Below are 144,179 nucleotides of genomic sequence, written 5' to 3'. Positions count from 1 at the left end.
CGAGCAGGCCCTACGCCTCGAGTTCCCAGCCTCAAACAACGAGGCAGAGTACGAGGCACTCATTGCCGGGCTTAAGTTGGCAAAGGAGCTGAAGACAGAAAACCTAAAGGCCTTCAGCGACTCCCAACTAGTAGTGAGCCAGGTCCATGGAGATTTCGAAGCAAAGGAGCCATCAATGCAGAAATATCTCCAAAAGGTGCGGGAACTTACATCCGCCCTGGGCTCCTTCAGCATCCAGCATATCCCCAGAATGGAGAACCTCAGAGCTGACCAACTGTCAAAGCTGGCGACCTCCCGCATGAGTGAGCTCTCCAAGGCAACGGTGCTCGAATACCTCCGAACACCCAGCACAGAGGAACCTGAACCAACCATGTGCATCGACATCGAGCCGAGCTGGATCGACGAGTTCATCAACTATCTGCAGGATGGGACCCTCCCTCACGACGAGCTGGAGGCTCACCGGATCAGGCGTCAAGCTCCCCGGTACGTACTATATAAAGACAAGCTCTATCGTCGGTCATTTACTTCTCCTCTCCTTAAATGTCTCCGCCTCTTGGATGCAGACTATGCTCTGCGAGAGGTCCATGAAGGGATTTGTGGGAACCACCTGGGAGCCCGAGCACTAGCGCATAAGATCCTGCGCCAAGGTTACTTTTGGCCCACACTTCAGAAAGATGCAACGGATTTCGTCCGGAGGTGTGATCGGTGTCAGCGGAATGCCAATATCCGGCGTCGACCTTCGGCCCCGCTGACCTCGATTATCGCCCCCTGGCCGTTCGCCCAATGGGGGATTGATATCCTGGGACCTTTTCCCCTAGCCACCGGGCAAAGAAAATTTCTGGTCGTCTCCATCGACTACTTTACCAAATGGGTCGAAGCCGAACCTGTGGCCCGGATCACCGAGCAAAAAATACGGAATTTTGTTTGGAAGTCCATAATCTGCAGATTCGGACTCCCCCGTATCCTTATATCTGACAACGGTCGTCAGTTCGACAACATCCATTTTAGAGAATTCTGCTCCGAGCTCGGCATTGACCACCGCTTCACCTCGGTCGCCCATCCCCAAACAAACGGAGAAACTGAGGTAACAAATCGTACCATTTTGCAGGAGCTCAAGGCCAGGCTTGATCGGTCCAAGGGACAGTGGGTCGAGAACCTGTACAACGTCCTCTAGGCTTATCGGACTACGTTCCGATTACCCACTGGCGAGACCCCCTTCAACCTGGCATACAGGACGGAGGCTGTTATCCCGCTGAAAATCGGCCTCCCATCCTCGAGAGTGGAGCACTACGACGCCGACTCCAACCCTTCTTGGCTCAGGAATAACTTAGACCTCGTCGAAGAAATATGAGAGGTCGCCCGAGTCCGCATGGCAAGGTACCAGCAGAAGGCGGCCCGGTACTACAACTCCAGAGTCAAGCCCAAGCTCTTCAAGATGGGGGACCTCGTCCCCAGGAGAGCCGAAGCTTCTCAGCCCACCAAGCAAGGAAAGCTCACCCCTAACTGGGAAGGACCGTACTAAATCGCCCGAGTACAACGACCCGGAGCGTACAAGCTGGAGTCTCTCGGAGGAACCCCTATTCCACGGAGCTGGAATTCTGAGAACCTACGGATGTATCATCAGTAAAACCCTGAGGGGTCCCTGGTGATCAGGAGCATGAATCCCATCTCCTCCTTACAATAATTTACCTCCTCGCAATGATTGTCTTATGCCTCTCCTAATATTGGGACATTTGTGATCCCCAGATTCCTCGACTGAGCTCGGGATGTCCCGTGCGTCGACCGTAGAGTCCCAAACTCCCTCGACTTCGGAAAGCGTCACCAGGTCGCCAGCGAGCCCAAGCTCCCTCGACCTCGTGCTCGATACCCCGACTGAGCTCGGGATGCCCCGTGTGTCGACCGTAGAGTCCCAAACTCCCACAACCTCGGAAAGCATCACCAGGTCGACAGCGAGCCCAAGCTCCCTCGACCTCGTGCTCGATACCCCGACTGAGCTCGGGATGCCCCGTGTGTCGACCGTAGAGTCCCAAACTCCCTCGACCTCGGAAAGCGTCACCAGATCGACAGCAAGCCCAAGCTCCCTCGACCTCATGCTCGATACCCCGACTGAGCTCGGGATGCCCCGTGTGTCGACCGTAGAGTCCCAAACTCCCTCGACCTCGGAAAGCGTTACCAGATCGACAACAAGCCCAAGCTCCCTCGACCTCGTACTCGATACCCTGACTGAGCTCGGATGCCCCGTGCGTCGACCGTAGAGTCTCAAACTCCCTCGACTTCGGGAAGCATCACCAGGTCGACAGCGAGCCCAAGCTCCCTCGACCTCGTGCTCGATACCCCGACTGAGCTTGGGATGCCCCGTGTGTCGACCGTAGAGTCTCAAACTCCCTCGACTTCGGGAAGCATCACCAAGTCGACAGCAAGCTCAAATTCCCTTCACCTAATGAAATCGGGGGCAGTGCCTTGGAGAACATTTGACAGCAACAACGGAACAACGTTCGTGAAAACCCTTGACAACGGCAATACCTCCTGGTTCGATCGGTATTTCCAAAACAGATCCCGAGCTTAAGGGCGACTCCGAAGGCCGGCCAAGAAACAAAACGACCTACTCCAACATGAAGCGCTCAATCTCGGAGGTGCAAGAGGTACATCCCACTTGACACCCGCTTTGTTATGTTCATCTGCCTATGTACTGCCAGCGAAATCCCGATCAAAATCGGGACCTTATCCCGGCCAAGGCCGGGATGCCTTTCTAGGTCGCTCCAAGACTAAGGTCTTACCGACCTCATGCGCGCTTCCTCTACTGACAAGCCCCATGTTAATTCATACAACTCTTTCTGCATAAGGGCTCGACTCAACCCCCGTGCACCGGGACATTGATGTTAAACTGTGGAAACGACCTCGACCATAGGCGGCGCTGATCGGGCTCAAGAGTGCCAAGGCACTCTCTATAAGTTCCGACTCCACTCGCCAGAACCTCGGCTGAGTCCGAGGCCAACGACCGTGAAAGCCCCGACAACAGTTCGATTGTTGGCTCACGATCTCCTTTTAGGGACCAACCCTAACATTTTTATGGACCTATGCTTGAAAAAGCCGAGCTCAAAAGCTTGGCCAAATACCCTTGTAGTAGCCCGTGCAGGTCTTACACTACCCCTGTTGGGGGTCCGAGGCCCGAGCCTGGTGCCTTAGGAATCCGTAAGCCAAGCCCGGCGGCCTCTGCGAGCGTCAAATCCGAGCTCCAAAACTTGTGAATCTTCCTATTGTCTGAGCTCGGAGTCTCCCTAATCAGCGTAACCGAAACTCGAATACTTGAACAAGTCGGAAGAAAGAAAAGCAAAACACATAGCCAAAAATATGTTTTCATTGATAAAAAGCCCAAAGGCTAGGATACAAAATTGAGGGTCGGTAGAACAATAAGTTGAAGTACCGACCTCGCTTACAACTAAAGAAAACGGATGGAAAAAACGAAAAAGAATCTAAGTCCTAAGGGGTGGCAGTCGCACCGGCATCACTCTCGGGGTCATCTATGGTGATGACCTGGGAGCCTTCAACGGATGCAGGCTCGGGGTCTGCTGTAGGAACCTCGGTGAGCGCCTCGGCCTCGGCGGGCGCCTCGTCTTCAGCAATTTCGCTAGAGGGAGCCTCCATCGCCGCCTGCTCGGCCGCGTCCGCCTCGGCCTCGGCCTCGACAAACTCCTCCTCGGACGCGAGGGCCGCAGGAACGTCGTCGTCGGATCCAGCGCCCAACCTCATCCTCGGACGGATCGTTGAGAGATCGAGCTGGGGGCAGAACCGAGTCATCTGCCTCCGAAAGTTATCAAAACCGCGGAGAAACCCATCCATGGTCTCCTCCTCCAGCATGTCGCGGAATTCTTCCGAATCTTTGAAGAAGTCCACGGTATGCTCGGCTCGCTCGAGTGCCCTCCTCTCCCAGGCCTCAAGCTGCTTGATCTTCAAGCGCAAGACCCCGCCTTCATATTTCTGGCCCGCGACTTCAAATCGGGCCTCCATCAGACGCGCCTCCGAAGCGCGCAGGGCCGACTTGGCCAGGGAGTGGGCAGCCCTCTCCTCCTCGAGTTCCTCGACAATGGCCAGTCGTCCGGCCTCTGTTGCCTCCCTCCGCGCCTCGGCCTCTGCTAGCGCGGCCTCCAACTCGGCAACCCTTTTCTTAGCCGGCTCCAACTGCTGGCTGATTCGCCGAGTCTCTTCCTGACACCCCTGGGCGATGAATATCAGGGTGTCGACCTCGTGAATATGCTGCAAGAAAAAAGAGAGAGCAATCATAAGTAAAAAAAATAAAGAAAATAATATATATGTGCATTAGCAACCGAAGGAAAATTAAGAGTGGCTTACCCAAACAGTGTTGCAGTAAGTGCTGTCGACAATTTCTTCCAGCGACGAGTTCTGAAACTCGGCCCGGTCCACTGGAAGCATAGCGCGCTGAAACACTGCACGCGCGACGTCGGCATCGTGAAAGGCCGAGCTCCCCTCGAGGAGTGGGGACCCTGGCTCGGCCGACTCTCCCCTTGGGCCCCTCGAAGAGCTCGGCCTGCCCGAACCTGAAGCCTCGGGGCCTCGGCTCGGCTCGGGCCCCAAGCGCTGCGGCTCGATGGTCGTCCGCCCCTCCCGCTGGGAGACAGGGGCAGGGCAGGGTGGGGCCGCCGAGCCGGATGCCCTCGAGAAGCTCGAGCCCGCGCCCCCGGCAGCCGACGCTCGCCCTCGAACGGCCGCCGAGGTTCCCGCCTCCGTGCCTCTCCTCCCGGTTGGGGTAGAAGTGGCGGCCAATTTGGACCTCTTTCGGGGCTGAGGAATAGCCCGCCGGCCTCGGCTTCTCGCCTCTTCAACCGAGAAAAGAGGGATGTGTTGCTGGTCGACATGTGAGGAATGTCTGAAACAAAGAAATCCTTCTAAGTGTTACATCAACATCAAAAGAACGAGAGAAAGAAACGAATAAGGCAAAGACAAAACAATGAGACTGCTCTTACCCTCGGGACACGCCGAACTCAGGCCAACGCTCGCCAAGGCATCCTCTTAGGAGGTCGGTCAGGTTGAAACCCTTCCCGAGGCCCCGCAGAGCATCAAGGACCCTCTGATCGCTCGCCGAGGGCTCGGAGAGCCTGTTAAGGGCCTTCAGCCGGGGGTGCCCCCACCTCGGGTCGAATCCCCACGGCACCTCGGACGCAAGAAAGAAAAATTTCTCCTTCCACTCATGGATAGAGGAAGGGGCACCTTGGAAAAGTGACATACCACCCCGAAAGGCGAAGTATAGCCACTCTCCATCCGCCGGGTTCGTCTTTAATAAGAAACACCGGCGGAAAACGCTCACCGAAGTCGGAATCCCGTGCGCAAGGCAAAGGGACAAAAATCTGACTATGGTCCTCCATGAATTCGGAGCGAGCTGTGCTGGCACAAGTTGGTACTCCACCAGCAAGCTGTTCACGAATTCATGAAGGGAGAACCGCAAGCCGGCCCAGAGCATCTCGAGATGAATCCCAATCCGACCTGGGGGCGGCCACGTCACCCTGTCCTCCTGCCCCGCAGTTTCAAGATGAAACCCGGGCCGGAAAAAGAACCGGGTACGAATCGACTCCAGCTCCTCCGCCGACAAATTAGACCCAACCTCATCCGGACCAAGACCCATTTTAGAGGAAAGAAAAATGGCCAAAAGACGAAGGAGACGAGAAAAGGGAAGAAAAAGAGGAACCCTACAAGGGGGAAACCTACGGAGGAGTCGCCGGAAATCGCTCCGAGCACCGCCGGAGAGGTTCTGTTGCGACTGAAAAGGAGGACGAAGATAGAAACGGCAAAAAAGAGAAGTCAACTAAGCAAGACTTCTCCTAGGGCCAGACTGAGGGGTTTATATAGACCTTCCTAACGGCCCAGATCGGCAGGGCTAATTTCCACCCCCCGCCCGGATCACACCACGTGTCGGCCTCGGAAGCCAAAGCATCGCATTCATTCTGGGATGGTGTCTTGAGTACAGAACCGAGGCACCGTCCCATCGGATCTCGCGGCCTCATCATGGACCTGCTACACCGGATCGCCTCGAGAGGCGAGCAGGTGCCGCCCCCGCTTCCCTCGTTAAAGGAGCCCCGGGACGCGCGGAGCGCCAACATAATTGCAGCCTCCCAAGTCCCCATTCGGCCGATGTGAGACTAAGTGTGTCCGACTTCAAGCAACTGGCCTAATTCTCAGCCCCGGACGACCGACTTGGCTGTAGGCTCCGAACGGCTAATCTAACATCCGACCTCAAGGCGTTTGGTTCAATAAATATCCTACGCTCAGATCACACCACATGTCTGCCTCGAAGATCGAGACAGCATGTTTATTCAGGAAGGACGCCTCGAATACGGAATCAAGGCGCCACCCCACCAAGTCCTAGGACCCCCCATCATGAGCTCACCATACGAGACGACAACGAAGGGTCAAGAGGCGCAACCCTCCGCCTCCCTTCCGTTATAAACGCTTCGGGACGCGTGAGGGCGCCAGCATAGCCCAACTCTCCTCGATCCCTGCCACCATAATAAAGACTACTACTTCCCACGTCCGAGCTCGCGAACAACTCGAACTCGGAAGTCGGGGCGTAGTGTTGAGGGAATGCAAGTCCCCCCCGAGTACATGAGAACCTTGCCGGTACGGAACCGGACGACGGCCGACCTCGGGCAGCCGAACTTGATGCCCGACCTCGGAAGCCCGACCTCGGAAGTCCGACCTCGAAAGTCCGACCTCGCCGCCCACCTACCGTGGTTGCACCTTCCTGAAGTCCGGTCAGGGGCCATACCCTGCTACCACCTCCGGCATTTAATGGGCACGATCTCTGCAAAACCCCCTACCCACTCAACAATTAATGCATATTTCCAGCTCACTCAACAATCAGTGCGCGTGGCTCCAGTTATCTACGGATCGTTAGCCCTCCACGGCAAATCAGCTCGGCAGCGTTCAGTCAGTCATGACAACTCTCTGATCCTGCCCTCACCGCCGACATCAAGGCATTAATTCACCTGGTCGCGCACCAACTCAAACAACGTGCTGAGTCGTACGATCACCTCGCCCCATCACATCACAGGTAATCCGCCCCCACTATAAAAAGGGACCCCTCCTTCTCAGGAGGAGGTTGGACTCAGAAAATGCCAGCAGAATAGATCTTCCTCCTCTCTCCTTCTCCAAAATTAAGCCCCCCTCTGACTTAAGCATCGGAGGGCCGGCGCCGGAAACCCCGGCCACCGGTTTTCTTTTGCAGGCCCCCCACGCGGAGGACGCCGCTCGCCGACAGATCGCCACCCGCTAGTGTTCGTCGGAGCTCCTCCTCCTCAGTCGACGGCCGCCCGCGGGTCCAATTTCCAGCAACACTTTTTTTGTGGGAAACTCTACTACCATATGTTTTCCATTCAATTCTTACCATGATTGCATTTTCTATATTAATGCATGGCATCAAAAGAAAATTTCAGTATCATATCTTTTCCATTCAATTCTTACCGTAGTCATCATTTCAATGGAAAAAATGCAGAACATATCTTTCCAATTCAATTCCTAGCAATTGGTATAATCCCCCTACCATTTGCCGTAATCACTGTTTCTTTGGGAAAATCTAGTTTATATCTTTCTAATTTATTTCTTATCATAATCACTTTTCTAAATTGTCAAACTTTAGATGACCATATTTTTCCAGTTAAATTTCCAGCATAACCACCTTTCCTATTCGGTTCTTACTATAATCGCCGGTTCTATGGGAAAATCTAATCATATCTTTCTAATACAAGGCATATGAATGTAGAAATTTAGAGCTACATCTTTCCCATCCAGTTCTTATTATATCTTTCTCATTCTTTTCTGAGAGAATATCAGGGGGTTTCTCACCCCAGTAATTTTTTGAGATCATAGATTTTAAGATGATAGATCCGGAACTCAAATGAAAACGACTTCGATCATCTTTACTAATTGAATCAGACATCTTTGCTTATTAAACCAGTTCACATCCACATATCTTTCTCATTCAAATCTTAACATAATTGCATTTTCTAAATCAATGGATGACATTTATGATGGAAAAAATCAGATAATTCAATATTTATACAAAATTAAATCTAACATAAATTACGGGGTCATTGATAAGGATATATATGTAAGGATTTTTAATTTTAAAAACCGTTTCAGTTATAGCTAGATCTGATTACCCAATCGTCTCAGGTTTTGGAAAATGAGGGTCCAAAACAAATTATTGTATACCAAGTTCGGAATCTAAATTTAACAATCAGGTTTAGTTTAGTTCTCATATCCACCCAAAATTCTATTCAACCCAATCAGGTGAACTCCAAGACCAATTTCTGCGGTGCAACCAGCCGCCTTTTGGGTGCTGCACATATTTTATCAGATTGTTTTTTCGGATTCAGCGTCTCCGAGTGCAGATTCCCATCTTTTATTACAGGACTGCAACCTTCCTCTGTTTTACCATAAAAAAAAAAAAAAAGAAATGCCGCCCAAGGATTCTGGACGCACAAAAATATCAGGCGTTTGGCGGGTGCTGGCGATAAAATCCTTGAAGATAAACTGGATTCATCCGCACTGCACCATCTAACAGTGAATCCGCATGAAGAAAGGTGAATCCTCCGAGGCAACCCCCATCCTTCTCAAACATAGCCTCCTAGAGAGCCTCGAAGGGTCGCCATATTTTCGGTATGACGGCTATAAATATTGAGCTCCGGGCAGCCTGGAAGGATATCTTCTATGCGAGGAGAGCTCTTGGAGCTAATCGGGTATACCTCGAGGAGGACTTCTCTACAGTGATTGACTGGATATGGGGAGTGGATCGTTATGGGGATAGATGCCCATTGATTGGCGGGATGCACAGATTGGTTAGGGAGAGTCATTCTAGGCGGTATACGTATATCGGGAGGCAAACAGAGCTGCAGACTGGGTTGCCTTCTTTATTGTTCGGCACTCCGGAGAGTTTATCTGGACTAGAGATGCTGATGTACCTTCTTTCTTGTACTATTTTCTTTTTTTTGACATGGCCGGCTGTATCCATTTGAGAGTTGTATGAAATGCCGATTTTACTATAAAAAAAAGGAGAAAAAAAAAAAAAAGGAAGGGGGGAGGGCTTCACACTGCTAAACAAATCAACCCTTCTTTCTGTGCATCTTGGTGAAAGTTGAGAGGGTGAAATTGTAATTTTCAATATTTTTAACAAGGTCGAGACTTGGACTTCACCCGATACTAGGCCTAGGATGCATTTGGATCTTACTAAAATCTAGACCTGACCTGTAACTGATGGCACTCCATCTAACTTCGGGGAAAGCTTTTCCTAAACTTTGGGGACCTCACCTCCTTGATAGGTTAAAACTAAGTAGCCAACCTTCTAGAAAATCCTGTCACACTGTTTCTAAGAGTGATAGGCTGACTTTAGTTTCCTTGATGGCATAATCGGCCAAGTTCACCATAGTATACATCACAATGCACCAGGGCTGGCAACAACCCTGATTTTTTCATAATAGAATCAAGTTTCTTAGCTTGTTCTATCACAAACTCCAGCATTGCCCTGTTTCGCTCCGTCTTTTGGACGTTAGCCACTTGGCAGGAAAGCATCTCCAATAGGCTACATCGACTCCCTTCTAGATAGGACTCAAGCTGCACGTCCATCTTTCGTAGAAGATCAATAGATAGATTGGTCGCCTTCATCGAGCAAGTGTTCATTTACTTTCTCGGCCATATCACCGTAGCTATGAAATGATGTACCATCGGACGTGCCAAAGAACTTGACTGCAAGCGGTCTGAAAACGGGTGTGCAAGGAAGCTTGTCGTAGTTAGAGTTGTCAAGGCCCTTGTCGTAGGGCTCCAACATGATGGCAGCATCGCCGTTTATGTCAAATTGCTTGAAGATCCATCGGAAGCTTCTCAATTTCTTTCTATGACTTTCGCTCCGAACAATTGATGTTAAAGGTATTTTAGTTCCAAAGAGTTAAGCAATCATTTGATGGGGCACACGACACTACTCTATTAATGAAGATAAGAGGCAAGATCACATTGGATCAGCATTTTAACTTAAGGATTCAATTAAAAAAAAAATTAATTTGGAGGAAGTGGCAATGCATCTTGGTTAAAGTTGAGAGGGTGAAATTGTAATTTTAAATATTTTTAATAAGGTCGAGACTTGGACTTCACCTGATACTGGGCCAAGTATGCATTTGGATCTTACTAAAATCCGGACCTGATCTGTGACTGATGGCACTCAGTCTAACTTCGGGGACAGCTTTCCCTGCCCAGTCGACATCCAAACATTCATCCCGCGCGCTGGGCGCTTGCTATCCAAGCCTATCATCTCTGTTCCTCTCCGACCGTCTCAGCGGCTCCCTCCTTCCACTATTCTCCCCTCCCTCTAACCCTCCTAAAAAGGAAAGAAATAAAAAACAGGAAGCATAACGGCCCTAACCCTATGGAGTCCACCAAAACCCCTTTCCTCTCCCCCTTCTCCCCTCCCCCCCCAAATCCCTTCCTCCCTCCGTCCAAAACCCCACATCGCCCCCCCAAAACCCTCCAAACCGCACGCCGCCCCGCCTCCCTCCGCGCATGCTACGTCGCTGACCCCTGGACCCTCAGCGACGGCAACGGCAGGCCCGTGACGAAGCCCTACCGACGCCACCCCCGGAAGCCCCTCTCCGACGACGACGCCCGCCGCATCATCAACGCTAAGGCCCAGTACCTCAGCCTTCTCCGCCGCAACCAAGGGAGCGGCGTCCAGACCCCGCGCTGGATCCGCCGGACGCCGGAGCAGATGGTGCGGTACATCGAGGACGACAGGGACGGGCATTTGTACGGGAAGCACGTGGTGGCGGCAATCAAAGCCGTGCGGAGCCTTTCTGGGCGACCGGAGGGGTCCTACAATATGAGGGAGGTGATGGCGTCGTTCGTCGTGAAGCTGAGCTTCCGGGAGATGTGCATCGTGCTCAAGGAGCAGCGGGGGTGGCGCCAGGCCAGGGATTTCTTTGCCTGGATGAAGCTTCAGGTCAGCAAAAATCTCTCCTTTTTCATGTTTTATACCCGTTTTTCCACATTTAGGTTGCTGTTTGTTTTGTTGAAGCGCTAGATTTCTTGCTTTTTTACAGTTACCCGTGTTGTTTTCATTAATTATGAACTGGGTTCTGCTTGTGAATCCTCAATTCTATATTGATGTTGATAGAAACATGTTTGATTATTGTTATCTAGGTTTTGAATGTTTGGTTTGAGGAACACTTAGTTGAAATATTATGTTGTTAGGTTGGTTTGATTATATTCCTCTCTTCTATTAGAATCCCCATTTTGATAAACACTATGTTGCTTAGCTGGTAAGCACATGTGCCCACAGATGTGTACATTATAGAAAGTTCGGGTATTGCACCAATTATACAAAAGTCATGGAGAAAAAAAATTAGTGGTAGAAAAACTATAGAAGCAAAGTGGATGGCTAGGTTTTAGTTACTCTAGTAGCGTAATACCAATTTTTTTGACTGAAGGATGATTTTAAGAAAAAAAGGGAAAAATAAGATAAATGGGGTTGCGGCCTGTCCAAAGCATTGACTTCAGAGTAGAAATTGCTCCTTATGGTGTGCATGCATCCAGGATTTACTTCCTAGTTACAATGAATCCCCTTTTCTCTTTCAGTGTGCATGAGTCGGGTCGGGTTGATTTAGATGTATATTAAAACCAAACCAATTTAAATCAGGTTGCTAAAATCGAAACTGAAATTGCTCCGACCATCAACAAAAATCACTCGAAACCAACCCGAGAAGTTTGGTTTGGTTTACCAGGATGATATTCATTATGCTGGGCTAAACGGGCTTCTGTCAAATGGGTTGGGCTAAATGGAATCACCTCGCTCTCACATACAAACATGTAATGTAAGGTAAGTATGCAAGCTTTTGGTAAGTATAATGGATCCTATAAGGTAAGTTGTAGGCTGCACATTTTAAACTAGGTCGATATTATATTACCTATATCTAAAAAAAATTGAAGGGTCTATATGACATCTCATTTCATAAAATCTTGAAAACTCCATCTTTGAATTTCTAGATTACCACAAAGATCATTAGATATCAAGCAGGGGCACTAGTTGATACAGACCTCTAATTGAGTGCCCCATTAGTACAGAAACAGCTCCCAAAATCCTTACAATGTTTAAGGAACATAACACACAAGAGAATCCAAAAACAACGAGCAACAAGCCAACAACAGTAATTATCAGTGGATGAAGCATGCAGTGATAGATGTCACTTATCCAAAGTTATACATATCAAGCTTTCCTTGTTAGTATCAAACAGGCCAAAAAGATGACTGAACTCCAAATCCTAAATCTGATAACACTGAAATCTCACTTCAGGTGGCCAGATTAAGACAGTTTAATATCTCCGCCTAGATGGGCTCCTTGAATGGTGAACACGTGGTGACCTGCAGAGGATTGAAAAGATAATGTCACACTACACAACGGTACTGTATTTTAACAACAAAAATTTGGAATATGTTACCATTCAGCGAGAAAAACAAATAAATAACTAGTATTGATAAAATATTGAAAGAACATGACATGTCATAACCTTTAGTTGATCTGATTGAGTATTTTGTACTTCATATGCTTGTGTTGTTTCATGTTCTGTTTATCCTTTAGTTTATCATGTTAGCTATGAAATATCATAACCTCTTTCATGCCTTTTGAAGGAATACACTTATCTCATACCAACTATGATGACCCTAGCACCAATGATGCCATGATCCGATGACAAGGTAAGATTGCCCAACTTACTGATCCAAGAATTAGGTTTTCATTCCAAATCCCTAAGCATACTTCTGGAAAGAACCAATTTCTTAAAACCAAGTCTGTAGGTTACAAAATCTGGGGGCCCAAATGGATCAATCAACTTAAGTCTGTTTCTTTCCTTTTTTATTTCAACAAAAGTCCGGTCAGTAGACCTGAAAATAGTGGGCTTTTTGCTACTTTGAATCTCCTAGTGGAAGCAAAGAGGGAAATAGAATCTTTAAAATTTTATTGTTAGTAGTATGAAATCATTTGCTGTAATATACTCTTCTTAAAACTTAAATGATTCTGTTCGTTACTTTGTTCAGATTTACAGTGTTTCATTCAAATTGGGACCTTTGAATTCTGGGAAGCCCGATTAGATTCTTAAAGTATCCTGAATTTTAATAATAAACACTTTTCATACTTTTCATGGATGTTAATAAGGCTCACCTGGGCATCTAGAGTGAGCGACCTGTCTAGGCTGAAGCTTTCTACATATTTTGATTCCCCATATGGTTGTTTGAGAATCAAGCGTCACTCAATCGGGTTAACTATATAAGCATATGTAGCGCAAAACAATTTCATTACACCGACGTAGAAATGAAATTAAGAGTCAAATAACCAAGAAATGAAACTTACTGTAATAAACAATATATCATTTATCTCCTAAAAGCATGGATTCTATCATCAAAATTGAAAATTCTGAAATAAACAATAAGTTAAGTTATATTTTCATGAATTGAATAAAAAACAAACTAAGCTACTAGCAAATAAAACTATAACTTAATAAATTCATTAGTATTACCCGATTCAAGTTGTTCAAACTCATTCGTGCTTTTTTCAACATGAATTGGAAGTGATGAACCTTGTAGCCAATCTTGTGTACATAAAAGAGCCTCCACTAATTTAGGAGTCAAACTCTGAAATGAGTCAAGTACATGACCGCTAATACTAAATGCAGACTCCGATGCAACGATAGAATAATAAGAATGACTAACACATCTTTTGCTACTTGAGAGAGAATTGAATACTTAGAGCAATTCACCTTCCACCAATCCAAAACTTCAAACTTTGCATCATCTTTTTTACAACCAAGATACGCCATACTGTACCGAATCTGACGGTATGGGGCGTACCACATCGTACTGGTATCAAACTGGTACATGGTATGGAGGACATATTGATACTTGATATGCCGAACCGGCTTTTGTACTGGATGTACCAACATAGTAATAGGGTGGCACCGGTACAGGGCTTGGTACATAGATGGCATACCTTGTTCACAACCATCCTCTAAATACTGGCCCACCTTGGATTTGTTGTCCTCATCTTCTCCATTTTTTTTTTCAATCGAAACTTCATCAACAAATGAAGAGCTTGCTCTTGTTGACCAATATCCATCTCACTTTAACTTTGAGCTTTATTAGTGAATTGTACACTTGAAGCCGCATGAAGGATACTATAATTCTCATACCAACAAAGCAAAATTTTCTTCACTTTTCTAGTCATTGCAAAAGCCACATCCGATTCATAAACTTGGCTAAAAAAACTCACATATTTCAATCTGTATCAAGGATCAAGCACTGGTACAACAAATAACAACACATTCATTTTCTCAACATCTCCTTAATACTTATCAAATTTGGCTTTCATTCTCAAAGACATAATTTTCATTCTCAAAGGCATAAAGCCTAAGTATGGATTATCACTTTTTGCCCACTCTAACAAGAGGCATTGAATTCCAGCAATTTCAAGAAAAAAGGTGCTAGAAGTGACATAGAGAAGTGTAGAATAGCATCATAAAATGTTTGTGAACATTTCATCAATACACGAGCATTTTCCCAATCCTATTGGTAGGTGTCCCATTTTTCGCATCAAGTTCATTCACATATCCTGAATCTTGATCTTTTAACCTTTCAAAAGCTTTTTGTAATTTCACCAGCCGCCTCCAACATCATGTAAGTTGAATTCTACCTTGTCACAACATCTAAGCATAACATGCTTTTACCTATGATTTTCTTTTGCTCCACACATATTTTGAATTTAGTTAATAACCTTGCAGGAGAAACCTTCGTATATTTCACGGCATAACGAATTCCAATAATTGAATCATTCGAATCCTTCAAAACATCATGACGGGGGACCATCTAATAAGAAATCTAGGCTTACTTCTGTTAAGCCCAAATATAAAAATTAGATTTTTTTATTTATTTAGGAATTAGGGAATTAAATTTTTTTATGTGAACTCTATGACTAGAGTTTCTAGGACTAGAGATTTGTGGACTTTAGAATTATAATTTTATGAAGACTCCAGTATTTTTATATGTGGACTTTTATTAGGATTTTGGGTTGTCTATATAAATCCATTGTTATGTTAATTGAGAACACATTCTGCATATTGAGATTTGAGAATGAAGAATATTGAGTTGTCCTTGCCCTCTGCTTTCTCCTCCTCCTTCTTTTCCTTCCTCATCTTTTTCTCTCTCCTTTTGTCTTGTGTCGGTATTAGAGCCTTTGTCCTACATCAATTTGGTATCAGAGGCTTTGTCTTGTGTCACATCACTAGCAATAACATCGAGAATATGTGCACATCTCATATGAAGAAAATCATCATTTAACACACTTCCTTTCAAATTGTTGATTTTTTTCTTTAAGTAGCCAGTTGCAATATTATTAGAACTTGCATTGTCAACTGTAATAATGAAAATCGTCTCCACTTTCTACTCAAGCAAGCAATTCTCAACTACCTTACCAATGGTCTCACCTTTATGACTAGAAATTGGACAAAAGTTTAAAACTCTGTCGTGCAATTTCGAAACATTGTCTATGACATGTGCAGTAAGACATAAATAATTAAGTTTTTGCAAAGAAATCCATGTATCTGTAGTAAGACATTCTTTAAGATGTCTTATGCAAGAGAGTATTCATTTTCTCCTCAGCAATATAAACTTCAACACAATCTCTTGCTACAGTCATACATGAAGCTTTGGTTGTGAAAGAGTAATGAATTCACAAAAACCTTCATGTTCAGCAAATTTAAAGGGTAACCCATCAACGATTAACATCCTAGCAAGCCCGTTTCTGCAATCCTCTTGATCTAATTTCACTGCCAAAGACCACTAGCACTATCTCCCTCTTGTCCTACTGGTTTTAAAAGCTGAGGTCTTTTGTTTCTTATCTACATTGTTATATGGGTACTTCTTGCATCTTCTTAAATGAGCCCTTAAGGTACTAGTATCATAAGCACTAGGACAAGCATAATCTGCACCTCAATAATTACATGTAGCTCTAACTGTATCACATTCTTCACTTTCAACTTTAGTAAAATGAACCAAACATCTGATTTGTTTTTAGGATCTCTCTGTCTCACCACATGCCTTTGCTTTCCCTTTTGAAGTAGCACTAATGGGAGGTTTGCTACCGTCCACACCCGTGGCTATGGTTTGATTTGTGGAACTTGGTGTTTCAATTGTATGAATGTTTGTATCTTCCATTGTTAACATCTAAAGAGAAAAAAAGAGGTTAAATATCCATCTTTATTAATTAATATATATTACTAATTTACTATTCACTGTACATATTTACTAATAAAACCAAGCTCGAAGAAACAGATGTTACTTCCTCCGTGATGCAATTGGTGCTTAGAAGAGAAATAAGAATAACCCTAACAAAATGAAAAGAAAAAAAGGTAATATACAAATACAATAGAATAAAAATAACAGACAATAAAAGCTTATCCACGATACCACACTGGGAAGGGCTTGGTGGAACAAGCTGAAGTTGGGCATCTTTTGTGGAATGGATAACATAAGGATCCCTCAAGTTCTTAAGTTGCATTGTGTCCATTAGGGTCTTATATTCATGGTACCTCTAACTTGTGCTAGTGAAAAGGCAATTGGGTGAATTTTTTAGCCAATTATCCTCCACATACTATTAGTATGTGATAATTACTTAGAGTAATGTTGGATTTTCTTCACTGACAATAAGATCAAAATGGCACTTTCATAGTTTCATAAACTGAATCTGATTTACTCACTTATCTAACATACATACACATTCATACATACTTGCATTTGTGTAAAAAATTCATACATACATCCATACACATTCATAAATACTTGCATTTGTGTAAAAAAATTCATACATAAGGAAAATTGGGCAAAACTTATTATTTAGGGACTAAAATATATAATCTTTTATTGATTTATGAGAGGAAGGAGTCCTAGGTAAATGAATCCAGGGTTGATTAGGTGACGAGAAGGTAGATGGTCAATTGTTGAGAAACATAAGATCTATGGGAAGAATCCATCAGGAGTATCCAACTCCACTTTGGATAATCACCCATGGAAAATCCTAATCAGTCTTTAAAGTACTACAGGAATAGACATGCTGGGAGAAGTAGCAGATCTTTCTGGCAGCATGTGTCACCTATTTGAAGAGGCATCCGTTGCTCTGAAAATATTTTTTTGCAACAGAGTCTGCAAGGAGGTAGGCAATGGCAAAAGCACTCTGTTTTGGAGAGACATCTATATTGGTTTTCACCCACCTTTCAAATTGTTGAAGATGAGGACACCAAAGTAAGCGACTATATTATAGTTAAGAATAGTTCACCGAGTTGGAGTATAACCTTCAAGTACTGGAATATTCAAAAATCTCTTATCTGCTGAATGATTTTTGTGTCAACTCTCTTTCTAATGACATGATCAGATGAAGATGGAGCAAACAACCCATCTTTTCTTCCAAGTCCACCTATAACCTCCTTCATCAGAGAGGGATTTTGATCCACTGGATGCTTCACTTTGGAAATCAAATATGCTAGAGAAGATAAAAAATTTTCTTTTGGATCCTAATGAAGAGTAAGCCTTTAACTATGGATAATCTTAGGAAAAGAAGATGGAACATTCTATCAGTCATCCTCTTTGGGGTAGATTGTAGGTATTAGCCACTCAAAATTTCCTTTTTTGTGGATTTTTTTCTTAAGATCAGCAGTTAGGAATTCCAGAAGCAACTGATTCGTCAGACAAAATTCATGAAGAAAATAAAAATAGTCTAGATTACTAATGCAGAGAGAGAGTGGAGACCTTATTTTGAGGTCGGAAGCTGACCTGCTTGATGCTGCTCATGCTCGCAAGATCGCTGATGACCACCAGATTTGCCAAAGTGAGCCAGCAAATGAGGATGAGAAACGGAGTAATCGAGAGAGAAAGGATCAGACATTGCTGGTGTAGATCAGCCATTCTTCTCCATCTAGTGAAGATTTACAAATATTGAAGGAAAGAGAGAGACAGAGAGAGAGGGACGAACCAACGAGCTCGAGCCTATAAGGTGTGAAGAAGATGATGCTAGTGAGGGGTTGGAGGAGGAGGAAGGCAAGGGAGAGTGGGCAGTTTGAGCCTCTGCTTTGATGAGGGAAGGGGTAGAGGGTGGCTTGGAGCAGCGGAGTGGGAGGAGAACAATGAAAAGAATTTAGGGCTGCTGAACCGCTTTTAAGTGTATGTATATACGGATCGTGTTTGGTTCATATCCGCTTTTAAGTGTATGTATAGACCTCATAGTTGTGTTGCCAATAAAAAACTGAGATCAAAGGATTCAAGAACTTGTAGAAAGAAAGATGATTATAGTTATACTGAATGATAACTCAAAGAAAAGGAATTTCTGAATGATAACTCAAGGAAAAGGAATTTTCTGCTTTCGTAATTTATCCAGTTCCTAGTTAGGAGGCATTCCTAGATAGGAAACCTAGGTGACCACTCATTAATGTGTTTTGAGATTCTCCTAACTTGAGGAAATTGCACCAATGTATAAATTATACTCACTGTACCTTGAGCATTTTTGACAGCCAAGATATTAAAGAAGATAAATATTTACTAAAAGTAATAAAAATGTATAATACAATTTTGAACTATGAAAGTATGCCTGTAACTCAGGAAAATTGACAAAAATCTTAATTGATAGCTCATCACCTTATCCTTTTTAGATTTCTGCACCTATCACCTTTTTCCTTTCTTCATCTAGTTTGTTCTTGTAATCTTATTTATCTTGCTTAACATATCTGTTAGGTTGTTTTGCATTAATTCTTCTTCATCCTGCTCATGTTGAAGAAAAATAGGAGGTTACTTGTAACTTGGAAGTGGAGCACTGAAGGCCACCAAAGAGTCTACAAGTTCTTCTTAAAATCAGTATTTTGTGTGTATCCTAATCCATTTTCATCCTTGAGACAGATTTGATACCATTACAGACACTAGAGAGTCTATTTCTATATGTATATTTTCAACAGAGGAAGGCTAAGAATAAAATTGATGAAATTGTGAAAATGGTTTTGAATGTTGGACAAGATATTTCTATGTAAAATGAGTGTGGGCCATGATACAAGCGAGAAGTTTGCATATGAAGTGAAGTTGAGGAAGCTATGTGACTGGAGATGTTTTTTTGAGTCTGTCCCCACTTTTTTATGTTTTTCTCTTGCCGAGTTTGATTTGTTTAAATTGATGAAGCTTTTCTGTTAATAGAGCAAGTTTGGTTGTCATGTTGTGATTTTGGAGGGGTTATAGTAGCAGAATTGGTAGTTGAAGTTGGTTAGCATCACTGGTTGGTCTATATGTTCTGTTGGAAAAATTGAATGGATCAGTAAATCTTGAAGTTCTTCATAGTGCAGAAATGGGTGAATTTTGAAGAACTAGATTGATTGGTTCTGAGATTGTTGTGTCAATAACTGGGTTTTATATTGTTTAACAAGATGATGGTTCGGGTACAAGAGCCTGATTAGTTGTGATATGAAAGATAGAGCATTGTTATTTTAAGTGAGACAGCATCACTAATAGATTCTTTTGGAAAAAAAATTTATAAGTTGATGCCTGAAATGTCTTGTTATGGTTTGGTAAATGCTGAATATGCTTATCGTATACCAGTTGTATGGCTGCACTACTGTGTCTCTTAATACTTCATTATACATTTATGTATTTGAACTTGACTTACTATTACTGACCATTGTTCTTATTGTTGTTTTGCAGCTATGCTACAGACCTAGCGTAATTGTCTACACTATTGTTCTTAGAATATATGGCCAAGTTGGAAAGATCAAACTTGCTGAACAGATCTTTCTGGAGATGCTTGAAGCAGGCTGTGAACCTGATGAAGTTGCTTGTGGCACTATGCTTTGCACATATGCTAGATGGGGACGACACAAAGATATGCTATTATTTTATTCTGCTGTGCGTAGGCGAGATATCTTACCCTCTGTTGCAGTTTTTAATTTCATGATTTCATGTTTGCAAAAGCAGAAGCTGCATGGAAAGGTAATCCAGTTGTGGAAGCAGATGTTGAATGCCGGAGTAGTGCCCAATCGTTTCACTTATACAGTTGTTATAAATTCATATGCCAAAGAGGACCTTATGGAGGAAGCTTTGGATGCATATCGAAAAATGAAAAAATCTGAACTCATCCCTGAGGAGGCAACATATGGCCTTTTAATCAGCTTAACCGCAAGGCATGGCAAAGGAGATGAGGCCGTAAGACTTTATGAAGAGATGAAGCCTCTGGGTATCATTCCAAGTAACTATACCTGTGCTTCACTTCTGTCTTTGCATTATAAAAATGCTGATTACTCTAAAGCGCTCTCACTCTTTTCAGAGATGGAAAGGAATAAAATTATGCCTGATGAAGTTATCTATGGTATACTTATTAGGATATTTGGGAAACTTGGCCTGTATGAGGATGCACAAAGAACTTTTGAAGACATTGAAAAATTAGGTCTCCTTAGTGATGAGAAAACATATGTAGCAATGGCACAAGTTCATCTAAATGTTGGAAGCCATGAGAAAGCTTTAGCAGTTATTGAGCTTATGAGGTCTAATGATGTGAAGCTGTCAGATTTTGCATATAGTGTTTTACTACGATGTTACATTTCCAAGGAAGATGTGGCTTCTGCAGAATATGTGTTTCAAAATATATCAAGGAATGGATTTCCTGATTCAGTCTGCTGCAATGACTTACTTACACTCTATGTTAAATTAGGTCTTCTGGAGAAGGCTAAAGCATTAATCTCACAGATGAAAAAACATGAAGTCCACTTTAATGAGGATCTTTATAAGACTGTTATGGAAGTATATCGCAGAGAGGGTATGATAGATGAGGCTGAACAATTAATAGAGGAGATGGTAGATGTTGGATCATGCATGGATAAGACCACCAAGACGTCATTGATGGCCATGTATAGGGAAGCTGGAGGGCTTCAGAAAGCAGAAGACTTGTTAAAGACCTTAGAGCAACCGGACACTACAGCACTCAGTGTAATGCTTTGCCTGTACATAGAAAATGGTGATACCTGTAAATCCAAAGAAATTTTGAAGACCATGTTGGAGACTACTGGTGGCTTGTCTGCAGCAAGCCAGCTGATATGCAAATTTGTTAGGGAAGGTAAGCAGCTTATGAAAGCTCATTTCAATAAGTTCTCTACGCCTATTTTTAGTGGATTTTGGACAATATTGTTCATTTCCATCTGTGTTAATCATGAACATCAGATTTGTCTAATTTTGTGGGACTAATATCCATTACCATTTTGCTATAGGAAGTATAACTGAAGCGGAATCCACATATAGACAGTTAATGGAGCTTGGTTTCAGACCTCTGGACTCAGCAGCTGCTTCTATGATTTCTTTATATGGCCAGCGCCAGCAACTAAAACAAGCCCAAGAAATATTTGATTCGATTGTTCAATCTTCAAGCACTGGAGGAGCTATTTATAACTCGATGGTAGATACCTTTTGCAAATGTGGTAAAATCGATGAGGCAAACCAACTCTACAAAAAAATGGTTGATCAAGGCTATACTCCGGATGCTGTCAGCATCAGTATACTCGTAAATGCTTTAACTAAGCATGGTATGAATCAAATTTAAGAACTACACTAGCTGTTTTGTTTTTTTTTTTTTTTTTTTTTTTGCTCTTATTAATTTATCAGAAGAGTTGAAGCCTTTTTAATTCCAATTCCTTAAAAAGAAGGTGAGCAAGATATTGGTCTTAGCTGCCAATTAGTCTGTCAATATTATTTTTCTGCATTGACTTTAGAACCAACTGTAGATCCCATTGAGGGGAAAGGAGGTGGGGTGGTGGCTCTTCAGGTTGGATTACTAAATGGAGTTTGTGTCTACAAGTGCATTAGCATGTCCGGTAGGAACTAATTTTTCAGTTTTCAGTTTTCATTGACTAATTCCATTTTCTAAAGCTTTAGGTCTGTCAGGGATCCTTTCCTTTCCTTTAGGTATGGCAGAACAAGGTGATTAAGGAAATTGAGTAGCTAGGAATGACACCTCTATATTTGTCATATGGTTTGTAGATGATTTATGTTTTCTAATGTGTATGGAGACGATCGGGTTTATTTTTATCAAAGCAATAGTTTTTATTTAGAAAACAAAATTTGTTTGGGCTTTTGATCTTGTGGATTAGCATGGATGGTGGTGACATTAGGAGAATGAAGTGGGTTTGATATTGAGTAATTGGCTAATCTATGTTATTAGTTATTTTATGTATTGGGAGGCCCATGCACCGTGCCTTGCTCTTGTTGTTGAAATGTTTGGAAGAAAGCTTGCTTCGTGGAAGAGAATGGGTCATTATTATGAGTTCAATTGGTATTTATAAAATCTATTTGGGTTTTCAATATACTCATCTCCTTTTTCCAGCGACCAGTTGAGGTAATGAGATTATTAAAATACAAAAGTTTCTTTTATATTCTTGGTGGCATGCTTGCACATCTGATGCATGTTAAATACAAAGGAGATAGAAAAGATAAATTTAATTCTTAATATAGTTTAATATGCAGACACTTTTGGGATGTGCTAGATGCATGGGCCAAGCCCTTGAGTTTGGATGAAAATTTTCTGTGGATAGCATCTCCCAACTTGAAACAACAAATAGGGAGTGGATGTTTATGACGGAATCCAGATAATTTGGAATTGTAGAAAACTAGGATTTTGTGTGATGCTTCTAATAGAGTCCGAAAGAAGTAAAATTGAGGTTTTATGTGATGTTTTTGATCAAGGTCGGCAGAATCGTCCCGAATCGCCTGGTTTCGGCAAAGAAACCGAGACGTACCGGCGGTGGACAAAAACGGTTCCGGCAAAGAAACCGAGACGTCGTCGCCGAAGGAGGAGAAGAAAAAAGAAGAAAAGAGAGAGCTAGCAAGGGAGAGAGGGGGAGGGAGGGAGAGGGAGGGCCAGTGGAGGTCGGCGCTGGTGCAGGTGGTGGAGGCCTCTGCCGGCCTCCCTCCCTCTCCCTCTTCCTCCCTCCTCCGCTCGCTCTCTCTTTTTCTTTGTCCCATGGTCTCCTGCGTCAGTACAGGCCTGGCACGGCACGACGCGGGTTCGTACCGACTTGTGCCGCCGGACAACCAGTATGGTGCTTGGTACTGGCACTATAGATCCTGCTTCTTATAGAGTCCGAAAGAAGTGGGATTATTGTGGATCCCAAGATTGGCATGGGATACCGCGCCGGGGGGGGGGGGGGGGGGTTTGGCAATTTGATAGACTTAAGGATCCCAACTCGCTCTTTTTCATATGTATGGAATCTATAGATGATATAAATGATAGAGGGGAAATTGCTAATTTTGGTAAATAAGAAGGCTTACTTGCCATAAAGAATAGCAGTATAGGCATACGATGTTTACATTTGCTGAAGTGGGCCTTCTTGGTGAGGTTGTGGTTTAGTTTTTTCCTCAAGGTCTTGTCAAAAGTACAAAGTGTGAGGGCTTCATAACAAATGACAATTTATAGTTTTCCTCATCATTCTTTCTAATTCTGCAGAGTTGTCCTGGGGAGTCATGATTTCACTATTTATTGTGTATGCTAAAGCATTATATTTGACCTTCATTTGTTGATTTTGTACTATTTAGGAAAATATCAGCAGGCAGAAAACATTATCAATGGCAGTTTTAATGATGGCGTGGAGCTTGATACTGTTGCATACAATACATATATAAAAGCAATGCTTGATGCAGGTCAAGGCGCTAGCCATCCAAGCTTTTACATTATCTAATAAAGTTTGGACTTTTGATTTTGATGGCTAATATTAAAGCACTAATGAAAATCATGCAGGTAAACTGCACTCTGCTGTTAGCATATATGACCGAATGATTTCATCTGGTGTTCCCCCATCTCTTCAGACATACAACACTATGATCAGGTGGCACATTTATGCCCCTCTGTTTAATACTTCGGAAGAATGCTTTTGGAGCAGAACTGTCTCTTCTCTCAGTTGTATGCATCTGTCTTCTTGGGTAGTAGTTGCTTGCCTCTATTTGATGCCTTTCTTTCAACTCTAAAAAATGCAGTGTATATGGTCAAGGAGGAAAGTTGGAGAAGGCTATTGAGATATTCAACACTGCACAAGACTCGGGTCTCACAATAGATGAGAAAGCATATACCAATATGATTAGCTATTATGGAAAGGCTGGTGGGCTTCCCTTTCCTCCACCCTCCAAACAATAGCAGCTGAATTTATTGTTGGCTAGGCTAACTTTCATTGTTATATGTAATATCAATTTGATTTAACTGCTTTACGTGCTACATATTAACATAGAACTATTTACTCTTGTTAAACCATGATAGTTATATCTTAACGCCATCATCAAATAGTTGGGATAATAAGATATTGTCTATGCTTGTTTATTTTGCTTAAAATTGGCTTGTGGCCATGCAGGTAGGAGTCAAGAAGCTTCTCAACTATTTAGTAAAATGAAGGAGGGTGGAATAAGACCTGGAAAGGTATGCACTTACATTTCAGAAATAAAAAGCATATGAACAAAAGTATCCTCTTCCTTGCTAGGATGCTGCTTCGAATTTGATAGCTTCGCTGGTTATTAACAATGTTGCATGGATATGACAATCGGATTTAGATGCGTATCGAAGTGTCTGACTTGACAAGAGTGAAAAAGGAGATACAGGGATATGTAGGATAAAGTATAATTTTAACTAAATTATATATATATATATATTTATGCCTTTAAATATTGTTTTGTTTAAATAACTAAAAGATATATCTGTAAAGATCTTTAAATATACATGTTTCTCATTCTAACATTCTGATTAACCTAAAAAAAATGAGAAAAAAAGCATTTTGCAAAGTTGTTTCAATACTACATCCTTGACCAATCTCCAAAAGAATAAATATTCACTCTTATTATCCAAGTATTTGATACATATCTGACTCAAATTTGCATCTGATACAGATTATTGGGGTTGGATGCTAGTGTCCAGGTAACACGGATTATCAGAGATTAGATTTCTAAACCACCTATGGATTACATAGTGAGAAATGGGATTGACGAATTTGTTATCCCACGCATATTCACATGTGGAGATAGGTTTTGGATTTAAGGCAAAACTTGGATGCTGTGCAGAATTCTTGATATGATGGACCTACATATTTTTTTTAGTTTACCTTGAAATGCTATTTTTATAAAATGTTAATTATATAAATTTCTTTTCTTGATTGATATTCCTTGCTTCATTCTAGTTAAAACTTTTTTGAGAGCATTGTTGAGGTCATGATCATGACAAATTAGTGGTGTTAATTAAGATCATGAAGAATACTAGTAAGTAACAGAGTTCTCTGTGACTATCCAACATTAGTTATTTTTTTCGTTTTTCCCCTTGATAATGTCCTTCCCTCTCTGTCCTTTTATTGCTCTTAACATGCTGTTCACATTCTTCAGAGATTACCAGGGTACTGTCATATAATTTTGGACTAGTTGGAGAGATGGTTTGAGACACAAGCAATGGGTGTTATGTAGGTTTGTAAGGGAAATTGCTATCTCCAAGGACATTATCCTTATTGGCAGTTTCCATGCTTCTTGATGGTTCCCGTCAAGCCTTTGCAATGAGTTGGCTAGTAATTTGTAGTACACAAACCACTAAGGCACATTGTGCATGATTGTTTGTTCTATTTTGTTGAACACAAGGTTTGAATTGTGGAGGAACAAACTTGTATTCACTAGGGTGGTATGTCAACAAACTTGTATTCACTAGGGCGGTACGTCATGTGCCATAGAGAGGATCATGCTGATAAAAGGCACTGATGTGTACATAGATATGTCCTGAACATCCTTCTACAACATTTTTTTTAACATTCAAAATTTGGTTTTGTTGTCTTAATCATTGCTTTTGCAAGAAATAATGCAGAAATATCAATTTAAGTACCCCAGGCATGTTCTATGTGCGCTAAAGTCGATGATATGTATTTATTGCATAAAATCATATAATTTGTAATTAGAAGTACATAATTAACCTATATGTGATAAAGATTTATAGTGTGCACATTTATAACATATAAGTAAATAGGAATAGTAAAAAAAAATAAAATTATGTAAAATAATAGTAAAAATTTTAGTTTCTCCTTTTCTTAGTGTACAAATAATCAATGAGAATCCTTGAATTAGCATGACCTCTCTATTGTATTGAGCTGGACATCTGTCAGATCATATTTCTACTGACTTTTGAATAAAATTTCTTAAGCTTATTTCCTTAAGTTTATTTTCTTTATAACTTGATATCTTGTTTCTTTACTTTCCTTCAACTAAAAGTTAAACAAAAAATGGTTCTTTTAGCCCTGAGATTCAAAAGTTCAAATTTGAAGCTTATCAAGATTGGCATAGGATGCTCCTAGGATCTCCTTTTGTAGGTGTTCTCGGAGAACCAGCCTCACTAAAAGCCATACTTAAGTAGTATCTAGCGAAACTACTTGATTCAAGCATCCATTCGTTCTTGGTATGGGGTAAGCCGGCTTTGATCTGCCCCGAACCACTTGATTCATATTGGCTTGAGTGACTCAAGTGTGGTTTGGTACTATTTGCTCCATAGTTATTAAACTTGGACTAGAGATTGACCTAGCCAAGGCTCGGGTCATCAATTCATTGTTCCAATTACCAGGTCAATCGTTCAGATTGTGTTTATAGTAAAATATATTAAAAAATTATAGAGAAATAAGATATAAAAAGGATGTTTTAGTGTACGAGGCTTTCGCTATTGTAGGGTCTAGGCAGAGTTAGATGTAGGTAGCCTTAACCCCGTGTGCAGAGTGGCTGTTTTCGTGTTTCGAACATGTGACACATAGGCTACATTAGAGTAACCTTATTATTGTCAACACGTGATAGAAAAATAAGATATAACTAAGAAAAATGTACATAATTATTGATAAATTTTCAACTTTAGATGCTACTATTTAAAACACAATCTACATTCTACACTACTTTGTAATTGCAGAATAAATATAGAATATTCATGAATCATCTATTTTTTCAAAAAAGAATTGCAAGAAAGATTATTTATAATATGGGAAAATATGGAGGATGTATATTTTAAAGGTATTTTATATAGTAAAGTTTTGAAAATATCCAAAAGAATAAAATGAAATATATTTACTTTTTATATACCAGAGGAAAAAATAATTGATAATTTTTTGATGAAAATTATTGAAAATATTATAACTTGCTTGAATTAACGATATTTAGTAGTATATATCATATAAGGACAATGGTTAACTACAACTTGCGTCTAGTGGTTGAGTGGGTGTAGTGGTTCAAATCTTCAATGCAATAGACTTTTGATGTAATATTTTTGAACCAAGAATAGACTTGGTTTTCCACCCACTTGCTTGGTTTTCTACTCACCTACTTCCCTGTTTTTTTTTAAACCTGTCCGATTTAACCATTTTTCACCGGGGTTAAATGCATATCCAGTCCAGTTATAAAACCAACTCAGTAGTTTTCTGGTCGAATTGGCCAGTCCTATCTGGGTTTAATAATTATGATTTGCTTAAACAGAGACCCCTTGTACCATTTTAGGGTTAGAAGAGTACGTATTGAGCAATACATACCGAACTGACTAGGTTTTCAAACATTGGTTCAACAAAAAATCCTTCTAGTTGCTGGAGCTGACATCTCATGAGAAAAGTTTCACTGACACATCTGCATTGTATTTGTAGGGTAAGCAGTATTGTTACATCATCTTTAGAACAAATTTTGACATGGACATGTGTAGTATGCATTATATATACATTACAAAAGATGGCAGTATCCAAAATAAATTTTGTAATGTATGCTAATCATATAGTGGCAACATTAATGCATTTGCATGATCTTGCCGCATTTTGTCAATACTAGTTATCTGTTATCTTGTGTCCATTGCTTTCTAATAAATGGTAGAAACAATCACATCTGTGGTTTAATGTCCTGCTGGAACAAGGTGCTAACATTGATCCCTTACCATTGTGACAAGAAAGCAGGACCAGGGATAGGTATGGGACATGGGTTCTCTCTTGAACCGGGATGCCCTGACCATGTCGATTCCTGAGTGTCAAGACACTCAGGACAATGCAAGACATTTGGATGGACCAAGATAGACCAAGATACACTATTTTTTTCGTTTTTTTCTTATTCTTAGGATTGTTCAGTCCGTCTGGACTGTACCATCCCAAGAGCAAACCAAGATGGGTCTGCTACCAAGATTTAAATCCTTGTTCGCCTCTCTTCCTCTCTTTCATCTCTCTACATGCACACATAATTTACTTAGCTTCTATTATTTTAAAATCAATCACTGCCAAAATCTGTTACTTGCCATTACTTTATTGTGAAAAATTGTCTTACACTGGTGTGATAAATGACCTTGCAGATTAGTTACAATATCATGATCAATGTTTACGCCACTTCTGGACTTCATCATGAAGCAGAAAATATTTTTCAAGACATGCAAAAAGATGGCCATTTCCCTGATTCCTTTACATATCTTGTGCTGATTAGAGCATACACCGAGAACCATAACTATTCCAAAACAGAGAATATTATTCAGAGGATGTTAAAGGAGGGAATTAGTCCTTCATGTGCTCATTTCAACCACCTCATCTTTGCCTTCATAAAAGAAGGAAACATTCCAGAGGCAGAAAGAGTGTATGGCCAATTGAAACAAATGGGCATGAGTCCTGATTTAGCATGCTGTCGAACCATGATGAGAGCATATATGGACCATGGGCTTATTGACAAAGGTATAGCATTCTTTGAAACAGTCAATGAGTTTGTAAAACCTGATGGATTTTTCTTAAGCGCTGCTGTTCATCTTTATGAGTTTGCTGGCAAGGAATCTGAAGCTGGGGATATTATAGATAAAATGAATCTGCGGGGGCTCTTGTTTCTAAGAAACCTGAGAATTGGTTCAAAGTCTGTAACAGCATAATATGATGTTATGGAGTTGGACCAGGCAGTGACTTATAAATTGCATCTAGACATATTCATTGTGCAGTGGCATTCATGAACTGGGGTGATTACCCTGATTATTCATACAGTGTCGATGTGTGTTATTATGTGGTTGCTCACAAATCATAAGGATATTCAAGGTCAACAAGATGATGCCTCGATTGGTAGGCGTTGTAGAGAAGCCATTTCCTTATATATAGGTGGTGGGGACTTTGTGAATTGGGCGACAATCATCTAATGCGAAGGAACTTGAGTTGCCCAATGCACCGGTTGTGATTGGCTGTGATGGGAGAAGATAATGATTACTCCTACCAAATACATTCATATAAGAGGTGATTTGAAGGTCTGCATTTTAGTGCAGTGTATTCTGAATTTTGCTTACAAAATGAGAGGAATGATCTGATAAAGGACAAGTATTAACTTATAAAGGCATCATGCAGAGCAAAATTTTCACCATGTTTACATTGATTAGCCAATAGCCGGACTTGATGTTGAACCGTAAGCTACCACAGGACCTGCTTAGTAGGACCTCTCTGAAGGCTGATGAGAAAAAAACGACATGAAACTTCTACACAAGACTGCTACTGCTTGCTCTTGATTGTCCATGGTTGTTTATGTTCAGCTTTTGGCATCTCGTGTCTTAAATAATCAACATGAATTTAGAATGTCATCCTATGAGAGAGGTCCAGAACCAAGAAGGCTCAATACTTTTTGAGGTCTCGTGTTCGAAAGAGGGGACTCTCCTGAAGTGTAGTGTATTACCGCAGAGCTGCCAAGTAATATGGCATTTTTTGAGCTCGTCCCTGCATAATGTACGGTTCTTATTGTATGGTAACCTTGTAATGCACTTTAGAATTCATTTCTGCAAGAAATTCAATGGAAATAATGTAAAGTTGCAACATGCATTGATGGTTTATCACATAGTTAAACCTAAGGGCAGCAATATTAACTGTTTAACCTATTTAACTTGTTTCAACCCATTGTAGATCAAGCTAGGTTGATACTAGCTTGATTATTTTCGGAGTTATATTTTTACCTATTTAATAAATAAGTTGGATGAGGGTTGATTGATTTTTGATTTATCATGTATTTGACCTGATTCGATTGCTGCCTCTCCAAGTAACAGGTCAAGGACAAGAGAAGAATAGTATTTATCAAAAAAATTAAATAAGGGAGAGAGATGGAACGGTTTTTCTATGTCGTTTGAATGTTCATCTGCAGTTTATTAAGCTTCCTCAGGTGAAGAGTAATGGACCTCTCTCTCTCTCGTTAATGGTGGAAATTTATCTTTCAAGGTTAATTGGTATAAAACTTTTTATGCTACCATAATTCGTCATGTAGTTTGTCTGCTGTGCTTGATTTCCAGGGTTGTTCAAGCAGCAATTCTATTGTTGTGGATGTTTGTCATTTTTAATTTTGTCTAGAAGCTTTCCAACACTTCACTCAAGAAACTTTAATTTGAATGTGGAGTTAAAGGGCAAAAAGGATAAATAATTGCATGTAAACTGACTTGTGTGATTTGTGCATTCTCCAAATCAAAGTATATTACTGGTTGTCAACCATGGCCAAAATTTTAGATGCATGCAAGGTTTGGAATTATGACCAGCATGGATTGCTGCATGGATCTTGGTAAATGCTCATAAACATTTTGGATAATGTATAGAATTCTCGCCTATAACTTGTAAAGATCATTCTTTTTAAGAATTGCTTTATAGGGATCTTGTCAATAGCTATTAGCATAGTTGGTACTGCGCATCCCTCTTTGGAGGTCTTGGATCCATGAAATTTTTTTAATGTTTATTTTTACATTTGATACAATCATGGGGATTTTTGTTCATGGCATTATTGGCCTTTCTTGGGAACTATCATCCTTAGACTATTTCTCCCCTTCATTATTAGTTAACAATAACTTAAGGGAGAAGACCGCTAAGGAAGAGAACATCTTTACGATCTTTTTCTCTCTTGCCATTCATGCTTGTGAACAGCACCAATTCCATGATCATCTCTCACTATCCAATAAAGCTAACAAAGTTTATTACTACCAGTGGCTCCACAGTCTTCTTCCTCTCTTATTGTCGACCACTATAGACAATCTCACTACTATCACGAGCTCCACAATGTTCTTCCCCTTTCATGTTTGCTGCCATCACCCTCTCCATGAACCTTTTACTATTACGTCATTAACCACTATTAATTTATCATCTTCATCACCGTAAATTTAGAAAATAAAGTCTATAAACCTAATTCCATCCACGATGTCAGATGCCATTATTATCATTACCATTGTTCACTTAAGAAAAAAAAGGAAGAAAACCCACAACCCTCTACCCCCCATTTTCTCTTGATTGTCGATATCATTGTTGTCATTGTCTCCACTATTCACTAGAATAGAAAGGGAAAAATATAAGAACTATGATGGTTCCTATTCTCTTTCTTTTTCTTCTCTCCATGATGTATTCATGGTGTTTATGAATGCCTTTTCATCAGCATTAGCCATCACCTATGCTTCATCAATGAAAAGGAAAATAGCAAAGCAAGAATTCCAGTAAGTTTTATGATTGTATCTCTCTTGTCACCATCCACCTTAATTAAAATGAAAGAAATGAAAGAAATTTATGATGATTTTGATGTAGTCATTACTTGCTATATTTCTTATACAAAAATGTAAAAGAAAAGCAAAATTGGGATGTTATGTATTTCTTATTATCGTAAGCCTTTGTTGATATTTCATCATTTAAAAAATAAGATATCATTGAATGTTTCATGTACAAGTTTGTAATGGTCCATGCACATATTGAGATCATTTAATACTCAAGTCTAAGACAAGCAATGTTTAAATCAATACTGTTGGGGGAAAAACCCCAAGTCATACCGCCACGGAGGTACTCGGCCAAAAAGCGCCGACCGGAAAGGCGCTTGGCCGAAGAGTGCCGACCAAAGAGCACCAACCGGAGGGGCGCTCGGCCAAAAAGCGCCGACCGGAAAGGCGCTCGGCCGAAGAGTGCCGACCAAAGAGCACCAACCAGAGGGGTGCTCGGCTAGAGAGCGCCGATCTGAAAAGATGCTCGGTCCAAGAGTGCCGACCGGAGCGCCAAGAGGCGCTCGGACCAACCAACGAAGTAGGGATGTTCGGCTAGAAAGAGCCGACCAGAGGACGCCGACCAGAAAAGCGCTCGATTAGAAGGCGCTGACCAGAGGAAAGCGCGCGAAATAAAGGCGCTCGGCTAGAAAGAGCCGACCAAAGGGCGCCGACCAGGAGTATTAGAAGCGACCCCGCCACAGGGCGCCCCATTGGGCGACCAGCTCGGCTCGGCACCCCTGCCGAGCTGATTGCCTTGACCAGATGTTCAACTCCTACCTAACCCCCTGAGGGACTTGACAACTCCACTACAACCTGCTGCTATCTCCAAGCCGTCAAGGCATAAGATCTCCGCAGGTATTTGGCACGACCTGCCATTAATGCATGAGACCTCCTCAAGTCTCCGATGCGCTCAGTCATTTAATGAACACGGCTCAAGACGATCTCCGGATCACTGAACCATCAAAGCGTATGGCTCTCCCTGACCGCCGGTTCATTCGGTAATAAATGCGCTTACCATCCATGGACCCCGGGCCTACCACGGCCGGCGGTTCAACCACTCCAACAGGTCCGATCGACCGTGACAACTTCCTGGTTCCGGTTTGAGTCGGCCTTATTTTCCACTATGCCATTAATGGGCCAAATCGTGCCCAATTATTACAAAAGAGGACAAACTCCCTGTCACCTCCCGGGCAACATAAAATCCCTCTATAAAAGGGAGCCTGGGAGAAAAGAGAGGGGGAGGGGACCGAAACACAACAGCACAGACAATTAAGCACCAATATCCTCTTATTCTTCTTCACCCTCTGGCTGGCTCTCTCCACATATTTGCCCCCTCTGACTTTAGCATCGGAGGGCCGGCGCCGGGGAGCCCGGCCACCGGCTTCTTTTTTGCAGGACGGGACAGGACAGGACGCACTCTCCTCTCCGCTCTCTCACACACCCCAGGAGGGCACAGGAGGACGCAGCCGGCCGGCGCACCGCCGTCCGCCCTCCCCGCGGCGGAGCTCCTCCTTCCCCAGCTTCGCGGCGGCCCCCGGGTCCAATTTCCAGCAACAGTTGGCGCTAGAGGAAGGGCCCGAGTTCGCTGCCATGAAGCTAAGAAGCAAAGGGGCTTCCAATGCCTCTCGACGTCCTCCACCCAGTCCTGAGCATTCCGTCCGGAACTCACCACCTCCGGCCGAGTCAACCCCTCAAGTTCGGCCGGAGCAGTTTGATGCCCTGGTGCAACAAGTGCAAGCCTTGGCTACCGCTGTCCAAAGCTTGCAACCCAGGGGCATCCCAACGGCACCGCCTCCTCCGGCTCCAGCTCAACCGGAACCTCCTACAAGCGGACTTCCCCTTCGAGGTCAGGACTCCCAAGTCCAGGCCTCCCTCTGGAGAGAGCACCCAACCAGAGGCTACGGAGGCTGGCCACAGCCTTCAGAAGCTGAGTCGGTTCCAGGGCAACCTGCGCTCGAACGAACCGCTGCAGCGATCCTCCAGAATGATGAACTCGACAAGAAGGTCGAGAAGCTGGAGCGCCAAATCCAGGCACTTCACGGGAGAAAATCAGGACGTGATAACGACTTTCAGTTCACTACGAAGTCACCCTTCTCCCCGGAGATTGAAGATGAACCGGTCCCACTACGGTTCAAGATGCCCCAGGTGGAGCCCTACAACGGCAAGGCTGATCCCCTTGACCACCTGGAGAGTTACCAGGTCTTAATGGCCCTACAAGGAGCCTCGGAGGCCATGATGTGCAAAGCCTTTCCGGCGACACTCCGAGGGCCAGCCCGGCTTTGGTTCACCGGGCTGAAGCCGAGTACTGTCTCTTCCTTTGAGCAGCTCGGCAGACAATTTGTTGGCAACTTTGCCGCCAGCCAGCCCCAGCGGCGGACATCCGACTCCCTCCTTGATATCAAACAAAAGGAGGGAGAATCCTTCAAGGAGTACTTGGACCGGTTCACCGCCGCAACGTGGGAGGTCCGGGAGCTTGACCAGTCAATCGCCATGTCGGCGTTGAAGACTGGAGCCCGGTCCTACAGATTCCTCTTCTCGATCGAGAAGAATTTCCCCACGGACCTCACCGAAATGTTCGCTCGGGCGCGGAAGTATGCCAAGGCAGAAGAAGCCGTGGCGGTTAGGCGGGGCGGGACCGAGCAGAACCCCAAGAAGAGACGTCGCGAGGAGCGCGGCCAGCCCAGAAGCCCGTCTCCGCGACGAGCTAAGAATCCGCCCCGCCCGAAGAGTCCACCCCGGTTGAGAGGACCGCCACAGCAGAGGTCACCACTCCGCCCGAGGTTCCCACTGCAGGCCCGTGCACCCGAAGGGAGGTATGAAAAGTATACTCCCCTCAATGCTCCTCGGGCTGAAATCCTCATGGAGATTGAGAGTCGGGATTGCATCCGGCTCCCACCTCCAAAGCCAGACACCAGAATCCGGCGTGATCTCCGGAAGTATTGCCGTTTCCACCGGGATCACGGCCATGATACCGAGGATTGTTATCAGCTCCGAAATGAGATCGAAGCACTCATTCGCCGAGGGGTGCTCGATCGGTTTGTGCAAGGCCGGCGTGAAGGGAAGAAGCCAGCCGAAGGAGCAGCACAGCCTGAAGGGTCAAATGCCAACAGGCCCATCGCCGGCGTCATCAACACTATCCGAGGCGGGACCTCGGCTGGGGAAGCCTCAGGGGAAGAAGCCTCCTCGAAGCGCCCGCGCACCTCTGAAGCCATCTCCTTCTCAGATGATGATCTAGAGGGAGTCGAAACTCCCCATGATGATGCCGTGGTCATCTCCATGATCATAAATAAATTTGATGTAAAACGCATCCTGGTTGATAATGGAAGCTCGGCGAATGTTTTGTATTTTGGTGCTTATTGTAAAATGGGGATGACAAAAGAACAGCTACGGAGGATGAATGCTCCGCTAGTTGGATTCACTGGGGATTCAGTCCCAGTAGAGGGCGAGATCGACCTTCTGGTCACAGCCGGGCTCGCCCCTCGTGAAAGTACCGTGGGTATGAGCTTCCTTGTAATACGCCTGCCCTCGGTTTACAACGCCATACTCAGAAGGCCAGGACTCAACGCCCTCCGAGCAGTGGTCTCAACTCACCACCTGCTGATGCGATTCCCTACCAGCCAGGGAGTCGGTGAAGTTCGAGGGGACCAAATGGTGGCAAGACGATGCTACCTAGCGACCCACGAAGCAAGACAACCAGCCGAGGTGCCTGCCCCAACGACTGACCAGCCCTCAACTGAAGTTATGGAGGCACGGGTCAACCCCCAGAAAGAGCGGGTAGAGCCTGGTGAGTTGTTAATTCAAGTTCCCTTACGAGAGAACTTTTCCGAGCTAACCGTGCAGGTCGGCTCTGGCCTTGGCGAACACGAGAGGAGTCGCCTCGTCAACTTCCTACGGGACAATATGGATGTCTTCGCATGGTCGCCTGCAGACATGCCAGGGATAGATCCGGAGGTCATGGTCCACCGGCTTCAGGTGAAGCCGACCTGCAAGCCCGTGCGACAAAAGAAGCGAGGCGCCGCCCCTGAACGACAACGAGCAGCAGCCGAGGAGGTCGGCAAGCTCCTTGAAGCCGGCTTCATCCGGGAGATATCCTACCCGGAATGGCTCGCTAATGTGGTCCTCGTCAAGAAAGCCAGCGGGAAGTGGCGTATGTGCGTGGACTACACCGACCTGAATAAAGCCTGCCCGAAGGACAGCTTTCCACTTCCCAGCATCGACCAGCTCGTGGACTCCACCTCGGGTCACGAGCTGCTGGCATTCATGGACGCCTTTTCCGGATACAACCAGATCCGCATGGCGCCAGAAGATGAGGAAAAGACAGCCTTCATCACCGACGGGGGAACCTACTGCTACAAAGTGATGCCATTCGGCTTGAAAAATGCCGGGGCAACTTATCAAAAGCTGGTCAGCCGGATCTTCAAAGACCAAATAGGCCGAAACATGGAGGTCTACGTGGATGACATGCTGGTGAAAAGCAAGGTGGCGCAAGACCACATAGCCGACCTCAATGAAGCATTCTCCACACTCCGAAAGTACCAGATGAAGCTCAACCCAGCTAAATGTGCATTCGGGGTCACCTCCGGCAAATTCCTCGGCTTCATCATTACACAACGAGGAATTGAGGCCAATCCAGAGAAGATCCGAGCCCTCCAAGAGATGACGCCTCCCAGGACGGTCAAAGAGGTACAGCGGCTCACGGGCCGAGTGGCAGCCCTCGGGAGATTCATCTTCCGCTCGGCCGAGCGCTGCCTTCCATTCTTTGCAGCCCTCAAGAAGCCGAAAAACTTTTTGTGGTCGGACGAGTGCCAGCAATCTTTTGAAGAGCTCAAGCACCTACTGGCTTCCCCTCCCCTGCTCATGAAGCCTCAACAGGGTGAGCTCCTCTACTTGTATCTAGCTGTCTCCCCTGTAGCAGTAAGCTCGGTCCTGGTCCGAGAGCAGGGCAAACTCCAGAAGCCAGTATATTATACCAGTCGGGTCTTAAAGGACGCCGAGACCCGATACTCTAAGCTTGAGAAGACCGCCTATGCTTTGGTCATCTCGGCTCGGAGGCTCCGACCCTACTTCCAAGCTCATACAGTGGCTGTGCTGACTAACCAGCCGGTCAAGCAGATCCTGCAGAGATCAGATCGTGCGGGTCGGATCACTAAATGGGCCATTGAGCTCGAGAAATTCGACATCGAGTACCGGCCCAGACCGGCGATCAAAGCACAAGCACTCGCAGACTTTATAGTCGAGTGCACCATACCGGATGAGGTCGAGCCTGAACCTGAGCCACCGGTGGAGCAGACCCCGAGTTTGACATGGACTTTGCATGTCGATGGCTCTTCAAACTCGGGGGGTAGCGGAGCAGGACTTATCCTCACCAGCCCGGAGTGGGTGGTTGCCGAGCAAGCCTTGTGCCTCGAATTTCCTGCTTCAAATAACATGGCGGAGTATGAGGCACTTGTCGCCGGGCTTAAGCTAGCCAAAGAGCTAGGAGTGAAGGACTTGAAGGCCTTCAGTGAATCTCAGCTCGTCGTCAACCAACCAGAGACCCGACCATGCAGAAGTATCTTCAGAAGGTACGAGATCTCGTCTCGACCTTGGAATCCTTTCATATTCAACATGTTGCCAGGTCGGAGAATCTCAGGGCCGACCAGCTATCAAAGCTGGCGTCCTCTCGCATGAGCGAGCTTCCCAAAGAGGTAGTACTGGAATATCTCCAAAAGCCCAGCACAGACGAGCCCGAGCAGACCCTCTGCACTGAGTTCGAGCCAAGCTGGATGGATGAGCTCACCAGCTACCTGCAAGACGAAGTCCTCCCCACCGATGAACGAGAGGCTCGCCGAATCAAGCGCTCCGCCACCCGATACATACTATATGAGGGAAGGCTCTATCGGAGATCTTTCATGTCTCCCCTCCTCAGATGCCTCCGCCCAACGGAGGCTGATTACGCCATGCGCGAAGTCCATGAAGGGATTTGTGGAAACCATCTGGGAGGGCGAGCATTGGCCCACAAAATTCTACGCCAAGGATACTATTGGCCGACACTCCAGAAGGATGCTATGGGCTTCGTCCAAAGATGTGACCGGTGCCAAAGGAACGCCAATGTTCAGCGCCGGCCCTCGGCTCCTTTGACTTCTATCAGCTCCCCTTGGCCTTTTGCCCAGTGGGGAATTGACATCCTCGGGCCATTTCCACTGGCCACCGGGCAAAGGAAGTTCCTGGTCGTCTCCATCGACTATTTCACAAAGTGGGTGGAAGCTGAGCCCCTCGCCCGGATCACCGAGCAGAAGATGCGGGATTTCGTCTGGAAGTCCATTATCTGCAGATTCGGGCTTCCCCGCATCCTTATCTCTGACAACGGTCGCCAGTTCGACAACATTCACTTCAGAGAGTTCTGCTCCGAGCTTGGCATTGACCATCGCTTCACCTCGGTCGCGCACCCTCAGACGAACGGAGAAACCGAGGTAACTAACCGTACTATTTTGCAGGGTCTCAAAGCCAGGCTCGACAAATCCAAAGGACAATGGGTCGAAGACCTATACAATGTCCTGTGGGCTTACCGGACCACGTTCCGCGTCCCCACCGGCGAGACTCCCTTCAACCTGACATACGGGACGGAGGCTGTCATCTCACTGGAGATTGGGATTCCTTCTCCAAGAGTCGAGCATCACGACGCCAGCTCCAACTCTTTGCAGCTCAGAAGCAACCTTGACCTAGTCGAGGAAACAAGGGAGGCCGCCCGAGTTCATATGGCGAGGTACCAGCAAAAGACAGCTCAGTACTACAACGCCAGGGTCAAAGTCAAATCTTTCAGACCAGGGGACCTTGTCCTCAGAAGAGCTGAGGCCTCCCGACCAACTGAGCAAGGGAAGCTGGCCCCAAACTGGGAAGGACCATACCGAGTCACGCGCATCCGCCGACCCGGAACTTACAAATTGGAGTCTCTAGATGGGACTCCCATTCCGCGGAGTTGGAGCTCTGAAAATCTCCGCGTGTACCACCAGTAGAACCCTAAGGGGTTCCCCATTATTCAACCATTGAATTTCATTCTACAAATTTCATTTCACAATAAACTGATGGTTTGCGTGCTTATTCCGAGCTCACCAATTCTACTGATTATCTCATGCCATCAGGTTTATTCTTCTTCCCTGACCACGGTTGGGATGCCCCGGTGCCTCGGGATGATGGAGTACCTACGCGGGCTCCCTGAAGATGTTCGTGAGTTCGTGGCACGCTCTCCACCGGCAACGAGCTCGGCTCGTTCTCCTACCCTGACCACGGTCAGGATGCCCCGCCACAACGGAATGCCCCGATTCGTCGGGATGGCCCGAGACATCGGGGTGCGGTCTTAAGTGACCGGACGAGCTCGGCTCGTGCTCCATCGACTATTGAGTAGCGGTCCTCTCTGACCGGACGAGCTCGGCTCGTGCTCCATCGACTATTGAGTAGCGGTCCTCTCTGACCGGACGAGCTCGGCTCGTGCTCCATCGACTATTGAGTAGCGGTCCTCTCTGACCGGACGAGCTCGGCTCGTGCTCCATCGACTAGAGAGTAGCGGTCCTCTCTGACCGGACGAGCTCGGCTCGTGCTCCATCGACTAGAGTAGCGGTCCTCTCTGACCGGACAAGCTCGGTTCGTGCTCCATCGACTATTGAGTAGCGGTCCTCTCTGACCGGACGAGCTCGGCTCGTGCTCCTACCCCGACCTCGGCCGGAATGCCTCGAGACGTCGAGATGCCCCGGTTTATCGGGATGCCCCGATGCGTTGGGATGCGATCTTCATTGACCAAGACGAGCTCGGCTCGCTGTCCGCCGGCTTCAGCCGACGAGCTCGGCTCGTTCTCCATCGCCGGATTTCTCTGCCGACGTCCCCAAAGAACGGAGTCCGAGCAGAGAAGCGTCTTCAGTCGCCTCGGTGCCAGGACGCACACGGTACAAGCTACCCATTTATTTAATAGTTTTACATCTTATCTGCTTTTGGACTTCTCTGCCGACGTCCCCAAAGAATGGAGTCCGAGCAGAGAAGCGTCTCCAGTCGCCTCGGCGCAAGGACGCACACGGTACAAGGTACCCATTTAATTAATGCTTCCACATTAATGTCTCTATATTGTCTATTCTATTCTTGAATTTCTCTGCCAACGTCCTCAAAGAACGGACCCCGAGCAGAGAAGCGTCTCCAGTCGCCTCGGCGCCAGGACGCACACGGTACAAGGTACGCATTTAATTAATGCTTCCACATTAATGTCTCTATATTGTCTATTCTATTCTTGGATTTCTCTGCCAACGTCCTCAAAGAACGGACCCCGAGCAGAGAAGCGTCTCCAGTCGCCTCGGCGCCAGGACGCACACGGTACAAGGTACCCATTTAATTAATGCTTCCACATTAATGTCTCTATATTGTCTATTCTATTCTTGGATTTCTCTGCCGGCGTCCCCAAAGAATGGAGTCCGAGCAGAGAAGCATCTCCAGTCGCCTCGGCGCAAGGACGCACACGGTACAAGGTACCCATTTATTTAATATTTTTACGTTATCTATTCTGCTTTTGGATTTCTCTCTGCCGACGTCCTCAAAGAACGGACACCGAGCAGAGGAGCATTTTCAATCGCCTCGGCGTGAAACACTCACGATACCAACAAACTTGGTATAAACAGTGTTGAATCCCCGTCACGAGCTGACGAGCATTCGACCCATTCGCTGGAAAAGAATCCGACCCGCCCCGGCAATGTGGGGCTCGGACCCAAAGTTTACTAACTTTGCTAAAAAGTTGTCCCAGTGATCGCTTTAGGGCTTGGTCGAAATCTGGGCTAGGCTCGGAAAGACTCTCCGAGCCCAAATTCCTTAAGCACAAGCGTTGCTATACCACTGGTCGAAGGGCCGAGCAATGGAGCTCGGCTAGCCAAACCTAAAACCAAACCCTGTGGCGGGTAAAGCTGAGGCCCTAGGGCCCATGTCCTCGGAACCTAAAATGGATCCGAGCAGAGAAACTTGGACTACAACAGACGAGTTTCCAAAAAAGTATATTCATTTCAAAAAGCCCGTAGGCTGAGTACAAAAATTCGGGTTCGGCCCTTACAAGTATGGGGACCATCCCGACTTTACAAAAATAACAAAATTACACTTTAAGGCTCGAGCTCGACCACTTCGGCTTCGGCAGTGTCGGGGGCGGCGGGCTCAACAGCCGGGACCTCCTCGGCCTCGACAGCGATAGGAATAGCCTCGGAGGCGACCTCGGCAACTTCGGGGACGGCTCCGGCCGCCTCGGCCAGACCTCCCTGGTCGGCCCCCGGAGTTTCTGCCTCTGCCTCCGCCTCCGGCCTTTCGACTCCTGCTCCCGGTCGGAGCAGGTTTACATCAAAATCTGGGAGGAGCCGCCGCAGCTGGTTGCGGAAGTCCCGGAAGCCCTGGATTAGCCCATTCACGCCCTCCTCTGCTAAGAGGTCACGGAACTCCTCCGACTCGCGAAAGAGCGCCACCGCGCTCTGGGCTTGCTCCCGAGCCTCGAGCTCCCGAGCCTCATGATAGGTGGCCTTCCGCTCGAGGTCCCTTAGCTCCCGCTTGAGCTCTAAGTGGCGAACGCGGGCATTCCCCACCTCCTGCTCACGGGAGGCCAGCGCTTCCTCGGCTTTGGCCAACCGAGCCTCTGCGGCGCGCAGCTCGGACCTCGCCAGTGCATGCACGCCCTTCTCCTCATCGAGCTCTGCGGTAAGAGCTCGAACCCCCTCCTCGGATGCTCCAACTTTTTCCTGGAGCACCTGACGTTCGGCCTCGGCGGCTTGGTACTTCGCCTCGGCGGCTAGGTACCTCGCCTGGGCCTCGTCATAACCGTGCTGGCACCTCCGGGCCTTCTCCCGGTATTCTTGGACTAGGTGCATCAGCATCTCCGTCTCGTGCAAATGCTGTAAAAGAGACGAAAAGAAAAACATAAGGCGCCACTAGTAAAAAACCTATACAGATTACACAGGTGGAAAATTTTACTTACCCGGACGGCGTTACAGCGGGTAATGTCCATGAAAGCATTGTAGCTCATGGACTGCATCGCGGCCCGGTCGGCTGGGAGCAGCGCGACCCGGAATATCTCACGCGCTACTCGAGGGTTTTCGAAGGCTGAATCACCCTCGAATACCGACCAGGTGAGTGTGAGGGGCACCCGTTCTTCCAAGCCCGATGGGCCCGGAAGGCCAGCATCGGCTGGCCTAGGCGGAGCCGACCCCAAGGCTCCCTGATTGCTCCCCAGCTCGGAGCTAGGGGGTTGGGGTCGAACGAGCGGCTGATTTGACCGCCGCACAACTATAGTGGGGCGTGCAAGCACGGGACCCGCGGAACTCCTCCCCTGGTCGGCAACTGAAGCGTCCTGCCGACCAGAAATCTGCGCTAAAGGCGCTGGGCATGGGGGCGCCACCGAGGTTTCTCTGGAGCCCGAGCCCCCAGAATCCGCGCCCTCCCTCCGACCAGCTTCGGGGCGCGCGGGCTGAGAAGGGCCCGCCTCGGAGTGAGCGGGGCGAGAAGGACCCGCCTCGGCCACCGCTGCCGCCGGGGGCGCTGGGGTCGCCGAGACCTTCTGTTTCTTCCTCGGCTCGGTGGGCTCGCCCGAGAGCTCGGCTACCCTCTTCTGGAAGCGGGCGTAGAGGACTTCGCTTTTCGTCACCATCTTTGCGATATCTGCAAAGGCAAAAAGGATTAGAACATTAGAACAGTAAGGAAATAAAAAGACATCTTGTAATTACTTACCGTGGGGACGCGCCGAGCTCAAGCCCACGTTCACCAAAGCGTCCTCACATATGAGGCCGTTCAGTAAGATGCCGTCCCCGAGACTGCGGATGGCGTCGAGGATCCCCTGCTCACGCGGAGAAAGTTGGGGGGGCCTGTTGATAGACTTAAGCTGGGCCGGCCCCCACCTGGGGTCAAACCCCCAGGACCGTTCAGAGCCAAGGAAGAAGAATTTCTCCTTCCAGCCATGAATGGACGAGGGGGCACCATGAAAGAGTGGCCGACCCGCCCGAAGGGCGATGTAAAGCCACTCCCCGTCTCCCGGATTCGACTTAAAGATAAAAAGTCGCCGGAAAACGTTGACAGAGGTTGGAATCCCCTGCAGCAAACACAGTGACAGGAAGCCCATCACTGTCCTCCAGGCATTCGGAGTGAGTTGCGCCGGAACCAACTGGCATACCGTCAGCAACTCATTCACGAAGCCGTGAAGAGGAAATCGGAGGCCGACCCAGAGTGATTCCAGGTACACTCCAATCCGGCCTACCGGAGGATCGGTTATCCGATCCCTTCGCCTGGCGGGCTCCAAACGGAACTCCTGAAGAGGGAAAAACCACTCTTCGGTCATTTCGACCTCCAGGACGCTCATGGTAGATGCAACCTCACTGGGAAGAGAACCCATTGAGAAAGAGAGATTAAAAAGAAAAAGGGGGACCTGGGGAAGACGCCGGAGAAAGGAACTTCGGACTGTGAAAAGCTGGGAGAAGAAAAGCTAGAAGCAGAAGGCAATAGGAAGAGGACAGAGGGCCAGGGGGGAGTTTATATAAACCTCCCCAACGGCCCCGATCGGCAAAAGAAAAGCCGCACCCTGTTGAGATGACCACACGTGTCGGTCCAAAGGACAGAACGACGCATTTAATTAGGGCTAACGCTTCGAACGCCGAAGCGCCCCATCGGATCGTGCGGCCCCATCATGAGCCTACGGCGCGAGGACGCCTCGCAAAAGGTGTCCCAATAATGAGGATTTTCGGGAAAGAAGAGACGCCGCCTATTAGAGGCATTTCGAAGCGTCCGATAATTCAAAATGCGCAATAAATTAAAATTTTTGGAATTCGTAACGGCCCAACTAAAGCTACTTCCCGCGCTCCAGCTGGTAGCCAACTGGAACTCGGAAGTCGGGGGTAGTGTTGGGGGAAAAACTCCAAGTCATACCGCCACGGAGGCACTCGGCCAAAAAGCGCCGACCGGAAAGGCGCTCGGCCGAAGAGTGCCGACCAAAGAGCACCAACCGGAGGGGCGCTCGGCCAAAAAGCGCCGACCGGAAAGGCGCTCGGCCGAAGAGTGCCGACCAAAGAGCACCAACCAGAGGGGTGCTCGGCTAGAGAGCGCCGATCTGAAAAGATGCTCGGCCCAAGAGTGCCGACCGGAGCGCCAAGAGGCGCTCGGACCAACCAACGAAGTAGGGATGTTCGGCTAGAAAGAGCCGACCAGAGGACGCCGACCAGAAAAGCGCTCGATTAGAAGGCGCTGACCAGAGGAAAGCGCGCGAAATAAAGGCGCTCGGCTAGAAAGAGCCGACCAAAGGGCGCCGACCAGGAGCATTAGAAGCGACCCCGCCACAGGGCGCCCCATTGGGCGACCAGCTCGGCTCGGCACTCCTGCCGAGCCGATTGCCTTGACCAGATGTTCAACTCCTACCTAACCCCCTGAGGGACTTGACAACTCCACTACAACCTGCCGCTATCTCCAAGCCGTCAAGGCATAAGATCTCCGCAGGTATTTGGCACGACCTGCCATTAATGCATGAGACCTCCTCAAGTCTCCGATGCGCTCAGTCATTTAATGAACACGGCTCAAGACGATCTCCGGATCACTGAACCATCAAAGCGTATGGCTCTCCCTGACCGCCGGTTCATTCGGTAATAAATGCGCTTACCATCCATGGACCCCGGGCCTACCACGGCCGGCGGTTCAACCACTCCAACAGGTCCGATCGACCGTGACAACTCCCTGGTTCCGGTCTGAGTCGGCCTTATTTTCCACTATGCCATTAATGGGCCAAATCGTGCCCAATTATTACAAAAGAGGACAAACTCCCTGTCACCTCCCGGGCAACATAAAATCCCTCTATAAAAGGGAGCCTGGGAGGAAAGAGAGGGGGAGGGGACCGAAACACAATAGCACAGACAATTAAGCACCAATATCCTCTTATTCTTCTTCACCCTCTGGCTGGCTCTCTCCACATATTTGCCCCCTCTGACTTAAGCATCGGAGGGCCGGCGCCGGGGAGCCCGGCCACCGGCTTCTTTTTTGCAGGACGGGACAGGACAGGACGCACTCTCCTCTCCGCTCTCTCACACACCCCAGGAGGGCACAGGAGGACGCAGCCGGCCGGCGCACCGCCGTCCGCCCTCCCCGCGGCGGAGCTCCTCCTTCCCCAGCTTCGCGGCGGCCCCCGGGTCCAATTTTCAGCAACAAATACAATGAGACACACATTGATAATATGTGATGCAGACTTTAAAACGTCGAAGGGTAAGTGGAGATACATATGCACATGTTTGAAGTATAAAATGCATGCATTTAAAATAGTCGATGCACATTTAAAATACACAATGCATTTATCTAACAATGGGCACACACCCACTTTTTGCTAGTTGATTCTTACTCTATGATCTTTAATGCATATATTTAGAACATATAATATACACATAAAATAATTTATGTTAAAACAACTTGATCATACAAATATTTCATCTAGTAAAATAATGTACCAGACTCTCTATTCATTAAAATAGATTCTACGTAATCATATGTATATATGTCATATATACAATTTATATATGATTTTTTTAATATATGCTTTCTTTGTTTTTTATGTGCATCACCAAGTGGATGAAATTTTTGTAGTTAGTGTTAAGTACTTATTTATTAAAGAGAAATGCATACATATCAAGAAGATATCTATAGTAGATTTGAAATTCTAGAAAAATCAATTATGGTATTTAAAAATTGTTTCAAGATTACAAAAGATATGCCTTCCATCTCTCTGTCTCTCTCTTAAAATCTCTCTTAGTAGTGAAAAAGTTGATGATGGGGATTGTGGAACTTTGCATGCTTCTGCTCTTTCCCTCATCCATTTCTATGGAGGAAATAGTAATAATGGTAACAACAATAGTGTTGAATGATAATAAGATGATGAGGATCATTTTGTCCCCTATCAATTTTTGCTGAGAGAGTGGTAACAATGACAACAAGAAAGGGAGTTTGAAACTCATCATAGTTGCCTCCCTCCACTCTCTTTTTTGAAGATAAAGGATGGTGGTGGCGACCATGGTTCTTATCCTTTCCTTCCTCCTGAGTAAATGGCAGCTATGGTAGTGTAGTGGCAACCATACAACCCATTGCAAAAATAAGAAATAGATATGATTTTCAAATGCTTCTTATTTCTGAATGGTGAAGACGACAAAGATGACACTGAAGGCAATATAGGGAGAGAGAGGAAGAGAATGGTGAGCTGGTGATGGTGGTGAAGATAGTTGGTAGCAATGAAGGGAAGAGAAGAAGAGGATTGTGGAGCTGACAATTGTGGTAAAGCTTGTTTGCTATGGTGGATGATGAGAGAGGAAAACGATCATAGAGTCGGAGATGGTAGTGAAAATCATTGGTAGCAATGGTCGAAAGAGAGGAAGAAGATCATGGAACTAATAGTAATGATGATGAAGATCATTGGTGGTAATAAATTGGAAGAGGGTAAGATGATTATGGAGTTGGTGATGGTCATGAAGATCGTTGATCATGGATGGCAAGAGAGAAGAGGGTTGTGAAAACCTTCTCTTCCTCTACTTTCTTCTCTCCATAACTAATGATAGTAGAAAGAAAAATATCCAAGGTGAGGATGATAGTGGTATTTTGATGATTAATACAATGATTAATAATGAGATAAAATTTGCGATAGGAAAGGGATAGTGAATTCTAAATTTCAATTCGGCAAAGTTTCAAGTGAAATGTACTCTTAAGTGGACAATAGTAATTTTCATTATTTAGAGTATGTAGCACCACCATGACATATATCCAAAATTGTTTAAAGTTTATTTCATTGATTATATGGATAAATCTAACCTTAAGTTGCAGCAAAGTATGGATTGAGTCGACCTCAAGCTTGATTGAGTCGACCCCGGCACATCAAGAAAACATCTGGCACACTTCTGCAAAAATGGCACGGATGAACAGTACTTAGGTCGACCCAAGTGAAAGTTGAGTCGACCCCATCTTCAAGCTTCAAGAAAACAAGTCTCTGGAATCCCTGAGAGGGTCGACCTAAATGAAACTTGAGTCGACCCAACCTTGAGTCGACCCCAACAGAACATGAGTCGACCCAAAGGCTAATGTCATTCAAAAATCAGTTCTCTGAAATCTCTGAGAGGGTCGACCCAAGTGAAATTTGAGTCGACCCAACCCAACCTTGAGTCGACCCAAAAAGTGTTGAGTCGACCCAAGTGAAGGAAGGCTGAAACACAAGGTTCTGTGGTTCCTGAGAGGGTCGACCCCAATGTTGCATGAGTCGACCCAAGTGAAAGTTGGGTCGACCCCAGTAAAAGTTGAGTCGACCCAAGTACGGGCAGAAGCATAACGACTAGTTCTGCAGAAGTACTTTTTGACCTCCAAACAGTAAATAACGGCTAGTTTTTGAAATCTGACAAATGAGGGATGTCCAATGGGTGAGGAAAACTATTTAAAGAGACACTATTCATCAGAGAAGAATATCCTTTTGCAAAAAGATCAAAGCTTACACAAGAAAGACAAGTGCCCTAATCTTCTTCATCCAAGTGCTTCATTCAAGAATTGAAAAAAAGTGGTTGAGCAGATTCCAAGAGATATCAAGAGCTCCATCCACCCTTGAAGAGTGAAGCATTCTAGACAAAAAAGAGAGAAGTCTCATCAAGCGATAACTATTATCTAAACTCTTCTTTGTAGCTTATAATTATTATATTTGCTCATTTAGGAGCTTCAACTTTCTTCTTTCTTTTGTTAATCACCTTGTAAAGGTTTGTTGGTGAGCCCGCAAAACCAACGGCATAGGTTTATTGGTGAACCCATAAAACCAATTGTGAAGGTTCGTTGGTGAGCCCGTAAAACCAACAAAGGTTATTGGTGATCCCGGAAAACCAAAGTTTAAAGGTTTTTGGATTGTGAGCCCGGAAAACAATCCAACTGTAATCCGAGGGATTATAGTGAATTTCCAAGGGGTCGCTTGGGGAGTGGACGTAGGTGCTTAGGAGAGCACCGAATCACTATACTTCTTGTGTGTTTGTATTGTGCATTGTTCTAATTTCACTCACTCATCAATTAACTAAAGTAAGATAGCAAAAATTTAGAAAAACCAATTCACCCCCCCTCTTGGCTTGTCACCTTGGGCAACAAGTGGTATCAGAGCGAGGTGCTCATATAGTATTTGTTGATCTCACAATCAAGAGACAAAGATCATGACAACCTAAATGGGATGTTCTATGAGTGAGGGGCAATCCACAAATAGACCTCCTCTGTTTAATGGCACTAATTACACATATTGGAAAGCTAGGATGAGGATATTCATTCAAGCTCTAAACTATGAATTGTGGCATATTATAACTAGAGGACCTCACACACCCACAATTAGTGTAGAGGGCACTATCATACCCAAACCATAAATGGATTGGAATGAAAGTGATAGAAGACTAGCACAACTAAATGCTAAAGCGATTAATGTACTTTACTGTTCACTAGATGTAAGTAAATTCAATAGAATATCTACATGCATCTCCGCAAAAGAAATTTGGGATAAACTTGAGGTCACACATGAAGGAACTAATCAAGTTAAGGAGTCAAAAATAAACATATTAGTACATAAGTATGAGTTGTTTAAAATGGGATCCACTGAGTCCATAACTGAAATGTTTACTCGTTTCACAGAAATCATAAATGGGCTAAAGAGTTTAGAAAAGTCTTATACTAACTCTGAATTGGTGCGAAAAATTCTCAAGTCTCTACCAAGAATTTGGGAGGCCAAGGTAACAGCAATTCAGGAAGCAAAGGACCTCAATACACTGCAATTAGAAGAACTTCTAGGATCACTCATGACCCATGAGTTGACCATGAGGCAAAATTCAGAAGATGAAGTCAAGAAAAGAAAGACCATTGCATTAAAGACTACTACTCCAAAATAGGAAACTGAATCGGAAGAATCTGATGATGATGAGGAATTTGATGAAGAAGGAATGGCTATGCTTGGAAGAAAATTCAGAAAATTTATGAGAGGAAAGAAGAAACTTCATAAAAAGAAGCCCTTCTTCAAAGGTAGTTCAAGCAAAGAAAATGGTAAGGACAAGAAAAAAGAAAAGAAAACGCCAATTTGCTATGAGTGTAACAAGCTCGGGCATTTCAAGATAGATTGTCCGGAATTGAAGTGGATGGCACGAAAACTTACAAAGAAGAACTTCATGGTTGAATGGAGTGAAAGTGAGGTGTCAAGTTCGGAAGAGGAAGATCAACAAGAGACGGCTCAAATCTGCCATATGGCTAATGACGATGAGGTAGATTTTGAACTTGAATGTGATTTTACTGTTGATGAATTACATGATGCATTTTTAGAACTCATGGAAGAACACAAAAAACTAATCAACAAAAATAAAGTTCTAAAAGATGAAAATCAATCTCTTATCAAAGATAAGTTGAAACTATCTAATAACTATGAAACATTAAGTAGGAGATTCTCAAATGAAACCAAGAATCTAATTGCTGAAAATGTCAAGTTAAAAGAAGACGCTGAAAAATACAAATCCTTAGTAGACAAGTTTACACTTAGCTCAACCAAATTAAATATGATTCTTGATAGTCAAAAAGCTGTATATGATAAAGCTGGATTAGGATATAAATAAATAGAAAACAAAAATACTTAAAGAATATATTTGTGAAAGCAAAAACATGAAAATATAACTTGTCATTGCTGCAATAAATTAGGACATAAAGCATATGAATGTAACTATAGAAAGTCCAGCTACAACAAATTGAGTAATAATTATAAGCTTAAATCTAAGAAAGTTTGGGTTCCAAAAGGAACATCAAGTACTAGCCCTAAAGGACCCAACATAGTTTGGGTACCTAAAGTTTATTCTTGATCTTGATTGCAGGGGTGTCTTGCAGCTAATAAGATGGATAAACGATGGTATCTAGATAGCGGCTGTTCAAGACACATGACAGGTGACGTAGAACAATTTGTCACCTTGGAATCTAAAAAGGGTGGAGTAGTAACATATGGAGACAATGGAAAAGAATATATCATTGAAAAGGGTATAATTTTCATTACTCCATCTATCTTTATAGAAAATGTCTTATTAGTTAATGGTTTGAAACATAACTTACTTAGCATAAGTCAATTTTGTGATAAAGGGTTTAAAGTCACATTTGAAGCCTCAGTTTGCATAATCACAAATCCTAAAGATAATAGCATTGTACTTATAGGTCAAAGGCAAAGAAATATTTACTTGGTAGACCTTCATGAATTAGGCAAGAAAAATGGATTATGTTTAATTACTAATGAAGAAAAGAAAAATGAAATAAGTTGGCTTTGGCATCGTAGACTAGGACATGCTAGTATGGACTTAATATCAAAACTAGTCAAGAAGGAATTAATAAAAGATGTGCCAAAATTGATTTTTGAAAAGGACAAAATCTGTGGACCATGTTCATTAGGAAAGCAAATAAAATCATTCTTCAAATCAAAGAATATAGTATCGACCACTAGGCCCTTTGAACTCATACATATGGATCTATTTGGACCTACTGAACCGCGAGTCTAGGAGGAAAGAAGTATGGACTAGTTATAGTAGATGATTTTTCAAGGTATACATGGGTTTCATTTCTTGCACATAAGAATGAAGCATTTTCAGCATTCTTTAAATATTATAAAAATATCATAAATGAAAAGAAGCTCACCTTAATAGCAATTCGAAGTGATCATGGAACTGAATTTGAAAATCAACACTTTGAAGAATTTTGTAATGAAAATGGTATCTCACATCAATTTTCAGCACCTAGAACGCCTCAACAAAATGGGGTTGTTGAAAGAAAAAATAGGACCTTGGCAAAAATGGCACGCACAATGTTGTGCGAGTCAAATCTTCCAAAGTATTTTTGGGCTGAAGCTATAAGTACCGTTTGCCATATTTTAAATCAGGTTTTAATATGACCAATAACCAAGAAAACTTCCTATGATTTTTGGAAGAATAAGAAACCAACTGCTAAGTATCTTAGAGTATTTGGATGTAGATGTTTCATTTTAAACAAAGGCAAGGAGGATCTAAGTAAATTTGATGCCAAGTCAGATGAAGGTATCTTCTTAGGATACTCTACATCTAGCAGGGCATACAGAGTATTCAATAAAAGAACTCTTATAGTTGAAGAGTCAGTTAATATCATTTTTGATGAGTCTGATAGTGAGTCTCCTAAGAGAGAAAGTATTCTTGATGATGATGCAGGAATTATTGACTTTGAAAAATTGAATCTTGATGACATGCCAAATCAAGAGATGGAAAATGATTGCGTGCCACCACAATCTCAAGACTTAGCAAAGGAATGGAGGTATGCATATGGACACCCTAAAGACTTAATCATTGGTGATCCATCTCAAGGGGTAAGAACTCGATCCTCTCTTAGAAATTTAAATGATTATCTTGCTTTTGTTTCACAGTTAGAACCTAAGACTTATGAAGAAGCTGAAAAAGACACCAATTGGATAAATGCTATGCAAGAAGAATTAAATCAATTCAAAAGAAGTAATGTATGGACATTAATTGAGAGACCAAAGCATAACTCTGTAATTGGAACAAAATGGGTCTTTAGAAATAAATTAGATGAAAATGGGGTAGTTATAAGAAATAAAGCTAGACTTGTAGCTAAGGGATACAATCAAGAAGAAGGGATAGATTTTGAGGAAATATTTGTTCCCGTGGCTAGATTAGAGGCTATTAGATTACTTCTAGCTTTTGCATGTTTCATGGATTTCAAATTGTATCAAATGGATGTAAAAATTGCCTTCTTAAACGGTTTTATAGAGGAAGAGGTATATGTAGAGCAACATCCTAGTTTTGAAAATCATGAATTGCCAAATCATGTGTTTAGACTACATAAGGCATTATATGGATTAAAACAAGCACCTAGGGCATGGTATGATCGACTAAGCAAATTTCTACTGAATAATGATTTCAGTAGAGAAATTGTAGATAAAACACTTTTTCTTAAAAGAAAAGACAAAAATCTGCTAGTGGTACAAATATATGTAGATGACATAATTTTTGGTGCCACAGATGATAATCTTTGCAAAGAGTTTGCTAATTTAATGTAAGGAGAATTCGAGATGAGTTTGATGGAAGAACTAAATTTCTTTCTCGGATTACAAATCAAACAAACTAAAGAAGGTATCTTCATTCATCAAACTAAGTATACAAAGAAAATATTAAAGAAGTTTGGGAATGAAAATCACAAGGGAGTAGGCACCCCAATGAATCCCACTAGTAAGCTAGACAAAGATGAGAAAGGAAAAAGTATAGATATGAAGCTTTATAGAGGATTAATTGGATCCTTGCTCTACCTTACTGCTAGTAGATCAGACATAGTGTTCAGTATGGGAATATGTGCTAGATACCAATCAGATCCTAAGGAGTCACATTTAAGTGCTGTTAAAAGAATTCTTAGATATTTGAGAGGAACTACAAATATAGGATTATGGTACTCAAGAGACTCCTGTCTAGATTTGCTTGCCTACTCTGATGCAGATTTTGCTGGATGCAAATTAGATAGGAAGAGCACTAGTGGAACATGTCAATTTTTAGGAAATAATTTAGTATCATGGTTTAGCAAAAAACAGAATTCAGTAGCCCTGTCAACGGCTGAAGCCGAATATATAGCCACCGGCAGTTGCTGTGCTCAAGTATTATGGCTTAAGCAACAACTAGAGGACTATGAAATTAAACTAGATAACATTCCTATAAAGTGTGATAATACTAGTGCCATCAACCTTACTAAAAATTCGGTTCAGCACTCTAAAGCCAAACACATTGAAATAAGATATCATTTTATTAGAGATCATGTGCAAAATGGGAACATATGTATTGAGCATGTATGTACTGACAAACAATTAGCTGACATATTCACAAAACCTTTGAGTGAAGATAGATTTTGCATGCTTAGGAGGGAATTAGGCATATGTGATCCTTTTGATTAAGGAGATATACAAAGGAGCAAGATGTCTTATGATACTCTCCTTCCATTTCTAAAAACCTATGAAACATTAGTCAAACTAGTCGTCTATAGATTCTTTACTAATGTATCATTGTCCCAGTAAGAATTTGTAAGGATTGGAAGAAAGAAAAATTTTTTTTGAAAGGAAAAAGGAAGAGAAGGAAAAATTTCTGAACTTGGGTCAACCCAACCCAGAATGGGGTCGACCCAATGTTGAGTCGACCCAAGAAAAATCTAGGATCGACCCAACGACGAGACCCCACTGTTAAAAGGAGGACCCGTGAGCAATCTAGGGCACTGTTTTCACTTTGTCCTCTTCCAAAAACCCTATTCCCCACTCTCAAATCTCCTCCAATCATCTCCAAACAGTAGAAGGAAGCTTCCCAAAGCCGTTAGATCAAAATCTTGAAGAAATGGGACCCAAGAGAGCCGTAGCCAAGCGATCCGGGAGGGTTTCACGGACCACCCGTGTTGATAAAAATGCTACAGAGTCTTCTACAGTGCCTCCACAAGGTGAGACACGGGTAGAGCCTCCTCCTCCTCCCTCCCCTTCAGTCCAACTTGCAAAATTTGCGGGGAGACCGGTTACTACAGGAAGAAGGATTCACTCCGAGTTTTTGGATCAAGAAGGGTTCCGGTTGGGTGATTGGATCCGAAGGCAAGAATGGGAGTATCTTTGCTCCCTAGATGTGGTGATCTACCCAGGGTTGGTTCGTGAGTTCTATGCCTTTCTGAAATCTGGAATGGGAGGGCTTATATCTGAAGTCCGAGGAGTAAGGGTTAGGGTTTCCGAAGAAAGTTTGAGTGAGTTGCTTCATCTCCCCTGTGAAGGAGCAACTCCAGAAAAGCCTGAAAATAAGTTGAGAGCTCTACAGTTGATTCTTGAGAATGATGATTTCGACTATTCCGAAAATGTAATAGCAAGCTCTCTTTCAGCTGAGATGAGGTTATTGCACAACTTCATAGGTCGGATTTTGTTTTCAAAAAGCGGAAGATTTGATCTCATTTCTGAGCGAGACCTGGTCGTCATGGAGCACATTATTCAGGGCATTCCCCTGAACCTCCCAGCTATGATGCTTAGGCAGATGAGAAATGTCATATGCAACTCGAGAGTCTCCCAGCCTTATGGTATGATACTCACCCTGATCTTCGACAGCATGATATATCAGTAGAGGGAGAGATCTCCAGGCATCTACTATTTACTGACACATACACTGCACGATCCCTTATTCGCATGGGGTATGAAAAGGTGAACGGGCAGTGGGTGCGTGCAGGAGCTGGGATTCATGCTGTATCAGAGGGTGATGCACCAGAGATTGGAGATCCCATCCCTGAGGATGAGGAGCCTAAGGATCATCCTACAGCACCTTCAAGGGCTGGACCTTCGTCATCTGTTCCCGCGGGATACACAGATGAGTTTTAGAGTAGGATGACTGAGCTTATGACAGCTCAAGCAAGGACTATCACTGATGGATTGACGAGCAGATTGGATATTATGACTGCTGAGATTAGCGATCTTAGAGAGCAGGTAGGAGCTCTACGGAGAGAGAGAGAGGTTCATGGACCATCTGTGCCCCAGGCAGCTGAGTCAGAGATTTCGGCACAGAGTCATCCAGCTCATCGAGCTCCACGCCAGACTTAGTCCCATCAGGCCCGACCTCCCCTCGCCACATATGCTCGGAGGATGAGGACTATATCACAGCCATTAGATACCCCCTAGGCTGATGTTAGCACTTTTGGTATTAGTGCCTAGGATTTATCTAGTTCTCATATGTATTTTGTGATTGATCATGTACTTTGTACTTTCATTGAGGAATATTGTATTTGTTTTGTTTTGGCATTAATGTACTACAATGTTCCATTTTGATCAATGAAACTGAACTGTTTATTAATTATTGTGTCTATTTATCTATTACCATGCACCTATTTGATGATAACAAAAAGGGGGAGAAGTAAGGAAAGAGAAATAAGTTGACAAACAAGGTTGAAAATTATAATAGGAAAGACTATACATTTAAGGGGGAGCAATTTGTACAATGAAAATGTTAAAGTCTAAAATTTAAATCGAATTTCAGATTTTGGCACATACCTTTCATACCTCGATACATAATCTGAAACTCTTTCATTATCTCAAATTTTTGAAATGTCATCTTTAACCAGTATAAAAGAAAGGGGGAGAAGACCATAAGTTCAAATTGGCAACATTTGGATGAAATAGGGGGAGACTTCACTCTCATATTTGAAAAGCTGAAATTCAGCAACTTGAGCCCTTCTAAAATTAATTTTAAGATAAAAATCAATTTGATCATACTCAATATTTTGTAATCATCAAAAAGGAGGAGATTGAGGATGATAGTGGTATTTTGATGATTAATACAATGATTAATAATGAGATAAAATTTGCGATAGGAAAGGGATAGTGAATTCTAAATTTCAATTCGGCAAAGTTTCAAGTGAAACGTACTCTTAAGTGGACAATAGTAATTTTCATTGTTTAGAGTATGTAGCACCACCATGACATATATTCAAAATTGTTTAAAGTTTATTTCATTGATTATATGGATAAATCTAACCTTAAGTTGCAGCAAAGTATGGATTGAGTCGACCCCAAGCTTGATTGAGTCGACCCCGGCACATCAAAGAAACATCTGGCACACTTCTGCAAAAATGGCACGGATGAACAGTACTTGGGTCGACCCAAGTGAAAGTTGAGTCGACCCCATCTTCAAGCTTCAAGAAAACAAGTCTCTGGAATCCTTGAGAGGGTCGACCCAAATGGAACTTGAGTCAACCCAACCTTGAGTCGACCCCAACAGAACATGAGTCGACCCAAAAGCTATGTCATTCAAAAATCAGTTCTCTGGAATCTCTGAGAGGGTCGACCCAAGTGAAATTTGAGTCGACCCAACCCAACCTTGAGTCGACCCAAAAAGTGTTGAGTCGACCCAAGTGAAGGAAGGCTGAAACACAAGGTTCTGTGGTTTCTGAGAGGGTCGACCCCAATGTTGCATGAGTCGACCCAAGTGAAAGTTGGGTCGACCCTAGTAAAAGTTGAGTCGACCCAAACACGGACAGAAGCATAACGGCTAGTTCTGCAGAAGTACTTTTTGACCTCCAAACAGTAAGTAACGGCTAGTTTTTGAAATCTGACCAATGAGAGATGTCCAATGGGTGAGGAAAACTATTTAAAGGGACACTATTCATCAGAGAAGAATATCCTTTTGCAAAAAGATCAAAGCTTACACAAGAAAGACAAGTGCCCTAATCTTCTTCATCCAAGTGCTTCATTCAAGAATTGAAAGGAAGTGGTTGAGCAGATTCCAAGAGATATCAAGAGCTCCATCCACCCTTGAAGAGTGAAGCATTCTTGACAAAGAAGAGAGAAGTCTCATCAAGCGATAACTATTATCTAAACTCTTCTTTGTAGCTTATAATTATTATATTTGCTCATTTAGGAGCTTCAACTTTCTTCTTTCTTTTGTTAATCACCTTGTAAAGGTTTGTTGGTGAGCCCGCAAAACCAACGGCGTAGGTTTAGTGGTGAGCCCGTAAAACCAATTGTGAAGGTTCGTTGGTGAGCCCGTAAAACCAACAAAGATTATTGGTGATCCCGGAAAACCAAAGTTTAAAGGTTTTTGGATTGTGAGCCTGGAAAACAATCCAACTGTAATCCGAGGGATTATAGTGAATTCCCAAGGGATCGCTTGGGGAGTGGACGTAGGTGCTTAGGAGAGCACCGAACCACTATACTTCTTGTATGTTTGTATTGTGCATTGTTCTAATTTCACTCACTCATCAATTAACTAAAGTAAGATAGCAAAAATTTAGAAAAACCAATTCACCTCCCCTCTTGGCTTGTCACCTTGGGCAACACAAGGATAATCTTGGATAAGAAAAACTAATTACGCGTAATCTTGCAAACGAGAAAAAATTCTACCTGAATGTGCAAAGCTAAAACGAAGTAGATTTTTTTTTTGAACTTATACTAGTTTCAAAGCTAAATGGTGAAAAATAACCATCTATTTTATTCAATATATATATTAGGTACCGTAGTATACTCTTTTTTATATACATTTAATACATTATACGTTTATAATTTTTCAGTCAATATGAACAATAGTGATGTATTCTTAGCCAAGATCAGTATGGCTTTACCCGAAAGGGGTGGACCCCTCATGTAGTACATGTGCCCCTATGCGTGATCCGATCCCCATATTTTTCATCTGGAGCCTAGATTTTTTTTCTTTAATTTAGTATAGTTTGTTGGAATATGGTGTGTCTTTGTCCTTTCGAAAGCCCAGCATATTCCCCATGTTGGAGGTATACCCCTCACTCATCTTCAACTCAATAAGTCTGCATGGAATTAAATATGTAGACATGGCAGATGGTGGGCTATACCATTTTTCAACATGGTGAATGGATATTAGCATATTAGACTAGATTAGATATACACGTGAGGTGACCTTATCCTTAGCCACAGCTATTACTTAGGACTCGTTTCGTGGGCCATATGAGTTTTCAAAGGAGGGGGGTTTGGTTAGTGGTAAACACGGTTGCAATTGGTTAACCGTTTCACCTTTAAATAAGCTATGTTATCGTTTATCTCTCTAGAAAGTAAGTTCTTGTTCCTCCCCTCCTCTTATTAGGGATACCTTTGGGGGAATCTTGAATGGGGAACCAAGATCACACTTTTTCTCCAAGATGATCAGGTATTGAGATAGAAAACTTAGGACTCGTGGAAAGAGGAGGTAGGAAGTGGATCAATAGAAAAATAGAGAAATGCTTTATGTTTGGTTAGAGTTTTTAAAGGAGAAAGATTGAAAAGTAGTTTTTTCATGGGAATAAGATTTTCATGTTTTATGAAAAAAAATCTATGTTGGAAATGGAAAAGTCCAATTCTCATTGGCTAAAAATAGGGATAATTTTTTTAAAAAAATATCTTGAAGCTTTTAGATAGAATGGGGCAGGTCATTCTCTTTATTAAGGGCATGACAAGTATTTTATACAACTTTTGTAGAAAAGTAGATGCTCAACCAAATATAAGGTACTCTGGAATGTATTACTTTTTCATGGCCAACCAAACGTGCAAAGATACTTTTTAGGCATCATATACCCAGGCATTAGCTTTTCAGAAAAATATTCTAGTGAGAAAAAATTCATTCCACGAACCAGACGAGTTCTTAATGCTACTTCTGTTTCTTTGTTAAAAGAACTTCTTGGACTTGATGAAAAATAAATCTTAGAATGTATTTGTTTGTTTATTTATTTATTATGCATGCATGTATGTATCTATGCATGCATGTATGAGGTATTCTGCTAATCTTTTGCATTCTTCTTCTCATTATGTGCAGTGCTACTCTTTAAATATTGATGTAGGCTAGTGAAAACTTTTGGGTGCCTTCATTGTGCTTTCCTTGAAGCTTTCTTACCATGTGATGTTTTTTGTGGGACACTAAAGTAAGTTATTGATGTGAATGTGAATACTGAACTGATAGGTTGATTGTTCTAGACTTTGTGGTGGTTTGGATTGTGAGCGAATGAAAAAAAAAAAGAGTAGAAATTAAACGTTATTACACTGCATATTATGTTGTTGGGTTATAAAAGGGCTCGGACGTTGAAATTTTGTTAGCTTGGAAAAGGAATGCTAGATAGCTACTTGGCAATTATTTTATATGTAATTGGATGTTGGCAGACAAATTGCTCACAAATATGAAATGGAAATCATGAGATGACGTGTTTAGACCGATTTATTTACTAATGATGGTAACAATTACATTATGACTGCCTTTTTTTCGTTGAAATCATGTAGGGAATTGAATTTACTTATGTTTCATAGTGTCTTGGGGATTCAAAATAGAAGTCAATCTACAAATTAATGTGATAATTGCTTCATATTCACGCACCTGCAAATGAAATCATGTAAATTAGGTGGGTGCAAATATGAATTGTTACATTCTAGTTATATGCTGAATTCAAAATAGTCATTTAAGAGAGATCTTTTTTGCCAATATTATTTAAAATGGTTGAAATTTTCTTGAGGATCCAAAAAAGAAGTCAGCCAGTAAAATAATGTGATATCTACTTTATATTCATGAACATATATATAACACCATGTTACTGCATTGTCCGGCTTTACGCGCTTTGTGGCATGTATATGGATCGTTCATATATCCATGTGCCTAAAGCAAGCACACATCGTGCTTGCATAGTTCATTTCTCTAACATGTGTTTTAGATGGTATTCACATCCATATTATTTGATGTTCCATTATGATGATACACAAGGTTTCTACTATTTATTAATAACTTTCATCTTTTCTAATTTATTTATATGTGTTTGCCCGCACTTGCACCTATGTGCTGGGTGGGCCTAGTCACTTTGCCCACTTGCACCAATACTTTTTTACTCATGCCTGCGCATCCATGCCTTGCACAAGCTTGCGTCATGTTCGGCTAAGCTAAACTCCATGGTCACAATGGTGCCTTGCTGCAGCATGACTCCGAACCACGCCTTGTCCACCTAGATTGGCACCAATGCCAACACATAAACGCTGCTAGCAAGGGTTTGACAAACCACCGCCATTGGAAGAACCCGACACGCATGGCGGAATGCATGATAGACAGTCTTGGATTTGCTTCTCAAACTGCCATAATGTTGTTTCTCTCTCCCAACCTGCCTCACTTTCTAGTTCCTCCTTCCAATGAACCAAATATTCTGGCCTTTTGTTTTTCTTACTTTGCCCTAAAGTTCTGTGGTTCAATATCTTCTCCACCTCCATGTTGAAATGCATCCTTATAGTAGATGGCGCACATTGTGCCTGCGCATGGGAAGGATCCACCACATCCTCATGAAGAATTGCAACCTACAAGCAACATTATTAACCATTTTTACTACCTCAAAGGGATCACAAAACCAAAATGTGACCGGAGAGAGACGAAGTGAATCATCTTTTGCTTTTCGGTATAAATTTCCATATGGAATTAAATATGATTTATACATATGGTCGCGGATGACCATTTATATATATGGTAGGTGGAGAGCTCTGCCAAGGTAGAGCACTCATTTTAATATATATCTATATTAGATTCCAGGTTTTTCACTCAAAGTCTATAACGAACTTGTGCAACATTGTGGTTATCGTTATAGTAGGTATATAATTGATGTTATTTGTCCCCATGGTATTAAAAATCTAAAAATAATGACCATTATGATGGTAGTTGCAACATAATATGCTAGTGAAGAAGATTTTTTTTTAGGTGGAGTAGACTCTTCTAAAAGAAAAACTGGTAAAGAATATGAGATATGAGAAGAACATTATTTTATATAGACAAGTAATGCAAATATCGATGTTATTTCTATTACATAATGACTATTATAGCAGAATAAATACTTGATGAAGCTCAGTGCTAGCTGCAGCCTTGCTTCTTCTCTGAATCAAATCTCTTTTCCTGTGGGGCTTTTAGTTCTCTATAATCCCCTATCAACTTTCCTACTCTTTCCCTACCCTTGTCTCTATGAATCCTTTCTATTTCAAAAATAGAATCCTTATTATAGTCTTAAGATGTGACTGGTTGGTTAGTCTATCTCACAACATTTTACAAATAAGGAAGTGGATAAATATTAAGAAGCTTCATGATGCCTATATTCAAGAATAGCCAAAATGTAAAGGATCACATACTATTGCTAATCTAATTCACAAGCCACTATATATAGGTAAGAGGTTGTAGTTCAATAATATGGCAAGTGAGTTCCCTCTCTTCGTCTATCAAATCAATGGTATTAGTAGACTATTTGGTCTTGAATTATGTACCATTTCATTGATTTATATATTTCTAGCAACCTAATTACATTATTGCATGAATATAGATTTTAAATCTATTCTTTTTGTTGCAAGTTATGTGAAATTATGCAATAAACGAGCTATGGGAAAATTCAATAACATTGAATAGAATGAATAGAGCATTTGAATAAAAACACTTTTTATATCTTTGCAAAAATTTATTATTAAAAAATTAAGCATAAAGGGAAAAATAGTTTTGGAGGTGAAAAATAGGACATACTAGGGGCTTACAAACTAGTGGAAATGATAATCTTTTTTTCTCCTTTTTATTTTTGAATTGGTTGATGGAATGATAATCATTGATATTGAAAAATATAACTTTCAGTTATCATCTAAATTATTTGACATTAAGTTCTTAGCAGAAATATGGGAATCATTTTGAGGAATTGCACCTATATAGAGGTTCAACAAATTCTAGCTTGGATGCAGAAATTTAGAAGTATATATGTTATCTTTTTTATTGCAAAAGTGTTGCTGCTAAATTGCCACAATGAAATTCTATATATGCAACCATAAGTTTTTGATGCGATATTGTTGGGAGATATTTTATTTCTGAGAATATGGGAGAAGTATCGAAACCATGTAAGAGCAAAGGAGAAGAAATAAGAAAATACAAAAAGAAGAGAGACAAGCAAGAGAACGAGAACACATAGGAAACTAAGAAGAGGAGGGAATGAGAGTAGAAAATGATGAAACCGCCCTTCCAAAAGCTTGCTCGTTCTTAACGGCACAAAGAGAATTCACTCTAATAGAGCTTTCCTTGGAAATGAGACTACAGAATGATTCTTATACAAAAAATTCCTAACTTTCTTGCTTGCCAAGTTCTCCAACAAATAATTAACACTAGCAAGTCCCATCTTTCACGGAGCATTTCTCCACCCTCTTGAATCTCCATATAGTTCAAGGAGACAAGAAAGAAGGCGGATGTTCTTTGATTCCTATGCAGCTCTTGCTACAAGAGTAATTAAGAAGCAACGAGAATTCATTTTAGCTGTAGCCTTACACAAGGAGCATGACATAGCGACTACCCAACCCTTTGTGTCAGTAGTAAGAATGCAATTTTTGATTGCCACAATCACATGAAAGTCCTATGCTTTTCTAGAGTAGGTGATTTTTAAAGTGCTCAATAAAAGGGGGGAAAGTAGACCACCCAGATTAACTACTAATAAAAGGAACTAACAAAGATTAATCCATAGTGAGCTTCCATACAGGCTTATCATCACATGTTGTTAAAGAGAGAGAAAAATCATCATTAAGGAACATCATTAGGCCAACCATCGTTCTAAAACCGAATATCTTTACCATCTCCTAGATTAAATGACTATAATTTTGTAAGGCAGCTAAGTTCTTGCTACTATATATCTTTCCAAAAAGGTGAAACTCCAGTGAGCAATTTCCTGCTTCTCAATCCCATTCTTCTCCTAGGGTAGTTGGAGGCACAAACAATGTTCTTCTACATTTTGTTTTCTTTCAATAAGAACTTCCAAGCCCATTTTGCTAGTAGGGAGGTGTTCATGTTAGAGAGACCTAAACCCCCCTTGGTCTTAACCTCGCCAACAATTTCCAGTAGGATGGCTGTTATTAGTTGTTATTCATTTAAATTTATGTCTGTGAACGTGTGTGTAGAGGGATTTCTTATTGAGCTATTAAGTTTATCACTTTTCTTTTATGATTTTTCAGAGCATCAGGATCCTTGGTGCTCTTCTAGGTCATGGATTGCTAGTGAAAGAAGGAATCCTTAAGAATGTATTAGTTATTTTTTGGAATTTTAGAAACTACTATAGCTGGTTATTACATTCTTATTTATTAGTGGTGGAATTTGGTTATTTGAGATTGTTGGTTATTTGAGATTTGTATAGGTTTCAAGGCCCTACATACTCTATGGGATCATGTCCTATGGAATGTGTGACATGTCACATACCTAGCTCGAGTGGTGGATTTGGGACACGACATAGACAAATCGATCAAACTTGGCTACTTGTGTCCATTCAAAGCTAGTTCTTTGGAATCTCTGTATCATCTTCATATTACTTTTTTTTTTTTGCTTTAACAAGTTAATCATACAATGCGTGTACGAACACACTCAATAAAATCAAAAAATACAAGCTCACGAAGTGCCCGAAGCAACTCCCCCTCTCCTGACCACAGTGTACTCCCTGAATGGTTAGCCATATAAGCAGCCACCCAGTTGGTTGCCTCGTTGGTCTCTCTAAATATATGTTTGGCCTGAAAGGCCCCACCATCCCTCGTCATCATCCAGATGTCTCAGAGCAAAGGGTGATCCGAGCTCGCATCTCTCGGACCCTCTGGATCCAACTGATCACCGTGGTCGAGCTCCAAGATGACCGAACTGGCCTGTAGTACTCGCCTCGCATGTCAAAGGCTCGCCCAGGCAGCCCTCAATTTCGCTCCGGAGGCCAAAATGTCGAATAGTTGGCAGCCGCCTGTTGCCACCACCTTGGAGTATGGATCTCGAATGACAAAATCCGTACCTCCCCTTGTGCCTCCATCCAAAATAGATCCATTAAAGTTGATCTTGAGAAAACTCGAGGGTGGGGGCTCCCAAGTAAAGAACACCATTTAGAGGCTGCCTGAGCAGAGAGGGAATCCCAGGTATCTTGAGCTATCAAAGGTCCATCAAAAAAGGAGGTGTGACTGATCTCTGCCGCCTGCACCCGGGCGTGCTTTGCCACAAATCTCGGTGACAGCCTGTGCTTACTAAAAGTACGAGCATCTCTTGCCAGCCAGATCTGATATGCTGTACAAGTCGCTCTAGTGACCTCCTGGCATGTTTGTGGACTATCTAGCCACTGGCGAATCATCTGTAGGAGCTGCACCCTCTGGCTCTAGGCCTCCCACGGAGTCCTTACCCACTGCCAAGTCAACCTAGCCAATGTGCACTGAAACAGCACGTGGTCCACCGTCTCATCAACACCACATCTCTCGCACTCGGGGGATCCTCAATCCACGTCGACTCAGTACTGTTCTCGTCGGAAGGCGTTTCCAAATCACCTTCCATAAATAGAGTGCTACCCTCGGGTAAAGCCCGAACCTTCAGATCTAAGTGCAGTCCGGCCCTGGCTCATGCTCCCGCTAAATAACACGGGATTCTTCATATTACTTTTTGATAATGAAAGTCTTCCTCAAGTTTTGGTTGTTTCCTTCAATGCTCAACTATGCTAAGGAGGTAGTTGCATTTCTAGAATTAGCACTCCATCATTGAAACCTGTCTTCCATAGAGAGTGTGTTGTGTGAGGAGTTCAAGAGAACAACAAAGTGGATCCAAAGTCCATATGCAATAGAGGATTAGAAAATTTCAGATAGATGGTAATGTTATCTTGCATTGTCATTTCCATTTTCACATCACCAAAGGATTAGTGAACAAATAACATATTGGATGTGCAAGTGTAGATATGGAATGCAGCATGGTTTGTAGACTTCGTCTCTATTTTGTGTCCTTCACTGGCTTGATGTTTCTAATTTCAGATAGCTTTTTTATTTTGTCTTGTTGTTTTCTTAACCATATACTGGTGGAGAAGTAATTGTGCAAGCATTTCTTTAATACATTTAATGAAAGCATCATGTCTCTGTAGATAATTCTTTTTGCACGCTGAACCTATCTATTGTATTTGAAGGCATATTATTCTTAATTTATGGAAAAAATTGAAACAATTATTTCATCATTTCTTCGTGGCATTTTTGTTTTATTTCTTTAATTTGCAGAAAATTAGTTTATGGTGTTACTTGATAATTGCTTATTTGAATCAAGCATCTTGTTTCCTTTGTTCTATACTAAAAAGTTCAACTGAGTAGAGTTCTCAGAGCCCTGTTTTCTTCAAGAAACTTAACTAAGAACTTAGACCAACTTTACATCAATTCTAGCAAAGATAATACAAAGGATTAACAGCCAAATGTCTTACATGTTTATAGCATATGCTTTTTTATCTAGTGTCTTATATTATTAGAAGGAAGCAGGCATGCTTGTTTGAGAAGTTCCAATCTTATTCAGGGTCAACTTTACCTCCTTGTTTGGAATGAGGACTAAGATATAGCTTATTTAGTTGATACATATCTTCAAGACATCAGTTTTAGAAAGAATTCTTGATAATGGGGTTCTATGCTTCACCATGTCACAAGAGTGGCATCGGGTGGCTCCAAATATGAGAGGAAGGAGATATAAGTAATTCCATTTTCAAAAATATGACCAAATACATTAAAATAAAGTATTGTCTGCTGAGATGATTTCAGTCAGAGGCCCAGAACCAAATCATTTTTCTTTTTTCTTTTTTTTTTTTTCAAACTAATGTTAGAAAAAGGTCTAGCCTGGCTAACTTGGATTAATGGCATTTATCCAACCCATTTTCTGGATTGGCCTGATTTGTGCTGACCAAATGTGACTTGTCAGCCTATTGGTACCCAAGTTAGCTCATATGGTTTGGCCCAGGCTGAAGGCTTCAATCCAATCCTGACCTTACTTTATAAAAGATTCAAGCCAGATAGTGAGCTTTTTGTCTACAAACCCACACACAATTTTAATTGGGTTGAGTTCAGCTTGGTAAGAAAACAAAGTGTTAAGATGGGGTTGGGAGCCATAATGTAGAAATATGGCTAAGTTTCAGATGGGGTTGCGTCAAATAGCATTCTCATAAAATGGTTAGGTTTAGGTTGGTAGGAGTCATATAAAAGTTTAGGCTGTATTCATGCCATGTTAGGCTATCTAGGCCTTTAACCTAAACCTAACTAGACTTGAAATTAGTTTAATATTTTGCAGCAAAAAATTTGTGGGCTAATCCTTTTCAAATTTATTCTCTTATTATAATTCTAATACTTTCAACATAAAGCATTATACTTAACTTTTAGTTGACACATACCCCTTTCTTAAGGATACATTTATGTTAGCTCTTGCCTAGGAGAAAAATATAAAAGAAATGCACCATCTAAAAATAAGTGTATTTGTGTCATGTTTGGATCGGATCCAAACCCATGACGAAGTCCAATAGGCTTCTTTTAGCCATTGCAGCTTACTATGATGGTGACATATGACAGATGGATGTTAAGACTATGTTCCTTAATGGAAATTTGCAAGAGGATATATACATGCTTCACCTGAAAGGATTTATTTCTCTCTGTAGCTCAAGAGCTATTTTGTGTAAGTTGGATAGGCTGATATATGGCCTCAAACAAATCTTTAGAAGTTGGAACAAGAGATTTGATCAATTAATCAAGAAGTATGGATTTGAACAAAACCTTTGAGTTTTGTGTTTATAGGAAGGTTTATTGTGTACTAGACCAAATATATGTTGTGCCTTTGGACTGGTATCTAGATACTAAAATAATCTAGGAAAGAAATAGTGGGAAGTCGTCAAGGATGTGCTTGTATATGGTGATGGCGACTTGGAGATTGTAGGGTACATGGATGCAAATTTTCAATTTGACCCAGAAAATTGTCCATCTACCATTGGGAGTATATTTACCATCAAAAATAGAGCTATGTGTTAGCGTAGAATGAAGCAAAAGTGCATCATAGACTTTATGATGAAGCTAAAATATATTAGAGCATCAGATGCGGCAAAGGAAGCTATATGGCTAAGCATATTTATACTTGAGTTAGGAGTCAACCCTTTCATAAAACATCCCATTCTCTTGTATGTGACAATAGAGGGGCCATAGCTCAAAGTGTGGAGCTAAGGTCTCATCATAAGGCGAAGCATGTGGAATGCAAGCATCAACATAATTAGAGACCTCAATGAGAGGAAGGAAGTGAATGTTCAATCTGTTATTTGAGCATGGAATATCATATCCATTGACTAAACTAGTTATATGGAAGGCCTTTACAACTCATGTAGATGGGATGGGTCTAAGATATATTCTCAAATGGCTTTTAGTATAAGTAGGAGATTATTAGACCTATGTATACCCTAAATGCTATTTGCATGTAATTGTATTGGAGGCTTTCTCCAAGTAGATAGGATCTATAGGAAGGATTGGATAGATCTAGGTCATAAAATTTGCTCACAATTATGGATGAGGTTGGATATTGTTCGTCCCTTTCCTGTCCACCTAAAAATATGCTAGACAGATCGTTGTTAGAACTGACGAACAAAAGTTAAATTAATTTTACTCTTACCTTTCCTACTCGAAGAATAGCGGTTGTAAGAGGTCGATCCACAGGGAGGCGATTGGAGTTGCATAAAAATTAGAACGTTCACTCGAATTTGAAATTGATTTTTTGAATGATAAAAGGAAAACATTACGTCGGGGATGTTTGAATGATTCTCTGGTCTACTAGAGAATGTTTTCTACTTGAAGAATAAACAAAAGAAAGAAAGAAAACTTTGTAATTGAGAATGTAATGCAGAGTAGCGGTCAAACAGCAAAGAAAAATATTTAAATAAGATTTTCAGTACAAATAAAATAAATTGCAGGAATTAAACTGAAACTTAGAACATAGATTGCATAAAAGAAAATTGATGGATATAAAAAGAAAACTGATTACAAATAAAAGTGGAGATTAGAAGGCCTAATACTCTCCTATTTTGCAAATAAAATAAAAACAAGAAATCTTATTTCCTCTCCCTTTCTCTCCCACGGTGAACTTTCAACATAAAACACCTTTTTTTTTTCTTTCTTCTTCCCAAGAACAGAGCATTGCTCTGTTTCTTCTTCTTTGAACCAGCCGAGCTCCCACCTCCTTTGGTTCCCACCCCAACCAAGCACACCCCTCTCTTAGTCTTCCCCTCTTTATATAGCCAACTCTCACTCGGCTCATGCCTGATCTCACGGGATGCTGGAAGGATTGATCACAGAAGAGATTTGGTTGCGGGATTGCTGGGCTGATCGCTCCGGACGACTTCCTTCTTTGGCCACGGGATGATTCGGAATGGAGCTTGGAATCGCTCGGAACGGCAGCTGGGCTGGCACGCGGACGTGCTGGAATGGAAGGTTGCTACGGCTGGAGGTGCGGACGGAGGCGTTGATCGCGGGAAGGCTGAGATGTTGGGATCAAGCGTGATCACAGAAGATGCTTGGGGGATCCGATTGCTGGGGCACGGAAGAGATCTTGGAAGCTTCACGGCTGGAGCGGAAGGGAGGATGGCCGAATTGGAAGCTTCGTGGATGGCTGGGGCGGCTGTGAGGTGCTGGGATCACGGAATGGATTTGGGACGCATGCGGAAGGTGGGGACACTGGCTGGTGAATCCTTTCTTCTCCCCTTCTTTCGCATGGGATTTGGCACGTGGTTGATTTGGAGACCCTGAGATGTTTGCTGCTGGCTGGCATGCTGGGGACGCGGGCGGCTTGGATCACGGAAGCGAATCGGGAAGGAGGATAGCTGCGTTGGAAGGAGCTGGGAGACACCAAGTTCCATTCAATTAGTCATATAGAAAAAAATAGTGTGATATGAAATTTGGCTTGTAGACGGGTCATCTTGGAGGTCAAGTGCAATTCTTTCGAGTCATGGGTCACCCAGCACCTTATAGTTATGATATGGCCAAATTAGATTTGCCCAAAATTCTTTCCCAAAAGCACAAAGAAATTGGACCCGATTCGAATCCGAACCCGACTCGGATCCGAACCCGACTCGGACCCGATTTGAAGTCAAATTTGTACTCAATGTGCATTTTATCTCTAATTTATACTAATCTATGTTAAACCCAAATATAATATTAATCCAGTGAATTTATCATTATCGGTTAACAATAACACTAATTTTAGTAACATGTAGGTCGCACTTTTGTGCTCTCATCACACCCCCCAACCAGCTTATTGCTAGTCTCTAGCAATTTAGTGCGACAATGATAAAATGAGAGTGCAAAAGTTTTATTTATTATATATATATAAATATACATGAACTAAGATAAATACTCACTTTCGTAGAGCATTACGACTGCACTTAGCACGTGCAACAAGCCGTTAAACCCCTAGGTTACCCTAGTGGACGAGTGTTGTCTCGTGAGGGTTTGCAGTGAAGTTACCCACAAACTTCGATCCCAAAATAAAATTTGGTTTGTGAAATGAAAGTTTAATTTCAACTACATAACTGATAAGAATTTCAAAAGCACACAAGGTTTTAATTACTAAGTAGCCCAATTTCTAGGTTAGTATGCAATTTAAGTTGAAGTTATTAAGTTTTCCGTTAGGAAGTTGTAAGACTTATTTATACTTGAGTGCTCAGTGAAGTTTGGACCATGCACAAGCTAAGGTTTTGGATCTCCAAAATATCGCTAATATTAGTAGTTTCCAAGAATTGGTCGGACAAGACCTATTTGCTGATTCAAAATCATCTTTTCTGCAGGATTTCGAGAGGTGTGGATGTTTACTTTAATACCTCATGGGCTTTATCTGTAATATTCCAGTTTACTCGAATTTTTACAACGACGGCTTTCACACTATTGTCTTTCTTAAGGTCAGTATACATTTTTTTTTTCATTTTTTTTTGTTTTGTTTTTTTTGTTTTTTTTTTGCATTAAAGAGAAATAATAATGTATATATTGTGCACTTTTACTCCTGTGATGATTCCTCCATGTAGCGAGCAATTAGTCGACAATTCTCACACCAGTTGGCATGAGGTGTCGGGTATCAAGACTCCCCTACGGACCTATGCTCGGGTTCCTCATCACAAGCCCGCTGACCTTTGACAATAGGTAGCCCTTTTCGATGTACCTGACTAAATCCACCATTTTTTTTTTTTTTTGGATCTGAAAAAGATGGTTCATCAGGATTCGAGGTTGCTACCATATTCTCAACACAATGTCGAACCTATACCTTAGAAAATGCAGGCCAGATGTGTTGTGAAATTTAAAGTACTAATTAGCTTACAACTCACTAAAAGGAACTTAATAAAAAGAACTCACTTTGCACTACTTCCAACTAGTCATTGGGCTCTTAGATTTTATATACCTTGTGTGTTGTATATATATATATTTTTTTTTCAAAAATTTTAACTAAAAATATTTTTTTTTATAAAATTTCAAATGCGTAAAAATACCCCCAAACCTAAATCTAACATTGTCCTCAATGTTAAAGAAAATTTAAAGCAGTAAGAGGACAGAGGAGAAGTACCTGATATGGGTGGGTAAATTGAAAGTTGGGGCAAAATCCCCCAAACTTGCATGTTAGTAATTTATTGAATTTTTTTTTTTTATAGAAGATATTTACATGTTGGGTTGCCTCCCAAGAGCGCTAAGTTTTATGTCTTCAGCCGGACAAAATGTAAATTCTCCTTTTTTTTTCAACCATTATCTAAGAATGGTTTTGGAAGAGTCCGATGAAGAACAGTCGGCTGATGACGATCTATGCTCATAAGGGGAGCAGAACTAAGGGGCGCATGCTTGACCCCTTCCTCGGAATGGGCAAGGTAAGCTTCTAAAGGGTCCTTATTATAAGTTTGTAAGAAAGTCTCCTGAACCAGACTTTCAATCATGTCAACTTCATTGATTTCTTTGTCGTCTGGTGGTTGTTTACTTATGTTGAAGACATTAAGCTCGACTTTCATGTTGCCAAAAGATAACTTCAGCATCCCATTTCGACAGTTGATCACAGCATTTGCTGTGGTTAAGAAAGGTCTACCTAAAATTATAGGTGTGTGACTGTCTGGATGTATTGCAGGTTCAGTCTCAAGGATAACGAAGTCCACAGGATAGTAAAACTCATTTACTTTCACTATTACATCCTCTACAATCCCCTTGGGGTACTTCACTGTCCTATCTGCTAAGGAAAGGGTAATATTTGTAGGCTTTAATTCCCCCAAACCTAATTTTTGGTACACATAGTAGGAAAGTAGGTTTACACTGGCTCCTAAATCTAATAGAGCTCTTTGGATGATCGTCTCTCCTATTTTTATTTCAATAGTTGGGCAACTAGGGTCTTTGAATTTCGGGCAATCTGTTGTTGAATGAGAGATGAGGCTTGTGCAGCCATAACAGCTTGCCTAGGAATACTGGTTTTTCTTTTGACCGTGGTGAGGTCTTTCAAGAATTTTGTATAGGAGGGAATTTGTCTTATGGCATTGAGAAAAGGTATATTTATTTGAACAGTTTTAAAGACTTCCATGATCTCATCAAAGTTAGATTGTTTCTTGGAGTCCTGAAGTCTACTGGGAAAGGGAACCTTGGGTTTGTATGTTTCTATGGGTTCTTTCCTTTTTTTCGGTTTGTCCTGTTCTTGACCCCTCTTCTGAATAGGGTTCTTATCGGATTCAGTTTTATTTTCTTTTTCATGTTCAGGAAGTTGGACTTTATTGTCCACTTGCTTGCCAGACCTTAAAGTGGTAATTGCCTGGACTTCATAGGTCGGATTTCCATTAAAATTGATTTGATACTGACCTATCTGACCTTGATTTTGTTGTCTACTAGGGTTAGGCACTGGTTGACTAGGTAGTTCACCTTTCTTCCGATCCCCTAGAGAGTTAGCTATTTGGCTCAGACTAATCTCAAGTTTTGCAATTGCTTGCGCATGGAATTGGTTAGTCTGGGCTTGGGCTGTATTGGTCTGTTGTTGTTGCTTGATAAAATCTTGTTGTTGTTTCATCATATTAGCCATCATGGTTTCTAATTGTGAAGGTTGCTGTGGGATAGGGGCATTATAAGGCGGTACAGATGGAACCAAAGGTTGGTTCATTTGTGGTGGACCTATCCTGGGGAAGTTGTTCTGAAAACCTGGTGGACCACTTTGATGCTGAATAGGTTCATTTTGTTTGTATGAGAAATTTGGATGGAACCTATTATCAGGGTGGTAGACTGGACTGAATGAATTGGGAGTGGGCTTTTTGAAGGCACTATATGAATTTAGAGCATTTGCTTGCTCAGCCTTAATGTTGGATAAACGAGGACAGCACTCCACTAGATGCTCAGAACTATTACACAAGATACATAAACTATGTGACTCGTGATCCACTTTCATGATGGGATTTAACTCTTTATATGAACTCGAGCTAGTGGAAACAGTGAAAGCATCAAACCTTTTGCTTAAGTTGTTCATTCCAGTCACCAGATTGGACATGACATTTTTGAGTTCTGGGTCTGCTTTCATTTCATAATTACCTGGTTTTCTAGACCCGAACTCATCTCTATTTACTTCCTCACCATAGCTACTCCAATTTTGGGCGTTCTCGGCTAAGTCAACAAGAAATTCATAGGCTTGATCCGGGGTTTGGTTCATGAACCTACCCTTGTGCATGGACTCAATCATGTTTCTATATGCCGGAGTTAGTCCTTTATAAAAGAAATGTACTAGATCAGCCTTGTCAAGCCCATGGTGCGGGCACTTGACTAACAGATCATGGAATCTTTCCCAAAGTTGGGTAAATTCCTCCTCAGATTTTCCTCTAAAAGTTCTGATGGCATCCTTAATTTTTTCAGTTTTTACCATGGGATAGAACTTAGCCATGAACTTCCTAGACAACTGTTCCCATGATGTGATGGAATTTGAAGCAAGGGAATACAGCCATGCAGCAGCACGATCTTCTAAAGTCATGGGAAACAATCTTAATTTAATACCCTCTTCATCTAAGTTTTGATTTCTAAATGTTTGACAGATTGTCAAAAACTTGTTTAGATGAATATAGGGTTGTTCACTCTCGAACCCATGAAACTTGGGTAACATGTTTATTGTTGCAGCCCGAATTTCAAATTGGGCTGCATTATTTATTGGCAATACTATGCATGTAGGTGGACTAGCGGATGCAGGAGCGAATAATTCATTCAGGGTTCTAATATGTTCACCCATTGTAGAGATCGACGGTTGGTTTACAGTTCGCAGGTTATGATGAAAAGTTCTGTCAATCTCAGGATCAAATGGGGTTAACTTATCCCTTAATGACCTTCTACCATGCATACATTTTCCACAACTTAATTAGACTCAATTTTTTTTTTTTTTTTTAAACAAAATCCTAAAAGATAAGAAGAAGGGCTAGACCAAGATGACCACAATCAACACCACACAATAATTTGACCCTATTAATTTTAGAGCTAAGTGAGGTTTAGTAGCTTCTTATATCTAGTTGCATAGAGACTTATCAGGTTAAAAAAAGTTCCTGAAATTCTCTCTAGATTAGACAGCTCCTAATCTCCCTTTCAGATTAAGCTTGAGCTTACCAGTTAAGTGATCCAGTAACCAGTGACCAGGAAAGTCCCGGGGTGTGCAGTGGTGCCAGAAGGGATACACCGATACCACAATACCCGTAACAGTTCTCACTGTTGTAAAACTTTCCTAGACATCACCAATTACTAAATCCTCACTGGAGTGGCTTTCAGCCGCTTCTTTCCAAGAGCCTAATTGAGCTCGAAAACCCTAAGGCCAACGTCTAATTTGATTTTAATTTAATTTGGCTTAGGATAAGTATGCAAGGTGGTGATTTTTGGGCTAAGGACAGGTAATGACTTCCCGACCTTATCTTTTTAATGGGTTTTGCCCTTAATTACTTTATGCAAATGCTTAATACTAAATGCAGCAAATAATCAATATTTTTTTAAAGTTTATGCAATGTCATTAGGTTGTACTGATTAAATGAGCAAGCAATTTTTTTTATTTTTTATATAATTTTTTTATTTTTATTTATTATTTTTTTATTATTTTTTTATATATAGCAATAACTTGAATGTAAACTAAACACAATTCTTATGCGTCAGTCAATCTCCGAATGCCCGTTGAATAAGCTCTGGAGATTACTCCGTGAGGAGTCCCAATAGAGGTATGATCACCTCGGGGGATTGCGCCTTATCAATTACTAGCAAAAATAATATAGATTTTTTTTTATTTTTTTTAAATTTTTTTTTGAATTTTTTAATATATTTTTTAAATTTAAATTTAAATTTCAAATTTCGAATTTCAGAATTCAAATTTTGAATTTAAATTTTTGAATTTTTGAATTTTGAAATATTTTTTATATTTTATTTTTTTAATTTATTTTTTTATTTTTTTTATTTTTTGAATTTTTTTTTCGAATTTCAAATTTCAGAATTTAATAACTACGAAATTATTAACTGAAAATAATCAAAATAATAAAAATAAAAACTTACTACCGGAGTGCGTTCACTCCGGGCATCCAAAATCCAATTTGATCTTCGTGATCGTTCTTGCTTCTCGATTTGCCTCCCCGGCAACAGCGCCAAAATTCTGTTCGTCCCTTTCCTGTCCACCTAAAAATATGCTAGACAGATCGTTGTTAGAACCGACGAACAAAAGTTAAATTAATTTTACTCTTACCTTTCCTACTCGAAGAATAGCGGTTGTAAGAGGTCGATCCACAGGGAGGCGATTGGAGTTGCATAAAAATTAGAACGTTCACTCGAATTTGAAATTGATTTTTTGAATGATAAAAGGAAAACATTACGTCGGGGATGTTTGAATGATTCTCTGGTCTACTAGAGAATGTTTTCTACTTGAAGAATAAACAAAAGAAAGAAAGAAAACTTTGTAATTGAGAATGTAATGCAGAGTAGCGGTCAAACAGCAAAGAAAAATATTTAAATAAGATTTTCAGTACAAATAAAATAAATTGCAGGAATTAAACTGAAACTTAGAACATAGATTGCATAGAAGAAAATTGATGGATATAAAAAGAAAACTGATTACAAATAAAAGTGGAGATTAGAAGGCCTAATACTCTCCTATTTTGCAAATAAAATAAAAACAAGAAATCTTATTTCCTCTCCCTTTCTCTCCCACGGTGAACTTTCAACATAAAACACCTTTTTTTTTCTTTCTTCTTCCCAAGAACAGAGCATTGCTCTGTTTCTTCTTCTTTGAACCAGCCGAGCTCCCACCTCCTTTGGTTCCCACCCCAACCAAGCACACCCCTCTCTTAGTCTTCCCCTCTTTATATAGCCAACTCTCACTAGGCTCATGCCTGATCTCACGGGATGCTGGAAGGATTGATCACAGAAGAGATTTGGTTGCGGGATTGCTGGGCTGATCGCTCCAGACGACTTCCTTCTTTGGCCACGGGATGATTCGGAATGGAGCTTGGAATCGCTCGGAACGGCAGCTGGGCTGGCACGCGGACGTGCTGGAATGGAAGGTTGCTACGGCTGGAGGTGCGGACGGAGGCGTTGATCGCGGGAAGGCTGAGATGTTGGGATCAAGCGTGATCACAGAAGATGCTTGGGGGATCCGATTGCTGGGGCACGGAAGAGATCTTGGAAGCTTCACAGCTGGAGCGGAAGGGAGGATGGCCGAATTGGAAGCTTCGTGGATGGCTGGGGCGGCTGTGAGGCGCTGGGATCACGGAATGGATTTGGGACGCATGCGGAAGGTGGGGACACTGGCTGGTGAATCCTTTCTTCTCCCCTTCTTTCGCATGGGATCTGGCACGCGGTTGATTTGGAGACCCTGGGATGTTTGCTGCTGGCTGGCACGCTGGGGACGCGGGCGGCTTGGATCACGGAAGCAAATCGGGAAGGAGGATAGCTGCGTTGGAAGGAGCTGGGAGACACCAAGTTCCATTCAATTAGTCATATAGAAAAAAATAGTGTGATATGAAATTTGGCTTGTAGACGGGTCATCTTGGAAGTCAAGTGCAATTCTTTCGAGTCATGGGTCACCCAGCACCTTATAGTTATGATATGGCCAAATTAGATTTGCCCAAAATTCTTTCCCAAAAGCACAAAGAAATTGGACCCGATTCGAATCCGAACCCGACTCGGATCCGAACCCGACTCGGACCCGATTTGAAGTCAAATTTGTACTCAATGTGCATTTTATCTCTAATTTATACTAATCTATGTTAAACCCAAATATAATATTAATCCAGTGAATTTATCATTATCGGTTAACAATAACACTAATTTTAGTAACATGTAGGTCGCACTTTTGTGCTCTCATCAGATATCATATCTATAAGGTTGTCATTGTATATAGTGATAATGTAGAGTTTCTCTTTTACCAAAATAAAATCTTGCACTCACATCTAAGTATGCCATCACATTAAGCAGTTAACAATAACAATCTACAACATAAAGCACAATCATAGGTAAAAATGTAAACCAATTCCACCGGCTTGTAACTGGTCTTGATCAGAAAGGCAAGATACCTACTCGTAATTCAAAGGGCAGTATGACAACCTGGACTTTGTATTTGATAGTGGTTTATTAGATTTTAATGAGTGAGAGTCAAATTGTCCAATATGAAATCATCATAATAGCATAGTTGTCATATTTGAATAGAGATTATGGTTAGATATATAAGTCCAGAGACCCAAAACAATAACTCAAAAAGAAAAATAATTATTTTACAAACCATAATTTATAATAATTAATTATTTTGAAAATCAAAACTTCGTGTGAGTAGTTTTCTCAAAGGGATGTTTAATATGATATAGGGTTCTAATGGGTCATGAAACCATAAAACTAGGATCTGATGGCAATATGCTTAATGGCCATATCTGGAACCTAGAATGATGGAGGATTGAATTGCAGGATAAGGTTTGTATGGTAACAAAAAACAACTAGCTTCGTCTTACCAAGAGGTTCGGTAATGCAACATGGGCTCGATATCTATACAGTTGACTTGCGACTAAGTGAACCTAAAGAGACAGATTGTCGGTAAGTGAAAACCTAATTGACTGAATAACACATCTAGGACGTGTCATTTATTTCTAGTTCAGTTGAGATTGGATTCCAATTGAAAGTTCTCTCACTAGTTAGCCCAAGTAAGGTCCAATTTATATTAGAGAGGAGATTAGGCTAGGGAATTAGCTCGGATAAACTTGGATTGGACCTGATAAGGTCAAGAAAGATCTGATTAGGGCAAATTAGCCTCTTGGGTTAGACCTAAGTGAGAGTTAGTTTCAAGAGTTGGCACCCTTCAAACCTTCTAAAAAGAAGGGGGCAGCCACCCTAGCTAGCTACCACCTTTTTTTATTTGGAGTCTAAGTAGGGCTTCTAAGAGAGGTGGCTAAGATAAGATACTGCCCCGCTCTTCTTTCCTCTCTAGGATGTCAAGTCCTTTTAGGACTTAAAAAGAGGTCCCCCCTCCACTACAAAAAGAAGAGTATCCGTGGTGGATTCCAAGAAAGAGAGAGAGAGAGAGGCAAGGGTATTCTTCTTCTTCGCCAAGAGTGGAGTGAAAAATAGAAGAAAATGTTGCTGGATAAGCCTTTCTAGCAGCGCATCCCTTGGCCTGCATTTTTTGGAGACTCCGAACCTGAGCTTTGGAAGATAGGCACAATATTGAAGCAGTTGCGGATAGTAATTCTCTCAGGGTTATGTTCGCATGCGTAGTAGTATCTCCAAGAATGCAAAGATTGCCTTCAAATATATCATATTTGTTAAACCCAAACACATTTTTTAGGCCATGTTAGGGCAATGATTTTATGCTATCTCAAATGAGACTTAAGTTGTAAGAAAAGTCTTTACTTTATAGAATATAAGTTATATATTTAGATTGGTCTGGTAAGAAGCTGTGAGTTATATATAAGTTGGGTTGGTTAGAAGCTATCTAGTTGTAGACTAAATATAGGTTATTAATTGATTGGAACTCCTTTCATATAAAATTAAATTTGGTTTAAAATGAATCAAACAGTACAGATGCAATGTAGTGTAGATATAAAAGTTTGAAATATCAAGTTACTAGATAATTAGTTAAGGTAAAAACTGATAAATAATATAAGAAAATTGAAAAATTTATCAAGTAACTGATGGTATTTTCTCAGTCAATACATTGCTTTTCAAGAAATGCTTAACAATATATCACAGACTAGTCTTTTGAAGGAAATTAGGCCTAGGACTCGCTGCAAAATGGAATTCATGACCCAATTTGTTCTTGTTTTGTAATTAAAATTCCTGCATCGTTTGGAAGAACACGTTAGCAGATGAAACGCCGCGGAATAGTGGAACGCCAGCAGCCTGTAGAAACATACATTCAAATATTTACATAATTGCCATTAATCGTATTCCCTTTTAAAAAAATCTTTAATTTTAGGGTTGAAATCGCTTCTGCTTCTTCCCCTCTCTCGGCCATGGCGACAAGAAGGCTTCCTCACCTCCTCAAAACTCTCGATCCTTTCCGTTCCGCTTCTAACATGCGGGCAATCAACACGCTCGTTAGCAAGCACACCGCCAAATGGATGCAGGTAATCAGTTTTCGTGTTACACTCTGCCGTAAAAATCCCATCTTTCCCTCTCTTTCGATCAGATCTCGTTTTGATTGGAGTTCTTTTGTTACAGTGGTTTCATCTGTTTCTTTGGTCTGTCCGGTCTCCGATTAGATCGTGTGGTTCGAAAATGGCGAAGAGGATTTTATTAGGGGTTTGTCCGGTTTTCTTTTAAGGAAAAAGACTGATTTTTTTAATAAAAGGAGAATTGGGAAGTATGATCCATTATGAAAGTAGGTTCTTTTGGTTGTTTTGATCGTTGGAGTTTACTATGAGATCTCTATCATGTACTTTGGAGTTACCCTTGCGTAAATATATAAAGATAATGATTATGGCATGGAACTTTAGGATCATTTTTTTTATTATGTAGAGAAAGCTATTCCACAATGCCAATTATTTCTTTTTTTTTGCCCTCCCCCTTTTAGGCTTTGATGTTGGTGCTGTGAGGGGGGCCTGTATTGAAATGTAAACAATTTACAAACAATGTGGTAGTATTCACGAAATATTAAAGCATCAATAATGCATGCAATTGAGATCCGAAAGAAAGAAGAATGATTTTGAATGGAAAATGAAAATTACGTACTTTTAAATTGAGATAAAAGACTTGTGCAAAGCGTTATAACTTATTGGTGGTGAGGAGATATCTGATTCTTGTAAGGAAATTGTTTCTCCTTTTCTCTATCTTACAAAACCTAGATGTACGGTTGACTCATTTGATCACCTTATAAGTTAACAGGTTGACACCAGGACTTGTAAAACAGGGAACGTTCTGTTGTCCTTCACCACATATAATGGCATCCGCTACGCATCATTTGATGCATGTGTGAAGGTTATGACAGGTGAGGATTCTTTTGGGAACAACCAACTATGAAAAGTTGTGGATCACGCATACTTGCGTTGCGCCCTAAACAGTCTGCTAAACAGGATGTTGGTACCATGTAGGTTAGGAACATGTCAAGGATTTAGAGTTTGAAGTCTCGTCTCTACAGTTCATGGAATGTATAAGCATATGCCTCACAAAATGTTGTACATGAGACTCATGATTGCATTTAGAAAATTAAAATGAGGTCACGAGGCATAGAAGCTCCCATATTGCTTTTATGTTCTTATAGGCTGATGAGCTGAGGAAGTTGGGTCTGATGCGTCATGAGGCGGACACCAGGTAACTTTTCTAGGCCATGCTACTTTCAGTATTAAAAAGAGAGCTGGCATGTTTGTATTTTCTTATCAAGCAGAACTTGGATTCATTAGAAGGGGGAGGCACTATTTGTTTAGAGTCTGATTTGACATACTTTTAAAAGATATCAATGCATGCCACCAGATCGTTATCAGTATGAGTGATCAGAGTGCTAGGATCAATTTGGCAACCAAGAGCTTCCTGTACAAATTTCCCTTTAGAGCCTAGGAAAATAGGACCACTTAATATTCCTTGTTAAGTGACCTCTGGTCACAGTGAAGGTGGTTAGAAGTTTCTTTGTTCTTATTTATCTGCACTTGTCTAGAGGCAGGGGTGTATATCCTCATGTTCCCAGAGCGCGAATTGGTAGTGCAATCCTGTGGTAGGCAGTTTGTCTGGTAAATGAATTTCAATAATTTTTTGAGGGTTTTCTTTGTTTGGTGGACCCTCAACTTATCCTTTGCTCTGCAATTATGACTTCTTCATTTATGCATGATTGTAATATTTGTTTCTACGGCATGACTGATTACAAATTATAAATTTGAATTGAATGATATGATCAAATGTTCAGGAATATTTTAAATTAATTTTCATGAATGGTACAGGACACCAGTAAAAAATCTCCAATGGAATTGATTAGCGAAGTACCGCCAATAAAAGTTGAAGGTCGAATTGTTGCCTGTGAAGGAGGTAGCAGCCTATCCTAGTTCTACAACTGGAATCAGTTTTTCTTGCTTTCTATGACTCGGTGTTCTCATGACACACTGGAACTCTGGATGATTAATTTCCATTGCAGATAGTAATCCTGCCCTTGGCCATCCAATTGAATTCATATGCCTCGACCAGGATGAACCAGCAGTATGCAAATATTGTGGTCTCCGTTACTTTCAAGATCATCATCACTGAGGAGATGGATTTTAGTTGAATCTTGTCCATGGTGACAATCTTAAATCATGCCACCTGGCAAGAAACAGTTCTCTTTGCTTTGCTTTGATGTATTGTAAGAAAGTTTCACATGCTTAGCCCATAAAAGCTCAACTTGTTTATGTGAGCAGAACTAATATGTCCTGGAGTCTGGACTTTTCTTTCTTATTCGATACTTAATCTGATGGAATGTGTCATATGTGATAACATTACAAAACATGCATTTTTTATTCTTGATGGGTATAGGAGTTAACCTTATGATCCATGCATTTTTGAAAATTTGCCATTTGAGAGGAGCTCACCAGTACCAATGCTTCCCTTGGCAGAGGGAATGCACATACAATAATAAAGTCAGGGTTCGCCGCATTGATCATACTCCACTTTCTGTTGGGGCAGCTTATAACATGGCACCCAGCTTCACAGGATTGTTCTTTTGATGCTTGTCAGCCATCTTTCCTTAATTCATTTCAGACCAGGAATGATGGGCTTTTCTGTTGCGGCTATAAAAGTTTCTTCAGCTTAACGATATGATATTCCTCCAGAGTGTAGAGATGCATGGCTATCACATTTGCACGATTTCGTTGCTATCAGAATGCATATAGGTGCATTCTGCTGTGGAGAAGGAACAACAAGAGGCAGAGGTATAAAGTGATCAGTCTTGATCATTCTATCACAAATACCTTGACTTACTCATATCGTTGGTTAGATGAACTCGAACTACTCCCACCAAATCGATGACCCAACGGGGTGGTGTCCCAACACGATCAACCGATACTGGCTCCATACGGATACAACAAAACATTAACACAAATACCAGTTTCATCATATCATTCTGGTTCACATCTGCCTACAGGATGCTCCTTGCATTTATTCTTATTCCAACCAATTGACTAAACATTGCCTTTGGTAAATATCTAGAGCTTAAGTTTGAGTTTTGAATAAAAAAAGAAAGAGAAAGAAAACAGAGGTCCGAGCAAGAATGTATTAAGCTATTTAAGATCCTCTTGATAACAGCTTTATCATAGAATTGTCATAATGTCATTAACTAACTTCACACTGGTGCTGAAAAATTCTGGAAACCAAGAATATTATGAAGCATAAATTACAGCTTGATCTGAATCTGGATCAATAGTAATGAACTACAGGCTGGAGCATCCTTGCATAAAAAGAACAAATTCAATGTGTGAACCCATACAAAAGCATGAATAAAGTGATATTGAGATCAATTATGATTATTATTATTAACTTGCTGATTCTGTGGTAACTTTTTACACATCTCCAGTGCGTACCCCAAAATGGAACAAAGCACAGGTCATAACAGCGAGTACTGCTATTACATACATATGGCAACCTTGCTTTCCACAGACCCTTTTCACTGACATAGGTTACAAATAACTTCAAAATAGCTGCCATGTCCCCATCCACAACCAAAAATAATAACAAAAAATAAGAGTGCAAAAAGAAGAGAAAAAAAGCAGAACTCATTTTTTTTTTGGCAGCAAGATATCAAGACTCGCAGCTTAAGCCTCAACTTTACCAAAAGATTAATGGAGACAACCCCTACAAAATGCCTTCAAAATTTGCTGCTTTTGAATGCAAAGGTTTTCTTTGGGAAGAACTCGGGTAGTTGCAAATTGTTGCCTGCCATCTCTTCAAGATGATCAATTGGCTGGATGACTCTCTCCAAGGAAAGCAAAAACTCTTGATCTAAATAACCGGGCTAAATCCATGATCTCACCCTCGATCTGTGTCGTCTTTCTGCCACCATGTTTCCAGCAGCCTCTGCTTTTCTGGGGTATTCTATTTGCAACATCAATAGTCAAGCTTGCAGTTGAATTGCTGCTCGTCAGTGCATCTAGAGCAGCTCTTGAGTAAGTAGGATGTGATGCTAACCGGTTTAATAAAATCAACGCTTCTCTCATTAGTGAGGTTCTGTGTGTAAAACCATGAGTACGATTAGTTTAAATCACACAACAGCTAATGGATAGGTAATAACATTCCAACTTAAGTCAGGAAGTATAACCTCGGGAAGTATACCAAAGTTTTGGTTAATGGGGAACATTTTTTATAAGAAAAATGACAAAATAGTTATGCGCAAGCCCAATATACTTTTCAATCAGCATAAACATACGAATTGGAAAGTATATTTATTTCTTTTCTATAGTAGGCAAACTGAAAAAAGACCAAGAATTAGGTGTTGAAATAGCAGCCTCATTATTGGGACAAAAGGAACGACTAGTCGAAATGAAAGCTGAAAGCTAAATGATTTGCTCCCAGGTAGAGCCAGTAGATACTCAAGTTACCTTTCCTTGCAGAGGGCATGCATTTTGGCAAAGTCCGTTATTTCCGCATCCATCTCTGATGCCAATACTCGTACAAGCAGCCCTAAGAAATTAAGACCCTGAGGTCTCACTGGATTTAGAAGAACTTCAAAACCAGATTGGCCATATGATGCTATGTGTGCCAACAATATAATTATTTGCTTGTGAAGCTTGAGCTCCTGAAAATTTCCATCCTTCTTAGTTATGTTAAAATACACAGGTGAAATGCCATGTGACTATAATGTAACGATAGCCAACTGTAAAAGTTTTTATGAATGAGAAAGTGGACACATTCATGGATTTGAAAACAGAAGCATGTATAGCTCTAAAAGACCATAAATTTCAACACAAAACCTGCTCAAAACCCAGTTCCAATTTTAATATTTAAATAAAGTAAAAACCAATGATGGTTTGCACCTCCAAGGCTAGCAATCTTTGATCCAAGTCACCAACCTGGCTTGAACTTAAATGAAGTTAGGTGTTTGGGTTGGGCATAATCAGGTTTGGATTGTCTGCTAAATGGGCTGGGTTTGGATTTAGCAACAAAACTTTGACCTATATGATCCTTAAATCTAATTGGATCAACATGATTATGAAACTAACCTGAAAATGACCAAATACCAACCCATTTAGCATTGTATGGATTAATATGTTGAAGTCACATTCATGGAGTATCGTGCAAACTGCAAAGCAACATTTCACAAAAATGTGAAATTAATTGTATTAATAATAGATGATTGATTAATTGTCTCGGTATTGGATCAACTTGTCTCGCATCAGCTTCTCTCAGAAGAAAAGGGTCAAACTTCAGGCTTATCTATGTTGAGTTGGTTTATCAGGTTAATCGTCACCTCAGAAATGACCAAACCAGATCCATTCACTAAATCGGTTATAAAGGTCAGTTCATGTTACATGTTTTATTAACAACTTGTGATCACATTTGAGTCTCTGGCCCATTTATTAAATGGGCCGAATCCAGATTGATAATTTCATCCAGAAAAACTGTGTCCAGATGACACAAACATGATCCAGCCCCGCCCATTTAAATCTCCACCTGTCTCCAGTGTTAAAGAAACATGGATGGAGACATGTCTTGGGATGTTGCATTAGGCATGCAAGTAGAATACAAAGACATGATAAGAAAGAACAAAATATGAATTTACCTACTAATAGTAATATATGTTAACTGAAAAAATGTAATTGAATAGTTTGCTCTAAGAAAGCCTGAGCATAGGTCTGGTAACATATATAGAATTAACTTCATTTATAGCTCATATGAACAGGGTAGAAAACTTTTAAGACAATCTTTATAAGATGCAATTTAGAGCATTTAAATATTGAAATTAGGTATGCAAATCCTATGCAGAATTATCTCAAGTAGAATGCCTTTTAAAAAAAAGTTTAGTGCTGAACCCTAGGTGATTGAATTGTGTCCTACTTAAAAGAAAAGCTGGAAGGAAATGAGCCGGTGAAAATCAATTTTTTTCCATTCCCTCTGTGTGTGTGGGTAATTTTTGCTAGATTTAACATTCCTGTGAATCTAGCAGCTTAGCTTAAAGAGTATACATTGGGAACAAAGGATATAGATATTATGTAATCATGATGTATCTATAGTGTCTGATGCATGTTGAGACATGGATAAACTGTCAACATGGAATTTTTGGGATTTGCATGTCCAAGAAACATTTCCTCTTAAAATGTGTTCTCATTACCTTAGTAATATATGCTAGTCAGAACAAATGATCTAAATGATTTGACATAGATCTTAACTATAAAACTTGTCATGTTACCAGGTATTCTGCCATGAATAAGGATTCAAATCCCATGGGATGGGGCTGTCCCAGTTTTTCCATGAAACAGGACACCCTGCATGTGAACTTTGTGAAATCCCATAAATATTTGATAGATTGCAATCTGAAATATAGCTTCATTTCTCTCCTGAACCCAAAAATCTGCTTTTAGTTAAGCAGAAAATGCATGAGGATTGTGGTTCAAATGTGAAGAGAACAAAAATTGTATTGGATCTCTCATACTAAAGAAGAGTTTTAGTAACTTGTTCCAAATATAACTCTGTGATCTTCTGTCCTATACTAGCTAAGTATGGAATGCCTCATGCCAGAGAAGCTACTAATCCTAGAACCCTCCACTGGCCACAATCGTTGTTTTAAATATTTAGAATTGTGGAAATATTGTATATGAGAGGAATGCATTGAAAAATAAGCAGAAACCTTGCTCTAAGCTAAAAAGCGCCATACAATTTCAAGAATCATGTCCAACAGCAAGTTGGATATTTATATATTCCTTCATAATTGCATCTCTTTGTATATTATCATTAGCTTTCAATCATCCATAGAAAAATCAATACCAAAGTGCCCATACGTACGATATCAATATCTATAGTAATACAAAAATGCAAATGAGTTGGATCGGGTCATACATTGGTCGGGTCAAATACAGTTTTGGATGAAAAATTGTCAACCTATACCTGACCTATTATTAAATAGGTCAGAAATTGAAACCAACGTACCATAGTATGCCGAACCGGCTGGTACAAACCGGTCCGGCCAGTTACCGGTATGCCGAAGCCGTGGAAACCGGTACAAGCCGGTTCCGTGCCGAAGACAAAAAAGACGAAGAGAAAAAGAGAGAGCGCGGGGAAGAGAGGGAGGGAGAGCACCTTCGGCCGCCATCGGAGAGCCATGGAGGGGCGTTGGAGGCCGGCGGGGGGCGGCGGAGCCTGGCGGGGAACGGGAGAACCCGCGGGGGCGCTTTTGAAACAGTGGACGCGGCCGCGGTTTTTAATTTAGGGATTTTAAGTGAAGTCGGCAAATCGGTTGCCGACTTCACTTAAAAATTCCCATTTTTTTTTAAATCCCCAAATTTAAAACCGCGGCCGTGTACCCTATTTCTTTCGAAACAGTGGACGCGGCCGCGGCCTTGGCCTCCGCCGCGCCCCCGCGGGTTCCCCCCTGCTGGCCTCTGACGCCCCTCCGCGGCTCTCCAATAGCGGCCGGAGGTGCTCTCCCTCCCTCTCTTCCCCGCGCTCTCTCTTTTTCTCTTCGTCTTCCCCGGCTCCGGCGAAAAAGAGCTTTTCGGTTCGTACCGCCCGATTTCGGTACGAACTGGAACCGTACCGGTCCGGTAGGCAATCGGTACGCCTACTGGACCCGGTATGGCGGATCTTGCAACGTACACTGTCTCAATTTCAGATCTCATATCGGTGCTACACTATCATTGTGCTGGTACGGTATGGTACGAAATCGATTTGGCATACCAAGTATCGGTATGCCCTCCATACTATATTACCAGTACCGAGCCGGTACGGTACGGTACAGTACACCTTGTACCATCCAGTTCGATATGGTACAGAGAACCTTGATTGAAACCCATACCTTGCTTGTTTAATAGATAGTAACCTGGCCCAACTTGCTTGACCTATCTAATAATCGGGTGGTGCCAGGATGACCTAGAAATTAGGAGAAAATATTGGGAAGAAAGCCAAACATCTTCATCATTCTACCCATCCTGGTTGGATTGAGCGTTATCGTTGTCGGATATTCCATCTAAGTCCTTTATCATCATCGTTGGCTGTTGCAACCTCTGTGGCCACTTTTTGCCATCATGCCTCGACCTTGCTAACTTAAGCCCTAGAGCCTTGCCAAGCACTCATGCTCCCTCCAGCCCCACTCTCACATTTGACCCCTTGAAGGCTTGAACGCTAGTTTCGAGCGAAGGATGGTGGTGAGATTACAATAGCGGCCATGGCCATGGGTAGGCTACAAGGGAGGCAATGATGAGAAAGAAAACAAAGGGTTTCAAAAGAGAAGAGGGGAAGTGGATGCAAGTCGTTGGATTTAGGGATTGATATGGAGTGGATAAGATTTAGCTATCAACTTTATAAAAGACCTCAATGTATCCAATACAATCCTTTCAATGATGCATACGGGTTTGGGTCTTATATGGGTCAAACCAAATTGACTAATAATAAACAGGCCAACATGGGTTAATCAGGTTAGATCCTTCAACCCGAACCTGACCCGTTTTATAAATATGTTTAATCATGTCAACTTGTTTCTAAGCCAAACTTGTTTATAGTGAACGGGACCTATTTAATATGGATCAGGTCAGATTCATGGACCCAGTCAAGAATTGCCACCTTTAATCTATATCATAGAATGCCAAGGTTGCATATCCATGTAAACTAATACCAGCCGATGTTGTTTCATAGTAAAGCAATATCGGCTAGTATGTAACCAACATAGTAGTATAAAAGCTTGTACACTATTTTCACGTATTATCAAACCAATCATCCTGATTCCTAAACAACCCTATTCCTATTCAAGAAAGTCCACTCTTTCCATTCATCTTTTTTTTCTTTGGTGGCCCAAGTTACAAATCTGGCATGGAATCCATCAAAGATTTATCATTCTACACAAGACCAAAAGTAAGATTTATGATAATCCATGATATATTGTCTCCTATGAAATGTTTTTAATGAGTATGGATAATTATATGTCCTGTCTATTTCATCATTCATTTGGAGGTTTTTAGTTACTAATATGGACCATACTTACATTAGTAGGAATCTTCCACTTAGAGTGGCGTATCCGCTTTAGAATATGCTCAAAAACTTGTCACTGCACCCACTACCCAAGCCTTTTTTGATTTTTTTTTATTTCTTTTATGAGACCCAATTCTCCTTACCCATGCTCCCACTCCAGCACCCATGTCTTGTACTAGAATACACTTGTCTTTTGTTAGTTGTGCAGCAAATTGCTTGAAACAATGCAATGCATCTGTTAAACAGTAATTGGTATATATATTTAGGATGATAATGAATTGATAGAGAAGTTAAAGCAACATTCTTTTGTTTGAACCTATCTATGTACACACATCAATAAATTGAATTAGTTGATGTTGAAAACTTAGAGTAACATAGTGTCTTATAGTGTCAAATGCAAATCTTTTACATACTTGCAGATCTTTTTGTGTCGTTACACATTTAGTCACTTGAGTGTCCACATAACATGGCACAGCACTCAAAATAAATCCACTTCATGATCAGCACAAGCATGATATAGACACTTTATTCTGTAATATAACTCTCCGGAACAAAAACTCAGAACAGACAAAATGTGGATGCAATTTATCAAGTTAGAGAAAACAAAACAGTCTCTAGAATGGTTTTCAAAAATTATGCACAAATGGTCCAATTACTTTTCATTGCATCCAGCATCTACAAATCTTCAAAAATCAGCCACCTTGGCTGCTAAATGGCCTGCCTCAGAAGGGCTGCCTAAGGGCTGCCTATGCTCCCATCTTAACATTTTGCATCATGTTGAGTACAGAGGATACAATCAATTCATAGATTAGAACCAGATGTTGCTAGGTTTATGGTTCCTTTTTTTTACTACATCTTATTTGATATGTTATGTTTCTTGGATTAGAATTGTTTTTTAGTTGTCCTTTTATAAAGTTATCTTTTAATTTATTATTTTTGGCAGATCTGATCTCCAGCCCCCAGTTTAGTGACTAGGTGCTAGGCTGTCACTTGTCCATCCATTGGATGCCTACAGCTTAAAAACAACATAATAACAACTCAATACGTCAAACAAGTTCAATTTACAATTTGAGTACAGAGATACACACTGCATCAACTGCATTACTTAGTAGCAGTAATCTTCCATTCACTGTGGCTCACCTGCTTCCAAATCTCCTTGGCTCGTCTCCGCATCTGCCTCCTAGGTGTCTTCTTTCCTTTTTTATTTTAAGACCGGCTGTAGGTAACTAAGCCCATTACAAGTAAACATTACTTGTTATTCTACCAGTACATTTTAGATTAGCAAACCATGATGTTTCGCTTATACATTGATCTCCAAACAGGCAATAATTGCTCCATTTGTACATTTAGCTTGATAGTTATATTAATATTTCTAATCACATGTGTTGACACCTTGCCCCTTTCTTCATATTGTAGCAGTAGTAATTCAACATAATCAGTAGGATTTCTGAAGTACTTTAAATCACTTTTAGTGTAATTGGCTCCACCAGGATGCAATGAAAGAAACAAGCTATGGATATGTAAAGCTGAATGCCAATTCCAAATCAAGCAATTATATCCTGGTGCACTGAACACCACATAAATACCCATAGTTCTAACAAGAATCTGATAAATATCCAGTGCTGGCAGGAATTTTACTTCTATAATGTAGGTATGGACTTCGATAAATTCATGTAAGGATACAATATATTCTATTTTTTATTTCAAAACCAGAAAGATATAAGCTCCCATAGTATGCGCCATTTATTCCATACATAGTCAGATTTCGGAATTTCGATTTTAAAAGTGTTAGCAAGCCAGATAGGTTGTAGCTATGTCTGGCTTAGCTTTGGCTCCAAATCCCTAAGTATAGGCTGAACTCACGCCTATCCCTTTTGGTATTCAAGTCTGAAGCTCAGACTCGATCTTTAGGTATTTCCTATACTCAACATCAGCTCACATCAAGTGAATGATATTTCACCTAATTAAACCCATTTCTGTCACAGCATACTCCAAAGCCTTTCTGCAGTAAATGAGCAAATTTTTGCAACCAATTCCTGAACTTGACGTCTACCCTCCAATGGATTACACAAACAATCTGGCTGTGGCCATTTGGGAGGTAAAGGGTCTACCCAGAAGATATAGGAAACAAAAGGGGAAGAAGAGTAATAAGGGATAGAAACATGTGAATATATGAATAAGAGTCCAAGTGCATATATCATATGCTTTCAAAAGATTTAATCAAAAAAAAAATATACTGTAAAACTGTTACTGAAATTATTTGCCCTTGTAACTCCTATATTACTAATTCTCTAATTGTCAAATGCCCCAGCTATTTAAGATCAAGTCTCGGGGTTCTTTTTTGACTTGTCATTTCAATCAAAAAACAAGTCATGATCAGATCAAGTTTCTCCACAACCTTCAACATTAATCTAGTGCCAAACCCTCCTATGCCTTTTAAACTGTACTTTAACATCACCACCTCCAATCTACTTCAGAAATTCTCTAAACCATCTCGATTTCTGTTCTATCAGAAGACCAGTGTTTAAGATAAAACCAAGCTCAATTGAAGATGAGCCTTTCTAACTTAATTGGGTGCATTTGCTACGAAAGCTTGAAATAAGGCTTGGACCCACCTCATGAACTGAAAATCTGAAATTAGAATCAGCCAATGCCATGCTCATCATACCCCTACTAGGAGTAAGCTAGAATTATGGACTCCAAATATTTTGGATCAAAGATAGCAAGTATCCTGGCTGCTTGATTCAGATATCAGCTGAAGAAAGAAATATAAAACAAAGTTTAATACCTAATTGCTGCCAACATTATATAGTTGGCAGCAAGGTACGCTGTACCAGCCCGAACCGGACGGTACAGGGCGTACTATACCATACTGGTTCGGTACTGGTATCCGATACGGATGGCATACCGACACTCGATATTGCCAAAAAAAGTCCACACCGTACCGTATCGACACTGTGCTAGTGTGGCACCAGTACGAGGTCCAGTATCGAGACAGCGAACCTTAGTTGGTTATACTACAATTACTTAAAGATCATCAGTTTATGAGCATCACATGCGTAATACTTGCTCCAACAAAACAATGTCAAATCTCTCCCATTCTCCACCTTACTATATTCTGAATTAAGTTTCCAGAAGAATAGTAAGCATAATTTTGAGTTCACAGTTGTGCTAAGATTCCAAAACTTTTTGTTACCATGTTGAATGAACCCGTTAGCTCCACTAGCAACAAATTTCCACTATTCAGTTTAAGTGTTGACAGGCAGAAAAAACTTCATGGCAACTAAAAGAAAAAAGTTGCTTCAGACAAAGCATCCATGTATGATTGCAACCACAGAGCAGAGGTAATCAAATTCTAAATGTAACCTCCAATAATCAAAATAATTATAACAATTTCATAATTCAGCTTAACAATTATTGATGGCATAGTTATATGATGGAGGAGAGATTGATGAAGTCACATAGGTTGGATTCTGTACAGCCAAAATGCTATGTTCAGAGCATCCAAAATTGTGCCAAATGCATCCCAATTTAGCCAGCAGATAAATATATGCCTACTTGGTGTAAAAGCATACCAGAGAACCAGTTCCACCAGAAGCTAAACATTCTGATAAAACCTCAAGAACTGAACTGATTGCTCTTTGCAATGCATCTATATGACCATCAACTGTTTCTTCTTGTTCCATGCCCACCTTACCACCACTGCAAAACATCATCAACATCTCTGGGCCTACAATTCAAGAACATTATTCGCTACTGAATATTGTAATGTACAATTGTATGGAAGATAATAAATCCTTCAGCAAAAGATATACGCCAAAATAAAATGCCAGAAAGCAAAAAATCGTTTTGAGTATCTATTGACAGATATTTGCATATATTGACTACATCAAACAGAACATCAGAAGGAATATTATTGCCACAAAGCAAAAAATAAGGTGACATCAATATGAAACAAAAAGTATAATGTACTTCATGGTTGACTCTTATTGTCTTGAAGGACTATACTTTTGCTGTTGCTTTTAAGCAAGCTTAAAGCATACCAATCTTTATAGTAGTGATGTGATTTTTGTTTTATAATGACTGAATCTCTTAACATCTTGACTCCCCTCTCTCTTTCTCGCATGCATGGACACACATCATAATGAAACAAAAAGCAAACAATATGGTGACATCAATATGAAAAAAAAAGCATAATGTACTTCATGGATTTGACTGTTATTGTCTTGAAGGACCATACTTTTGCTCTTGCTTTTAAGCAAGCTTAAAGCATACCATTCTTTAGACTAGTGACATGATTTTTGTTTTATAATGACTGAATCTCTAACATCTTGAGTTCCCTCTTTCTCGCATGCAGGCACACACACGTATTAGGATTTACCTCTTTTGTGATCACTGCCTCTGAGAAATGCCATATTGCCAAGCAATAAATGCCTTCTCAAGGTAGATAGATCCCGGTAGGGATGTTGGCAGGAAGAGGTAGTTAATGCAGTCAATGACGTAATAAAATAGGCAAGTGTAGTGGAAGTAACAACTACATGGCATAAGCAATGAGTACAGAACCTAAAGGGGATGATGTAAATAACAAGCATTGGGGAAAGATGGTGGCAACAAATGGCAGTTGGAGTGGCCTCAAGAATGGATGCAACAATAAGGAGAAAATCAAGAGGGAGGGCAAATTGGTCTGCGCTTTTGGTGGCCAAGATTTAGATAAACATCATATGGATACAAAGTCAACATTGTTTGTAATGCTAATTATAGGATCTTATATCTCAGCAAAAAAGTAAAAAAAAAATAAAAAGACAAACTATAAGATCTTGTTTCAGCCAAGCCTCTACCAGTATCAACTTTCCATTCTTTCCATGCACTGTACATACATTATAGACCCTATAAGGACTAGTCTATTATTTTAACCTCTTATGTTATTTTTGCATAGGAAACCAAGTCAATTTCACAGAAGCAATAGCCAATAATGTCTCATATCTACTTTTCATTTGGAGATTTTGTGGAAAAAAAATCAACTTAATTTTTTAATTTGTAAAAATGGTTCACCTTTATCTTTTTTTAATCAAAAGGTCCATTTTAAATTTTGTTAGACCATTATACCCCTTCACACAGGACTGATTTGAAGAACATTTTTAAGTGTGCATCCATTGGCATGTACTACATGTGCATCCATTGCCAACATCTCTGCATCAACTAAGATAAATGTACGCATTCATCTGAGTCAGTGTCATAGTTCCAATAAAGTCCCAAGTGGACCTTTTTGCAGAAATAAATAAATAAATTACTGAGGCACTTTTTCTGCAATTACGAAAATAAAGTGATTTTTTCCACAAAATCCCTTGTGTTTTTTAGTTCTTCGAGGTTATCGTTAGCTGTTAGAATTTATATTTCCCTGTCAAATCATTTCGGATTGCACAAATTTGAGCAGCTAGATTCTAGCTACCCTGATCTTCAACATAATTGTTTTTTTCATTTTAATTGAATTCTGTAATTATCCATCATATTTTGTAAAACTTCTACATGTAAGTTTAAATCTTAAAAATTAATTGAGCATAGGTACACTTGACTTTACATTAGAAAAAAAAAAACACTAAAATCGGATTGGACCCAAATTACAAGGGGACTATTTGTTTGGTGTTCTAGCTAAAGTCAAAGCAAGAAAACATCAGGAGCTTTGTTAATATGAAAAGAAACTAGAAAGAATTATAGAGATGCTATAGTGTTAATCTCTATCACTTTGCTTCTTTTAAGTTACTCTTCTTGCATACATGTTATTTCCCTGTAATACTAAAACAATGCGATGGCAAACCATGTAGACAGTCTTGACAAAGGCCTGCATGCAGATGAGCCGAGATATGTCTGAAAGGGTCAAAAAAGGGGCGATAGACCTTAGAAATCCTAGGTGAGACATTGGGGACTTAAAAAATTCAATCAACACAGAATGGATTCTTTGATATGGACAAATGGAGAAAATAGATCATAAACCAGCCATAATATGTTATTGAGCTTATTAAACAAGCATGCAAATGCATTAGCCAAGAGCATGTAAAATACTACAATGAACTCTGAAGTACAAAACCTATTTATCATAAATTAATTTATTTGATAACAAAACAGAATATACTTGATTTTCTCTTTCATAATCTTCTCATCTGTTAATCATATCTGGAAAATAATGAGCTCTGAAGTACAATACTCATTCATCATAAATTAATTTATTGGATAACGTAACAGAATATACTTAATTTTATCTTTCATAATCTTCGCTGTGAATCATATCTGGATAATATATATATATATATATATAGAGAGAGAGAGAGGGAGAAAGAGAGTGAGTGACTACACACTAATACTGTATCTTTGACAAAAGATTCAATGCTTTCAAAATTAATGATAGGTCATCCAAATTAAAGATCCATACTATTGATCTAAGCTTGTCTAGAAACCTAAAGTCATGTATGCATCAAGTCAGTACAAACAAGGACAGTATCAATTGCACTAGTTACTAAAATACATGAAAGGGCACGAGTTGAAAATCCAGCTTATTGATCATCATCAGAAACCTTAAAACATGGGTAGATTTATATCATTAGATTTTGATGATTATGTCGTAATAAAACATTGTGTCATGCTATCAAAACCATTCACATTTTGCACCCTCTTGATGCTTAGATTAGAAACCAACAAAATACATGAACTTTCATTTCTAGGCTTCTTTTGTAGGGTAGAACATCCTCAATGGTTTGGACCAAGGAAAGCTGGACCATCCCGAACTACTGGTTTGAAGCATACCGACCCTTGATCAATTTCTGAGATAGTAAGGCATAATGGTTCGGTACATGCCTCAAACCTACCTGAATTGACCCGAACCAAGCAAAACTGCTCAGTTCCACTCAGTTTGGGGGTGTTTGGAGCTTGTACCACCCCAATAATTGACGTAGAGGCCTCTTCTAGCTTCACCACCTCCTCTCTATTTTTTTTGGGTTTTCAGGGCGAAGAGGATGGGATCTTCACAAGGTTCCGAAATGGGTACCAAGATCCATGTCGGTTGGCAATTGGCCCATACCGTACCATGCCGATGGCGTTTTGGCCTTTTTTTTATTTTCAGATCTTGAACCGAAGTCAGCGAAGGATGTGCCAACTTCAATTTAAAATTTAAAAATAAAAAAAGTTTCAAAACTTCCCCTATTCCGAACAAAAACAGTGGGAGAGAGGGGAAGAGGGAGAAGGAGAGAGTGTAGGAAGGAGGGAGGGAGGGATAGAGACGAAGAAGGAGGAGGCGAGAGAGAGAGGCTGAGAGAGAGAGGAAGAGAGGAAGAGAAGAAGAGAGACAAGCCATTCTCAAGAAAGAGAGAGAGAGAGAGAGGAGAGAGAGGAAGAGAGACCTACTAGGGCTTCGAGGACCTCGTCGGTCGCTACGGCATCGTTTGGCATCATCATCGAGTACCGGGGATGTAGATCACGGTTTGGACATCGAGGGTAGGGTCAAAGCAATGATTAAGGGATTTTAGTGATGGAATGGGAGCGAACTGAATTTATATCACAAACTGTGCCAGTAGTTAGCCGTCCAGTTCGGTACACCCTGAACCGGCTGGTTCGGCACAGTTCGGCCTTCCTTGGATCTTCAAATGTTCGCCGGATTACATGCCGAATCTTTAGTTCTTGAGGTATAATCCCCCCCACCCTTTTAATCCTCCCATTTTTCTTTAACATGCCAAAAAATTGGCAAGAAGTGAAGAAAATAAGGGGAGATCATAATAAAAATTTGTATTTTGGCATGATTTATGACAAACTGTAGATCCAAGGATGATGAACACAATGATTAAGAAATATTTTTTTTGTTGATCATCTATTTTTTAGATTTAAAAATATATTTTTGGATTAAAAATAATAATAAATAAAATAGTATTCAAAGATTTTTGTAAAATTGGTAGCATGTTTGGAGGTATGCATTCTACTTCAATTTGACGAAAATTTATTTAAAACTGGGCATGATTATGGCTATCTGAACCTAAGCCTAAATTCAAATAAATTACAAATCAGTGGTGATTAATACATACTTATAAGCTGAAAAAAAATATATAGTACCCCCATTAGGGTTCTATATCGTATTCGAACAGCTACCACCCTCAACAGTCTTAGCCAAGTTACACGTCAGATTTTGTTGCCTCGATCTTCCATCAGATGGGATGGCCAACCTAGTATCACACATCAGATCAGTATCAAGGTGGCTAACTAGGAGGCTTGGAATACCAAATGCAAGGGTGGGCATATTATTTGGGTTGCAATCAGATTCCAAGCCCGGTCTATGATTAGGATCCCAATGTCTACAAGCGACATAGATAATAGATACTCCATGAGGAACTAGATATCGGTACATATTTTGTACTTCAAATCAATTTGATATATGTATTTTCAATTATATGTACTCATGCATTCTTTATGTCAATTATATTACAATTGTATCTATTAATCAATCATACGATCGATCAAGACCAATATGATGTGAAAACAACAAAATAGTATTCAAAACATAATTCAAACAACCACAATCATTAAAATGATCCCCCAAAACATCAAAATAGCATTAAAAAACATCAAAGCAGCATTAAAATAATCCCTCAAATCAAAACAAGTAGAAAACAAAATGAAAAAACAACAAAAATAAAACATGGTGTACTAGTATCAAACTTGTATACCATGGTATACAGTGTATTAATATGGTACAAAACAATATCATACCATACTGCTCACTGACCGGTACGACACTTGATCCGGTTCAACGGACTTTGGATTTTCAATTTCGATGGTTATATTGTTGATTTTGAATTGTTAAATTTTTTACCAAGATTTAAAATTGAGTGCAGTCATACATATGTACATATATGCATGTATGTATATATGTACGCATGCATGCATGAACTTATGTATGTATGAGACAAAGCTTGTTAACTTAGTCCAACCATTGCGCTTAGATATAGCTAGCCATGATATTCATAATCATTATCAATAATGCCACCATTGCCATGTCAACATGCTGGTACATTAGTTATCCTAAAAAGTGTTGAGATTGGTGTAATAATACATTACAGCATTAGAATGTATTCTGGGTAATCACACCCATGCATTATGTTGCCATGTAAGCACCGCTAAGGGCATGTGAAGGCAAAATGGGTACAAGGGTCAAACAAGTCAAATTACCAATATGATTAAAGGAGGAAGGGAAAGAGGGATGGAAATTAAAAGCACGTGCATGGGAAAAGAATTTACAAGCAAATCAGAGCCAATTGAGTTCAAAAGACGAGAGCCACAGGACAACTTTATTTAACAAAAAGAAAAATCTCATCATAACAGCTGCCAATGCGAATTCCAGGATGGTGCAGTTATCTAAGAATAAAGTGGCAAAAGTAACATGTCTACAAATTTAAGTGGATATTGACACAGTATCAAGCATGGAGACATACAGTTCAAGAGCAAGAATAGTAAGTGGACAGTTTGCTTTTGTACATGCAGGCCAACTTCCTTCTGCAGTAACCGTGGCACAAATTCCAAAAACGAAAGCAGCCCAAACCTGCGTACATCAGAACCTCATCAGGTGACAACAAAAAATTCGCAGAAAAGAAAAGGAAATCATGAAATTAGTTGAATTCTTCCAATTCCAACAACTAACCTTTTCCTCTCTGCATTAGGGTTACTTCTCATCAAAATGAGAATCATTATAGATAATGTTTCGATTTGGACACACTCTTTTCCAATCCTCAAAGCTACTTGTTTCATTGCCCCAAAAATTGAAATCCAACTTTCAGAAGAGAGAACTGTATCATTGCTCCCAAGTTTTTCCTTGCATAGATTTTCCAAATCAAAAGATCTTTTATCCGTCGAAAATAAACTTGAAGATTCACCTTTATTGCATGCCTCTTCAGAATTGTGAAACTCCACAATTTGATTCTCAAACTCGACACTCTTCTCTTCATAAACTTCATTCTTTAATGATTGATCAATGAGGACATTGTTCCTGAGCAGGGTACACTGAAAAAATCATATTGAAGTCCATAAGCTTAAGAAATTTTAAAGGATTGGTAGAAGAAAGAAAAACAGATGACTGTAACCCATTATATATGTTCCCTATACAAAATCGTTAAATGAAAGAAGACGCTTACAAGGAGTATGCCATGATACAAAGTACAAAAATACATCACACTGTTATCAAATTCGAGGGTAATTATACACACTAGGTTAGCCAGATTGTTTCCACTTTCAGACATTGTTAATGTCAAGAAAAAGAAAATAAATTGTTACTAATTTCTATTCTGATGTCACAAGATGTCATAGAAATTTCATCACATTTTTCACCTTATCCTACTTGTAACCATCTCTAGGAAATGTTGAAATAAATTCTTTTAGCTCTGAATATAACTGCATGAAACCCAGTAAGAGATTTCAAAATTCCAATTTTCGATTATCCAGGTTATATTCTTTCAACGTAAACAAGCACTAGTCATTCATTTTGTCAAGATAATAAAGCTACAAAGAAAAACAAGTTTTAATTATGTTTACAAAACAACTGAGTTTAAATCAAGTACCAACCTGTACCTTGGATTAGAACTAGTGTCCCAACTTGGCAAGAGTTGCAGGATGGCATGCAATATACGCAATGATCTGTGAACAAGAACAACCTGCACCGCAACAAAGCTATGCATTAAATAAAGAAGAGTAGGCTCTATGTCCGTAAGCACCAAAGAATATGTCAACCAAAGAAGTTTATGATAATTGGATAAATTAGATAGCTTAAAGTTGCACACCATAAACACTAAATAAAGCTATATTTAAACATTTTTTAACAGCATACCTAAATAAATCGATCATAAACAAGTTCATGCTTCATCCACTAGTGCAGCATGTAGACAGGAAGAGAGCCGAAGAAACAGACCAATGAAATCTTGTCTAAGATAAAACATGTATGGATATGGACATGCTAGCACAATCGAATCAAGCTTGATCTGGCACGGGCCTAATCAAGCTCAACTTAAAATTTATTTCTATCCTAGAGTTTGAGATCAAGCGCGACTCATTATATGATCAAAGCTTAATCGAGCCTCTATCCAAGCTGAGCTGAACACAGACCTATATGAATTGGCTCAATAACCTTCAATATAGCTATAATGATGTAGCACAAGGTGCAGCCAATAGGTACTATGACCAACTAAACCATGCCAAGCGTCGAAGGAGCCAGCGGATTCGCATGAAGACTGTAGTAAGCAAAATTTTTTTCCATTAGGGACAAAATCAAATTTCACCTAGGTTTCCATATTTGTAATATAATAATTCGAGTATGTTTTTTTTATTGTTGAGTCCTATTTTAAGTATGATTTTATATCAAGTTTAATACCCGAATAGGGTTAAGGTATCATGTCTTATAAGTATGTGCATAATACATTATCAGAGCAGCCTTTGAGATATTAATTATTTTTTTTTCAAGAGAATTTCTTTCACTAAGTGAAGGATTCTTCAATCTAGTTTTCTTATATTTGTGTGTTGATCTTCGAAGCATAACCTCGTCGATCAAATCACCGCTTCCTCCTTTTTTGCTACATCATATAATCTACCAATATTGAATCAAGTTAGAATCAAGCTTGAACAGCTTGAAGAAAAGCTTGATTCAAGTTGAACTTTAGTCTAACCTGATTCTAACAATTCAAACTATCCACCAATCAAATCCTTAACCTCGCCTTAACCACGTCCAACATCAGATTTTGTATCTATTTTAATGGGAACATATATCTTACCAAACCAAGCCTGATCAAGCAAAATTGATTTCGAGCCTGAGAACTAGGTCCAAGCTTGCTCAATTAACTTAAATCTAGGCCTGATTGAGCTTATATTCCAACCAAACTCGAGCTGTTTAAATTATTTCACAGCCCTACATGCACATGCCTGTGTCTACGGCTCATGCACAACTTGTCTACATGAGCGTACATACACATACACATGCGTATATATACACAACTACAAAATGTACCCTTGTTCGATTTTCACTACTGCACATCTCACCTTAATGTAATCCACTAAGGAGAAATTAAAAAACTGAATTAAGAAGTAAATTCTCACTCACATTTTCAAGAGTGCATAGATCAAGTAATGCTTCAAGGAAAGCATGCAACTGTCCCACTTCCTTATGCATCTGTAAGGACAGAAAGACAAAAATTAGTTTCAAAAAAAATGAAGGATCTAAACTAGATTTACATGATGGAAGCTGGTCCTTGAAAATTGTACTGGTTCTGGCAATCAGATAAACACAAAAATACTAATATACAGTCACAAGTTAAAGCATTCTGAAATAATCTAACAAGGTTGAGCAGTTTGGTATTTGGAAAAAATCAAGCAAATTCAGGAGAAGTCCAGAATTTTTAAAAATACAAATTATATTTGAAAATACATATAATGTAGATAAATACACAGATACACACACTGAACATACATAGATAGATACATAGACAGATACATAAATACATACATACATATAGATATATGCAGATGTACAGCAAACTGAAGGATATTTCTAACCAAAACTGGCATGCACTCAAAACATATGAGCCATAAACAAGAGTTGCAAGTTAACACTGTGGAGAAGGTTGTGAAGAAAGAAACATGGGCAAGAAGTAGACATGAGAAACAAGGAAAAGAAATAGGGAATGGGGGACAGAGATAGGAACGACCTTTTGGTTTCCCTTTTCTCAAAAGAAGAAAAAATAATTTTTATTACTTCACATTCTGTAAGTCAAAAATGCAGACATTATATCCCATGCCATGGCCTGCCTCAGTACCTCGAGCAGGAATCTTTTTCCTCACCCAAAAATTCAAGGATTAATGAATTGTTCGCTAGATTTACAAGTGTAACAATATGTTCATGATGAAAATTGTGAATATGCAAATTATTCACCAAATGATTTGGCTAGACATCTGATCATGAATAATTCACAAAAAATTGCACGAATCATGTCACCATGCTGATATACACATCTCTTGGTTTTTATCTGCTCCCTCTCAACCATAAAAGGGATTTCTTCTTGCTGACATATTTAACTTACAGAACATGATGTATATAAGTTTAATTATAGCAGAATTCAAACACAGTGTTGTGTAAGAGACAACAAACAGGAGCCCAGCATATATATTATTTTTTTCCATTCTTCAATCTAAATTGAATTCTTAGAATAGTGTACATATGTGTCCCTTAGAATCAATCCTTGCTCAAGCAAAACTGCCTTTCATATAAGCTGCAACCTTCAAGGCTAAAGGCATTCCCAAGTCGCTGCAGACCACGTTTGAGGAACTTGTTAAGCTCCATGGAAACCCATAACAAGTAGGAAAATTCATATTTCTTGTCACTAGGATTATAAGTTAAAAACTCAAACAGATGACTCAATTGAGATTACAGGACTTAATTTTTGGCAAATGGCTTGACACATGAGTACAACATTATTTAGTCGGTGATCTTTACTCAGCCTGTCACGGTTACTGCCATTCTGGCTGCAAAGATTGGAGTTCTTCATGCTCCATGTACCACCTTCATTTTGCTATTTATTGTCTTGAACAAACCTCTTCATGTCTTGTTCATACAGCCCGAACCTGCAGTTTCTGACTCACCTTGAACCTGCGAGGGCAGGATTTATTGTTTCTATAGTGCATCCATACATGTGTCTATGCTTCATTTTTTGTTATATTTCACTAAGTTGGTGATAACATTTCATGTACATCAGTACATTCTGTAAATCCTTGTGCATTTTAATATATTCTACTAAGTTGGTGATCATGCTTATGCAAATTCTTGACTTATACCCTTTGGAGAAATGCTTTGCATTTTTAGCACGTCATCAGCAACTAGCAAATTAGCCCATTGGTAATCAACCTCAAGTATTTTACATGATAAAATCAAAGCTTTAAAATCCTTATAATGCATACAATGTAGTTCACCAGAGAAGTTTCGCCAGGGTTATCACAAGAGCTTATAAGGGCATGCACCTCAAAAGATAACAAAAAACTGAAAAAATAACATTTGTATGCAGTACAAAGGAGCAAGGTTTAAAGTCTCAATAATGGTACCCTCGCAAATATGATACCATACCATATCGACACATGGTATGCCCATTGGTGCCAACACAGTAAAAGTGCGATATAGAATCGTAGTGGTATAGTATGGCATAGTACAGTACCGAGGGGTATACTGTTACATTAGCGATATGGTATGGCTGATACTAATGCAGTACTGTACTTTGATCCTGACAAGGAGTGTTGATAAAGTATATAACATATGGTAATGAATGGCCAAAACACAACCTGCTAATGCTTGCATATGATTAAAAAAGGTTTTTACATGCATTCATCATGCTAAAAAATACACAATTTTAATATTGTGATCAAGATCTTAAATACTGGTAGGATGGTAGGGTACCCCATATCCCACATATTGAGATAGGATGAATCATGAAATAAATCAGGACAGGAAGGGACATCTCCTATCCCTAGTGTTAGTACATGGGGCGTCACATTCCATGGAATGGGGTGACCCTGTGCAATGGTACTTACAACTTGGATTTTGATGGCTTACGTCTTGCAATTCAAAGATGATGAGTCAAAAGATCCTATGCAGATCAATCATGATCACATTACCACAATCATTCCCCTCCATCTTTGCAATAAATTCAGGGGATGCAACGAACCTAGTAGTTCTCTACCTCTTCCTTCTCTTAGTCCTTATATCCTTGCTTTCAGGCTCCTTTAGCTTGCTGGCTAAGACTGACAGTCGATAAACCAGGCATCTCAAAAGAAACTAAGAATGTCAAATCTATTTGTGGCATTTTATCTCTCTCTTTCTCTGTGTGTGCATGAGTACATGTGTATATGCGTGTGTTTGTGTTTTATGTTGCACAACAGGCATAAGTAAACAGAGATTTATATCTTCCAAGTTGCTACAAGATGCAAATAAGCAGAAATGGTCATAAACTGAACATGATCATTCTGGATCAGCTTATGTAAGAAATTACAGTTAATGCAAGGTAAAAAGGGTCATAGTGACTTTCTACCTTCATCAATATTGCATAGAGACGGGACACTTTAGCAGCATCAGTCAATAAGAAAGGTTGTGAAAGACCATCCAAAGCCATGTCAGCAAACCTTTTATCTGATGGACAATCCAGATCCATTTTGGATGTCATACTCAAGCACCGGAAAAGCACACAAAAATCAGCCGAGCAAGATACAACCAACTTCGAGATCAGATTTCTTCCTGTGTTTCGGTTATTTGGGGAAACCCAGATTGCTAGCAGTTTGCTTGAGATGTGCTCCTCAGCTAGGTCCTTTGGAGTAATAAGGCTATAATCCTGAACAAAATCTGTTTGAATTCCTACAGTCTTATTACACTTTGACTGAGCAGGTATCTCAGGAAAATAACCTTCCTATGCAAACATAAGTGAAAAAATTATTCAAGTTCTTTGAAGAGATATATAGAATGGCAGGTAAAATATTCCATTACAAGCATGAAGAAATGGCAAAGATACCTGAACAGCACCTCCACTGGAGGTGGTCGAGCCTAGTGAAATATCAAATCACCAAGAATTAGATCAAGGACAAAATAGAAGAGATATAATAGTGGAAACAGAATGAAGGAGTTATAAGACAAATATCTAACTCTTACTATTATCAATCAAAATACGACGCTTCAATTCAGATACTGCAGCTGGTCCATCACTAGGAACATCATTTCTTTTAGGACCACAAGATTCAAGCATTTGAGAGTCCAAAGAGAACCCACCTGAAGGTCCATTTGCTCCCTTTGATCTCCCATAATAACTATCTGTTGTCCTTTGCAAAGCCTGTGTGATACTTTGAGTACCTTTATCTTCATTAATACGAGAATGACCAGCCTGGTCAACAAAGGAACCATTATTGTGAAGATCCAGCTTAGAAGCATCCCTGCAATGGAAAAATTGATAATCAATAACACGTATGGGGAAAAAAATGATAAAAGGTGATTGAGAGATGGAGGGGGGATCAGAGACAGATAATAAATAGGAACATGCTCATGCATTTCCATATGAAGGATAACATGAAAACATTTAAAATAAAAGCACATTAAGAAAAAAAAACACACTTAATTAAGACCCTGAGGAGTTTTGCAAATGATGCCTTTCTAAGTTGAGACTTAACAATAATGGGCATAAAAAGTTAGTCACTTATATGTTGGCGAGGACTAATATAATCAATTTATGCACAATACTTGAAACCGACTTTCCATAATCCCAGCCTAGGTCCTCTGAATTGGTAACACGCATAAATCCACTCAGTTATTTCCTTCAAAATCTTTTTTGGTCATCCCTTCTTTCTTTCTTTCTGTAACACCCTCCTTGTTGATGTGCCTCTCCAGAAACCAGCATCATGATCGACAGAGTGATGCTGCTACTATGGAGTTCGCTATTCTAACTAACCCTTCTCAAAGGCTTCTGGTGTTTCTTTGAATCCTATTATCTCATGTCTCTCTATATTAATGGAAGTTGCATACAACAATAATACCTAATACAAGGCAGCTTCAAGGCATTCTACAGAAAAAACGTAAAAGACCAGTAAGACAAGATGGTAACAGCTGAAGTATATCATTTTTCAAAAACAAAATTTAACAAGTAAATAAGATCATACAGCAGAAACTTGCTAATTTAAATACCAGCAGTCCTACAAACATCAAGTGGGGGAACACTTTCTTTAGCAGATTCCAGCAAATACTCTATCCATAACTCAATACGAAGGTATGTTCTTTCGTATGTGTAATAAAATGCTAAGTTTTATCACAAAGCATACATGACATTCAGCAGGCCTTCCAATGAGCCAATGATAGTTTTGGAGACAACCTTCAGATGATCCATCCAAAGTAACTCTGATCAGCTCCATGCATGAATGGGCACAGAGAAATACAGACAAGAAAACATTACTAGCTAGATCATTTGTCACAAAATCTGGTAGGTCACTAATCCGCATTGTAGCTGCTTCATCAGAAAGTTTACTACTGCTGACAGCTCTTACAGGATCTTCCACCTAACCAAGTTGTGAGCTCTCTGTTACTCACTGCATTCCCTTACCACTTCCCTGCTGCTAGCTTTTTCAAAGTTCCCTATTCTTCTTCCTGCAGAGCTTTTAGAATTTTTTCATTTCTTGCATGAATTTGAAAATGTTGAGGGGAGAGCCATACCACAAGCATGACCATCAAGCCTCATCTCGACTATTCAGATTCACATTTATGGATCCTCGTTTGCCAAGAAATACTTAGGACCATCCCTGATGTAACTTCAAGCTTTTACATAGCTTTTCTTACGACCTCATACATGTCATCTTAGCCTTCCCCTCCAACATCTTTCAACAAAAATTAAAGTACCTCTTCTTATTGGAGACCTCTCAGAGTTTCTTTGCAGTTGTGACCATCAAGCCTCATCTCGACTATTCAGATTCACATTTATGGATCCTCGTTTGCCAAGAAATACTTAGGACCATCCCTGATGTAACTTCAAGCTTTTACATAGCTTTTCTTACGACCTCATCCATGTCATCTTAGCCTTCCCCTCCAACATCTTTCAACAAAAATTAAAGTACCTCTTCTTATTGGAGACCTCTCAGAGTTTCTTTGCAGTTGCCAAACCATCTCAGTTGGTTCTCTATCACTTTGTCTTTAATTCATGCAACTCCAACAACTCCTCTAATATACTCATTTTTCAATCTATCAATTCTAGTTTTACCACACCTCCATCTCATTTCTGCTCCCCTTATTTTCTTGAACCCTTTTATTAGTCAACATTCAGAACCATATAACATTGCAGGCCTTACTGTTCAGCCATATAACAATCAAAACACCCTGCCAACAACTATGAGTTTCAAATAAGTTTGTGAGGCAACAAGCAGATGTTGTTACTTGCAATATATTATTAGTAGAGTAACTTCATAATAATCTATACTTTTCATATTCTCTCTAAATTTGCACGTAAAAGCATTTCCACAAAATCATAGTTAATTGATCAGCAAACACAGGTTCTTTGGGTAGTGAAAATCTGTCTGTCAAACATCCAAAGTGGCCAGCTTATTATTATGCACATCCATATCACAAAATATAGTATACTAAGGATAATAATGCTTTGGTGTAATAGTGTAAACTAGCATTGTACTATATGAACAACCAGAGAGAAAGGTTCACAAAAAAAAAAAATATTATAAGAGAAGGGCACCTCTACTTACAAATTTGCCCCTTTCAAACTGCGGATTTCAGCATCTTTGGCTTCAATCTGTGAAAAGGCACATTTAAGTTGCTCATCTTTCCAAGCTCTGTCCTTTTTAAGTTCCATACACTTATGTTCCTGAAGCATGTAATCATTTGAAACAATGAGCCTACTTACAAGACAAAGAAGGCAAAATTAAACTGCATATGTGTACTTAGAAAGATTTGTTTACACTAAACCACCACATATGCCATTTATCAAATAAAATATATAAACCACAAAAGTAAACTTCCTTGTTCAATGCTAAGACAGTCTTATTCTAAAAGCAATACAAGCACACATCTGAAGATATCAAAATTAAGCAGAATAATTTATTGAAGACAGAAAACAGGGTTGCAAGAAACTATTGTGGTTTGAATTTTTTTTTGATTTTGCAAAACATCTTCTCAAACAAAGTACGAAGTATATAAGTAATGACTGATAAGAATGTCATTTGAAAAAAAATAAGGCAATGATGACGTTACTCAGATAATGACTACCAAGTTAAAAGGATTTTTACTATTACATTTTATTCTGAAAAGCATGTTAAAATTGTAAAGCAATTACTTAGTTAAACTAATATCTCTAACATACTTCCAAAACTCCATGAAACTGTGTCCCTAATTTACAATGCTCTAGTATCTTCCAACAAAACTTTTGCCTAAGGGTAAAGCTTCTGTTGTTTGTTGGTAGATCTTGGTGACAGGCAGGCAGGCAGACAGATAGAAAGAAACGGAAGAATGTAGAAATAAATAAAACCTTCTGAGTGGAGCAAGCTAAAATAATCAATTACAACCACACATTAAAGGAAAACTAAAAGCCCAAAATCTGCATTACAGATGGGATGCCATCATGGAGTAGAATGAGGGGTTCCAACATCTCCTTTTTTGATGATGACACAAGCTCTTCAACAAAGGCATCAATATCAAGGAATCTAGCAAAATTCCTGAACCAAGCTAAAAATCAGATGCATCATGTCATCATGGGTTCTGAACTAGAATCTGACAGGGGCAACTCAGGGTAGAAGCCAATGAACTAGAATCTGACAGGGGCAACTCAGGGTAGAAGCCATGGAGGGAGAAAATGCTGACATGCGACCCCAACAGTTCAAGCAATTAACTATTGATTAAAGATTACAAAGTAAAACAGTAACTAGATTTTCCAAGTTCAATTTTTCACATATTATAGTGTGAATAGCTGTATTTTCTTTTACATTAATATATGCCCATCTCAATTTTATATACCCACGTGTGCTTGCACGCACACACACACGCATAGACATATACACATATATATATACACACATACATACATACATATATATACACACACATACATATAGATGCACGCATGTATGCATATGTATGTATGTAGTACTTGAACCCAGTGAAGGTTGATACCTAAAATTGTAAGAATGCGATTTGGTGAAGATGGGCCTTGAACCTGAATATAAACAGAATTAAGAAATTTCCAGCAAAGATCATCTTTGCAAAGATAATAGGTGATTGTTCAAGATAATCACAAAGAAATCACCAGGGAGGAGGAAGAAAAAGGAGCGGAATAAGCCCAACGTTTCTGATGCATCAACTCAAAAAAAGAATAAAAAAAAGAGTCACAGCAGTGTCTTGGGCTGCAACGCAGGTCGGATCGGGATTGGCACACCCAAAGCCAATCAATATTTGAATTTGGTCCAAAAAATTTAAGCCCAAGCCTAATCCATTTCCATTCAGGTTAAACCAGATCAGCTTTATTCTTTATTTTATTGATCCATCAGCTTTTGGGGGTCAAATCAGGTCAAAAACAATCCTAAAAGAAACCAAAATAAATGTGTATAAAAATTGATTGTGTAAGTATATCATGAATATATTATGCAATTAACAACAGTAAGCAACATGTAGACATATGTCTACAACCTTTTCCACATAAGATTTGATTGACCGCCACATTACAAATTATAGTCAACAACATAAATTAATAACCATGGTATGCCGAACCGGCCCGTACCAGCCGGTACGGGCCGGTACAAACCGGTCCGGCTAGCTACCGGTGCGCCGGAGCCGTGGAAACCGGTATAGGCCGGTTTCGTGCCGAAGACGAAAAAGACGAAGAGAAAAAGAGAAAGCACAGGGAAGAGAGGGAGGGAGACCACCTTCGGCCGCCATCGGAGAGCTGCGGAGGGGCGTCGGAGGCCGGTGGGGGGCAGCGGAGCCCAGCGGGGGGCGGGGGAACCCGCGGGGGTGCGGTGGAGGACGCGACTCGAACTCGGCCTCCGCCGCACCCCCGCGGGTTCCCCCGCCCCCCACCGGACTCCGACGCCCCTTCACGGCTCTCCGATGGCGGCCAAAAGTGGTCTCCCTCCCTCTCTTCCTCGCGCTCTCTCTGGTTTTCTTCTTCTTCCCCGGCTCCGACGGGAAAGAGCTTCCCGGTTCGTACCGCCCGAAGCACGGTACGAATCGGAACCGTATCGGTCTGGTAGGCAACTGGTACGCCTACCGGATCCGGTACGGCGGACCTTGTAAATAATAACTATCTAAATTAAATTTATTATGGAAATGAATGAATAGTTTCTTAAATTCATGAGGATTTCAGAATATATAGTGTTATTAGTTTCATGCTAGTTCAAGTCTGGATCCAGGTATTTAGTGATCCAAGTCCAATACATATTTAGAATGGAGATTTTTTTTTTTTTGGTCAAATGGAGATATTTTTCAAACCAAGCTTGATACAAAGAGCTCCAGATTGGGGGTGGGTTACTTGCAGCCCTAGCAGAAACTTCTTAACAAACACTTTAGAAAGCCACATAGCTTCTCTATAAGTTTCTTAATGGAAATAAGGACATTGCCTAACAATGGAAAAATACTTAGACATGCCACATTAGGGTAAACAACTAAGAGAGAAGGCATAAGGTGTGGTGGCAGTTGCAATGGCCCCTACAAGGCCACACACCCCTTTAAGATAATGCCACAAACAAGGATTCAAGTCCCGGCGGGATGTCCTGCGGGACACTAGGATGGGGTACCATCCTATGTGTCAGGATATGACCGTCCCGCCATCATCCTAGCATCCCGATCAGCATGCCTTGGAACATTCCCTGTCCCAAGTGTCGGGACAGGGCGGGACAGTGGCACGTCCCCTTCCATGGAAAAACTAGGACAGCCCTATCCCATGGGATTTCAAACGTTGGCCACAAGTTTGTCTTTTTTCTCCATTTTTCTTTATCTATGTAAGGTCAAGCTAGCAATTTCTAAGCAAACCCCCAAAACCGCCCAAGTTAACACAAATATCAGCTCTACAAAGGGTCTTCTCATATTCAGATGACTTTCAAGTTGGTGAAAACAGAATGGATTGTTTTCACGTTTGCCTCATAGACCCAAGAGTCATAAGGGAAGTATGGCAAGTCAAAAGCTTGTGCAACACAGATTTGACCATCAATGCATAAAGGCCAAGGAATGGGGGTGATGCACCACATCTGATGGGTCAGAAGGATAAGAGAGAGAGTGAAATAGAAGGGGCCAAGGTCCAGGTATCTTCCAACAACAGGTAGCCTACAAAGTTCAGTAGTGGCCCATAAGTGTCAAGGGGCAAAAGACAAAAGAGAAAAGAAGGACAAGAGGGAGATTGGCTGGTTAACTTCGGACCTATGCAAAATTAATGGGTTGAACTCGATTATAGGTTTTCCAACCCCCACAAATTGAACCCAACATAATCCATTCCCAACAAATTTAAAGCATGAGGCCCTCAATAATAGCCAGCACTTGTGGGAGCAATATGTTTTGAGTGGGCGGTCCGAGATCACAAAAACTGCAATTATCATGAAACTGACTGGAGGATCCACCACCATTCTATAAACAAGTCTAATGCTGCATCATTAAAACCTGATTATCTCCACTGACCATCTATTTGCTATCTAAATACAAGACTTGGATGTAACTATTCTAAACCTAAAATTAGAGATTTTTTTTTTTCCATTTCTTTTCCTACCCTTCAGTTTCCTCCTTTTCCATCAAAACACATTAATTCCCATATAAAACCCACCCATCTCATCAGGGTCCTTAAATATTATGCAAGCCACTAAGTGAACCAATCTCACAACCTGAGAAACATGTCAAGCCAATTAAGCTCTCCACATATCCATCTTTCTATTTCTCGTATGCAATAGCTCTTTTCTTGACCTACAATAACAAACCTCCAAAGACCCATTTTCAATAACAAAGTTTCATTTATCACATATAACATAAAACACAAGTTGTGGGCAGTATTCATAATCGTCCATTTGAACCAAGTAATGAGAACAAATATTCATGAACTTGTTCTTCTCACCGAACATTTTGAATATGTGATGACTAAAATATGTGTTCAACCCAAGGAAAGCCGTACCGGTCCGTACCGGCCGGTACGGGCCGGTACGAACCGGTCCGGTGCTTGACCGGTACCGGAGAGCGATGAAAACCGGTATATCCGGTTTTCATCTGTGTACCGGCCGGTACGGACCCCGTACCGGCCGGTACGGGTGGTTTTTTTTTTTTTTTTTACGAAACCACAGCTTCGCGCTGTGGTTTCAAAAACCACGCGCGCGCGTGGTTTCAAAAACCACGCGCCGCGCGTGGTTTTAGGGAGAAGTGGCCCACGGGGCCACTTCTTTCAAATTTTTTTTTTTTTTTTCGGGGAACCACAGCGAGGCGCTGTGGTTCCCAAAACCACCGCGGCGCGTGGTTTCAAAAACCACGCGCCGCGCGTGGTTTTGTGAAGGAAGTGGCCAACCGGCCACTTCTTTCAATGAAAAAAAAAAAAAAAAAAATTGCTGTGGCCGACAGGCCACAGCTTTCTCCCTTTTTTTAATAGGAAAAGGAGTGGCCGGAGGCCACTCCTTCCCATTAAAAACCAAGAAGCGGCCGACCGGCCACTTCTTTCCGTACGAATTTAACATTACTAAGCTGGAATTTTCTGTTAATCTGGGATTAACTTAAGCCTCTCGTTCGGTTATAAAAACCGAACGAGGCTCACTTCTTTCCCAAACAATTTGAGGTTGAGACTTGAGAGGTTCTAGTTATGGAGCCATCAAGAAAAACGAACCCTGCAAAGCGTGATATTGGCTGGTCTTATGGGCGAAGACTTGGAAGTGAGGGGCAACGACACCAGTTTCAATGCAAGTTTTGCGACAAGGTTTTCAAGGGAGGAGGGGTAACCAGGTTGAAGCAACACTTAGCCGGAAATTCCGGTGAGGTTGCTACGTGCCGAAATTGTCCTAACGAGATTCGTGTGCTGATGAGGCAGAATCTTGCTGAGGCCAAAGAAGCGAAGGAGGTGGCTTCCAAGAAGAGGGCGGAGGTCGATCGCCAAGCGGCAGAGCCACCTTCCTATCACTCTAGGGAGCCAGAGGAGGTCGAGGATCTAGATGAGGAGGAGGCAGATATTCAGGCGGCCATGCATGCAAGCCTGGATGATCAGTGGCAGCAGGAGGAGGTGGCCAGGCATAGGGCTCGATTTGGGCCCTCTGCATACGAGTCGGGCGGCGGTTCTCGAAGCACTAGACAAGATCCAGAGTTCTTGAGGACAACTTCAGTAAGGGAGGGCGTCGGCAAAGAACGTGGCCGGATTGCATCTATGCTGGGTGGTTTTGGTAGCCGAAAGAAGTCATCTAGAGGAGTTGCAGAAGGAGCGACAATTCATGATGTAGATCCGCATGCTCTCCCCAGTAGAGATTCAAGGCAGCAGAGGGTAGACACAATGTGGATGAAGGATAAGAAGAAAACTATGTGGCGAGCTATTGGATCCTGGTTTCACTTCAGCCACATCCCAGCGAATGTGGCAGACAATACATACTACAGGTCTGCCATTGCCGCCATACAAGCTGCTGGTCCCGGTGTAGCTCCTCCAGGCCCGAAGGATATATACGGTGAGCTTCTTGACAACAATAAGGAGGAGCTGGAGAATTGGATTGACTCCTACAAGAGCAAGTGGCCCATATATGGACTAACCATCATGTGCGATGGTTGGACCGGTCCGACCAGGCGGAGCATCATCAACTTCCTGACATACTGTGATGCTAAGACCTTCTTCCACAAGTCGATTGATGCTTCGGCTTCTGTGCACAACACCTCGTACATGCTGAAACTTATGGAGGATGTGATTGATCTGGTAGGAGAGGAGAATGTCGTGCAGGTCGTCACTGATAATGGGCCGCAATATAAGGCTGCCGGGCAAGTTTTGATGGAGCGGCGGCCACATATTTTCTGGACCCCATGTGCTGCACATTGTATCGATCTTATGTTGATGGACATTGGAAAGATCCGTAGGGTGCAACAAACGGTGGAGACAGCCCAACGCATTACGAGGTATATTTATAACCATAACTGGGTTCTTTCATTGATGAGAAAGTATGCAGGGGGAGAGATTCTGAGACCAGGAGTCACACGGTTTGCTACCAACTTCATCGCACTTGATAGCATACTCGAGAAGAGAGGAGCCTTACGTCAGATGTTTGCCAGTCCGGAGTGGTATGATAGTAGATATTCTTATGCCGGCTCTGAAGGGAGCAAGATAGAAGACTTGGTGACGAGACAACCATTCTGGCAGCGGGCTACTACAATAGTCAAGGCTATCAAACCATTATATGAAGTGCTGCGGGCCGTAGATAGCGAGATCTACCCCCAGATGGGGTTTTTGTATCACATGATGGTCAAGGCAAAGGATCAGATTATGGAGGCAGATCCAGCACATGGCCGGTCATACATCAACATCATTGAGCAACGGTGGGGAGCGCAAATGGGTACGGAATTACATCTAGCAGGTAAACTAAGATATAATTATAGTGACAATTATAGTGATGGATATAATTATATAATTATGCTAAGATAGTCTCGTATATGTGCAGCATACTACCTAAACCCCCGGTTTCAGTACAGCATAGATGGAATTGGTATGGATGAAACACTTCTGGATGCTTTGCGTAATGTGATTTACAAGATGGAGGCAGATCCAGAAAAAGCGGCCCTATGTCTTGAAGAGGTAATTATGATTTAGTAATTACTAGCATGTGTAAGTATATCAGCATCTTCAATTATTAACATGGTTTTCTTATGCTTATTTTTCACAGAGCAAATTATTTAGAGAGGGCAGCTACAGTTTTGGCCAACGAGCGGCTGTCGTCAGCAAACACAATATGAATCCAGGTACGTGACACATCAGCAAAACATTCACCTGGTGTTACTTAGTTACTATTATGGAACTATCATATATGTAATCTTCATAAATATTTTTGCAGCTGAATGGTGGGTGCATTTTGGCGGATCCGCGAGAAATCTAAAGCGGATAGCTATCCGGATCCTCTCCCAAACAGTCTCCTCTAGTGGATGTGAGCGCAATTGGTCCACCTTCGCCCTTATCCACAGCAAACAAAGAAACCGTTTGACGCAAAAGCGCCTCAACGACCTTGTTTATGTGCATTACAATTTGCGGTTGAGGTTAAAGTGCATCCAGGAGGAAGTGGAGCTCAAGTATACAGATCCGATTTACGGGTCCTTCACCGCTGATGACGATGATCCACTACTCGGCTGGCTTGTAGGCCAGCAGCAGGAGCCCGAGCTTGACGAGCCAGGATCGCCTCCACGACCAGCTACCTTCATAGCCACCGAAGCTGGGGTCGATCCAGAGCAATGGGCTGAGCGCAATATTCCACGCACTCCCAGAGCTGATCAGCCGCAGGCACAGGGGAGCCAGACAGAGAGGGCCAGGAAAGGAAAACAAAGAATCCCAATGGAGAGTGTCGAGGAAGAGACTTGGACTAGTAGCGATGAAGGTTCTGGTGGTGATGGATCTTCTAGCCATGGAGGGAGCGGAGGACAGTATGGTACTCATGAGACACAGCCGGAGGGTGGTCTTTATTTCACCGGTGAGTCCCAATTTATGGGTGCTACACAGGATACGGACCACGGTCGACCACCTGATAGAGATCGTGAGGATATTATTGGATATAGAAGACGGGCTCCTCGAGGTCGTTCAGGAAGACAGGATACGACTGCAGATCCGAGGACATACGGATACGGATTCTATTATCCACAGCCTCAGCCTGACGAATACGGATATGGTGCATTGGATTTTGCTTCCGCCATATTTGGATGGGCCCCTACACAATCAGAGGACACCTCTCAGAGCCAGAGCGTGAGCGAGAGATCCGACAGTTCTTATAACCTGGCGCGTGTTCCTTCTGATTGGGTTGATTTGCCTCCTCCTGATTATACTTATGATCTAGATATCTACGAGAGCCATCGGCACTCGTCCCGATTTTAGATATCCTAGAGTACTTTAAATGTATGTAAATGATTGTATCTTAATTCGAAGATATTTTATGTGTATGATTTTATCATTTCGAACGGGAGGAAAACGTAACATGCAATCATGCATCATATATGTTTCAAATTTCAACCCTAAATTTAAATATGAAAATATCAAAAATCATGAAAAAAGTAATAAAAAAACATCAATTTTCATTTAATTTAAGATCCAACAGAGACAACATTAAAAAAAAAAAAAAGTCTGACTCGTGGAGCCCGGCCGGTACCGTACCGGTCCGGCCGGCGACCGGTACGCCGGACCGGACCGGTACGGCGGACCTTGGTTCAACCCAATGGCCAAAAGTTGTCCCCATTCACAATGACAATGAGTACCACACTACTAAATCTGGCAGGCACACATAGATGATGCATTCATAAGGAACTCGACACCCAATACATTTTCCAGGCTGCATCGCAAATGGCTAATAATCTCAAACAAGTGTTATTGGATCTTAGAAATTTTGAATCCCAATTACAGGGCAAGTCCCTTGTGGGTCAAAATGTAACAGCCAATATGGAGATTCTAGAAGGGGAAGAAGGAAATACTTTTATAAGCAAGGAGGGTAATAATGTACAGAAATTAATATAATCCTTAAATATTATGGTCCTTAAATATTATGCAAGCCACTAAGTGAACCAATCTCACAACCTGAGAAACATGTCAAGCCACTTAAGCTCTCTCCTCCACATATCCATCTCTCTATTTCTCGTATGCAATAGCTCTTTTCTTGACCTACAATAACAAACCTCCAAAGACCCATTTTCAATAACCAGCTTGAAATGACAAAGTTCCATTTATCACATATAACATAAAACACAAGTTGTGGGCAGTATTCATAATCGTCCATTTGAACCAAGTAATGAGAGCAAATATTCATGACCTTGTTCTTCTCACCAAACATTTTGAACATGTGATGACCAAAATATGTGTTCAACCCAATGGCCAAAGTTTTTCACCATTCACAATGACAATGAGTACCACACTACTAAATCTGGCAGGCACACATAGATGATGCATTCATAAGACACTCGACACCCAATACATTTTCCAGGCTGCATCGCAAATGGCTAATAATCTCAAACAAGTGTTATTGGAACTTAGAAATTTTGAATCCCAATTATAGGGCAAGTCCCTTGTGGGTCAAAATATAACAGCCAATAAGGAGATTCTAGAAGGGGAAGAAAGAAATACTTTTATAAGCAAGGAGGGTAATAATGTACAGAAATTAATATATAATCCTAACTGCCATTTAAAAGCTTCGATATTCCCACTACATGGGAACTTTTGCAATTGAACTCTCATAGTATGATTCCCAAAAAAAAACCAAAACTCCCATATACCAGAGCCATGAATTCTCCACGTGATGATTGGGCCTGTGCAAATTCTCTACAATCCTGCATCCAAAATAACTTGTTCAACTCCCCTTATGATACTCATCAGACTTTAAAAAACTCGTGCACTTCTAAGCTCTTATAACTCCAAAATTTTATTTAGCACACAGAACCTGTTAGACTCTTTCAATGAACATCAAGGCCATTATGCTCCAAATCCACTCTCATCAGAGGCTCTACTAATTAAATTATGAGTCCACTTTCACAAAACCAACTACACCCATACTGACAGAGGATTTGTGTGTCTAATTGATATCATGGTTACCAACTCTTGACAAGGGAATTTCTAACGGTATGATCAAAATGAATGGCCAGATCTGGAAAAAATGCATCCTGTTTTTTAATGCTTTTCTGGCATGTTCTAGCAAGAGTGGCGAGAACTATGATTTGATCAATAATCTAATGTGAGTTTATATTGGCATCCGCAAACATTATGCGGTTCAACATCCCAAGTGTCTACTTGGTCCACTAGTCTCGAACTGCTAATTGTGGCGACTAAAATAAAGTAATACTTTAATACTTTTTTTCAAATTTTTCATCTTCATAATGGATTGTTATAATTGCTGAAAATAGTCCAAATTAGGTTTAAGGCATGGTCAATATATATGAATAATAATGCCATTAACAACATTATAAAAATTCAATCAAAAATTCAATAAAGTCATAGCATGCATGCATATGTTTCTGTGACAGATTATCAATTAGCAATTCATATTGTCCATAAGATTTTATTTTCCATATTTAAAAAAATAATAATTTTTAGCAAGGGCGGCCAAATGCATGACGTTCAGACCATTGTAGGGTATGGGGAGGGTCAGTTGTTCAGGAATTTATCCCCGCATGAAGAGAGGTTGTTCCACATTTTGACCCTATGACCTCTAGATCACAATGGACCAATCCTACCATTTGCACCAAGGCTTACCCTGAGATTTGCAAATTTCCAAAATCTTCATTTGTACAAAAGGTTATTTGCAGATATCTCAACTCTAAGTTTTTTTCATTCTTGCAAACTACACAAATATGTGTGTGTGTGTGTGAAACTTTGCTACTTATTATTGTATGGCAAGTATCTATGAAAGTGTGTCATATTTGTAACAGAAAATCAAGATGCACATGCTACACAAGCACCTTCACATATTAGTTACTTTTATAGCCTCTCACATACCACAGTAACAAACCATGATACAAGATGATAATATTAATGCACAAGACACAGTCATGTATATGACAATTCTTCGCAAGTACAATACAAACTGTCATATGGTCCGTATATGAAGGTATATAACAGTAGCTGATCACGTTTCAATTGTTTCATCAATGACAATAACATGATGTTTCTTATTCATTAGAAACCATTAAAAGGTCAGTTAACAATAGAAACCTTGTTTCCTCAAAAATATTATCATATATCAAGTATGAAGATATAATATATATGTATTACATTGTATTACTTTATAAGGAATTTTACCAAAGAAAGAAAAAATAACACATGAAATAGATGCTTGCAAAGGAAAAAGTCAATAAAGAAGCCAAACAAAAACCTATAAATTTGAAACTAAAATATAGGGACGAGGCATCAATTTTTGCACAAGAGCAGGTAACTAAGATAGGTATGAAACGAGCAATTGGAGATGACCAAGATCAGGACTTAGACAATACCAAAAAAAAAAAATCAGATCATAGTATCAAAGATAGAGATTTCAATTCACAGAATTAATAAAGCTTTAGAAGTGTACTAATAAAGCTTTAGAAGTGTACCAAATGATTGAGTTGCTTCAAGACATGCCCCAACTCCCTCTGCAATATAGAAGAAAAGTCAGATTATCCAAATATGTACTGTCTATCTTTTTCAAAATAAAAATCATACTAAAATACGATTGATTCCTAAGTCCATGTTATATCTTTTTCTAGGATAGGTTATGGAAAACAGAAAGCAGTGCTCTAGTTATAGTATGACTGCAACCTTACCTCTCGACCACTAAAAGATAGTTTGAAGTTAAGGTTTCACAAGGCTAGAAATTTTGTGAACAGAAAACAAAGTTTAATAATCCATACGCTTAGTAGCATTATATTTAAAATTAAACTTCATATGGCTACAAAAGTAGCAGCATCGACAAGAAAGTGAAACTCAATGCCACCTAAGTAAATTACTCTCCACAAACTCAATAATGAAAACCAAAAAGAGACAATTTCCAAGAATTACCTTCCATATGAACCCTGCATTTTTTGGAGAAAAGAAAATGGACATCATTTGGTCCTGATGTTTGATCCTCTAGTAATTAAAGTGGCCTCCTAATCTTGGCAACATTCAGTTCCCTCTCAATTCAAATTGATGCATGATCCTGCTCACCAAGTAAATGCTCTATCTATCAGTATTATTTTCTATCTAATATCATCTATATTTTTCAACTATCTTCCACCATGTATCTGTTCACTAAATTATTTATCGTCAAAGTTAGCATTAAGCCCCCAGGCCACCCCCTTAAGCAACTAAACTCTATCATTCAATTAGCACATTTCGTCAAGAACTACTTCTAAAATTTAAATCTGCACCCGACCATCATGCCCATCTAATCATATGGTTAGAGTAACTCTTAATATAACCACTGAAGGACATGCTATTCTACAATAAAATTCTGACACCCTATCCACCAATCTGCACAGCAATGAAGAGGACAATAGGATAAACAGACAAAAGTTAACTCTATATAAAGAATTAGGTGTGTTTTTTTAGCTGTAAAAAGTTAGTGGGCCATTGTGTGCCCAAGAAGCAAACTAGGTCAATGAAAGAGAAGAATTCTCCTAATGAACTTGATGAATGAAACTTTCTTAGAGAATGGCATGTAGGATGAAAAGGATTCTTGATAAGATTGTTAATGAGAGACAATGAGCTTCAATCAAGGTTAAGAAAGTACCTAATCATTTTCTTTTGGGAGGGAATAATAAGATTAGGTCCATATTTCATTTATTTTCTGTGCGGGACCTGTTTTAGCTAACAGAATTGATCAATCAGCAATCAAATAGGTCAATCTGTTAAGTAACATTCTTTGAAGCTTCCATACTTCTATTGAAAAGACGAACCAACACGCAAGCACAAAATGCAGATTTCTTACCTCCTTCAACTTCATGATTAATATTCTGTGCCTTGATTAATTACTAAGATATTCAAGGGTCTTTTCTGAGATTTTTTACAAGTGTTAGCACAAAAGACTCCACCTAAAGGGGATCAGAGGAATGCCAAGAACACATGACTGGCAAAAGATTAAAGGTTATTTGGCAAGCACGATTTCAACTTGCAGTTGGGGAATGAGTTTGGGAAATTAGGAGAACTGTAAACCATAACTTCATAATAGAAAGTCTTTCCTATCACAATGGGGCCATCAGTGGAGCACAGCTCAAAATCAAGCTGTACTGACAAACTGACAAGATTTTGTGCCAAATTGTCAAGGTGGTATCAACCTTTTAATATTAGTACTAAATTCCTTGGTAAGAAAACTTTAAGAAAGATCGGGGAATCACATTTGTCGGTTGGCAGGTTGGCAGCCTATTCTATTGCTTACATGGAAAGAGCGTAGATGAAGAGGGAAGATGACAATGCTAAATATAGGGAAACGGATAAAGTCAAATTTGAAACATGATCCATACAAACTAACACCAATGAAAAATGTTAATTCCACTAGTTAAGGGGAGAAAGGTTATGGCCACCAAAACGGGCATAGGCAAAGGTAAACATAAGGGTGTGATAATGTTCAGGGTTGGACTGAAGTATTAAAGATTAAGAAAACTCAGATGCTCAGTGTGGTATCATTTCTGCTCTTGGATTGAATAAGAAAGGCAAGATGTTCTTGCTTAGTCGCTGTAGGACTTCTTGCATGATAAATACAGAAAAAAAAATGTCATGAAATCTTACACCAAGAACCAGTCTGCAGACCTTAGTCTCTTGATAGCTATATCCTTTGTGGTTTGGATTACCATAAGCAAAGAATCTTTTTCCCTACATTGAGAAATAAAGAATTCCTTTTTTTTCACGAAAATGCTGTCGCAATAGATGTCATATTTCTATTCAAAAGTATAAAAGATCATCAAAATGCAACCAAAAAGATGATGTTCCAAAGAAACGCAAGACAAAAACCAAAAAGATCATCAAAAGTAAAACAAGATGAAATCTTTAAACATAACCATCTTCCAGAAATCACATAAAAGACCTCACCTTTAATCTCTCAACCTCCTTGTCCTTCCTAGCCCCGCCACCCCCACTCCCGGCGCGGTCACTAAACCCAACATTGTTCAAAACCAAAGGCTCGATAATCTCGAAATCCACCTCCAAGTTAGGCCTCTCCGGGAACCTCTGGGAGAGCTCCCGAGGAGGCGAGAAGCTGAAACCGCCGTCGTGGGCCCCCCAACCGGCACCAGACACAAAGGATGGGATGGGAGGGAAGTACTCCTGGTCCGACCGAACCGGGGCTGGGTTTCTCGGAGGGATGGGCTCCGGCTCCGGTTCCGGCCGAGAGGAGACCGCGGCGTTGTGGTCTCTGGACGAGGAGGAGGGATCCGATGAGGGGTTTCGAGACGAGATAGCCCCAAGCTCGATTCGGATCGCCTCGTCGAGGAAGTTCTCGTCCCATTCGTCGATCCCCTCGAAGCTCATCGCATCGAGAAGAGTGAGAGGACGGGTGAGCAAGGGGAGTCGGAAATCGGAGGGGAAATTGAGGAGAATAAAGCTCGGGTTTTTAAAGCCAGAGCACGTGATCCGCGCCTGGAAGGACCCAAGTTCCCCGTTTCCATATCTTTCCCCTTTGGGGGCATTTGGTAGCCCAACGGGATCACCACGGTGATCTAAAATTCTTGGTAATCCAAATGCTAGAGTAATTTGATCCCGGTAATCTAAAATTAATGTATTTGGTAGGCTATAGTTCAGTGATTTAAAATTTTTAGGTATCCATGAGTAACTTATTTGGTATGATATGGAGATTCAAAATCACCGACCACATAATACCATAAATACTCCTGATATATCTTAGATGAATTTTTTATGCGTTTTTAATTTTTATAAATCAAAAATATAAGTCAATATGTTAATTTTTATAATAACTCCATAATTTTGTCACATATTCTACTTTTAATAGCCTTTATCATATATTTATTAATCATATAAAATATATTATAATAAAATATTAATATATTTATCAATATATTAATTATTAATATATTCTATAAAAATATATTTATTACTCCTATAAATTATTAATCTTATAAAAATATGTTATTTTTCATTATAGAATTAATATTTTTATTTATACTTATAATAGATTTTTTAATATTAATAATTATTTTGATTAGAAAAATAAGGTAAATAGGAGTAATATATTAAATATTTTCGTTATATAAATATAAAATATAATAATATATTTCTACTATAATTTAAAATTATCCTTCAATAATAATATGATAATAATATGATTAGTAGTATATTATAATATAATATATATCATTAATATAATATATATAATATCAACATAATATTTTATATTTATATATATAACATTGACATAATATATTGATGGTATATTGATATATTAATTTTTCTGCTAAATTGAGGAGTATTTTTGTCTTTAACTTTCAACCTAGGATCACTGCCTTAGGGTGATCTTTGATTTCTGACCTCAAGGACAGGTATCCCATCACCGAGTTGGGCGGTAATTTGAGAAGTGGAGGTAATTTAGGATCACCGCCACGTAGGATCACCGTGGTACAACCAAATGCGGTGATCTCATTACTTCCACCCACATCACCCTTGATCCTGGGACGATTACCCCATACCAAACGTCCCCTTTGGTAAATGGGTTTGTTTGGATATTAAGGTTGATGGATGGCTGTGATCCACAATCAGTTTGATGAATATTGTTGCCACTGAATCCCAGATCGAAGTCGGAGTGTAGCTTGGATGATCATGAGATCAGTAGGAAACGAACTAAGGCAAGGAGTCCAAGGTACAGGCATGTTGATCTCCTCCAGGGATGGTTTGCAAAAAGTCCATAGGCCGAAGAATTTCCGACAGGAGACCTTCCGATGCCAAAGTTAAAATAGAGAAGCAATAGTATGAAAAGAAGAGATTTCAGTAGAGTAGAGCTCTCTAAGTAGAGCTCTCTTTGTATAGGGTAGTTCATTTTGTCATTACTTGAGCTAATGCGACGTGCGTTAAAAGCCAGTGTACATTTATGGCATGGGTATTGTTGGGAATTGTATCCTAAATGTCAATCGTCAGTATATTGATAATTGAATTTTGTAAATAAATTGATAAATTAATAAAGTGTTATTTGGCATTTATTCATCATTTTATTGTACATCTCCAAATGAACTCTTATATGATGAAGTCCTTAGGACTTATTTTATGATAAAGGAGGATTTATCTTCAAGTCCTTAAACCTGTTTGCGACCAAATGATATGTTGTTACTAGGACGACAGCATTATCGAGATTAGGTCGTTATGTGATATATACGTTGGTTGTCCTCTTAACCAAGGAGTGTGGAGACACTGATATGTTACACAGGTGAAATGTAGGAGTACATTTCACTGAACATGACCAATTTCGGAACACTCTACTGTCAAGAGATGTTCCGAGTGGATATGGGTATAAGTATCCCTCAGATCTGAGATCACCACAGTGATTAGCAAGCAACTCACTGTACTTTGGTACCGGACTAGCAGAATTTCTAATTCTGGGACGGAAGGTTACTGGGTGCAATCAAGTACTTGCAAAATCGGTGCATGAGTCGAGATGGAATTGACCCCTCCTAAAAATAGGAGATAATGCTTTGTGTTCAATTTAGCAAAACCTTGGCTAGGGTAATCCTTGTGATGAGTCACAGGATTTCTAAAGTTGATCACTTAGTGGATGTGCTGATTAGAGAGTTGACAAAACTCTGAGGTCATCCTAGCATTAGGAGTCAAAGGGATGAATTATACAGTAACCATAGTCTAGGATTTCAGAATATTTGCTTCGCATATATTCGTCCTATCCGGATGTTGGGTACCATTGCTAGATGGTCACATCGATTAGTGCAAAAAGTCGTTTCTGTACTACCGATTTTGTAGAGTAATTGAGTATTCCCTAATTGATTTTGATGAGCACAAAGCATTTTGAGTATATCTTATGTTGTACTAATGAATTCAATCTAGTGTTTCAGGCAAATATGTGTAAATTTCTGTTTAAGTGCCTCGAGCTTTGGTTCAAAGTAATTTAGCTAAGTGTTGGACTCAATTTGAACCAAAGTTTGCATCACGAGTCGACTTCGGAACTTTGCGAGTCGACTCCGGGTGGTTTAAAGGTTCTGGCACAAGCTTGAGTCGACTCCAAATGGTTTCGAGTCGACTCCGATGCTTGGCGAGTCGACTCCAGATGGTCCCGAGTCGACTCCAAAGGGTAACAGACAGAAAGACAGAACGATGGATTTTAGACCCTGTTACCGAGTCGACTCTAGAAGATTGCGAGTCGACTCCGACGCTTGGCGAGTCGACTCCTAGAGGAAAGCAGTTTGAAAGGCAGAGAACCAATCTCGGAGACCCTGTGAACGAGTCGACTCCAAGTATTCCAGAGTCGACTCCCAAGTCAGCCGAGTCGACTCCAACAAGGCCCGAGTCGACTCCGAGGCAGATCAGTTCAAAAGACAAAGAATCGGTTTTCCGGTCTCTGAGAATGAGACGTCTTCCGAAGATCTCGAGTCGACTCCAAGAAAACCCGAGTCAACTCCAAGAAAACCCGAGTCGACTCCAGTTTTGGTCCGAGTCGACTCCAAGACGAGACAAGCACTTTAATTCAAATCCTGAACAGTGAGCGAGTCGTCTTCAGTAAAGCGCGAGTCGACTCCAGCAACAGCCGAGTCGACTCCAGATCACACGAGTCGACTCCGATCCCAACGGATACATTGTCAAGATGTGCAGACGGGATAGAACAGCTCCAAATCACTCTCTAACGGCTAGTTTTCGAAAGGAATCACTTAAATAGCCAGAGTAAACAGTAGTAAAGTAGTAGAGAGGAATTCCATTTGAGCATTGAAGTCTTTCAACCACCAAGTGCTTCCGTAGAGTGAATCCAAGCAAAAGAAGGAAGAAGTGCATTCAACTCAATCCAAAAGTTTTTCCTTCGCATTCAAGGCTCTACTACTGTCCTCCATACTTCGAAACATTCAATAGGAGACTCAGAAATCGAGAAGCCCCCACTTCTTCAACTCAAATCTGTTTGAGGGCTTCTAGCTCAACTTTACTTATATTGTTTCATATCTGCTTTTTAGAAACTTTCTTTATAAACCTTAAACTCTTGCTTTTGTACTTGATTCAATCAGGAGATTGAATCAAGGGTTGTAAGGTTTGTTGGTGAGCCAAAGATAAAACCAACGGTGTAAGGTTGTGGTTGATGAACCCGAAAAAACCAATTGGGTTTGATTGTGAATCCGGAAAAATAATAGGGTGGTTCTAGTCGGTGAGCCTGTTAAAACCGACCGAGTTCGTTGTGACATCGTGAAAACAACAAGTTGGGTTGTGAGCTTGTAAAACAACCGGCTGTAATCCTAGGGATTATAGTGAACTCCCAAGTGTGGCTTGGGGAGTGGATGTAGGAGCAAGAGTTGGCTCCGAACTACTATAAATCTTTTGTGTTTGTATTGCATCGTGTCTGTTTCACTCACTGCATCTAGTAATCTAACTAATTCACTTGCAATAGATTTAGTTAATTACTCATCATATTTTTAATTGATCAATATTTAATTAAAACCCAATTCACCTTCCTCTTGGGTTGTCTCTTTGGGCAATAAGTGGTATCAGAGCAGGTGCTCTCATATCGATTGGTGTTCCAATCCTTAAAAAGAGTAAAAGATTAAGATGACAACCCCTTTTGGATCTTCCCTTAGTGAGGGGCAATCCACCAATAGGCCTCCATTGTTCAATGGAGCTAACTATACCTATTGGAAGGCTAGAATGAGGATATTTATCCAAGCCCAAGATTATAATGTTTGGAGCATCATAATTAATGGACCATATATTCCTTCTATCTATGTTGATAACATTGCTATACCCAAGCTTGAAAAAGATTGGGATGATAATGATAGAAGGAAGGCACAACTAAATGCCAAAGCAATAAATATTCTTTATTGTGCCTTGGACCCTAATGAATTCAATAGAATCTCTACTTGTAATTCTGCAAAAGAGATATGGGATAGACTTGAAGTGACCCACGAGAGCACAAATCAAGTCAAAGAATCTAAAATTAACATGCTAGTTCACAAATATGAACTATTTAAAATGGAATCTAATGAAACCATTTCTTGAATGTTCACAAGATTTACTGATATTGTCAACGGCTTAAAAAGCCTTGGCAAAAGTTATACTAATAGTGATCTTGTCAGGAAAATCCTTCACTTTCTACCAAGGTCATGGAAAGCCAAGGTCACGGCAATCCAAGAAGCAAAAGACTTGAACAAGCTGCCACTCGAGGAGCTTCTTGGATCTCTAATGACATATGAGCTCACAATGAAACAACACAGCGAAGAGGAATCCTCCCATAAGAAAAAGGTAATTGCCCTCAAGTCTACTTTTTCTAACAAGGATCTTTCTTGCAGTAGCAGCAGTGAAAAAGAAGACAATGAGGAAGATGAAGAAGAGGCTCTCCTTGTGCAAAAATTCAGAAGATTCATCAATCGGAAGAAGCCCTTCCATAAGAAGAGAGTTCCCTCGAGTTCCTTCAACAAGGATAAAGGTAAGGAAAGGAATAGTGAGGGAATCGGATGCTATGAATGCAAGTAGCCGGGTCATTTCAGAGCCGACTGTCCCTTGCTGAAGAAGGACAACAAGTACAAGAAGAAGAAAGCTCTTGTCACCACCTGGACTGACTCCGATAAATCATCATCATCATCGGAAGAGGAACAAGAGAAAAATGCCAATTTCTGCTTTATGGCAAATAAAAATGAGGTAATATCTGAAACACATTTAGATTTTACCTTTGAAGAATTGTATGATGCCTTTAATGAACTAATGGATGAATATAGGTCAATAAACCTTAAAAACAAAGAATTGAAGCTAACTAATCAATCCTACATTCATAAAATGATAAATTTAGAACTTAAAACAAGCAACCAATTGCTAACTCAAAAAACTGGTACCTTAATTAAAGATAAAGAAAGACTAATTAAGAAAATTTCAGAACTTAAAAATAGTAATCAAACTCTAAAAGATAACTTTACAAAAGATTTAAACTTACTAAAAACAGAAAAACTGAACTTAACAAAAGAACTTGAAAAATATAAACCTATTGTTGAGAAGTTTACCTATAGTTCTGAAAAACTAGAAATGATTCTTAATAGTCAAAGAGCTGTGTTTAATAGAGCCGGTTTAGGGTATGAGCCTAAGAACAAGCAAAAAATTCTTAAAACTTCTTTGTAAAAGCCGATGAAAGTAAAGCTAAAAATGTAACCTATTTTTGTTGTGGTAAAGTAGGACATAAAGCTAATATGTGTGACTATAGAAAAATAAAAGCTAAAAGAAAGATTAAAAAGGTTTGGGTTCCAAAAGGAACCAACATAACTAACCTTGAAGGACCCAAAAAAACTTGGGTACCTAAGACTGTATGATTTCCTTGTGTAGGAGTGTCTTGCAGCCAAGCTCAATAAATACTGTTGGTACTTGGATAGTGGTTGCTCAAGACACATGACGGGTGACAAGGAGCAATTCTTCACCCTAGAATCTAAGAAAGGAGGTGCGGTGACTTTTGGAGACAATAACCAAGGTCACATCATGGGTATCGGTAAAATACAAATCACACCTTCAACCTTTGTTGATAATGTTCGGTTTGTAGATGGTCTCAAGTATAACTTACTTAGCATTAGTCAATTATGCAATAAAGATTTTGATGTTTTGTTTAAGCCATCTATGTGCATCATAACTAATTCAGTTGACAATAGCTTAGTTTTCAAAGGACTAAGACGTGGCAATGTTTATGTAGTAGATCTTGATGATCTTGCTAAAAATAACTGTTGCTTGTAGCTGATGATACTAAGCTCAATGAGGCAAGTTGGTTATGGCATCGTAAATTAGGTCACGCAAGCATAGACACACTATCTAAATTAATTAAAAGAGATTCAGTGATTGGTTTGCCAAAGTTGAAATTTGAGAAAAATAAAATTTGTAGAGCATGTCAATTTGGCAAACAATCTAGAAGTTTTTCTAAGTCCATAAATTGTGTCTCTACTACTAGACCTTTTGAGCTACTTCATATGGACCTTTTTGGACCAACTAGGACCACAAGCTTTGGTGGAAACAAGTATAGTCTTGTCATAGTAGATGATTTTTCTAGATACACATGGGTCATATTTTTAGCTCATAAAGATGAAGCATTTTCAATGTTTAAGAAATTCCATAAGAAAATAACAAACGTAAAAAATACTTCAGTTATAGCTATTAGAAGTGACCATGGAATGAAATTTGAAAATCATCTATTTGAAAAATTTTGTAGTAAAAAGGGAATAACTCATAATTTTTCTGCACCTAGGACTCCACAACAAAATGGAGTGGTGGAAAGAAAGAATAGAACCCTAAAGAAAATGGCTAGGACCATGTTGTGTGAAGTGATCTCCCAAAGTATTTTTGGGATGAAGCTATTAACACATCATGTTATATTCTAAATAGAGTTCTATTGAGACCAATTATAAAGAAAACACCTTATGAACTTTGGAGAGATAGAAAGTCCAAAGTAAACTACTTTCATGTTTTTGGTTGTACGTGTTTCATTCATAATAATGACAAAAATAACTTAGGTAAATTTGATTCCAAATCTGATGAAGGTATCTTTTTGGAATATTTTACATCAAGTAAGGCATATAGAGTCTTCAACAAAAGAACCCTTGTTATTGAAGAATCTATTCATGTTATTTTTGATGAGTCTAATGATGCTTCCTCTAGCAAGAGAGTAGCTTTTGATGATGATGCAGGGATACTTGAAGAAAATATGAATGACATGACCTTACAAGAGGATGAACCGAAGCAAATTGAAGAGACTTCAACAAGCCAAGAGGTAATTGCTGAACATGGGCTTACAAAGGCCTGGAGGTATGCTTACGGTCATCCTAAAGAGTTAATCTTAGATGATCCATCTCAACCTGTTAGAACTAGAGCCTCTCTTAGAAACTTAAATAATCATCTTACATTTGTTTCACATCTAGAACCTAAAAATATTGAAGAAGTCGAAAGTGATGTAAATTGGATAAATGCTATGCAAGAGGAACTAACCAATTTACAAGAAACAAAGTATGGAACTTAGTTGAAAGACCCTCTGAATACTCAATAATTGGAACTAAATGGGTGTACAAAAATAAACTTGATGAAAATGGAGTTGTGGTTAGGAACAAGGCTAGACTAGTAGCAAAGGGCTATAATCAAGAAGAAGGTATAGATTTTGATGAGATCTTTGCTCCTCTGGCTCGAATGAGGTAATTAGATTGTTACTAGCATTTGCATATTTTAAAGATTTCAAATTATTTCAAATGAATGTAAAAAGTGCTTTCTTGAATGGGTATATTAACGAGGAGGTTTATGTAGAACAACCTTCTAGTTTTGAAAATCATCAATACTCCAACCATATTTACAAATTAAATAAAACACTTTATGGTCTAAAACAAGCCCCTAGAGCATGGTATGAAAGACTTAGCAAATTTCTATTAGACCATGAATTTTCTAGAGGGAATGTTGACACAACCTTGTTTTTGAAAAAGAAAAACAAAGATATGTTAGTAGTGCAGATTTATGTAGATGATATTATTTTCGGTGCTACTAACAATCGTCTTTGCGAAGAATTTGCTGAATTAATGCAGAGTGAATTTGAGATGAGCATGATGGAAGAATTGAACTACTTTTTCGGACTTCAAATCAAACAATCTAAGGAAGGAATTGTCATCAATCAAGCTAAGTACATCAAGAAAATGCTAAAAAAATTTGATATGGATGGAAACAAGTCAATTGGCACTCCCATGAGCTCATCATGCAAACTAGACAAAGATGAATCAGGTAAGTCAGTAGATCAAAAGCTGTATAGAGGTATGATCGGATCATTATTATATCTTACAGCAAGTAGACCTGATATCATGTTTAGTGTATGCATGTGTGCTAGGTATCAATCTAATCCTAAAGAATCACACCTAATTGCAATTAAGAGAATTTTTAAATATCTAATAGGAATAAAAGACATAGGTTTATGGTACTCTAAAAAATCAAGCATAAACTTAATAGGGTACACTGATTCCGACTTCGCTGGTTGTAAACTTGATAGAAAAAGCACCAGCGGGTCATGTCAATTTTTAGGAGAGAACTTAATCTCATGATTTAGTAAGAAACAAAACTCGGTTGCACTATCTACGGCGGAAGCCGAATATATTGCTGTCGGGAGTTGTTGTGCTCAAATTTTGTGGATCAAGCAACAACTTGAAGATTATGGCATTAAACAAGACAAGATTCCTATAAACTGTGATAACACAAGTGCTATAAATCTAACTAAAAATTCAATTCAACACTCAAGAACTAAACACATTGAGATAAGACATCACTTCATAAGAGATCATGTGTTAAATAGTGATGTGATGATTGAATTCGTATGTACTGATGATCAACTTGCTGATATCTTCACAAAATCTTTGAGTGAAGATCGATTTTGTATTCTTAGAAGAGAGTTAGGAGTGATTGATCCATTCCTGTGATACTCTTCTCTAATTCATTGATTTTGATGATTAGTTTATGTTAGATATAGGATTTCACGTCTGTGATCATCAAATCATTCCTTAAGTTTTAAAGATTTCTATATCTCTCTCTTTTGGAACGGAATTAACTGAGATTTTGGGTATGTGCCAGAGTTCGAGTCGACTCGAATGAATCTAAGAGTTGACTCGTGGGCGAGTCGACTCGCGCATGTTCAGGAGTCGACTCGAGGGCGAGTCGACTCGCGAATTTTCAGGAGTCGACTCGAGGTCGGAAATCCGTCTTTTAACCCTAAACAAAATGATTTTTCCCAAAACCTATTTTCGGCTGTCACTGTTCCAAAAACCCTAGAGTCGTCTCCCACGGTCGTCTCTGACTCCCTTCTTCATTTTTTCTCCATTTTTTCCTCCCTTTTTCACGTCTCTCCGTCCTTGATAGGTCAAGATGCCTAGGAAAGCCGTCGTCCCTAGCCGGAAGAGACCTCTCACAGCGAGCGGCGCCGAGAGACGGTCCAAGGCGCGGAATGAACCCTGAGGCCATAACCTCCGGTTTCCTCTCCGCCTAGGTCGATTCCCTCGCGTTCGTGCACCGGGAGGGTTGTCTCCACTGGGAGGAAAGTCGATTTTGACTTCCTCTCCCTTGAAGGATTCACATTAGGGCATCATCTTAGGGCCCAAGGTTTAGAATATTTTTGTTCCCTTGACTTTCCTACATACCCTAGGTTAGTCAGGGAATTGTATGGCACCGTCACATGGGGTGGCGGTGGTATTCAAGAGAGGGTAGCCAACACTCTTATTTGCATTTCGGAGGACCTCATTGCATGAGTCCTCCACCTCTCTCGAGAGGGGATAGCTCCCACTCATCCCTCCGATAGGTCTGAGGCCCTTACAACCATCCTAGGGAGAGTACCCCAATTGCCCATTGAGGAGGTTTTTGCAAATCAGCTCTCCGCTGAAATGCGCCTCCTCCTTAGTATCATCTCTCGCACCCTCTTTTCCAAAACCGGTAGATTTGATTTCATCTCTAAAAAAGACCTAGCCTTAATGTTCTATATCTTACATGACGTTCCTCTCAACTTCCCAAAACTCATTTATAGTTATATTAGTGAACCATTAGACAAATCTAGATTGAGTCTCTCCTACGGCATGCTCTTCACACTGATATTTAGGAAGTTAGAGATTCCTATCCTTAAGGGGGAACCCTCTCGCTCACTCCGTTTCACTAACCATATAGGCGAGGAGACTCTCCACCGAATGGGTTTCCACAAGGTTGAGGGTGTTTGGGTTAGAAAAGGTTCCTCTACCATACCATCTGACCCCACTGCTCCTCACTCTCCCATCTCTGATCATGACTAGGACATCTCCACAGATCCTTCCACCTTTCCATCCACAGCTGGTCCCTCATCCACTGCCGGCCCATCATCCTCTGCTGGACCTTCATCCACAGTGCCACCACCTCAGCAGCCTCTAGAGGTCCGAATTTCTCCTGAGCAGCCTTAGAACCTTGAGGGATGACATTGTGAGGAAACTCAGAGCTACCATCAGCACACCCTCCACTGCGTTGACCCCCTTGACAGTAGCAGTATCAGTCATGGTAGCTGAAGTTAACGAGGAGCTGTCCAGTCTGAGGAATCTAGTTCAGGGTCAGTATATGAGATTCTCCGAAATTCAGGAAGCTACCAAACAAATGCGAGACTCGGTGAGGTCCGAGCTCCAAAGCCTGAATCAAGGAGCAGAAAGGCTTGCAAATGTAGTGATAGATAAGCTTGATACAATCAACGAAAGCGTAACCCAACTGACCCAGACTCAAGCTAGGACTACTTCAGAAATAATTGCGCAACTGGGGAATCTCTTTGAAGCAATTAGTTTGGTTTTGCAGTGTCAGTGAAGAAATCTGGGAGCTTTATCTTCTACTACTAGACGTCCTTAGACTTGTATTTTGTTTTTATTATCATTTAAAGTCCTTTTGGACTTTCAATCATTGTACTCAAATTTTGTAATACTTACAATGAATTGAAGTCTTTTACTAAAAACTTGTGTACATTGTGCTTTCCGTGTTATGAGTATTGTGTTATGAGCATTGTCATTGATTCATTGATATTCCACCTTTTTGCTATGATGACAAAAAGGAGGAGAAAATATGATACATTGTATGTAAAGGGAATCACTAAACAAATTTTTTTTTTAAGCAAAATATGATTTGTTCTTTATGGATTCGATACCTTGAGGCTCATTATCTTTCTGTTGGAGCTCCTTAAGGAGTAATCTCCAAAATCTATTTAAGAAATATTCGGAGATTAGTTGAATCATATTTAAGAACAAATCGTCAGATTTTTCCTTCTATAATTAAGAACTTAAGCTCAAGTTTAAAACATTAAACGAAAATTCAGAAAATTCGAGCAAAATTCAAACAAAATTGAATGTACATGATGAGGGGGAGAATCTAAAATTCTAAGAAAGCAAATTCATTAAACACATATAAGCCAAACAATTGATTGCATGATTTGAAGGCTTATATAATTCCAAATGAAAGGAAGAGCTTTAATTTCAAAGTTTACTGACTCATACCTGATAAGTGCTAAATAATGCATAAATTAACGTCTTTCTCATAGTACTTACCATAATTTTTAATACACATATTTTGTAAATTTAACCATAAAAAAATATGTTACCTTCACCATTGCATTTTACTAAATTGTCAAAGGTAATTCGAGTTTGATTTGATTATTTATTAATTGAGCCTTATGTATGTAGGTCAAGTCAAATCCAATTGAATGATGCTTGAACCCACACTGCACTTCATCAAATTCTTTTGCTTTCTTCACACGTTCACCCATCAAGTTCTTTTCTCCGCATATGGCCACCCCAAGTTCACGTGTCTCCTCCCCTGCTCCGTGTCCTAGCCAGAACCCAGCCATCAACCGGATCCCCAACTTCATCCCTTCCGCATTCCAAGTCTTAGATCCCATCCTCTCCGGATTCTTCTCATTTACGATGGCCTCCCTCCCAGCCGGATGAGCACCCCAGCTCTCTCCGCATCTGAACACCATCCCACATTTGATCCCAGCTACATCCACTCACATCAGCCATATCCACCGTTCCCAAGCTTCAACCGCATCCTCCCCTATTTCGGAACAGCAGCAATATCCCCTCTCAGCCGCATCACCTTCTCTTGGATCACACTGAGCCTCACGGAATCCCCAGTTCTGAGACCACTTCTAGCTAAATCCAGTCATCCCAGCCTTCCCATTCATCACCCCACGTCCAAGCTTCATCCTTATCCCGTAGTCAGGAGGGATAAGCCTTCTGAACACCCAGATTGCCCATCATCCTGTTCGGAACGGAGTCCAGCGGCCCATCGGTGGATCACATCCCCTGCATCTGCAACAATTCGGTCTTCATCTCAGTCGTAAACAGCACCCCAGCAAATCTCCTCATCCCAAACCGACCAACCTTCATCCCAACGGCAGCATCACCTTCCTCTTATTCTGGACTCCTTCCATTCACAAACAAAATCCCAGCATCCCCTGTTCCCAGCCACATGAACTTCTTCTCAGCTGAATATTGACTTCAAACCGAACAAACTAATCAACCCTTCATCCAACCTGGATCGATTCCAATCTTCCTTCCGAGTTTCCCGCGATCCATCCTTACCCCATGGCTGTCCCGAATTCATGCATTTTCTCCCCTTGCTCCATGTTGAATCTCACATCCACAAACGAACTCTTCTGTTCAGACTCCCAGCCGTGAACATCATCCCTAGGATTCCCAGCTTTATCCGTGATCTGGCTTCATCCTCCCGAGCTTCTCAACACCCATTGAGTTCCCATGCATTGGAACAGAGCGAGGATCCTCTCAACGTCCACCGTCCGCATCACCACCGCGTTGAAGCAGCGTAGATTTCTTCCGATCTAGCTATAGCCGCACTCATTCCGGGATATGATCGAGATCAGCCTTCATCCACGGATTGCATTCCATCCACCGTTCATGAAATCTCCCCTGTTACGTGTATCTTCCAGCATCCGGATTAGAGCCACAAGTGTTCACCGCGTCCAAGGATTGAGAGATATCTGCTTTTCATCCTTATCTTGTACTCGAAATAGGGGAGGAAAGAGGGAGTTTGCAGCCTATAAAAGGCCCAGACGTGAACAGAGGGGGTATTCTCTTCTCAACCATTCCAAGGGAGCCGGTGGATCCCATTCATCCTTCGGAGGAGTTCTCACGGGAGACAGAGAAGGGAGGAGAGAACCAGAGACGGGAGGAAGAAAAGAAAAAATGGAAGCTCTCGGCGCTGCCACTGTTCAACTCTTCATGGAAGGCTAATCTCTTCACTAGGGCTGGATGCAGGCCTAATAAAGGGACAAGGATTTTGTATATTTAATTCTTTGTTCTTGGAGTTGTATGAATTTAATGCTTTTAATGAATATCTTCTTTCATCTCATATTTAATTTCTGTGATGTTAAATATGACGTTTATACAACTGGTTTTCATGGTCACTAAGTAAATAAAAAAGATCACCCATGCTTAGGAAAGATGCAGTGTCCTGCCACATTAGTTTAGGGTAGACATTTCATGCCAACCGAAGATGGATGTTCCTAAATTACTTTTGTGAAATTTTATTTGAATGCTTATTAGGCTTGTAGCCAATTTGCATGTTAATCCAAGAATAAATTAAAATACAATTAATCCTTATTACTTTGTTAGTGGTGAATTTTTTGCCCTAGGTTTTCTCAAACTGATATTATTTTTAATTGCATTTCTTCTAAATTATTTAGTTCAATAGTCTTCACAAACTTTCTTTTTAAATATTTTTAAGAAAATAACTGTATTCCAATTCCTGTAGATCGATACCCGTAATCACTATCCTACTAGATACGTGCTATTGTGTGGTCTTTAAAGTTGACTATCAATTTTTGGCGCCGTTGCCGGGGATTGCTAGCATAGTTATTTTTCTCTTCATAAAAAAAATTTTCAAAAAATATATATATATCTAAAATAAAAAAAAATATTTTCTATTTTTGTTATTTTCCTTATCTCTTTTTTCTCTCTTACTAATTTTTGATTTTTCTCTTGGTATTATTTGATCAGGAATCGAAGAGGAAATCTGGAACGATCAAAAAGGAAACTGCTGAAAAAGGAATGATGTAGAGGTTTGCCTAAAAATAAAAAAAAATTGCTAGGGAAATTTCCTTTGGTAACCTCTAAACCTTTCTTATTTAAATTGATTCCTAGTTAGCTTGAAATTTTGTAGTGATTGTTTGATTTTAATTTCAGTAAAAGTGTGAATGCATGCTTGATACACATACACCAATTAATCCGCACATAGTAAGGGCAATCACCCCAACAAGATAAGAACTGGATTTCATCACCAGATTCTTACTCAAATTAGGTGAACCAATTCGCACATAGCTATCACCTTAATTAAAATTAATTAGACGTTGGCCCCTAGAGACATTCGAGCTCAATAGGACAAAGATCACCGAAAGTTGCACCAATTTCGCTTTGTGGCTTAGTTGATGTCTAGGCAAGCTTTGTCCCTATAAGGGAGACAATTCATCTGTTCGAGGCAAGTGATTTTTAAGTGGGATCTTTGCGAACGCATCGTGACCCCCCTACTTACCTGGGAGCTTACCTGGTCAACTCAGTTCATTAGACCGGATTGGAGGCTTAGGTGCCCTCTTCAAACCAATTAGGAGTTGTCTAGTGATTTTAGGGCAAATACAAGGACTTGACGTGTTTTTTCTTTTAGTGCATGCTTGACTGTACTTGACTGATCAGAAGGGTATTAGTGTATGCTAGGGTGTCGTTCCAGATCTTCTGAATTAGTACCTTTTGATTCTGAAATAGAGCGTTCTATTAGGACCCTTCGAGCCGAAATTCGTACCTATAGAACCATAGGATCTGCTCCACCTATCGAGATGGCTGAAGAACAATCCAAGCTATTAAAGGAGTACTTTACTCCTTCCATTTATACCTCTCCATCTTGTATTCGACTACCTGATACCACTGCTACAGTACCATTTGAAATTATGTCTAGTGTCATCCAAATGCTTCCCTCTTTTTATGGACTTAACAATGAAGATCCATACAAACATTTAGATGAGTTCCTTGAGATCTACACTACTGTCAAAATTCAGAACTTTACGATGATCTCTGAAACTTAGGCTGTTTCGTTTTTCCCTTAAGGATAGAGCTAAGCAGTGGCTCCATTCATTAGAAGCCAATTCCATTCTCTCTTGGGCTCAAATGCAACATGAATTTCTGAAAAAATATTTTTCCATAGGAAGAACGAACCAATTTAGGCGTGCGATCATGAGCTTCTCCCAATCTGACGGAGAAGAATTTCATGAAACCTGGAAAAAATTTAGAGACTTACTCCAAAAATGCCTGCATCATCAAATACCCAAATGGCAATTAGTGCAATGCTTTTATGACGGGTTATCTGAACAAAACCGTCAGATAGTTGATGCTTCTTGTGGGGGCACTTTCATGCTTAAGAGTGAGCATGAGGCATGGCAGTTGTTTGAAAACCTTAATGAAAATTTCCTCCACCATGCCTCCGCCGCTCGTCAAGCACCCCCGCGTTCTCAAAAAAAGGGACCATAAATGAAGTTAGCCAGTCCATAGGTCTATCTGACAAAGTAGATGCACTATCCCGCAAGTTGGACCAGCTAATGTCTAGAGAACAGCTTCCAAACATTCCCCAAGCACAAGTTTGTGCTCTTTGTTCTAGCCCGTCTCATCCTATTTTTGAGTGCCCTTCGGCAGCTCAATTTCCTAAATTTGTGCAAGAACAAGTTAATGCTGCCCAAACACAGTTCCGACCAGGTAATGATCCATATCCCACTACTTATAACCGGGGATGGCGCAACCATCCAAACTTCTCTTGGAAGCAGCAGACTTCCAATACCTTCCAACCTTATTTCCAAAACTTTCAACCATTTCAGAATATTCATCCGAACCGTCCTCCTACTCACTATTCACAATTTCAACATGTCCCTCCTCCACCATCCCAGAGAGATACTGCTTTTGAGCAGAAAGTATTAACTGCTCTTCAAGGACTGGAAGCCAATACACAATTGTTGCACTCCCATACCCAGTCTATTGCCAAATTAGAAACCCAGCTAGGGCAGCTAGCGAGTGCACTAAATAAGAGAGAGGAAGGCAAGCTTCCGAGTCAACCAGTGAGTAACCCGAGGGGGCAGTACATGGCTCAAGACACTCACCCGAATGATGTTCACCATGAACAAGCTAATGCCATGACTACCTTAAGAAGCGGACGCGTAGTGGACAATAAGGTTGGAGAAAAAGAACATAAGGAAAATGAAGACAGGAGTGTGACTGTGCCTAAAGAAAATCCAAACTCTTCTTTGTCACCATCTAGTCCAGTATCGACCACACCTTTTACACCAAAGGTCCCTTTCCCTCAATGTCTGAAAGCACCTTCTCCCTTTGGCATGAAAGGAACTCCGTTGGAAGAAATAATGGAGGTCTTCAAACAAGTCAAAATCAACCTCCCCCTCCTTGATACCATAAAACAAGTTCCAGCCTATGCCAAATTTCTTAAAGATCTTTGTACCCAAAAACAAAAATCTAGGACACATGTGCCTAAAAAGGTCTTCTTAACTGAACAAGTAAGCTACATCCTCCAGCACAAAATTCCTCCTAAGTTCAAAGATCCTGGTGCCCCTACCATCTCTTGTGTGGTAGGAGACAATTCTATTAATCGAGCACTATTAGATTTAGGAGCAAGTGTTAACCTTCTTTCTTATTTAGTATATGAAAAGTTCGGATTAGGTGAATTAAAGCCTACTTCGGTGTTCCTGCAATTGGCTGATTGATCTGTTAAAATACCACGAGGAACAATTGAAGACGTCCTAGTCAAAGTAGACAAATTTTATTTTTCAGTCGACTTCATTGTCCTTGATATGGAACCTGTGCCGAATCTTAAGAAACAGATCCCTATGATTCTTGATCGTCCCTTCCTAGCTACAACCAATGCGTGTATTAACTGTAGAACTGGGGTGATGGATATATCTTTTGGAAACATGAAAGTCAAATTAAATGTATTCTACGCCTCTAATCAACCTACAAGGGAAGATGAGTGCTTCCTAGTTGACAAAATAGATGATCTTGTAGAAGAAGCCCTTTCCTATATTCTGGCAGATGACCCTTTGGAAGCATGTTTAGCCAATTTTGACATTGATAACTTTGATTTAGACAAGGCCATAGAAGAAGTCAATGTCCTGCTCGACAATCCGCCTTCCACGGATTCTCATCCTTGGCGAATCCGATATGAACCTCTTCCTACCCTTTCTAGTGCGCCACAGTGCCCCTCCATCGAGTCCCCTCCCAAACTTGAGTTAAAGCCACTTCCGGTAACCCTTAAGTATGCATTTCTAGGACTCGAAGATACCCTATGACAAGAACCCACCAGGAGACCTGCCCTAGGAACCCTTGAATCAATTTGCTATACTTGCCCCGAGATCGCTAGAAAAACAAGTTGTAGGAGATCAGATTAGAACTCTAAGGAAACTAAGTCCTTAAAACCCTAATCCTTGAAGACGCCACAAAGGTTGATCACTCCCTTTGATAAGTCAGAATTTTGTATTCTAATCCAAGAACACAAAAGAGCATAGCAAAGCTTGCCAACACTTTAATTCATTCATAATCATCCCTTGGTTACATATGGCAGCCTTTATATAGGCTTCAAACTAAGCTATTGGAAAGGACACCATCCCCTTTCCAAGGCAATAAGTAAAAAACGTTTTCCAAGTCACAACTTCCAAGTTACAACTTCAAAATAATAAATGACACAACTTTCAAGGTTCCTAACTACGAAGTACATGAATAACTTAGGAAAAACGAGTTGACAAGTCAAAACTTCATGTACAAGTAATTAGGAACACAACAAGACTCAAGCCCAAAAGTACCCACGAAAAATGGGCCTAAATAGCATCTCCACGTGGATCAGCCTTGTTTAATGGCTCCAAGCTTTGTTCTTCAGCATTTACTATGTAAAGATAAGTGATCAATCTTGGTGAAGCCTTAGAGTCTTCTAGAGCAGCCTCCTTCTCTTGAATTTCCATGACTAGTCCATATAAAGCTTCTTTCATTTGTTTTGCCCTTGCTCTAGTCATTGGACCTCCAATTCCTTGTAATGGATCTTTGGAATTAGCTTGAACCATTCGGCCAGCCCCTTGATCTCTATCATTCCCTCCCTCCTCGAAAGGATTCGTCCTCGAATCACCTACATCAAATAAGGATAAATCAGCAACATTAAAAGTAGCACTAATATTACTATAGTTGCTTGGCAAATCCAGCTTGTAGGCGTTGTCATTGATCCTCTCTAAGACTTGAAAAGGTCCATCTCCTCTAGGCTGTAGTTTGGATTTTCGTTGTGTTAGAAACCGTTCTTTCCTCATATGCACCCAGACCCAATCACCAGGTTCAAAAACAATCTTTACACGTCCTTTGTTGGCTTGCTTAGCATATTGCTCATTCTTCTTTTCAATGTTAGCCCGAACCTTGGCATGTAAATCCTTCACAAATTCTGCCTTTTGCTTTCCATCAAGATTAGCACGTTCTTTAGTAGGCAAAGATAGAATATCCAAGGGAGTTAAAGGATTAAAGCCATAGACAACTTCAAAAGGTGAAAATGAAGTAGAAGAATGAACAGTTCTGTTGCATGCAAACTCAATGTGCGGTAAACATTTTTCCCATTGCCTTAAGTTCTTTTGAATGATGGTACGTAACAAAGTAGTGAGTGTCCTATTAACTACTTCAGTTTGTCCATCCGTTTGAGGATGTGCAACAGTAGAAAATAAGAGTTTAGTTCCTAATTTATTCCACAAGGTGCGCCAAAAATGACTTAGGAACTTCACATCTCTATCACTAACAATTGTCTTAGGCAAACCATACAAACGAACTATGTCTTTAAAGAACAAGTCAGCAATATGTATTGCATCATTGGTTTTAGAACATGCAATGAAATGAGCCATTTTGCTAAATCTATCAACAACAACAAATATGCTGTCCTTTCCACTTTGAGACCTTGGTAATCCTAAAACAAAATCCATAGAAATATCAATCCAAGGTTGGTTAGGCACGGGTAAAGGTGTATACAAGCCATGTGGTAAAACTTTAGATTTTGCTTGTCTACATGTAATGCATTTATCATAAACAGCTTGCACATCATGCTTCATGTTAGGCCAATAAAAATGTTCATGCAAGATATCTAAAGTCTTTTGCACACCAAAATGTCCCATCAGACCACCCCCATGAGTTTCTCTGACAAGCAATTCACGGATAGAACAAATAGGCACACACAACTGATTTTTCTTAAATAGAAATCCGTCATGCCTATAATACTCACCAGATGCACTCTTTTTGCATGTATTCCATGTTTGGCAGAAATCAGAATCATTGGCATACAAGTCCTTAATCAATTCAAAACCAAGTAACTTAGTTTGCAAGGTAGTAAGTAAAGCATACCTTCGAGACAACGCGTCAGCAACGATATTTTCTTTTCCATGTTTGTACTTGATGAAATAAGGAAATGTTTCTATGAACTCCAGCCACTTAGCATGCCTCTTATTAAGCTTACCCTGGGATTTCAAGAACTTCAAGCTCTCATGATCAGAATGAATGATGAATTCCCTCGGCCACAAGTAATGCTGCCATGTTTGAAGAGTTCTCACTAATGCATAAAGTTCTTTGTCATATGTTGGATAATTCAAGGCTGCCCCACTTAGCTTTTCACTAAAATAAGCAATTGGTTTTGAATCTTGCATCAAAACAGCTCCTATTCCAATTCCGGATGCATCACATTCAACTTCAAAAGCTTTATCAAAGTTAGGCAAACTTAACAAAGGTGCATTAGTTAGCTTATCTTTCAAATCAGTGAAAGCTTATTCATGCTGATCATTCCACTTAAAAACAACATTCTTTTTAACAAGTTCATTTAAAGGTGCAGCAATAGAACTGAAATTTTTAACAAACCTTCGATAAAAACTTGCTAAACTATGAAAACTTCTTACCTCGTTCGCATTCTTAGGTGTAGGCCAGTCCCTGATTGCCTTCACCTTCTCCTCATCCATGCTAATACCTTGAGAACTAACAACAAAACCAAGAAATACAACAGATTCCATGCAAAATGTACACTTCTTAGGATTAGCATATAATTGGTGTTCTCTCAATTTGCTAAAAACAGCATGCAAATGTTGTTCATGTTCATCCAAGTTCTTACTATAGACTAAAATATCATCAAAGTAAACTACCACAAATTGACCTATGAAAGCACGCAAAACATGATTCATCAATCTCATGAAAGTACTAGGTGCATTAGTTAAACCAAAAGGCATCACTAACCACTCATACAATCCATATTTAGTTTTGAATGATGTCTTCCATTCATCTCCCTCTTTCATACGAATTTGATAGTAGCCATTTCTCAAATCAATTTTAGAAAACAAACAAGAGCCATGTAATTCATCAAGCATATCATCTAATCTTGGGATAGGATGTCTATACTTAACTGTTATTTTGTTGATGGCTCGGCAATCCACACACATGCGCCATGTTCCATCTTTCTTTGGGACTAGGATGACAGGAACCGAACATGGGCTAAGACTTTCTCTGACAATTCCCTTTTTCACCAGCTCATCCACTTGCCTTTGGATTTCCTTTGTTTCTTCGGGATTAGCTCTATATGCAGGTCTGTTTGGAATGGTAGAACCGGGCATGAAGTCTATTTGATGCTCAATGCCTCTTAAGGGTGGTAGTCCATTAGGAATCTCTTTTGGAAATATGTCCTCAAATTCCTGCAATAAAGTCACTACAACACTAGGCAAGGAGGGGTTAAGATCGTTAGTAGAAAGATAAACATCCTTGTACATAAGTACAAGTAGTTGCTGTCTTGAGAACATAACACTCTTAACCTCATTTTTTTCAGCAAACACACTCATTTTTTTACTTTTCTCTTTTTTTTTTTGAATACTTTTCTCTCTGCTCTCAATCTCACTCCTTTCATTTGCATTTTTCCTCTCGGACTCACCTTCTCTCTTTTTACACTCTCTCGCTATCCGAATCTGATCTTCATAAGCTTGCAAAGGTTTGAGAGGGGTTAGGACTACAGTGCGGTTGTTCATCATAAAAGAATAATGGTTTTTGTATCCATTGTGTGTAACCTTCCTATCAAACTGCCATGGTCGTCCAAGCAAAATATGACTAGCATGCATTGGTGCCACATCACAAAGAATCTCATCTGTGTATTTGCCAATTGAAAATGAAACGAGCACTTGCTTGTTTACCCTCACTTCTCCACATTCATTTAACCATTGCAACTTGTATGGATTAGGATGCTTCATGGTGGGTAACTCCAGCTTATCTACTAACAAAGTACTAGCAACATTAGTGCAGCTTCCGCTATCAATAATCATGGTACATACCTTTCCCTTCACATGACATCTAGTATGGAAAATATGTTCACGTTGCTCCTTATCACCATCATCCTTAGGCTGGATGCTTAGTGCTCTTCTTGTCACCAACATATCTCCATGTACAGGTTCTTCAATGTCAATATCACTGCAATTTTCTAAGGGTGGCATCTCATCCTCACTTGAACTAGCACTTTCAATGTCACCATTCTCCAACATAATCATAATCCTCTTGTTTGGGCATTGGGAAGCAATATGCCCAAATCCTTGGCACCTAAAACACTTAACATTACGTGATTTAGAAGAAGTGTTAGTTTCGGTTTTACCTTTTGAAATAGCAACCGAATCTTTTGGCTTTGCATCTTCTTTTGTTTTTGAGGCAGATTTGTTATCCTTCCAATTAGACTTCCATGTGGAACTAGAAGCCAAACCCGATTTGGATCCTTTGGACTTGATTTGCTTTTCTATTTTGATGGCCTTGTGCAACAGCTCCTCCATCTCCACATAGTGTTGCAATTCAACCACATCAGCAACCTCTTTGTTTAAGCCTCCAATAAATCTTGCCATGGTAGTCTCTCGATCTTCCTCTATATTAGCTTTAATCATTGCCATCTCCATTTCTTTATAATAGTCTTCCACACTCATGGAGCCTTGAACCAGCCCTTGTAACTTTCTATGTAAATCTCTATAGTAATGGCTAGGTACAAATCTCTTGCGCATTACCAATTTCATATCTTCCCATGACCGAATTGGCCTTTCTCCAATCCTTCGCCGACTAATCATCAATTGATCCCACCATATGCTTGCATAATCCGTGAACTCAACGGCTGCCAATTTCACCTTTTTCTCATTTGAATAGTTGTGACAATCAAACACATGTTCAACTTTTCTCTCCCATTCCAAGTAAAGTTCGGGATCATTCTTTCCTTGAAAGATAGGAATCTTCATCTTGATGCTGCCCAGATTATTATCTTTTGAATCATCGGCCTTCTTTCCCCTTCTAGAGTAAGATTCATAATCTAAATCTTCTTCATCATCTTCAAACATCTGCCCCCTCAAAGGTTTGATTCTGCTTGGTGATTCCAAATCATCCATTCGTGCACCAAGCTTAGTAAGTTGATCAGCAATGGCTTTCATCCATAACTTCATATCAACATCTGGTTGTTCACTACCTCCACTACTCATCTTTATATGCTGCAATCAAAAGATTAGTATAAACAGAATAGGTCCTCACACACTCCTCTCTCGGGTGGACACTCTTTTATGGCTTTTTCTTGATGATGAACTCACACTCTTGCCTTTTACCACTCAAGCCAGCCCTCTTTATGTTCTTGAAAGAATCAAAATCAACAAATCACAAAGAGCGATCAGATGGATGGTGGCAAATCTCCAAGAAAATCAGAATTTTAAGGACTTCGATGAGGCAAATGGTACTCACAAGAAGAATTGTCTTAAAGCATCAAGAACATAAGAAGACTTCAAAAGGAAGTAAAGGATATGTAATAGAAACAACTAGAAAGCAAGGAGAAATAAGAACAAGCTAAGCAGCCTTGTAATACGTAAAAAGGTCTTGTAACAAGTGAAACAACCTTGCAACAAGGGGTCTTCAGCTTTGCAACAAGTGAAACAACCTTGTAATTAATGCCCCTTAATCAATAACCTTCTTTCTTTCTTTCTTTCTTTCTTTCTTTTCTTTTCTTTTTTTTCGTTTTTTTTTTCGTCTTTTTTTTTTTTTTTTTTGAATCAAACTAAGTAACAGAAGATTAAAGAACAAAACAGATTAGAGGAAACAAGAAACACAAGGAACTGAAAAAAAAACAGAAATAAGAGAACGAACAAAGAAGCTTAAAGAAATAAAATAAGAACAAAGGAACAAAGATGATAAAGGATAAGTAACCTGATTTCAAGAACCAAAGCTCTGATACCAAATGACAAGAACCCACCAGGAGACCTGCCCTAGGAACCCTTGAATCAATTTGCTATACTTGCCCCGAGATCGCTAGAAAAACAAGTTGTAGGAGATCAGATTAGAACTCTAAGGAAACTAAGTCCTTAAAACCCTAATCCTTGAAGACGCCACAAAGGTTGATCACTCCCTTTGATAAGTCAGAATTTTGTATTCTAATCCAAGAACACAAAAGAGCATAGCAAAGCTTGCCAACACTTTAATTCATTCATAATCATCCCTTGGTTACATATGGCAGCCTTTATATAGGCTTCAAACTAAGCTATTGGAAAGGACACCATCCCCTTTCCAAGGCAATAAGTAAAAAACGTTTTCCAAGTCACAACTTCCAAGTTACAACTTCAAAATAATAAATGACACAACTTTCAAGGTTCCTAACTACGAAGTACATGAATAACTTAGGAAAAACGAGTTGACAAGTCAAAACTTCATGTACAAGTAATTAGGAACACAACAAGACTCAAGCCCAAAAGTACCCACGAAAAATGGGCCTAAATAGCATCTCCACGTGGATCAGCCTTGTTTAATGGCTCCAAGCTTTGTTCTTCAGCATTTACTATGTAAAGATAAGTGATCAATCTTGGTGAAGCCTTAGAGTCTTCTAGAGCAGCCTCCTTCTCTTGAATTTCCATGACTAGTCCATATAAAGCTTCTTTCATTTGTTTTGCCCTTGCTCTAGTCATTGGACCTCCAATTCCTTGTAATGGATCTTTGGAATTAGCTTGAACCATTCGGCCAGCCCCTTGATCTCTATTACCCTACCTGTAATCATCGCGGCTGACCTATCTGACAAACAGAAAAGTCAACTTTTGAGCGTGCTAGGAGAATACAAACATGCAATTGGATGGTCTGTAATCGATCTGAAGAGGATTGACCATCTATTTGCATGCATCGAATTCACCTAGAAGAAGATGCAAAACCGACCCGTGAAATGCAAAGGAGACTCAATCCTAATATAAAAGAGGTGGTCAAGAAAGAAGTAGTAAAGTTGCTAGATGCCGAAATCATTTATCCTATCTCTGATAGCAACAGGGTAAGTCCGACTCAAGTAGTACCAAAGAAGTCGGGCATTACTATGGTCGAAAATGTAGAAGGAGAGTTGATGCCCACACGCACGACCACTAGCTGGCGTGTTTGTATTGACTATAGAAAGCTTAACTCCATGACTAGGAAGGACCATTTTTCTTTGCATTTTAATGACCAAATATTAGAAAGGCTAGCCAGTCAGGGTTTCTACTGTTTCTTAGATGGTTATTCTTGATATAACCAAGTGGCCGTGTATCCCGATGATCAAGAGAAAACCACTTTCACATGTCCATTTGGGACATTTGCGTATAGAAGAATGCCATTTGGACTCTACAATGCATCCGCGACATTTCAACGATGCATAATGACAATTTTTTCTGACATGGTAGAAAAATTTCTGGAAGTATTCATGGATGATTTTTCAGTTTTTGGCCTCTCATTTAATGATTGTCTCAGTAATTTAGCCCTGGTTCTGAAAAGATGTAAGGAGACCAATCTAGTGCTGAGTTGGGAAAAGAGCCATTTCATGGTTCAAG

At 40.6% G+C, this 144,179-nt stretch overlaps 3 protein-coding genes and 1 long non-coding RNA gene across 8 annotated transcripts; 3 read left to right on the top strand and 1 right to left on the bottom strand.

Moving 5' to 3' along the window:
* Nucleotides 1-10,260: 10,260 nt before the first annotated feature.
* On the top strand, nt 10,261-30,064 carry LOC103695800 (pentatricopeptide repeat-containing protein At5g27270). The gene is made up of 8 exons (XM_008777214.4): nt 10,261-10,996; nt 19,771-21,175; nt 21,327-21,638; nt 23,644-23,748; nt 23,846-23,933; nt 24,082-24,203; nt 24,450-24,514; nt 28,418-30,064. The coding sequence occupies exons 1-8, from the start codon at nt 10,427-10,429 to the stop codon at nt 28,973-28,975; spliced, it is 3,225 nt and encodes a 1,074-aa protein (XP_008775436.2). The 5' UTR covers nt 10,261-10,426; the 3' UTR covers nt 28,976-30,064.
* A 47,215-nt stretch (nt 30,065-77,279) lies between these two features.
* Nucleotides 77,280-79,832, top strand: LOC103696138 (NADH dehydrogenase [ubiquinone] iron-sulfur protein 6, mitochondrial-like). Its single transcript, XM_008777673.4, has 3 exons — nt 77,280-77,452; nt 79,256-79,340; nt 79,447-79,832. Exons 1-3 carry the CDS (start codon nt 77,339-77,341, stop codon nt 79,554-79,556), a joined length of 309 nt encoding a protein of 102 aa, XP_008775895.1. The 5' UTR covers nt 77,280-77,338; the 3' UTR covers nt 79,557-79,832.
* A 944-nt stretch (nt 79,833-80,776) lies between these two features.
* On the bottom strand, nt 80,777-119,212 carry LOC103696137 (protein SENSITIVE TO UV 2). 5 transcript variants are annotated; one of them, XM_026800789.2, is made up of 14 exons: nt 118,691-118,774; nt 116,684-116,822; nt 116,239-116,277; nt 104,736-104,854; nt 102,157-102,434; nt 102,020-102,051; nt 101,546-101,917; nt 98,575-98,643; nt 97,050-97,138; nt 96,133-96,477; nt 95,927-96,033; nt 90,032-90,186; nt 81,878-82,074; nt 80,777-81,506 (listed from the first exon to the last, which is right to left on the bottom strand). In XM_026800789.2, exons 2-14 carry the CDS (start codon nt 116,729-116,731, stop codon nt 81,236-81,238), a joined length of 2,121 nt encoding a protein of 706 aa, XP_026656590.2. In that variant the 5' UTR covers nt 116,732-116,822; nt 118,691-118,774; the 3' UTR covers nt 80,777-81,235. The 5 variants fall into 5 exon arrangements, with proteins under 5 accessions (XP_026656590.2, XP_017695862.2, XP_008775894.2 ...); XM_017840373.3 differs by lacking the exon at nt 116,684-116,822 and having other exon boundaries at nt 118,691-119,212; XM_008777672.3 differs by lacking the exon at nt 116,684-116,822 and having other exon boundaries at nt 97,056-97,138; nt 118,691-119,212.
* LOC120104854 lies at nt 111,722-112,056 on the top strand. Its single transcript, XR_005507210.1, has 3 exons — nt 111,722-111,763; nt 111,852-111,927; nt 112,020-112,056. It is a non-coding gene; the product is annotated as an uncharacterized LOC120104854 (long non-coding RNA).
* Nucleotides 119,213-144,179: the final 24,967 nt, after the last annotated feature.

The sequence above is a fragment of the Phoenix dactylifera genome, unplaced genomic scaffold (assembly GCF_009389715.1).
Source record: "Phoenix dactylifera cultivar Barhee BC4 unplaced genomic scaffold, palm_55x_up_171113_PBpolish2nd_filt_p 000125F, whole genome shotgun sequence".
Classification (NCBI taxonomy): Eukaryota; Viridiplantae; Streptophyta; class Magnoliopsida; order Arecales; family Arecaceae; genus Phoenix; species Phoenix dactylifera.
The sequence above is the reverse complement of the archived record's forward strand: the minus strand, read 5'-3'. Positions and strand labels throughout refer to the sequence as shown.

Bases quoted from the DNA above. Each gene is read 5' to 3' on its own strand.
- LOC103696138 (XM_008777673.4), top strand. From the start codon at position 77,339: ATGGCGACAAGAAGGCTTCCTCACCTCCTCAAAACTCTCGATCCTTTC. The intron at 77,453-79,255 runs GTAATCAGTTTT...TGAATGGTACAG, and splicing joins ACACCGCCAAATGGATGCAG to GACACCAGTAAAAAATCTCC. The intron at 79,341-79,446 runs GTAGCAGCCTAT...TTTCCATTGCAG, and splicing joins AATTGTTGCCTGTGAAGGAG to ATAGTAATCCTGCCCTTGGC.
- LOC103696137 (XM_017840373.3), bottom strand. From the start codon at position 119,128: ATGAGCTTCGAGGGGATCGACGAATGGGACGAGAACTTCCTCGACGAG. The intron at 102,052-102,156 runs GTAAGAGTTAGA...ATATTTCACTAG, and splicing joins TCGTATTTTGATTGATAATA to GCTCGACCACCTCCAGTGGA. The intron at 96,034-96,132 runs GTTAGTTGTTGG...TGATGTACGCAG, and splicing joins CCTAATGCAGAGAGGAAAAG to GTTTGGGCTGCTTTCGTTTT.
- LOC103695800 (XM_008777214.4), top strand. From the start codon at position 10,427: ATGGAGTCCACCAAAACCCCTTTCCTCTCCCCCTTCTCCCCTCCCCCC. The intron at 10,997-19,770 runs GTCAGCAAAAAT...GTTGTTTTGCAG, and splicing joins TTGCCTGGATGAAGCTTCAG to CTATGCTACAGACCTAGCGT. The intron at 24,515-28,417 runs GTATGCACTTAC...ATGACCTTGCAG, and splicing joins GTGGAATAAGACCTGGAAAG to ATTAGTTACAATATCATGAT.